This window comes from Salvelinus alpinus, chromosome 17 (assembly GCF_045679555.1).
Source record: "Salvelinus alpinus chromosome 17, SLU_Salpinus.1, whole genome shotgun sequence".
In the NCBI taxonomy this organism is placed as follows: domain Eukaryota; kingdom Metazoa; phylum Chordata; class Actinopteri; order Salmoniformes; family Salmonidae; genus Salvelinus; species Salvelinus alpinus.
Window position 1 is genome coordinate 53,704,023 of NC_092102.1, and position 144,179 is coordinate 53,848,201.

Consider the following 144,179-nt stretch of genomic DNA (forward strand, 5'->3'; position numbering starts at 1 on the left):
GTAGAGGTGTAGTGGTGGTGGTGTAGTAGAGGTGTAGTGGTGGTGTAGTAGAGGTGTAGTGGTGGTGTAGTAGAGGTGAAGTGGTGGTGGTGTAGTAGAGGTGTAGTGGAGGTGTAGTAAAGATGTAGTGATGGTATAGTGGTGGTGGTGTAGTAGAGGTGTAGTGGTGGTGGTGTAGTAGAGGTGTAGTGGTGGTGTAGTAGAGGTGTAGTGGTCGTGTAGTAGAGGTGTAGTGATGGTGTAGTAGAGGTGTAGTGATGGTATAGTGGTGGTGGTGTAGTAGAGGTGTAGTGGTGGTGGTGTAGTAGAGGTGTAGTGGTGGTGTAGTAGAGGTGTAGTGGTGGTGTAGTATAGGTGTAGTGGAGGTGTAGTAGAGGTGTAGTGGAGGTGGTGTAGTAGAGGTGTAGTGGTGGTATAGTGGTGGTGGTGTAGTAGAGGTGTAGTAGAGGTGTAGTGATGGTATAGTGGTGGTGGTGTAGTAGAGGTGTAGTGGTGGTGTAGTATAGGTGTAGTGGAGGTGTAGTAGAGGTGTAGTGGAGGTGGTGTAGTGATGGTGTAGTAGAGGTGTAGTAGAGGTGTAGTAGAGGTGTAGTGATGGTGTAGTAGAGGTGTAGTTGTGGTATAGTAGAGGTGTAGTGGAGGTGGTGTAGTAGAGGTGTAGTGGTGGTGTAATGATGGTGTAGTGATGGTGTAGTAGAGGTGTAGTAGAGGTGTAGTGGTGGTATAGTAGAGGTGTAGTGGTGGTGTAGTGGTGGTGTAGTGGTGGTGTAGTGATGGTGTAGTGATGGTGTAGTAGAGGTCTAGTGGTGGTGTAGTAGAGGTGTAGTGGTGGTGTAGTGATGGTGTAGTGGTGTAGTGGTGGTGTAGTGGTGGTGTAGTGGTGGTGTAGTAGAGCTGTAGTAGAGGTGTAGTGATGGTGTAGTAGAGGTGTGGTGGTGGTGTAGTGATGGTGTAGTAGAGGTGTAGTGGTGGTGTAGTGATGGTGTATTAGATGTGTAGTGGTGGTATAGTAGAGGTGTAGTGGTGGTGTAGTGGTGGTGTAGTAGAGGTGTTGTGGTGGTGTAGTGATGGTGTAGTAGAGGTGTAGTGGTGGTGTAGTGGTGGTGTAGTGATGGTGTAGTAGAGGTGTAGTGGTGGTGTAGTGGTGGTGTAGTAGAGGTGTAGTGGTGGTGTAGTGATGGTGTAGTAGAGGTGTAGTGGTGGTATAGTAGAGGTGTAGTGGTGGTATAGTAGAGGTGTAGTGGTGGTGTAGTAGAGGTGTTGTGGTGGTGTAGTGATGGTGTAGTAGAGGTGTAGTGGTGGTGTAGTTGTGGTGTAGTGGTGGTGTAGTGATGGTGTAGTAGAGGTGTAGTGGTGGTGTAGTGGTGGTGTAGTGGTGGTGTAGTAGAGGTGTAGTGGTGGTGTATTGGTGTTGTAGAAGAGGTGTAGTGGTGGTGTAGTAGAGGTGTAGTGGTGGTTTAGTGGTGGTGTAGTAGAGGTGTAGTGGTGGTAGTGATGGTATAGTGGTGGTGGTGTAGTAGAGGTGTAGTGGTGGTGGTGTAGTAGAGGTGTAGTGGTGGTGGTGTAGTAGAGGTGTAGTGGTGGTGTAGTAGAGGTGTAGTGGTGGTGTAGTAGAGGTGAAGTGTTGGTGGTGTAGTAGAGGTGTATTGGAGGTGTAGTAGAGGTGTAGTGATGGTATAGTGGTGGTGGTGTAGTAGAGGTGTAGTGGTGGTGGTGTAGTAGAGGTGTAGTGGTGGTGTAGTAGAGGTGTAGTGGTGGTGTAGTAGAGGTGTAGTGATGGTGTAGTAGAGGTGTAGTGATGGTATAGTGGTGGTGGTGTAGTAGAGGTGTAGTGGTGGTGGTGTAGTAGAGGTGTAGTGGTGGTGTAGTAGAGGTGTAGTGGTGGTGTAGTATAGGTGTAGTGGATGTGTAGTAGAGGTGTAGTGGAGGTGGTGTAGTAGAAGTGTAGTGGTGGTATAGTGGTGGTGTAGTGGTGGTGTAGTGGTGGTATATCGGTATTGTAGTGGTGGTGTAGTAGAGGTGTAGTGATGGTGTAGTAGAGGTGTAGTGGTGGTGTAGTAGAGGTGTAGTGGTGGTGTAGTGGTGGTGTAGTGATGTTGTAGTAGTGGTGTAGTGGTGGTGTAGTGGTGGTATATCGGTATTGTAGTGGTGGTGTAGTAGAGGTGTAGTGATGGTGTAGTAGAGGTGTAGTGGTGGTGTAGTAGAGGTGTAGTGGTGGTGTAGTAGAGGTGTAGTGATGGTGTAGTAGAGGTGTAGTGGTGGTGTAGTAGAGGTGTAGTGATGGTGTAGTAGAGGTGTAGTGGTGGTGTAGTGATGGTGTAGTAGATGTGTAGTGGTGGTGCAGTAGAGGTGTAGTGATGGTGTAGTAGAGGTGTAGTAGAGGTGTAGTAGAGGTGTAGTGGTGGTGTAGTGGTGGTGTAGTGATGGTGTAGTAGAGGTGTAGTAGAGGTGTAGTAGAGGTTTAGTGGTGGTGGTGTAGTGGTGGTGTAGTGGTGGTGTAGTAGAGGTGTAGTGGTGGTGTAGTAGAGGTGTAGTGGTGGTGTAGTAGAGGTGTAGTGATGGTGTAGTGGTGGTGTAGTAGAGGTGTAGTGGTGGTGTAGTAGAGGTGTAGTGATGGTGTGGTGGTGGTGTAGTGATGGTGTAGTAGTGGTGTAGTGGTAGTGTAGTAGAGGTGTAGTGGTGGTGTAGTAGAGGTGTAGTGGTGGTGTAGTGGTGGTGGTGTAGTGATGGTGTAGTGGTGGTGTAGCAGAGGTGTAGTGGTGGTGTAGTGATGGTGTAGTAGAGGTGTAGTGGTGGTGTAGTGGTGGTGTAGTGGTGGTGTAGTGATGTTGTAGTAGAGGTGAAGTGGTGGTGTAGTAGAGGTGTAGTGGTGGTGTAGTGGTGGTGTAGTTATGGTGCAGTGGTGGTGTAGTAGAGGTGTAGTGGTGGTGTAGTGGTGGTGTAGTGGTGGTGTAGTAGAGGTGTAGTGGTGGTGTAGTAGAGGTGTAGTGGTGGTATAGTAGAGGTGTAGTGGTGGTGTAGTGATGGTGTAGTAGAGGTGTAGTGGTGGTGTAGTAGAGGTGTATTGGTGGTGTAGTGATGGTGTAGTGGTGGTGTAGTGGTGGTGTAGTGGTGGTGTAGTGGTGGTGTAGTAGAGGTGAAGTGGGGGTGTAGTGATGGTGTAGTAGAGGTGTAGTGGTGGTGTAGTGGTGGTATAGTAGAGGTGTAGTGGTGGTGTAGTGGTGGTGTAGTAATGGTGTAGTGGTGGTGTAGTGGTGGTGTAGTGTTGGTGTAGTGATGGTGTAGTAGAGGTGAAGTGGTGGTGTAGTAGAGGTGTAGTGGTGGTGTAGTAGAGGTGTAGTGGTGGTGTAGTAGAGGTGTAGTGGTGGTGTAGTGATGGTGTAGTAGAGGTGTGGTGGTGGTGTAGTGATGGTGTAGTAGAGGTGTAGTGGTGGTGTAGTGATGGTGTATTAGATGTGTAGTGGTGGTGTAGTGGTGGTGTAGTAGAGGTGTTGTGGTGGTGTAGTGATGGTGTAGTAGAGGTGTAGTGGTGGTGTAGTTGTGGTGTAGTGGTGGTGTAGTGATGGTGTAGTAGAGGTGTAGTGGTGGTGTAGTGGTGGTGTAGTAGAGGTGTAGTGGTGGTGTAGTGGTGGTGTAGAAGAGGTGTAGTGGTGGTGTAGTAGAGGTGTAGTGGTGGTTTAGTGGTGGTGTAGTAGAGGTGTAGTGGTGGTAGTGATGGTATAGTGGTGGTGGTGTAGTAGAGGTGTAGCTGTGGTGGTGTAGTAGAGGTGTAGTGGTGGTGGTGTAGTAGAGGTGTAGTGGTGGTGTAGTAGAGGTGTAGTGGTGGTGTAGTAGAGGTGAAGTGGTGGTGGTGTAGTAGAGGTGTAGTGATGGTATAGTGGTGGTGGTGTAGTAGAGGTGTAGTGGTGGTGGTGTAGTAGAGGTGTAGTGGTGGTGTAGTAGAGGTGTAGTGGTGGTGTAGTATAGGTGTAGTGGAGGTGTAGTAGAGGTGTAGTGGAGGTGGTGTAGTAGAGGTGTAGTGGTGGTATAGTGGTGGTGGTGTAGTAGAGGTGTAGTAGAGGTGTAGTGATGGTATAGTGGTGGTGGTGTAGTAGAGGTGTAGTGGTGGTGTAGTATAGGTGTAGTGGAGGTGTAGTAGAGGTGTAGTGGAGGTGGTGTAGTGATGGTGTAGTAGAGGTGTAGTAGAGGTGTAGTAGAGGTGTAGTGATGGTGTAGTAGAGGTGTAGTTGTGGTATAGTAGAGGTGTAGTGGAGATGGTGTAGTAGAGGTGTAGTGGTGGTGTAATGATGGTGTAGTGATGGTGTAGTAGAGGTGTAGTAGAGGTGTAGTGGTGGTATAGTAGAGGTGTAGTGGTGGTGTAGTGGTGGTGTAGTGGTGGTGTAGTGATGGTGTAGTGATGGTGTAGTAGAGGTGTAGTGGTGGTGTAGTAGAGGTGTAGTGGTGGTGTAGTGATGGTGTAGTGGTGTAGTGGTGGTGTAGTGGTGGTGTAGTGGTGGTGTAGTAGAGCTGTAGTAGAGGTGTAGTGATGGTGTAGTAGAGGTGTAGTGGTGGTGTAGTTGTGGTGTAGTAGAGCTGTAGTGGTGGTGTAGTATAGGTGTAGTGGATGTGTAGTAGAGGTGTAGTGGAGGTGGTGTAGTAGAGGTGTAGTGGTGGTATAGTGGTGGTGTAGTGGTGGTGTAGTGGTGGTATATCGGTATTGTAGTGGTGGTGTAGTAGAGGTGTAGTGATGGTGTAGTAGAGGTGTAGTGGTGGTGTAGTAGAGGTGTAGTGGTGGTGTAGTGATGTTGTAGTAGTGGTGTAGTGGTGGTGTAGTGGTGGTATATCGGTATTGTAGTGGTGGTGTAGTAGAGGTGTAGTGATGGTGTAGTAGAGGTGTAGTGGTGGTGTAGTAGAGGTGTAGTGGTGGTGTAGTAGAGGTGTAGTGATGGTGTAGTAGAGGTGTAGTGGTGGTGTAGTGATGGTGTAGTAGATGTGTAGTGGTGGTGCAGTAGAGGTGTAGTGATGGTGTAGTAGAGGTGTAGTAGAGGTGTAGTAGAGGTGTAGTGGTGGTGTAGTGGTGGTGTAGTGATGGTGTAGTAGAGGTGTAGTAGAGGTGTAGTAGAGGTTTAGTGGTGGTGGTGTAGTGGTGGTGTAGTGGTGGTGTAGTAGAGGTGTAGTGGTGGTGTAGTAGAGGTGTAGTGGTGGTGTAGTAGAGGTGTAGTGATGGTGTAGTGGTGGTGTAGTAGAGGTGTAGTGGTGGTGTAGTAGAGGTGTAGTGATGGTGTGGTGGTGGTGTAGTGATGGTGTAGTAGTGGTGTAGTGGTAGTGTAGTAGAGGTGTAGTGGTGGTGTAGTAGAGGTGTAGTGGTGGTGTAGTGGTGGTGGTGTAGTGATGGTGTAGTGGTGGTGTAGCAGAGGTGTAGTGGTGGTGTAGTGATGGTGTAGTAGAGGTGTAGTGGTGGTGTAGTGGTGGTGTAGTGGTGGTGTAGTGATGTTGTAGTAGAGGTGAAGTGGTGGTGTAGTAGAGGTGTAGTGGTGGTGTAGTGGTGGTGTAGTTATGGTGCAGTGGTGGTGTAGTAGAGGTGTAGTGGTGGTGTAGTGGTGGTGTAGTGGTGGTGTAGTGGTGGTGTAGTAGAGGTGTAGTGGTGGTGTAGTAGAGGTGTAGTGGTGGTATAGTAGAGGTGTAGTGGTGGTGTAGTGATGGTGTAGTAGAGGTGTAGTGGTGGTGTAGTAGAGGTGTATTGGTGGTGTAGTGATGGTGTAGTGGTGGTGTAGTGGTGGTGTAGTGGTGGTGTAGTGGTGGTGTAGTAGAGGTGAAGTGGGGGTGTAGTGATGGTGTTGTAGAGGTGTAGTGGTGGTGTAGTGGTGGTATAGTAGAGGTGTAGTGGTGGTGTAGTGGTGGTGTAGTAATGGTGTAGTGGTGGTGTAGTGGTGGTGTAGTGTTGGTGTAGTGATGGTGTAGTAGAGGTGAAGTGGTGGTGTAGTAGAGGTGTAGTGGTGGTGTAGTAGAGGTGTAGTGGTGGTGTAGTGATGGTGTAGTAGAGGTGTGGTGGTGGTGTAGTGATGGTGTAGTAGAGGTGTAGTGGTGGTGTAGTGATGGTGTAGTAGATGTGTAGTGGTGGTATAGTAGAGGTGTAGTGGTGGTGTAGTGGTGGTGTAGTAGAGGTGTTGTGGTGGTGTAGTGATGGTGTAGTAGAGGTGTAGTGGTGGTGTAGTTGTGGTGTAGTGGTGGTGTAGTGATGGTGTAGTAGAGGTGTAGTGGTGGTGTAGTGGTGGTGTAGTAGAGGTGTAGTGGTGGTGTAGTGGTGGTGTAGAAGAGGTGTAGTGGTGGTGTAGTAGAGGTGTAGTGGTGGTTTAGTGGTGGTGTAGTAGAGGTGTAGTGGTGGTAGTGATGGTATAGTGGTGGTGGTGTAGTAGAGGTGTAGCTGTGGTGGTGTAGTAGAGGTGTAGTGGTGGTGGTGTAGTAGAGGTGTAGTGGTGGTGTAGTAGAGGTGTAGTGGTGGTGTAGTAGAGGTGAAGTGGTGGTGGTGTAGTAGAGGTGTAGTGGAGGTGTAGTAAAGATGTAGTGATGGTATAGTGGTGGTGGTGTAGTAGAGGTGTAGTGGTGGTGGTGTAGTAGAGGTGTAGTGGTGGTGTAGTAGAGGTGTAGTGGTCGTGTAGTAGAGGTGTAGTGATGGTGTAGTAGAGGTGTAGTGATGGTATAGTGGTGGTGGTGTAGTAGAGGTGTAGTGGTGGTGGTGTAGTAGAGGTGTAGTGGTGGTGTAGTAGAGGTGTAGTGGTGGTGTAGTATAGGTGTAGTGGAGGTGTAGTAGAGGTGTAGTGGAGGTGGTGTAGTAGAGGTGTAGTGGTGGTATAGTGGTGGTGGTGTAGTAGAGGTGTAGTAGAGGTGTAGTGATGGTATAGTGGTGGTGGTGTAGTAGAGGTGTAGTGGTGGTGTAGTATAGGTGTAGTGGAGGTGTAGTAGAGGTGTAGTGGAGGTGGTGTAGTGATGGTGTAGTAGAGGTGTAGTAGAGGTGTAGTAGAGGTGTAGTGATGGTGTAGTAGAGGTGTAGTTGTGGTATAGTAGAGGTGTAGTGGAGGTGGTGTAGTAGAGGTGTAGTGGTGGTGTAATGATGGTGTAGTGATGGTGTAGTAGAGGTGTAGTAGAGGTGTAGTGGTGGTATAGTAGAGGTGTAGTGGTGGTGTAGTGGTGGTGTAGTGGTGGTGTAGTGATGGTGTAGTGATGGTGTAGTAGAGGTCTAGTGGTGGTGTAGTAGAGGTGTAGTGGTGGTGTAGTGATGGTGTAGTGGTGTAGTGGTGGTGTAGTGGTGGTGTAGTGGTGGTGTAGTAGAGCTGTAGTAGAGGTGTAGTGATGGTGTAGTAGAGGTGTAGTGGTGGTGTAGTTGTGGTGTAGTAGAGCTGTAGTAGAGGTGTAGTGGTGGTGTAGTAGAGGTGTAGTGGTGGTTTAGTGATGGTGTAGTAGAGGTGTAGTGGTGGTGTAGCGGTGGTATAGTAGAGGTGTAGTGGTGGTGTAGTAGAGGTGTAGTGGTGGTGTAGTAGAGGTGTAGTTGTGGTGGTGTAGTGGAGGTGTAGTGGTGGTGTAGTGGTGGTGTAGTAGAGGTGTAGTGGTGGTGTAGTAGAGGTGTAGTGGTGGTGGTGTAGTGGAGTTGTAGTGGTGGTGTAGTGATGGTGTAGTAGAGGTGTAGTGGTGGTGTAGCGGTGGTATAGTAGAGGTGTAGTGGTGGTGTAGTAGAGGTGTAGTGGTGGTATAGTAGAGGTGTAGTGGTGGTGTAGTAGAGGTGTAGTGATGGTGTAGTGATGGTGTAGTAGAGGTGTAGTTGTGGTGTAATGGTGGTGTAGTGGTGGTGTAGTAGAGGTTTAGTGGTGGTGTAGTAGAGGTGTAGTGGTGGTGGTGTAGTGGAGGTGTAGTGGTGGTGTAGTGATGGTGTAGTAGAGGTGTAGTGGTGGTGTAGCGGTGGTATAGTAGAGGTGTAGTGGTGGTGTAGTAGAGGTGTAGTGGTGGTGTAGTGATGTTGTAGTAGTGGTGTAGTGGTGGTGTAGTGGTGGTATATCGGTATTGTAGTGGTGGTGTAGTAGAGGTGTAGTGATGGTGTAGTAGAGGTGTAGTGGTGGTGTAGTAGAGGTGTAGTGGTGGTGTAGTAGAGGTGTAGTGATGGTGTAGTAGAGGTGTAGTGGTGGTGTAGTGATGGTGTAGTAGATGTGTAGTGGTGGTGCAGTAGAGGTGTAGTGATGGTGTAGTAGAGGTGTAGTAGAGGTGTAGTAGAGGTGTAGTGGTGGTGTAGTGGTGGTGTAGTGATGGTGTAGTAGAGGTGTAGTAGAGGTGTAGTAGAGGTTTAGTGGTGGTGGTGTAGTGGTGGTGTAGTGGTGGTGTAGTAGAGGTGTAGTGGTGGTGTAGTAGAGGTGTAGTGGTGGTGTAGTAGAGGTGTAGTGATGGTGTAGTGGTGGTGTAGTAGAGGTGTAGTGGTGGTGTAGTAGAGGTGTAGTGATGGTGTGGTGGTGGTGTAGTGATGGTGTAGTAGTGGTGTAGTGGTAGTGTAGTAGAGGTGTAGTGGTGGTGTAGTAGAGGTGTAGTGGTGGTGAATTGGTGGTGGTGTAGTGATGGTGTAGTGGTGGTGTAGCAGAGGTGTAGTGGTGGTGTAGTGATGGTGTAGTAGAGGTGTAGTGGTGGTGTAGTGGTGGTGTAGTGGTGGTGTAGTGATGTTGTAGTAGAGGTGAAGTGGTGGTGTAGTAGAGGTGTAGTGGTGGTGTAGTGGTGGTGTAGTTATGGTGCAGTGGTGGTGTAGTAGAGGTGTAGTGGTGGTGTAGTGGTGGTGTAGTGGTGGTGTAGTGGTGGTGTAGTAGAGGTGTAGTGGTGGTGTAGTAGAGGTGTAGTGGTGGTATAGTAGAGGTGTAGTGGTGGTGTAGTGATGGTGTAGTAGAGGTGTAGTGGTGGTGTAGTAGAGGTGTATTGGTGGTGTAGTGATGGTGTAGTGGTGGTGTAGTGGTGGTGTAGTGGTGGTGTAGTGGTGGTGTAGTAGAGGTGAAGTGGGGGTGTAGTGATGGTGTTGTAGAGGTGTAGTGGTGGTGTAGTGGTGGTATAGTAGAGGTGTAGTGGTGGTGTAGTGGTGGTGTAGTAATGGTGTAGTGGTGGTGTAGTGGTGGTGTAGTGTTGGTGTAGTGATGGTGTAGTAGAGGTGAAGTGGTGGTGTAGTAGAGGTGTAGTGGTGGTGTAGTAGAGGTGTAGTGGTGGTGTAGTAGAGGTGTAGTGGTGGTGTAGTGATGGTGTAGTAGAGGTGTGGTGGTGGTGTAGTGATGGTGTAGTAGAGGTGTAGTGGTGGTGTAGTGATGGTGTAGTAGATGTGTAGTGGTGGTATAGTAGAGGTGTAGTGGTGGTGTAGTGGTGGTGTAGTAGAGGTGTTGTGGTGGTGTAGTGATGGTGTAGTAGAGGTGTAGTGGTGGTGTAGTTGTGGTGTAGTGGTGGTGTAGTGATGGTGTAGTAGAGGTGTAGTGGTGGTGTAGTGGTGGTGTAGTAGAGGTGTAGTGGTGGTGTAGTGGTGGTGTAGAAGAGGTGTAGTGGTGGTGTAGTAGAGGTGTAGTGGTGGTTTAGTGGTGGTGTAGTAGAGGTGTAGTGGTGGTAGTGATGGTATAGTGGTGGTGGTGTAGTAGAGGTGTAGCTGTGGTGGTGTAGTAGAGGTGTAGTGGTGGTGGTGTAGTAGAGGTGTAGTGGTGGTGTAGTAGAGGTGTAGTGGTGGTGTAGTAGAGGTGAAGTGGTGGTGGTGTAGTAGAGGTGTAGTGGAGGTGTAGTAAAGATGTAGTGATGGTATAGTGGTGGTGGTGTAGTAGAGGTGTAGTGGTGGTGGTGTAGTAGAGGTGTAGTGGTGGTGTAGTAGAGGTGTAGTGGTCGTGTAGTAGAGGTGTAGTGATGGTGTAGTAGAGGTGTAGTGATGGTATAGTGGTGGTGGTGTAGTAGAGGTGTAGTGGTGGTGGTGTAGTAGAGGTGTAGTGGTGGTGTAGTAGAGGTGTAGTGGTGGTGTAGTATAGGTGTAGTGGAGGTGTAGTAGAGGTGTAGTGGAGGTGGTGTAGTAGAGGTGTAGTGGTGGTATAGTGGTGGTGGTGTAGTAGAGGTGTAGTAGAGGTGTAGTGATGGTATAGTGGTGGTGGTGTAGTAGAGGTGTAGTGGTGGTGTAGTATAGGTGTAGTGGAGGTGTAGTAGAGGTGTAGTGGAGGTGGTGTAGTGATGGTGTAGTAGAGGTGTAGTAGAGGTGTAGTAGAGGTGTAGTGATGGTGTAGTAGAGGTGTAGTTGTGGTATAGTAGAGGTGTAGTGGAGGTGGTGTAGTAGAGGTGTAGTGGTGGTGTAATGATGGTGTAGTGATGGTGTAGTAGAGGTGTAGTAGAGGTGTAGTGGTGGTATAGTAGAGGTGTAGTGGTGGTGTAGTGGTGGTGTAGTGGTGGTGTAGTGATGGTGTAGTGATGGTGTAGTAGAGGTCTAGTGGTGGTGTAGTAGAGGTGTAGTGGTGGTGTAGTGATGGTGTAGTGGTGTAGTGGTGGTGTAGTGGTGGTGTAGTGGTGGTGTAGTAGAGCTGTAGTAGAGGTGTAGTGATGGTGTAGTAGAGGTGTAGTGGTGGTGTAGTTGTGGTGTAGTAGAGCTGTAGTAGAGGTGTAGTGGTGGTGTAGTAGAGGTGTAGTGGTGGTTTAGTGATGGTGTAGTAGAGGTGTAGTGGTGGTGTAGCGGTGGTATAGTAGAGGTGTAGTGGTGGTGTAGTAGAGGTGTAGTGGTGGTGTAGTAGAGGTGTAGTTGTGGTGGTGTAGTGGAGGTGTAGTGGTGGTGTAGTGGTGGTGTAGTAGAGGTGTAGTGGTGGTGTAGTAGAGGTGTAGTGGTGGTGGTGTAGTGGAGTTGTAGTGGTGGTGTAGTGATGGTGTAGTAGAGGTGTAGTGGTGGTGTAGCGGTGGTATAGTAGAGGTGTAGTGGTGGTGTAGTAGAGGTGTAGTGGTGGTATAGTAGAGGTGTAGTGGTGGTGTAGTAGAGGTGTAGTGATGGTGTAGTGATGGTGTAGTAGAGGTGTAGTTGTGGTGTAATGGTGGTGTAGTGGTGGTGTAGTAGAGGTTTAGTGGTGGTGTAGTAGAGGTGTAGTGGTGGTGGTGTAGTGGAGGTGTAGTGGTGGTGTAGTGATGGTGTAGTAGAGGTGTAGTGGTGGTGTAGCGGTGGTATAGTAGAGATGTAGTGGTGGTGTAGTAGAGGTGTAGTGGTGGTATAGTAGAGGTGTAGTGGTGGTGTAGTAGAGGTGTAGTGATGGTGTAGTGATGGTGTAGTAGAGGTGTAGTGGTGGTGTAGCGGTGGTATAGTAGAGGTGTAGTGGTGGTGTAGTAGAGGTGTAGTGGTGGTATAGTAGAGGTGTAGTGGTGGTGTAGTAGAGGTGTAGTGATGGTGTAGTGATGGTGTAGTAGAGGTGTAGTGGTGGTGTAGTGGTGGTGTAGTAGAGCTGTAGTAGAGGTGTAGTGATGGTGTAGTAGAGGTGTAGTGGTGGTGTAGTAGAGCTGTAGTAGAGGTGTAGTGGTGATGTAGTAGAGGTGTAGTGGTGGTGGTGTAGTGGTGGTGTAGTGGTGGTGTAGTAGAGCTGTAGTAGATGTGTAGTGATGGTGTAGTAGAGGTGTAGTAGAGCTGTAGTAGAGGTGTAGTGGTGGTGTAGTAGAGGTGTAGTAGAGGTGTAGTGGTGGTGTAGTAGAGGTGTAGTTGTATAGTGCAGCGGTGGTGTAGTGGTGGTGTAGTGGTGATGTAGTAGAGCTGTAGTAGAGGTGTAGTGATGGTGTAGTAGAGGGGTAGTGGTGGTGTAGTAGAGGTGTAGTGGTGGTGTAGTTGTGGTGTAGTAGAGGTGTAGTTGTGGTTTAGTGGTGGTGTAGTAGAGCTGTAGTAGATGTGTAGTGGTGGTGTAGTAGAGGTGTAGTGGTGGTGTAGTAGAGGTGTAGTGGTGGTGTAGTTGTGGTGTAGTAGAGGTGTAGTGGTGGTGTAGTAGAGGTGTAGTGGTGGTGTAGTTGTGGTGTAGTAGAGGTGTAGTGGTGGTGTAGTAGAGGTGTAGTGGTGGTGTAGTAGAGGTGTAGTGGTGGTGTAGTTGTGGTGTAGTAGAGGTGTAGTTGTGGTGTAGTAGAGGTGTAGTTGTATAGTGCAGCGGTGGTGTAGTTGTATTGTATAATGGTGGTGTGGTTGTGTAGTATAATGGTTGTGTAGTGCTGTATCTGACCACTAGGGGGCAGCACACTACACACTTTAGATGCTCCTGAGATACTGTGGGTTTTCTGGTGGAGAACATTTCATTACTGAACAATACAACGTGAGAAGACACCAGACACACACAAACACACACACACACACACACACACACACACACACACACACACACACACACACACACACACACACACACAGTTTTGGCTTGGCACAGTAAAGGAAACTCATTCATTATTCTGTTAGGATGGTTAGACCCTGGTCGTAGTGACTCCATTCTGTTAGGATGGTTAGACCCTGGTCGTAGTGACTCCATTCTGTTAGGATGTTAGACCCTGGTCGTAGTGACTCCATTCTGTTAGGATGTTAGACCCTGGTCGTAGTGACTCCATTCTGTTAGGATGGTTAGACCCTGGTCGTAGTGACTCCATTCTGTTAGGATGGTTAGACCCTGGTCGTAGTGACTCCATTCTGTTAGGATGGTTAGACCCTGGTCGTAGTGACTCCATTCTGTTAGGATGTTAGACCCTGGTCGTAGTGACTCCATTCTGTTAGGATGGTTAGACCCTGGTCATAGTGACTCCATTCTGTTAGGATGGTTAGACCCTGGTCGTAGTGACTCCATTCTGTTAGGATGGTTAGACCCTGGTCATAGTGACTCCATTCTGTTAGGATGGTTAGACCCTGGTCTTATTGACTCCATTCTGTTAGGATGTTAGACCCTGGTCGTAGTGACTCCATTCTGTTAGGATGGTTAGACCCTGGTCATAGTGACTCCATTCTGTTAGGATGGTTAGACCCTGGTCGTAGTGACTCCATTCTGTTAGGATGGTTAGACCCTGGTCATAGTGACTCCATTCTGTTAGGATGTTAGACCCTGGTCGTAGTGACTCCATTCTGTTAGGATGGTTAGACCCTGGTCATAGTGACTCCATTCTGTTAGGATGTTAGACCCTGGTCGTATTGACTCCATTCTGTTAGGATGTTAGACCCTGGTCGTAGTGACTCCATTCTGTTAGGATGGTTAGACCCTGGTCATAGTGACTCCATTCTCTTAGGATGGTTAGACCCTGGTCATAGTGACTCCATTCTGTTAGGATGGTTAGACCCTGGTCGTAGTGACTCCATTCTGTTAGGATGTTTAGACCCTGGTCGTAGTGACTCCATTCTGTTAGGATGGTTAGACCCTGGTCGTAGTGACTCCATTCTCTTAGGATGTTAGACCCTGGTCGTAGTGACTCCATTCTGTTAGGATTGTTAGACCCTGGTCGTAGTGACTCCATTCTGTTAGGATGGTTAGACCCTGGTCGTAGTGACTCCATTCTGTTAGGATTGTTAGACCCTGGTCGTAGTGACTCCATTCTCTTAGGATGTTAGACCCTGGTCATAGTGACTCCATTCTGTTAGGATGTTAGACCCTGGTCGTAGTGACTCCATTCTGTTAGGATTGTTAGACCCTGGTCATAGTGACTCCATTCTGTTAGGATGGTTAGACCCTGGTCGTAGTGACTCCATTCTGTTAGGATTGTTAGACCCTGGTCGTAGTGACTCCATTCTGTTAGGATGGTTGGACCCTGGTCATAGTGACTCCATTCTGTTAGGATGTTAGACCCTGGTCATAGTGACTCCATTCTGTTAGGATGGTTAGACCCTGGTCATAGTGACTCCATTCTGTTAGGATGGTTAGACCCTGGTCATAGTGACTCCATTCTGTTAGGATGGTTAGACCCTGGTCGTAGTGACTCCATTCTGTTAGGATGGTTAGACCCTGGTCATAGTGACTCCATTCTGTTAGGATGGTTAGACCCTGGTCGTATTGACTCCATTCTGTTAGGATGTTAGACCCTGGTCGTAGTGACTCCATTCTGTTAGGATGGTTAGACCCTGGTCATAGTGACTCCATTCTGTTAGGATGGTTAGACCCTGGTCGTAGTGACTCCATTCTGTTAGGATGGTTAGACCCTGGTCATAGTGACTCCATTCTGTTAGGATGTTAGACCCTGGTCGTAGTGACTCCATTCTGTTAGGATGGTTAGACCCTGGTCATAGTGACTCCATTCTGTTAGGATGGTTAGACCCTGGTCGTAGTGACTCCATTCTGTTAGGATGGTTAGACCCTGGTCATAGTGACTCCATTCTGTTAGGATGGTTAGACCCTGGTCGTATTGACTCCATTCTGTTAGGATGTTAGACCCTGGTCGTAGTGACTCCATTCTGTTAGGATGGTTAGACCCTGGTCATAGTGACTCCATTCTGTTAGGATGGTTAGACCCTGGTCGTAGTGACTCCATTCTGTTAGGATGGTTAGACCCTGGTCATAGTGACTCCATTCTGTTAGGATGTTAGACCCTGGTCGTAGTGACTCCATTCTGTTAGGATGGTTAGACCCTGGTCATAGTGACTCCATTCTGTTAGGATGTTAGACCCTGGTCGTATTGACTCCATTCTGTTAGGATGTTAGACCCTGGTCGTAGTGACTCCATTCTGTTAGGATGGTTAGACCCTGGTCATAGTGACTCCATTCTCTTAGGATGGTTAGACCCTGGTCATAGTGACTCCATTCTGTTAGGATGGTTAGACCCTGGTCGTAGTGACTCCATTCTGTTAGGATGTTTAGACCCTGGTCGTAGTGACTCCATTCTGTTAGGATGGTTAGACCCTGGTCGTAGTGACTCCATTCTCTTAGGATGTTAGACCCTGGTCGTAGTGACTCCATTCTGTTAGGATTGTTAGACCCTGGTCATAGTGACTCCATTCTGTTAGGATGGTTAGACCCTGGTCGTAGTGACTCCATTCTGTTAGGATTGTTAGACCCTGGTCGTAGTGACTCCATTCTCTTAGGATGTTAGACCCTGGTCATAGTGACTCCATTCTGTTAGGATGTTAGACCCTGGTCGTAGTGACTCCATTCTGTTAGGATTGTTAGACCCTGGTCATAGTGACTCCATTCTGTTAGGATGGTTAGACCCTGGTCGTAGTGACTCCATTCTGTTAGGATTGTTAGACCCTGGTCGTAGTGACTCCATTCTGTTAGGATGGTTGGACCCTGGTCATAGTGACTCCATTCTGTTAGGATGTTAGACCCTGGTCATAGTGACTCCATTCTGTTAGGATGGTTAGACCCTGGTCATAGTGACTCCATTCTGTTAGGATGGTTAGACCCTGGTCATAGTGACTCCATTCTGTTAGGATGGTTAGACCCTGGTCGTAGTGACTCCATTCTGTTAGGATGGTTAGACCCTGGTCATAGTGACTCCATTCTGTTAGGATGGTTAGACCCTGGTCGTATTGACTCCATTCTGTTAGGATGTTAGACCCTGGTCGTAGTGACTCCATTCTGTTAGGATGGTTAGACCCTGGTCATAGTGACTCCATTCTGTTAGGATGGTTAGACCCTGGTCGTAGTGACTCCATTCTGTTAGGATGGTTAGACCCTGGTCATAGTGACTCCATTCTGTTAGGATGTTAGACCCTGGTCGTAGTGACTCCATTCTGTTAGGATGGTTAGACCCTGGTCATAGTGACTCCATTCTGTTAGGATGGTTAGACCCTGGTCGTAGTGACTCCATTCTGTTAGGATGGTTAGACCCTGGTCATAGTGACTCCATTCTGTTAGGATGGTTAGACCCTGGTCGTATTGACTCCATTCTGTTAGGATGTTAGACCCTGGTCGTAGTGACTCCATTCTGTTAGGATGGTTAGACCCTGGTCATAGTGACTCCATTCTGATAGGATGGTTAGACCCTGGTCGTAGTGACTCCATTCTGTTAGGATGGTTAGACCCTGGTCATAGTGACTCCATTCTGTTAGGATGTTAGACCCTGGTCGTAGTGACTCCATTCTGTTAGGATGGTTAGACCCTGGTCATAGTGACTCCATTCTGTTAGGATGTTAGACCCTGGTCGTATTGACTCCATTCTGTTAGGATGTTAGACCCTGGTCGTAGTGACTCCATTCTGTTAGGATGGTTAGACCCTGGTCATAGTGACTCCATTCTCTTAGGATGGTTAGACCCTGGTCATAGTGACTCCATTCTGTTAGGATGGTTAGACCCTGGTCGTAGTGACTCCATTCTGTTAGGATGTTTAGACCCTGGTCGTAGTGACTCCATTCTGTTAGGATGGTTAGACCCTGGTCGTAGTGACTCCATTCTCTTAGGATGTTAGACCCTGGTCGTAGTGACTCCATTCTGTTAGGATTGTTAGACCCTGGTCATAGTGACTCCATTCTGTTAGGATGGTTAGACCCTGGTCGTAGTGACTCCATTCTGTTAGGATTGTTAGACCCTGGTCGTAGTGACTCCATTCTCTTAGGATGTTAGACCCTGGTCATAGTGACTCCATTCTGTTAGGATGTTAGACCCTGGTCGTAGTGACTCCATTCTGTTAGGATTGTTAGACCCTGGTCATAGTGACTCCATTCTGTTAGGATGGTTAGACCCTGGTCGTAGTGACTCCATTCTGTTAGGATTGTTAGACCCTGGTCGTAGTGACTCCATTCTGTTAGGATGGTTAGACCCTGGTCATAGTGACTCCATTCTGTTAGGATGTTAGACCCTGGTCATAGTGACTCCATTCTGTTAGGATGGTTAGACCCTGGTCATAGTGACTCCATTCTGTTAGGATGGTTAGACCCTGGTCATAGTGACTCCATTCTGTTAGGATGGTTAGACCCTGGTCGTAGTGACTCCATTCTGTTAGGATGGTTAGACCCTGGTCATAGTGACTCCATTCTGTTAGGATGGTTAGACCCTGGTCATAGTGACTCCATTCTGTTAGGATGTTAGACCCTGGTCGTATTGACTCCATTCTGTTAGGATGTTAGACCCTGGTCGTAGTGACTCCATTCTGTTAGGATGGTTAGACCCTGGTCATAGTGACTCCATTCTCTTAGGATGGTTAGACCCTGGTCATTGTGACTCCATTCTGTTAGGATGGTTAGACCCTGGTCGTAGTGACTCCATTCTGTTAGGATGTTTAGACCCTGGTCGTAGTGACTCCATTCTGTTAGGATGGTTAGACCCTGGTCGTAGTGACTCCATTCTCTTAGGATGTTAGACCCTGGTCGTAGTGACTCCATTCTGTTAGGATTGTTAGACCTTGGTCATAGTGACTCCATTCTGTTAGGATGGTTAGACCCTGGTCGTAGTGACTCCATTCTGTTAGGATTGTTAGACCCTGGTCGTAGTGACTCCATTCTCTTAGGATGTTAGACCCTGGTCATAGTGACTCCATTCTGTTAGGATGTTAGACCCTGGTCGTAGTGACTCCATTCTGTTAGGATTGTTAGACCCTGGTCATAGTGACTCCATTCTGTTAGGATGGTTAGACCCTGGTCGTAGTGACTCCATTCTGTTAGGATTGTTAGACCCTGGTCGTAGTGACTCCATTCTGTTAGGATGGTTAGACCCTGGTCATAGTGACTCCATTCTGTTAGGATGTTAGACCCTGGTCATAGTGACTCCATTCTGTTAGGATGGTTAGACCCTGGTCATAGTGACTCCATTCTGTTAGGATGGTTAGACCCTGGTCATAGTGACTCCATTCTGTTAGGATGGTTAGACCCTGGTCGTAGTGACTCCATTCTGTTAGGATGGTTAGACCCTGGTCATAGTGACTCCATTCTGTTAGGATGGTTAGACCCTGGTCGTATTGACTCCATTCTGTTAGGATGTTAGACCCTGGTCGTAGTGACTCCATTCTGTTAGGATGGTTAGACCCTGGTCATAGTGACTCCATTCTGTTAGGATGGTTAGACCCTGGTCGTAGTGACTCCATTCTGTTAGGATGGTTAGACCCTGGTCATAGTGACTCCATTCTGTTAGGATGTTAGACCCTGGTCGTAGTGACTCCATTCTGTTAGGATGGTTAGACCCTGGTCATAGTGACTCCATTCTGTTAGGATGTTAGACCCTGGTCGTATTGACTCCATTCTGTTAGGATGTTAGACCCTGGTCGTAGTGACTCCATTCTGTTAGGATGGTTAGACCCTGGTCATAGTGACTCCATTCTCTTAGGATGGTTAGACCCTGGTCATAGTGACTCCATTCTGTTAGGATGGTTAGACCCTGGTCGTAGTGACTCCATTCTGTTAGGATGTTTAGACCCTGGTCGTAGTGACTCCATTCTGTTAGGATGGTTAGACCCTGGTCGTAGTGACTCCATTCTCTTAGGATGTTAGACCCTGGTCGTAGTGACTCCATTCTGTTAGGATTGTTAGACCCTGGTCATAGTGACTCCATTCTGTTAGGATGGTTAGACCCTGGTCGTAGTGACTCCATTCTGTTAGGATTGTTAGACCCTGGTCGTAGTGACTCCATTCTCTTAGGATGTTAGACCCTGGTCATAGTGACTCCATTCTGTTAGGATGTTAGACCCTGGTAGTAGTTACTCCATTCTGTTAGGATGGTTAGACCCTGGTCGTAGTGACTCCATTCTGTTAGGATGGTTAGACCCTGGTCATAGTGACTCCATTCTGTTAGGATGGTTAGACCCTGGTCGTAGTGACTCCATTCTGTTAGGATGTTAGACCCTGGTCATAGTGACTCCATTCTGTTAGGATGGTTAGACCCTGGTCGTAGTGACTCCATTCTGTTAGGATGGCTAGACCCTGGTCGTAGTGACTCCATTCTGTTAGGATGGTTAGACCCTGGTCGTAGTGACTCCATTCTGTTAGGATGGTTAGACCCTGGTCGTAGTGACTCCATTCTGTAAGGATGGTTAGACCCTGGTCATAGTGACTCCATTCTGTTAGGATTGTTAGACCCTGGTCGTAGTGACTCCATTCTGTTGGGATTGTTAGACCCTGGTCGTAGTGACTCCATTCTCTTCGGATGGTTAGACCCTGGTCGTAGTGACTCCATTCTGTTAGTATTGTTAGACCCTGGTCGTAGTGACTCCATTCTGTTAGGATGTTAGACCCTGGTCGTAGTGACTCCATTCTGTTAGGATGGTTAGACCCTGGTCGTAGTGACTCCATTCTGTTAGGATGGTTAGACCCTGGTCATAGTGACTCCATTCTGTTAGGATTGTTAGACCCTGGTCGTAGTGACTCCATTCTGTTAGGATTGTTAGACCCTGGTCGTAGTGACTCCATTCTGTTAGGATTGTTAGACCCTGGTCGTAGTGACTCCATTCTCTTAGGATGGTTAGACCCTGGTCGTAGTGACTCCATTCTGTTAGGATTGTTAGACCCTGGTCGTAGTGACTCCATTCTGTTAGGATGTTAGACCCTGGTCGTAGTGACTCCATTCTCTTAGGATGGTTAGACCCTGGTCGTAGTGACTCCATTCTGTTAGGATTGTTAGACCCTGGTCGTAGTGACTCCATTCTGTTAGGATTGTTAGACCCTGGTCGTAGTGACTCCATTCTGTTAGGATGTTAGACCCTGGTCGTAGTGACTCCATTCTGTTAGGATGGCTAGACCCTGGTCGTAGTGACTCCATTCTGTTAGGATGGTTAGACCCTGGTCGTAGTGACTCCATTCTGTTAGGATGGTTAGACCCTGGTCGTAGTGACTCCATTCTGTTAGGATGGTTAGACCCTGGTCATAATGACTCCATTCTGTTAGGATGGTTAGACCCTGGTCGTAGTGACTCCATTCTGTTAGGATGTTAGACCCTGGTCGTAGTGACTCCATTCTGTTAGGATGGTTAGACCCTGGTCATAGTGACTCCATTCTGTTAGGATTGTTAGACCCTGGTCGTAGTGACTCCATTCTGTTAGGATGTTAGACCCTGGTCGTAGTGACTCCATTCTGTTAGGATGGTTAGACCCTGGTCATAGTGACTCCATTCTGTTAGGATTGTTAGACCCTGGTCGTAGTGACTCCATTCTGTTAGGATTGTTAGACCCTGGTCGTAGTGACTCCATTCTGTTAGGATGTTAGACCCTGGTCGTAGTGACTCCATTCTGTTAGGATGGCTAGACCCTGGTCGTAGTGACTCCATTCTGTTAGGATGTTAGACCCTGGTCGTATTGACTCCATTCTGTTAGGATGTTAGACCCTGGTCGTAGTGACTCCATTCTGTTAGGATGGTTAGACCCTGGTCGTAGTGACTCCATTCTGTTAGGATTGTTAGACCCTGGTCATAGTGACTCCATTCTGTTAGGATGTTAGACCCTGGTCGTATTGACTCCATTCTGTTAGGATGTTAGACCCTGGTCGTAGTGACTCCATTCTGTTAGGATGGTTAGACCCTGGTCGTATTGACTCCATTCTGTTAGGATTGTTAGACCCTGGTCGTAGTGACTCCATTCTGTTTGGATGGTTAGACCCTGGTCGTAGTGACTCCATTCTGTTAGGATGTTAGACCCTGGTCGTAGTGACTCCATTCTGTTAGGATGTTAGACCCTGGTCGTAGTGACTCCATTCTGTTAGGATGGTTAGACCCTGGTCGTAGTGACTCCATTCTGTTAGGATGTTTAGACCCTGGTCGTAGGGACTCCATTCTGTTAGGATGGTTAGACCCTGGTCGTAGTGACTCCATTCTGTTAGGATGGTTAGACCCTGGTCGTAGTGACTCCATTCTGTTTGTAAAGTAACAATCATTCTCCTTGCTGACTGGAAACAGATGGTTGCTGACTGTCCTGATCATTACCTTTTTTCAACGAGGAAATCTTATTCAGATACTGACTCTCCTTTCAACATTAGACTCCAGCCCAACCTGAGAGAGAGACTACGGTGTGTAGGCCTGCCTCATAGATATAAAACTTGACCTAGTAGCCTGAGATCTGGAGCCTGCATGCCAAATGGCACCCTACTCTCTATATGGGCCTTGGTCAAAAGTAGTGCACTACGCAGGGAGTATGGTGCTATTTGGGATGCAGAGAGTCTGATTTCCATACGAGCCTGAAGCCTGCAGCTCCACAGACCGGTAAGATTACAGTGAGATACTAATAGAATGAGAATTCATGGAACGGTAGAGTGGTTTTACCTGTAACCGTTTAAATCAGTGTTAGAATTATACTGTTCAAATGTGGTTTTACCTGTAACCGTTTAATACAGTGTTAGAATTATACTGTTCAAATGTGGTTTTACCTGTAACCGTTTAAATCAGTCTTAGAATTATACTGTTCAAATGTGGTTTTACCTGTAACCGTTTAATACGGTGTTAGAATTATACTGTTCAAATGTGGTTTTACCTGTAACCGTTTAAATCAGTGTTAGAATTATACTGTTTTACTGTGGTGTAAACACTGTGGCCATGTCTATCAGTGGTAGAGTACTACTGTTCTACTGTGGTGTAAACACTGTGGCCATGTCTATCAGTGGTAGAGTACTACTGTTCTACTGTGGTGTAAACACTGTGGCCATGTCTATCAGCGTTAGTTCTACTGTTCTACTGTGGTGTAAACACTGTGGCCATGTCTATCAGTGGTAGTTCTACTGTTCTACTGTGGTGTAAACACTGTGGCCATGTCTATCAGTGGTAGTTCTACTGTTCTACTGTGGTGTAAACACTGCAGAGGACCTGTTCCAATAATAATACTAGCAGAAAAAGTCAAACCCACCCTTAAAGAAAATACTAAAATCCCGAATAAAAACCACCCAGACTGAAGCTATGTGTTGTTGAGGCATTGTGAGTGGCATACACCCATGCACACACATACATGCAGCCTGCATGTCCCCGAGTCATGGTGTCGGGCAGCTCTGTGTGACTGTGTAACCTCAGTGGTCTCACAGAGTACAGAGAGAAGACAGGACAGACACACTGGAATGTAAGCTGAGGGAAATGTGGGAACTAGTCTTAGACCGTGTGTGTGTGTGTGTGTGTGTGTGTGTGTGTGTGTGTGTGTGTGTGTGTGTGTGTGTGTGTGTGTGTGTGTGTGTGTGTGTGTGTGAGAGTGTCTTGTCGACTTGTAACTGCAGAGACTTTTGGTTGCTCGTGGCAAACATACAAGGATAATCCACCAAGTATTGCAGGGGAGAGAAACCTAACTTCTAAATATGAGCCATATCCTGACTCTTTCTCCCCCCTCCCTCTGTCTCACGAGATAAAATGGAGTCTATTGTCAAACCTATGGAGAGAGGGGGGGGGGGGGGTGGAAGACGGTGGGGCCTTGACAAAGCTGTGAATGAAAGAATGAGAAATTGAAAAGAAGTTGTGTTCTGGGTTAGAGCGAGAGAAGGAGGAAGGGAGGAGTGTGTGTGTGTGTGTGTGTGTGTGTGTGTGTGTGTGTGTGGTCGGTGTCTTTCTGTCTCTGTTTCTGTACTGTTAGAAAAAAAATACAAACTGTGTTGTTGTGTTGTTCTGTTGTTGTGTTGTTGTGCTGTTACTGTGTTGTGTTGTTCTGTTGTTCTGTTGTTGTGTTGCTACTGTGTTGTTCTGTTGTTGTGTTGTTGTGCTGCTACTGTGTTGTGTTGTTCTGTTGTTCTGTTGTTGTGTTGCTACTGTGTTGTTCTGTTGTTGTGTTGTTCTGTTGTTCTGTTGTTCTGTTGTTGTGTTGCTACTGTGTTGTTCTGTTGTTCTGTTGTTGTGTTGCTACTGTGTTGTTGTGTTGTTCTGTTGTTGTGCTGTTGTGTTGTTCTGTTGTTGTGTTGCTACTGTGTTGTTGTGTTGTTGTGTTGCTACTGTGTTGTTGTGTTGTTGTGTTGTTGTGATGCTACTGTGTTGTTGTGTTGTTCTGTTGTTGTGTTGCTACTGTGTTGTTCTGTTGTTGTGTTGCTACTGTGTTGTTGTGTTGTTGTGTTGTTGTTCTGTTGTTGTGTTGTTGTGCTGCTACTGTGTTGTTGTGTTGTTGTGTTGTTGTGCTGCTACTGTGTTGTTGTGTTGTTCTGTTGTTGTGTTGCTACTGTGTTGTTGTGTTGTTCTGTTGTTGTGTTGCTACTGTGTTTTTGTGTTGTTGTGTTGTTCTGTTGTTCTGTTGTTGTGTTGTTCTGTTGTTGTGTTGTTCTGTTGTTGTGTTGCTACTGAGTTGTTGTGTTGTTGTGTTGTTCTGTTGTTCTGTTGTTCTGTTGTTGTGTTGTTCTGTTGTTCTGTTGTTCAGTTGTTCTGTTGTTGTGTTGTTCTGTTGTTGTGTTGCTACTGTGTTGTTGTGTTGTTCTGTTCTGTTGTTGTGTTGTTGTGTTGTTCTGTTGTTGTTTTGTTGTGTTGTTCTGTTGTTGTGTTGCTGTGTTGTTCTGTTGTTCTGTTGTTGTGTTGTTCTGTTGTTCTGTTGTTGTGTTGTTCTGTTGTTCTGTTGTTCTGTTGTTCTGTTGTTGTGTTGTTGTGTTGTTCTGTTGTTCTGTTGTTGTGTTGTTGTGTTGTTCTGTTGTTGTGTTGTTGTGCTGCTACTGTGTTGTGTTGTTCTGTTCTATTGTGTTGCTACTGTGTTGTTGTGTTGTTGTGTTATTATGTTGTTGTGTTGTTCTGTTGTTCTGTTGTTGTGTTGATGTGTTGTTCAGTTGTTGTGTTGTTGTGTTGTTGTGTTGTTGTGTTGTTCAGTTGTTGTGTTGTTCTGTTGTTGTGTTGTTTTGTTGTGTTATTTTATTCTGTTGTTGTGTTGTAACTGTGCTGTTACTGTGTTGTGTTGTTGTGTTGCTCTGTTATTCTGTTGTTTTGATCTTGTTTTGTTGTGTTGTTGTGTTGTTCTGCTATTCTGTTATTGTGTCATCAGTCTAACTGTGAACTACATATCACAATACCTTAAAGACACACAGGGCCATTTAATAGTTCTGACACGTCACTACTATATTCTACTCTACTCTACTGTATTATATTCTACTCTACTCTACTCTATTTATTCTGTTCTACTCTATTATATTGTGTTCTATTATACTCTATTCTACTCAATTCTACTCTACTCTATTCTACTCTACTCTACTCTATTATATTCTACTCTACTCTACTCTAATATATTCTACTCTACTCTATTTATTCTGTTCTACTCTATTATATTGTGTTCTATTATACTCTACTATACTCTATTACATTCTACTCTACTGTATTATACTCTAATCTACTTTACTCTATTTATTCTGTTCTACTCTATTATATTGTGTTCTATTATACTCTACTCTATTCTACTCTACTCTATTCTACTCGAATCCACTCTACTCGACTCTATTCTCTTTATTCTGTTCTACTCTATTATATTGGGTTCTATTATACTCTACTCTATTCCATTCTACTCTACTGTATTATACTCTACTCTACTTTACTCTATTTATTCTGTTCTACTCTATCATATTGTGCTCTATTCTACTCTACTATATTCTACTCGAATCCACTCTACTCGACTCTATTCTCTTTATTCTGTTCTACTCTATTATATTGGGTTCTATTATACTCTACTCTGTACTGTTCTACTCTACTCTATCCTGCTTTACTATATTTTGCTGTATTATATTATACTGTACTCTCCTCTAGTCTACTCTAATTTACTCTCCTCTATTATATTATGCTCTACCCTACTCTGCTCTATTATAGTCTACTCCACTCTATTATATTATAGTCTACTCCATTCTATTATATTCTACTTTATTATATTATATTCTACTCCACTTTATTATATTCTACTCTATTATATTATAGTCTACTCCACTCTATTATATTCTACTCAAATTATATTATTGTCTACTCCACTCTATTATATTCTACTCTATTATATTATAGTCTACTCCACTCTATTATATTCTACTCTATTATATTATATTCTACTCCACTCTATTATATTCTAATCTATTATATTATAGTCTACTCCACTCTATTATATTCTACTCTATTATATTATATTCTACTCCACTCTATTATATTCTACTCTATTATATTATAGTCTACTCCACTCCAATATATTCTACTCAAATTATATTATAGTCTACTCCACTCTATTATATTATAGTCTATTATATTATATTCTACTCCACTCTATTATATTCTACTCTATTATATTATAGTCTACTCCATTCTATTATATTCTACTCTATTATATTATATTCTACTCCACTCCATTATATTCTACTCTATTATATTATAGTCTACTCTACTCTATTATATTATACTTTATTATATTATATTATATTCTACTCCACTCTATTATATTCTACTCTATTATATTATAGTCTACTCCACTCTATTATATTCTACTCTATTATATTATATTCTACTCCACTCTATTATATTCTACTCTATTATATTATAGTCTACTCCACTCTAATATATTCTACTCAAATTATATTATAGTCTACTCCACTCTATTATATTATAGTCTATTATATGATATTCTACTCCACTCTATTATATTCTACTCTATTATATTATAGTCTACTCCATTCTATTATATTCTACTCCACTCTATTATATTCTACTCTATTATATTATAGTCTACTCCATTCTATTATATTCTACTCCACTCTATTATATTCTACTCTATTATATTATATTCTACTCCACTCTATTATATTCTACTCTATTATATTATAGTCTACTCCACTCTATTATATTCTACTCTATTATATTATATTCTACTCCACTCTATTATATTCTACTCTATTATATTATATTCTACTCCACTCTATTATATTCTACTCTATTATATTATAGTCTACTCCATTCTATTATATTCTACTCTATTATATTATATTCTACTCCACTCTATTATATTCTACTCTATTATATTATATTCTACTCCACTCTATTATATTCTACTCTATTATATTATATTCTACTCCACTCTATTATATTCTACTCTATTATATTATAGTCTACTCCACTCTATTATATTCTACTCTATTATATTATAGTCTACTCCACTCTATTATATTCTACTCTATTATATTATATTCTACTCCACTCTATTATATTCTACTCTATTATATTATAGTCTACTCCACTCCAATATATTCTACTCAAATTATATTATAGTCTACTCCACTCTATTATATTATAGTCTATTATATTATATTCTACTCCACTCTATTATATTCTACTCTATTATATTATAGTCTACTCCATTCTATTATATTCTACTCTATTATATTATATTCTACTCCACTCCATTATATTCTACTCTATTATATTATAGTCTACTCCACTCTATTATATTATACTTTATTATATTATATTATATTCTACTCCACTCTATTATATTCTACTCTATTATATTATAGTCTACTCCACTCTATTATATTCTACTCTATTATATTATATTCTACTCCACTCTATTATATTCTACTCTATTATATTATAGTCTACTCCACTCTAATATATTCTACTCAAATTATATTATAGTCTACTCCACTCTATTATATTATAGTCTATTATATTATATTCTACTCCACTCTATTATATTCTACTCTATTATATTATAGTCTACTCCATTCTATTATATTCTACTCCACTCTATTATATTCTACTCTATTATATTATAGTCTACTCCATTCTATTATATTCTACTCCACTCTATTATATTCTACTCTATTATATTATATTCTACTCCACTCTATTATATTCTACTCTATTATATTATAGTCTACTCCACTCTATTATATTCTACTCTATTATATTATATTCTACTCCACTCTATTATATTCTACTCTATTATATTATATTCTACTCCACTCTATTATATTCTACTCTATTATATTATAGTCTACTCCATTCTATTATATTCTACTCTATTATATTATATTCTACTCCACTCTATTATATTCTACTCTATTATATTATATTCTACTCCACTCTATTATATTCTACTCTATTATATTATATTCTACTCCACTCTATTATATTCTACTCTATTATATTATAGTCTACTCCACTCTATTATATTCTACTCTATTATATTATATTCTACTCCACTCTATTATATTCTACTCTATTATATTATAGTCTACTCCATTCTATTATATTCTACTCTACTCTATTATTTTCTGTTATTTTTAAAATATTCAATTCTACACTTTACTCTACAATATTCTATTATGTTGTGTTCTATTCTACTCTACTATATTCTACTCTACTATAGTCTATTCTATTATATTCTACTCTACTCTACTCTAGTCTATTCTATTATATTCTACTCTACTCTACTCTAGTCTATTCTATTATATTCTACTCTACTCTAGTCTATTCTATTCTATTTTACTCTACTCTATTATCCACCCCCCTCCAAGTGTCGCCCATCTTCCCCTGTGTATTTGTACCTGTGTTCTCTGTTTGTCTGTTGCCAGTTCGTTTTGTTCATTCATACCTACCAGCGTTTTCCCCCTTGCTCCTGTCCTGTCTATAGTGCCTGTTTTCCCGGGTTTGACCTTTCTGCCTGCACTGACCCTGAGCCTGCCTACTGTCCCGTACCTTTGCCCCACTACTCTAGATTACCTTCCTCTGCCTACCCTGAGCCTGTTTTGCTGTCCTTTACCTCTGACTGCCCGTGTTTGATTTAATTCACGTTTTGTTACTTCAACATTGTCTGCATCTGGGTCTTGCCTTCAAATGTGTTGAATGAACTGGCCATGACTGAACCAGCAGACCCGGGCCAGCTGCGTGATGCCATCTCCTCCCATGGAGCCACCATCAGGAGGCAAGAGGATCTGCTTCGTGGCCTTATGGAGGGGGTCCAAATGTTGGCTGAATGCCATGACTGGGCATTGGACAGTTTGCTGGAGCAATTCCGCAGGCTGTCTGGGAGGCAGCCTACCACGGTGGTGACCCCATAGCCCCTCAGTAACCCAGCTGCTTGCAGCGCCGTGTCATCGGTCACTACACCTTCCCGGGAACCCCGCGCACCTCCCCCAGAATGCATCGATGGAGAGCACATCGGGCATTTCTAGCTCAGTGTGCCCTCGTTTCCGAGGTTCAGCCCTCCTCCTTCCCCTCGGATCACTCCAAGATAGAATACCTCATCACGCTGATGTCTGGGAGGGCTCTCACCTGGCTCGTGAATGCAGAGGTTCAGCCCTCCTCCTTCCCCTCGGATCGCTCCAAGATAGAATACCTCATCATGCTGATGTCTGGGAGGGCTCTCACCTGGCTCGTGAATGCAGAGGTTCATGCTTTCAGTTTTGTGTGAATGCTGTCATTTATCCAAGGTTTCTGGTTTGGATAGGTTTTAATAATAGTCACCGTGGGTACAACATATCCTATAAACTTCCTGATGAACTCAGTCACCGTATATGTATTCGTCAATGTTATTCTCAGAGGATTCCTGAACATATCCCAGTTCGTGTGATCAAAACAATCTTGAAGCATGGATTCCGATTGGTCAGACCAGCGTTTAATAGACCTTAGCACGGGTACTTCCTGTTTGAGTTATTAACTAATTCACTTTATTTATAGGTAAGTCAGTTTAGAACAAATTCTTATTTATAATGACTTCCTACCCCGGCCAAACCCGGACGACGCTGGGCCAATTGTGCGCCGGCCTATGGGACTCCCAATCACGGCCGGATGTGATGCAGCCTTGATTTGAACCAGGGTCTGCAGTGACGCATCTTGCACTGAGATGCAGTGCCTTTGACTTGGGAGCCCAAGGGAGGAGATTTGCTGAAGGAAGAGCGGGGGAGGGCCTTTTAGGCATTTTGAAAATTTGAATAGCAGTTGTCCAATGTTTTTCCAGAGTGAGTAAAACAGTCTTCAAATGTGCTTTGTTAAAATCCCCAGCTACAATAAATGCCAGTTTACATGAAGTCCAGTGTAGTTTTGAGGGCCGCCCGGTATCCGCTTATGATTATTACCAAAGAGAATTCTCTTCAGTCTGCATTTGATTGAACAAAAGGACTTGAGTTCCTGTATGTTATCACAATCACATCATCAGTAGTTATTCATGAAACACACACCTCCACCTTTCTTCTTCCCGGAGAGTTCTTTATTCCTGTCTGCGCGATGAACTGAGAACCCAGCTGGCTGTATGGACGGGGACAGTATATCACGAGAGAGCCATGTTTCCGTGAAACAAAGTATGTCTCTCTGGAAGGACATCCTCGTCCTGAGCTTGTCTACTTTATTATCCAGAGACATTAGCGAGTAATATACTCTGAAGCAGTGGATGGTGTACACGGCTCCTGAGTCGGACCAAAAGTCCACTCTGAATACCTCTTCTCCGCCGGCGTTATCTTGGAGCAGCCTCTGGAATAAGTTAAATTACCCTGGGGGGTACGAACAAAGGATCCAATTTTGGAAAGTCGTATTCCTGGTCATAATGCTGGTGAGTTACCATCACTCTAATATCGAAAAGTTATTTCCGGCTGTATGTAATAACACAAAAAAGATTTGGGACTAATAATGTAAGAAGTAACACACACCAAAAAAATACTGCAAAGTTGCTTAGGAGCTAGAAGCAGAGCTGCCATATATGTTGGCACCATCTTCCTACATAAGGAGCTCACAGGCATCTAGGTGGTGTCTACATCCTTAGCATGGCGGTCTCTTTCATGTTCTTAATAAGGTTAACTGATAAAAGGTACAGTCATGAAAGTGTCTCTGATCTGTATTACAGTAATTCTCTCTGTAGAAGCTGTAATGGGGTGTTTAACCTTTAAGACAGGAAGTGTTTAGTCAGCTACAATCATTACCTATGCAGCCGACCCGGGCCCTTCTCCAACCATGTGACCATATCTTCACCCATATCTTCATCAAACGTAAACATACAGGTCATAAAAGTGATTATGTCTTTAAAAAGGTCCAAACAGAGAGTTCCTCTAATCATCTTCACCTCCATTACAGCGTTATAGCATGATAATTACACAGAATTATAATTACACATTCAAATCATAGATCTTTCCTGCAGTCAGATTACCTAGTGGAATATTTTTCATAATTAATACACTATCATTTTTTTTTTACTTCTATGTCATACAGTTTTGTTATATTTCAGTCTTCTGTGATGTATATAAAGGGTAATATTGGGATGCAAACTCCAAAATATAATACATTTCAACTCTGTATCTGACATGGTACAGGGGTCTTCTTTTTGTTAAGTCCATAACCATGTGTGTGAGGTGTTTACTTTTGTTTCAAAGTAGATGTGTTTAAGAAGAAACCAAAAAACACTGTGTGACCCTGATTTAGTTCACTGCAGGAAATTAATGCACAAACATTCTGAACCAACAAATTAATAACAAAAAACAATAATTAACACAAAAAATGTCCATAAAAAAGCAAAGTCTAGCAGGGACCCGCAAAGAGGTGAAACACCTCCTCATCCTTCCTAGGTATTTATGGACAGGTCACGCTACCCTGCTATCGTGATGTCATCGCACTACATCCTATTGAGAACTTCAGCTTGTGTGTGTGTGTGTGTGTGTGTGTGTGTGTGTGTGTGTGTGTGTGTGTGTGTGTGTGTGTGTGTGTGTGTGTGTGTGTGTGTGTGTGTGTGTGTGTGTGTGTGTGTGTGTGTGTGTGTGTGCATATGGGTGTGTGTGTAAAAGGTTGAATAAAATGTAATTTGTCACATGATTCGTAAACAACAGGTGTGGACTAACCGTGAAACGGTTGTCCACAGAACATTGCAGATCATTACAGAATAGTACAGAACATCACAGAATAGTACAGAACATCACAGAACATCACAGGATAGTACAGAACATCACAGGATAGTACAGAACATCACAGGATAGTACAGAACATCACAGAATAGTGCAGAACATCACAGAACATCACAGGATAGTACAGAACATCACAGGATAGTACAGAACATCACAGGATAGTACAGAACATCACAGGATAGTACAGAACATCACAGGATAGTACAGAACATCACAGGATAGTACAGAACATCACAGAATAGTGCAGAACATCACAGAATAGTACAGAACATCACAGAACATCACAGGATAGTACAGAACATCACAGAACATCACAGAACATCACAGAATAGTACAGAACATCACAGAATAGTACAGAACATCACAGAACATCACAGAATAGTACAGAACATCACAGAATAGTACAGAACATCACAGAACATCACAGAGAGAAAAGACAAATAATAATAGAAAAGTAGTAAGGTAATAGTAAAAGTAAAAAGAAAATCAACTTAATTTTCAAGGCTAGTACAGTGTACTTATATGTGTAATGGCACACAGATATTGTATTTAATTGTAATAATGCGTAGTAACACTGTAATAACGACAGTCCATCATTATTTTAAGACATGATTTTAAGACATTCAAGAACTTTGAAAGTTTCTTCAAGTGCAGTCGTAAAAACCATCAAGCGCTATGATGAACTGGTTCTAATGAGGACCGCCACAGGAGAGGAAGACCCAGAGTTACCTCAGCTGCAGAGGATACGTTCATTAGAGTTAAATGCACCTTAGATAGCATAGTTGAATTTCTGCAAAGAAACCACTACTAAAGCACACAATTAAGAAGATACTTGCTTGGGCCAAAAAACATGAGTGATGGACATTACTGGTGGAAATCTGTCCATTGGTCCAAACTTGATATTTTTGGTTGCAACCACCATCTCTTTGTGAGACGCAGAGTAGGTGATCTCCGCATGGGTAGTTCCCATCGTGAAGCATGGAGGAGGAGGTGTGATGGTGTAGGGGGTGCTTTACTGGTGACACTGTCAGTGATTTATTCAAGGCACACTTAACCAGGATGGCTACCACAGCATTCTGCAGCTATACGCCATCCCATTTGGTTTGCGCTTAGTGTGACTATCATTTGTTTTTCAACAGGTCAATAACCCAACACACCTCCAGGCTGTGTAAGGGCTATTTGACCAAGAAGGAGAGTGATTGAGTGCTGCATCAGATGACCTGGCCTCCACAATCACCCGACCTCAACCCAATTGAGATGGTTTGGGATGAGTCGGACCGCAGAGTGAAGGAAACGCAGCCAGCAAGTGCTCAGCATATATGGGAACTCCTTCAAGATTGTGGGAAAAAGCATTCCAGGTGAAGCTGGTTGAGAGAATGCCAAGCATGTGCAAAGCTGTCATCAAGGCAAAGGGTGGCTACTTTGAATAATCTAAAATCTGAAATATATTAAGATTTTTTTTAATACTTTTTTGGTTACTACATGATTCCATATGTGTTATTTCATAGTTCTAATATCTTCACTATTGTTCTACATTGTAGGAAATAGTCAAAATAAAGAAAAACCCTTGAATGAGTGTGAGTACTAAATCATTTTTTCAACAAACAATTAAGTTTCTTTGCAGGACAAGGATTTTCCAGATTTCCAAGAATGCCTGAATTGCTTCGTCTTGTTTTTCTGGTTGGTTGGCAAGTTTCCCCATCCAATTATATCAGATCTACAGGAGTGTACGTTTCCCCATCCAATTATATCAGATCTACAGGAGTGTACGTTTCACCGTGGCACGGACCCCGTGGCGATGTGTTGGCACAATAGAATTATTAGAATATGGCAAATATTAGTTCATTATTACTTTCTAGCCATGCTGGCTTTCTCAGGCTACCTGAGACATGAAACAGATAGGTGGGAGGGCATGCAGGCTGTTGCCAATTTATTAATGCGCAATTTGTCTAAATGGAAACACTTGAACCAATACATTTTTATTCAACACTAAGTTTTTGCATCATTACAGTTTGACATCATTAACTCCAGCTGTTTTTTATCGACAGAATATTAAACGCACCCTAGCACCCTAGTTAAATTTAAACGCACCAGGCATCTGTTTTCTATGATATGTTTCTGTCTACAAAAAAAGAAATCACTGGACACAGTTCATGGAAACATACATAATGTTGTTGCTAGCCCTTGCTGGTTGAGTTTACAAAAAGAGTTCAGAGGTCAACCTCACTGACTGGAGTCTACCATACGGGTGTCATCTCAGATTGTAATAATAAAAATAACAACCTATAAAGAATGTGTACTTTAACCGTTATAACCTGAACTTCCTTGCCATCCAAGTGGGAGAATAAAACACTCTAGCACATCACAGAGTACATGTAATATCTGCATAGGTACAATGTATTTACTAGGTGTTAAACAGGGTTTAACTAGTGTATCTTGAAGGGTAGTTACTTGTAAGTATTGTGTCCCTACAAAGTACGTTACCCATTCTGAAAGTCAAAGTGGTGAGATTAAACACACTGATACACTGCAGAGTCTGTAATATCTGTATAAAAGTTGATACACAGGATTTAGCTACTTAAAGTGAACTGTAACTTTAAAGTTACCTATGAGCGGTTTATGCTACTCATTACCAAGTGGAAATACCTACAAACAAACGATTAGCTTTTGACTTTAGTCAAATGTATTGCAATATTGTAAAAAAAAATACCTTACAACATAATATTTTTATTGTTAGATTAATAATTTGATTAGTTAGATTAAACAAAGATAAAGGCCTACTCAATAACATAACATTACTATTATAGTGGTGACTATAGCCTACAGTACGGTGAGTAGCCTAAATAGCTCATTTAGAAAAATGTGATTCCCTTCCCTTTTTAACAGTGGAAATCAACAACTCTGTCTCTGACTCTGTCTTCATCTGTTTCTTTCTTGTAAGCATTTTCCCATCCTGGAGTCTGAGATCTTCTGGAAATCTCCAGTAGAGAAGAAGAACGTGTGACAATATAGCGTACATTAAGTCAAGTTATCATCATCATGGTTTCTATAGTTACCTAGGCCTAGCTAGGTAACTATAGTTACCTAGGCATATAGTTACCTAGGCCTAGCTAGCTAGATACCTAGCTAGTTGTTGTGTTATCGAGCTAGCAATAATAGTGCTTGCTAACACTAATAGGTTAGCTAGTGTTTAGCTACATTGAAAATGTACTAACGTTACTCATAGTGTGTCTCAAGTAATACCCTTGTGTGACGGATACCCTGAGAACAAGGTTCAGGAAAAGATAAGAGCATCGAGCACAGCTAACGTTAGCTAGCTAGCTAGCTAGTTAGCTAGCCAGTAGCTACCATATCATATTTGTCAGCTTTAGCTAGCTAGCTGCAGGGGATTTGCTTCCATTTAGCCACAAGAGCATTAGTGAAGTCAGGCACTGATGTTGGGCGATTAGGCGGCGTTCCAATTCATCCCAAAGGTGTTCGATGGGGTTGAGGTCAGGGCTCTGTGTAGGCAACTCAAGTTCTTCCACACCGATCTCAACAAAATCATTTCTGTATGGACCTCACTTTGTGCATTGGTCATGCTGAAACAGGAAAGGGCCTTCCCCAAACTGTTGCCACAAAGTTGGAAGCACAGAATCGTCTAGAATGTCATTGTATGCTGTAGCGTTAAGATTTCCCTTCACTGGAACTAAGGGGCCCAAACCATGAAAAACAGCCCCATTATTCTTCCTCCACCAAACTTTACAGCGGGCACTATGAATTCGGGCAGGAAGCGTTCTCTTGGCTTCCACCAAACCCAGATGTGTCCCTCTGACTGCCAGAGAGTGAAGCATGATTCACCACTCCAGCCGCCGCTTGGCATTGCGCATGGTGATCTTAGGCTGCTTAGCCATGGAAACCCATTTTCATGAAGCTCCCAACAAACAGTTATGGTGCTGTAGGTGCTTTCCAGAGGCAGTTTGGAACTCGGTAGTGAATGTTGCAACCGAGGACAGATGATTTTTTATGTGCTTCAGCACTCAGTGCATTCTGTGATTTTGTGTGGCCGACCACTTTGCGGCTGAGACGTTGTTGCCTCGAGATGTTTCTACATAACAGCCCTTAAGGTTGACCGGGGAAGTTCTAGCAAGGCAGAAATTTGACAAACTAACTTTTTGGAAAGGTGGCATCCTATGACAGTGCTTTGTTGAAAATCACTGAGCTCTGCCAATGTTAACCTATGGAGATTGCATGGCTGTGTGCTTGATTTTATACACCTTTCAGCAACGGGTGTGGCTGAAATAGCTGAATCTACTAATTTGAATACCATGTAGTGTATTTAGCTAGCTAGCATGCTAGCTAATTCCCAAAAAACTCAGATTGCGTGGAAAGTCGATTCTGTAGATGGTAACGAGCTAGCTAGCCTAGATAGTATGCCCAACAAAAACACCGTCTAATGTTTGCTAGCTAGCCAGCCAACACTAGGCAAAATCATCTGTCCAAAAAATAATAATAATAATTGTTTAAAAAACTTGCTTTCTCTTTCCTGTGTTGACATTTTTGACCTACAACACTTTGTTTCTTTGACGGCAATATTAAATGGCTGTATCACAACCGGCCATGATTGGGAGTCCCACAGGGCGGCGTCGTCGGGTTAGGTTTTGGCCGGGTGTAGGCCGTCATTGTAAATAAGAATTTGTTATTAACTGACTTGCCTAGTAATATAAAGGTTAAATAAAAATGTATTATTTAAGTTTTTTATTATTATGAAATATGCAACAGAAAAATATATATATATGTATTTGCCTTGTTATTATGGGGTGTGTCGATTGATGAGAAAAAAAACAATTTAATCAATTTTATAATAATGCTAGTAATATATTTTTTAAGGAGTCTGAATATGGCTATAGGTAGATAATGTATGAGTAAGCATTTTCTAGCATTGTAGTATGCCACTGAGAGTAACACGCCATTAAAAGGGTTCAGGATGTTTAGCTATGTTCTCCTGCTTCCTGCTACCCAAGCATGCTGACACGCTAACAACATCAAGCAGCATTAGCAATGTAGCTAAAAAGCTATCTCAGTTATTCCTTGACTTACAGTGGTAACTTAGCAACACCACTGCTAGCTAACACTAACTGTATACTCTGCGGTTGGGAGCTGAGTGTCTGACTGGCTGTACATTAGAACCAGCAGTGCTGACGCCTCTGAGAAGGGGGGAGCGAGGGGCATGGAGGGATTGGGAACAGATGTATTTGTTTATATGGAGGTAATGATACCCCATAATAGTTTAGCTAATTAAAAGATAACTAGCAACTCAATGCAGCGACACACACACACACACACACATTCAAGCATCACACACAAATGTAACTCCCCACTGTTACAGTAATTTAACTAAATGAAACCTTTTGCAACAGTTGGAACCTACGTAACCCGCAAGATTCTCCAATAACATGTTTAAAAACAACAATAACAATATAATATAATATATAATATATAATATATATAATATCAATATAAAAACAACAAAGGTTTCCATCCCAAACGGCACCCTATTTACCCAGGGCCCCTACGGCAAATAGAGAAAAGCCCTGCAAACAATAATGAGTCGTTATGAACGTCACAAAATGTTAGTTCCCGGATGTCCCCAAGGACATTTTTTAGGACTGGTGTAATCGGGGTGTTATCATTAGTCCAATAGTTGTAAACGAGAGTTTCTATTGGACAAATTCAGGTATGTTTATACTCATTTTTGTTCCTTAGGCTTCCGTTTATTAAGCAACATTTTTTCAACAGAATCGATGGAATGAATACACCCCTGATCACTTTCATAGCAGCAATGTTGTACTCATTCTCGCATTTATGCTCTCTCCTCTTCTCACCTTTTCCGTTCGCTTGAGAACTTCAATGCACAAAACATCAGCTATATGTGACCATCATGGCAAAAAAAACTTTCCAAGCAAAACCATATCTTAACCGCTACAGACAGCCTACATTGTTGTCACCATAATAGCTAAATTAATGTCATAGTACAGCCAATAGAACTAACAAGTTAGTAAACCAGCTACAATCATGCAGCAATGTTACAGTGTACAGTCAGTTGTCCACATGTTGTCCACCCTAGAGTCACTGGTGCGTCAACAGTGAAGAGGCGACTCCGGGATGCTGGACTTCAAGGCAGAGTTCTTCTGTCTTGTTTAAGTCAGATGTTGCTATGGAATACAGAAGTATAATTACAAGCATTTCATAAGTGTCAAAGGCTTTTATTGACAATTGTATGAAGTTGATGCAAAGAGTCAATATTTGCAGTGTTGACCCTTCTTTTTCAAGACCTCTGCAATCCACCCTGGCATGCTGTCAATTAACTTCTGGGCCACATCCTGACTGGTGGCAGCCCATTCTTGCATAATCAATGCTTGGAGTTTGTCAGAATTTGTGCGTTTTTGTTTGTCCACCTGCCTCAAGTTCTCAATGGGATTAAGGTCTGGGGAGTTTCCTGGCCATGGACCCAAAATATCGATGTTTTGTTCCCCGAGGCACTTAGTTATCACTTTTGCCTTATGGCAAGGTGCTCCATCATGCTGGAAAAGGCATTGTTCGTCACCAAACTGTTCCTGGATGGTTGGGAGAAGTTGCTCTCGGAGGATGTGTTGGTACCATTCTTTATTCATGGCTGTGTTCTTAGGCAAAATTGTGAGTGAGCCCATTCCCTTGGCTGAGAAGCAACCCCACACATGAATGGTCTCAGGATGCTTTACTGTTGGCATGACACAGGACTAATGGTAGCGCTCACCTTGTCTTCTCCGGATAAGCTTTTTTCCGGATGCCCCAAACAATCGGAAAGAGGATTTATCAGAGAAAATGACTTTACCCCAGTCCTCAGCAGTCCAATCCCTGTACCTTTTGCAGAATATCAGTCTGTCCCTGATGTTTTTCCTGGAGAGAAGTGGCTTTTTTGCTGCCCTTCTTGACACCAGGCCATCCTCCAAAAGTCTTCACCTCACTGTGCGTGCAGATGCACTCACACCTGTCTGCTGCCTTCCTGAGCAAGCTCTGTATTGGTGGTGCCCCAATCCCGCAGCTGAATCAATTTTAGGAGACGGTCCTGGCACTTGCTGGACTTTCTTGGGCGCCCTGAAGCCTTCTTCACAACAATTGAACCGCTCTCCTTGAAGTTCTTGATGATCTGATAAATGGTTGATTTAGGTGTAATCTTACTGGCAGCAATATCCTTTCCTGTGAAGCCCTTTTTGTGCAAAGCAATGATGACAGCACGTGTTTCCTTGCAGGTAACCATGGTTGACAGAGGAAGAACAATGATTCCAAGCACCACCCTCCTTTTGAAGCTTCCAGTCTGTTATTCGAACTCAATCAGCATGACAGAGTAATCTCCAGCCTTGTCCTTGTCAACACTCACACCTGTGTTAACGAGAGAATCACTGACATGATGTCAGCTGGTCCTTTTGTGGCAGGGCTGAAATTTAGTGGAAATGTTTTTGGGGGATTCATTTTTTTTTGCAATTAATTGCAATTCATCTTTACACTCTTCATAACATTCTGGAGTATATGGATATTGCCATGATACAAACTGAGGCAGCAGACTTTGTGAAAATGTATATTTGTGTCAGATTTAAAAAAAGCTTTACCGAAAAAGCACATCATTTAATATTCTGAGTACAGCGCTCAGAGCCCAAACAAGCCAAACAGATATCCGCCATGTTGTGGAGTCAACAAAGTCAGAAATAGCATTATGAATATTCACTTACCTTTGATGATTTTCATCAGAATGCACTCCCAGGAATCCCAGTTCCACAATAAATGTTTGATTTGTTCGATAAAGTCCATCATTTATGTCCAAATACTTCCTTTTGTACGTGCGTTTAGTACACAATCCAAACTGACGACGCACCGGGCAGGTCCAGGCGAAAGTTCAGACGAAAAGTTACATTACAGTTCGTAGAAACATGTCAAACTAAGTATAGAATCAATCTTTAGGATGTTTCTATCATAAATCTTCAATAATGTTCCAACCGGAGAATTCCTTTGCCTTCAGAAATGCAATGGAACGCAAGCTACCTCTCATGTGAATGTGTGTGACCAGCTCATGGCACTCTGCCAGACCTCTGACTCAATCCCCTCTCATTTCCCCCCTCCTTTATAGTAGAAGCATCAAACAAGGTTCTAAAGAATGTTGACGTCTAGTGGAAGCCTTAGGAAGTGCAATATGAACCAATTTCCACTATATTTTGAATAGGCAAAGAGTTGAAAAATTACAAACCTCAGATTTCCCACTTCCTGGTTGAATTTTTCTCAGGTTTTTGCCTGCCATATGAGTTCTGTTATACTCACAGACATCATTCAAACAGTTTTAGAAACGTCAGAGTGTTTTTTATCCAATACAACTAATAATATGCATATATTAGCAACTGGGACTGAGTAGCAGGCAGTTTACTCTGGGCACGCATTTCATGCAAAAGTGAAAATGCTGCCCCCTATCCCAAATTTAAACTAGAAACACACAAAGTATTTTATTTTTCTTGTCTATATTGAATAGATAATTTAAACATTCACATTGTATGCTGGAAAAAGTATGTGAACCCCTAGGCTAATGACTTTTCCAAAAGCTAATTGGAGTCAGGAGTCAGCTAACCTGGAGTCCAATCAATGAGACGAGATTAGAGATTTGGTTAGAGCTGCCCTGCCCTATAAAAAACACTCACAAAATTTGAGTTTGCTATTCACAAGAAACATTGCCTGATGTGAACCATGCCTCGAACAAAAGAGAATCTCAGAAGACCTAAGATTAAGAATTGTGTCAAAGCATCTCTAAAAGCATTGACGTTCATCAGTCCACAGTAAGACAAATTGTCGATAAATGGAGAAAGTTCTGCACTGTTTCTACTCTCCCTAGGAGTGGCCGTCCTGCAAAGATGACTGCAAGAGCACAGCGCAGAATGCTCAATGAGGTTAAGAAGAATCCTAGAGTGTCAGCTAAAGACACATAGAAATCTCTGGAACATGCTAGCAACTCTGTTGACGAGTCTACGATACGTAAAACACTAAACAAGAATGGTGTTCATGGGAGGACACCACGGAAGAAGCAACTGCTGTCCTAAAAAAACATTGCTGCACGACTGAAGTTTACAAAAGTGCACCTGGATGTTCCACAGTGCTTCTGCCAAAATATTCTGTGGCCAGTTTAAACTAAAGTTGAGTTGTTTGGAAGGAACACACAATACTATGTGCTGAGAAAAAAAAGCACAGCACACCAACATCAAAACCTCATCCCAAATGTAAAGGTGGAGGGAGCATCATAGTTTGGGGCTGCTTTCTGCCTCAGGGCCTGGACAGCTTGCTATCATCGATGGAAAAATGAATTCCCAAGTTTATCAAGACATTTTGCAGGATAATATAAAGCTATCTGTCCACCAATTGAAGCTCAACATAAGTTGGGTGATGCAACAGGACAACAACCCAAAACACAGAAGTAAATCAACAACAGAATGGTTTCAACAGAAGAAAATACGCCTTCTGGAGTGGCCCAGTTAGAGTCCTGACCTCAAGCTGATTTAAAATGCTGTAGCATGACCTCAAGAGCGGTTCACACCAGACATCCCAAGAATATTGCTAAACTGAAAAAGTTTTGTAAAGATGAATGGTCCAAAATTCCTCCTGACCGTTGTGCAGGTCTGATACGCAACTACAGAAAACGTTTGGTTGAGGTTATTGCTGCCAAAGGAAGGTCAACCAGTTATTAAAACCAAGGGTTCACATACTTTTTCAACTCTACACTGTCAATGTTTACACGGTGTGTTCAATAAAGACATGAAATCGTATGATTGTGTGTGTGTTATTAGTTTAAGCAGATTGTGATTGTCTATTGTTGTGACATAGATGAAGGTCAAATTTTATGACCAATTTATGCAGAAATCCAGGTAATTCCAAAGGGTTCAAATACTTTTTCTTGCCACTGTAACTGTGTTCTTATTCAGGTACCTTCAATAAACATGAACTTTAAAGTCAGTAAGTAGACTATCCTCTTCCCTCTTACAATTAAAATACAACAAATATAGATTAAACAACATAGTCTCTGGAGTATCTCACAGGCATCCTGATATTTGTTCTGTCTCAGAGTTACATTTTCAGGCAGTGGGGCTGCTTCCATTTCAGCAGCCTTCATCACCTGCTGTTCCAAGGTCATCCTCGTCCGTGTTTGTTTGGTGATCGTTCAGGGAATCCTGAGTTGTTCAGTCACTGTTGGAGTATTCCACCATGCCAACACCGCTTTCCACGGGTCTTCAACATCCATCACAGCCTTTTTTTAGGACTGTTTTGGCAATTTTCTCTGCTGATTCCGCTTTGCCATTGCATTGGCTGTGATACGGTGATGGCGTCACACGTTTGAAGTCCCACTCATCAGCACATTCTGGAGAAGGGGGGCATTATCAGAAACAACAGTGGGAGTAACACTACGTCCGTTCAACAGCTTTTTACAGAAACAACAGTGGGAGTAACACTACGTCCGTTCAACAGCTTTTTACAGAAACAACAGTGGGAGTAACACTACGTCCGTTCAACAGCTTTTTACAGAAACAACAGTGGGAGTAACACTACGTCCGTTCAACAGCTTTTTACAGCAATCACTGGTGGTTTCTGATGTGGTGTCAGTCTGCTCGTCGAGCTCCCAGTACTCTGAATAATATATATATATATTTTTTTTTTTTCACTTTTATTTAACCAGGTAGGCTAGTTGAGAACAAGTTCTCATTTACAACTGTGACCTGGCCAATATAAAGCAAAGCAGTGAGACACAAACAACAACTCAGAGTTACACATGGAGTAAACAAACATACAGTCAATAACACAATAGAAAAAAAGTCTTTATACAGTGAGTGCAAATGAGGTAAGATAAGGGAGGCCAAAGTGGCGAAATAATTACAATATAGCAATTAAACACTGGAGTGATAGATGTGCAGAAGATGAGTGTGCAGGTAGAGATACTGGGGTGCAAGGTAGCAAAATAAATAAAATAGTATGGGGGATGAGGTAGTTGGATGGGCTATTTACAGATGGGCTATGTACAGGTGCAGTGATCTGTGAGCTGCTCTGACAGCTGGTGCTTAAAGTTAGTGAGGAAGATATGAGTCTCCAGCTTCAGTGATTTTTGAAGTTTGTTCCAGTCATTGGCAGCAGAGAACTGGAAGAAAAGGCGGCCAAAGGAGGAATTGGCTTGGGGGTGACCAGTGAGATATACCTGCTGGAGCACGTGCTACTGGTGGGTGCTGCTATGGTGACCAGTGAGCTGAGATAAGGCGTGGCTTTACCTAGCAAAGACTTATAGATGAATCTACCATGATGAGGTAGTTGCTTTTGTTGACTGTGAGTAAGTCCATCTCGATATTGGACCATAGGAGGGGAGGGATTTGGTGGGGGATGAGGGTCTCTTTGCGTTGTCTCTTCTGGATGGAGTTGGGATTTGGTGGGGGATGAATGTCTCGTTGTGTAGTCTCGTCTGGATGGTGTTGGGATTTGGTGGGGGATGAGGTTATCTTTGTGTTGTCTCTTCTGGATGGAGTTGGTGGGGGATGAGATTCTCCTTGTGTTATCTCTTCTGGATGGAGTTGGGATTTGGTGGGGGATGAATGTCTCCTTGTGTAGTCTCTTCTGGAGGGATTTGTAGGGGATGAGATTCTCCTTGTGTTGTCTCTTCTGGATGGAGTTGGGATTTGGTGGGGGATGAATGTCTCCTTGTGTAGTCTCTTCTGGAGGGATTTGGTGGGGGATGAGGTTCTCCTTGTGTTGTCTCTTCTGGATGGATTTGCAGGTTGCACATTTGCTGATAAAGATCTGTACGTCCTCTGTATTCTTCGGCCAGAAAACAGCGTCACGTACCTTTCAGAGACTGGCCTCTATGCCTGAGTGGCCAAAGTGTATTTTGTGTAGAAAGTCAGTGTGTAACATGTCAGGTTTGAAGACCCTGTTTCCTTTAAATATCAAGCCATTTTCTGTGGTGAGCTCCTCTTTGTACGTCCAGAAATATTTCAGTGTGTTACTCACAGCCTGTTTGGTTCCACACCAGCCGTTTCTGATATGTGTGTACAGAGCCTGGTACAGTGTGTCTGGGAACAGTGTGCTTTGATTGACTCCATTGTCTTAGTTGAGATGTTGACATCACTGGTGTGATCCACCTGTTCCAGGTCAGTTGTGACTAGACCCATAGCGTAGACCGTGGCTGGTGTTTACTTCGTCTGTGCTCTGTGGTTGATTGAGCTGTTCTGGACAGGAAGTCAGCTACGTTTACTTCTTGGCCTTGTTTGTCGCACGTGGAGTTGGTATCTCTGTAGCCTTAGCAACATTCTCTGCAGTCGTTTCGGTGTTGTGAGTAGGGAATTCTTGAAGATCGTCTCAAGTGGTTTGTGGTCGCTGTGTATAGTGAAGTACTCTCTGCCATGCAGATACTGGTCAAACTGGTCACATGCAAAAAAAAAAACAACAATGGGGAGACATTCTTTTATAATCTGTGCATATCTATGTTCTGTCTGAGTCAATGTTCAGGTTGTCTTTTCTGTAGAACGGCTGCACCCAAACCTGTCTCACTGGCATCGCACTTCCGTGTGACTTCGTCATTCAGGTGTGACTAACTGTTTGGTAGTCACAGCTGCTGCGTCATGCTGTGGTAGCCATGTCCATTCAATGTCCTTGTCAGTCAGTCTTCTGAGAGGCTCACACACGTCAGGCGGGTGTAATCTTACTGGCAGCTTACAGGCGGGGCATGAATTTTGAAAGAAAGTTGACAAACCCCAACAGCCTTGACGTCGGTCGGTGCACCCATGTTCTGAACGGCTTTTCTCTGGGTCAGGGCGAAGGCCCTCTGTGTAGAGAAGATGACCCATGTATGTCACACACAAGGTGGCTATAACCTGAGTGTCCTTTTGTTCAGCTTCAGGTTGACATCTCTTGCTCTCTGCAGGAGAGCTGTGAGATTTCTGTCATGATCTGCCTTCGCCTCTTCATGTGTGTCACCACATCCATAGCACGTCATCTGCGATCACACTCATTCCTTTTAGTCCCTGTAGTTCTAAGGTTCACGACTGTCTGTGCTGGTAATCTTCAGCTACTGGTTTGATTCCAAATGCCATTCTCAGCCGTCTATACCTGCCTACTACTTCCTGTCCAGGAAGGTAGGATGACCTGAAATATTCTGCTTTTACAAAATGTGATTCTGTTTTCAAATGAAACACAATACCTAGCTCTTGTTAAACCTTTTAGATTTATTTTTTATTTTTTTTTGAAGCTGCTCACTTCATCAGGTTTGACATGCCAATATCCATCTTTGGCATTGAGCACTGAGAATACCTTTGCGTTGGAAATTCCTGGTACAGTCTCTTCTACTGCATTTGGAAGTGCGATCTCAGTAAGGCTTTGTTGAGTGCGCTGTGGGCATATTATCAGGTTTTTCAATGACAACCATGTTGCTGATCCACAGTGTTGGCTCTGTGACTTTTCATGATGACGTCCGTTGAATGTATGGCATTTGTGATTCTTTCCTTTCAGTGGAATAGGCATCCGTCTCAATAGTTGCTGCACAGGCCCCGGGCTGCATTGTCTACTTCTAGGTGTATTTCTCCAGGAAGGCAGCCAAGCCTTGTACTTGGAGATGATCTCCTCAGTTGTCACAATGACCTCAGTGGATGTGATGCTCGGGGGTGTCGACGTGATGTAACACATGGCTGTGGTTCACATGAAACCTTTTTTTCCCGTCATGATCTTCTTTTGAGATTGCTTTCTCCTGTTGGCTTTTATCAGTGTGTTGTCATATAGCTTGAGTGTAGCTTCACTGGGTAGGAGAACTGGATTGACGTCTTACGTGACTTCCTGTCCCCATAGACCTTCACTGTTGATCATGTGTCTAGTTGACATTTAATTGGATAGAAAACACTCTGAAGTTTCTAAAACTGTTTGAATGATGTCTGTGAGTATAACAGAACTCATCAGGCAGTCAAAAACCTGAGAAAAAATCCAACCAGGACATGAGAAATCTGAGGTTGGTCGATTTTCAACTCAGCTCCAATTGAAGATACAGTGGGATATTGGTAATGTTGCACTTCCTAAGGCTTCCACTAGATGTCAACAGTCGTTAGAACCTTGTCTGATGCCTCTACTGTTTAGTGGGCCGAAGGAGAGAGGAATGAGTCAGGTCTGCCATGACCTGAACATGCTCTGACCATGCGCATTCACGTGAGATGCTCTGTTCCATCGCAATTCTGAAGACACAGGAATACTCCGGTTGGAACATTATTGAAGAATTATGTTAACAACATCCTAAAGATTGATTCAATACTTTGTTTGTCATGTTTTTACGGACTGTAATATAACTTTTTTAACTTTTCGTCCGTACTTTCCACTGGACCTGCCCGCGCGTCGTGAGTTTGGAAAGTACTGAACGCGAGAACAACAAGGAGGAATTTGGACATAAATGATGGACATTATCGAACAAAACGAACATTTATTGTGGAACTGGGATTCCTGGGAGTGCATTCTGATGAAGATCATCAAAGGTAAGTGAATGTTTATATTGTTACTTCTGACTTCTGTTGTCTGCATAATATGGCGGCTATATTTGTGTCTTGATTGGGCTCTGAGCGTCGACTCAGATTATTGCATGGTTTGCTTTTTTCGTAAAGCTTTTTTAAAATCTGACACAGCGGTTGCATTAAGGAGAAGTGCATCTAAAATTCCATGCACAACAGTTGAATCTTTTAGCAATGTTTATTATGAGTATTCATGTAAATTGATGTGGCTCTCTGCAAAATCAAAGGATGTTTTGTGACTTCTGAACGTAAGGCGCCAACGTAAACTCAGATTTTTGGATATAAATATTAACTTTACCGAACAAAACATACATGTATTGTGTAACATGAAGTCCTATGAGTGTCATCTGATGATGATCATCAAAGGTTAGTGATTCATTTTATCTATATTTCTGCTTTTTGTGAATCCTCTCTTTGGCTGGAAAAATGGCTGTGTTACTCTGTGAATAGGCACTCACCTAATATAATCGTTTGGTTTGCATTCGTCGTAAAGCTTTTTTGAAATCGGACACTGTGGCTGAATTTACAACAAGTGTATCTTTAAAATGGTGTAAAATACATGTATGTTTCAGAAATTTTAATTATGGGATTTCTGTTGTTTTGAATTTGGCGCCCTGCACTTTCACTGGCTGTTGAAGAGGTGGGACGCTAACGTCTCAAAGACCCTAGAGAGGTTAACTGTGCTGTTTCACAAAAGTTCTGAACCTATATACATTTTACGGACACAGTATGTTTTACAATAGTTATCTTGTTGTTATTAGTCCCACCCTTCAGCTCCACTCAACCCCTCCCACCTATCTCTTAATTAACACCAGATTGGATTTCTATTTGCCATATATTTTTCAACTGTGCTGTGATGTTTCGCAAACGTTCTGAACCTTTCTATTCTCATAGTTTCTACAGATTTTAAATTGAAGATAAACATTTTTGCTATGATCAATTGACCATAATGTTTCAAACTCACCCAGTAGAGCTATCTGCAGTGTTAGCTCCAGGTAAATGGTGCAATTCTTCAGCCATTCCTGGACCTGTGACCAAAAACAAGCTACATGATGGACAGTACCAAAACAGATGATCTAATGACTCTGCCTCCTCACAGCAGAATCTTCAGAGCTGGGAAGGTTGTATCCCCTATATATATAACATTATATTGGTTGCAAGAATTTTGTGTAATAATTTAAATAGAAATATAAGATTTGAATCCGACGTTGTTTTGTTTGTTGGTTCAAAAACCATGTGGAATCGGTACATCAAACATCTCTTCTCAACTATATTACCATCTATGTGGAACAGCTGCCAATATTTTGGTCCTTAAATGCAACTGGTGTACTTCTAAAAAAATGTATTTTTTTATTTATTTTTTTAACCAATTTTGGTAATTAATTCAGGGCCAACAGACAAGTTCCTTACTTTTTCCCCCTTCCGCTTGCCTCTTCCATTTTTGCTGCAATCAGTTGGTTGTAGTTTTGGGTGGAGCATTTCCATATATTTTTGTTTGCTGCCTGTGTGACATAACTCCACCAGTTCTATTTATTATATAATTATAAAAAAAGAGTATACCTTTTTAAAAAATGTATCCAAACATGTTTTTTTATGAATTAGTATATTTGAGTTTAACCACAATATCTGTTCTATTATTTGTTATTTTCTGATTAAACTGAAATTGGCAACAAAGTTTTTATGGCTTGTTTGAAAAATGTTGATATATTGGAGATTATTTAATTTCTAAATGATCGAAAGGGAGAGGTTGTAATCTGAATAAAGGGAAAAAGGCCATTCTTGAACATGGGGTGAGACATTCTTACTCATTTGCTAGAGAACCAGTTTGGAGTTAAGTATAACTTTTGTATGACTGACGCCTTTAGTGAGAGGTCTAATGATTTCATATTTAATCACTTCTGCCTTCCTAATTCATTTTCATTATATAAATAAGCACTTCTAATTTTGTCTGGCTTGAAATTCTGAATAAAATAGATTTTTTTTTGCTCATATAAAAAACAACAGGTTGCTAGGTATAGGCAAAACCATAAGCTAAAAAAAAGATAAGCTGTGATATGACTAGAGAGTTAATCAGGGTGATTTTTCCACAAATAGACAGGTATTTTCTTTTCCATGGTAGCAAGATCTTTTCTATTTTTGCTAACTTTCTATTCAAATTTTTTGGAGTGAGATCATTTCATTCTTTCAGGATTTGTATACCGAGTATGTCCACATCCTCATCAGACTAAACGGTAATGTAAAAGTTGTATTTTTTAGTGATCAATATGTAATATAGTACACTTATCATAATTTGGTTGTAATCCAGAGATGTTAGAAAAAGTATCTAAATCCTCTATGAGGCTGTAGAGGGATTCTAATTGTGGTTTTAAAAGAAAACATGAATCATCAGCGTACAATGACACCTTTGTTTTTAAGCCCTGGATTTCTAATCCCTTGATATTATTGTTGGATCTAATTTAACAACAAACATTTTGATGGCAATAATAAATAGATGTGCCTATAAACCTTGATTTACTCCTCTTAACAGTTTACATTTTCTGAGAAGTAGACATTATTTACTATTTTACACCTAGGGTTACTAAACTCAGCAAAAAAAAGAAACGTCCCTTTTTCTCACTATTAAACCTCCTCCATGTTTAACTCACTAGGTCAGGATATTAAACCTCCTCCATGTTTATCTCACTAGGTCAGGACATTAAACCTCCATGTATATCTCACTAGGTCAGGACATTAAACCTCCTCCATGTATCTCTCACTAGGTCGGGATATTAAACCTCCTCCATGTATATCTCACTAGGTCAGGATATTAAACCCCCTCCATGTATATCTCACTAGGTCAGTATATTAAACCTCCTCCATGTATATCTCACTAGGTCAGGATATGAAACCTCCTCCATGTATATCTCACTAGGTGAGGACATTAAACCTCCTCCTTGTATATCTCACTAGGTCAGGATATTAAACCTCCTCCATGTATATCTCACTAGGTCAGGATATTAAACATTTATGTATATCTCACGAGGTCAGGATATTAAACCTCCATGTATATCTCACTAGGTCAGGATATTAAACCTCCTCCATGTATATCTCACTAGGTCAGGATATTAAACCTCCTCCATGTATATCTCACTAGGTCAGGACATTAAACCTCCTCCATGTATATCTCACTAGGTCAGGATATTAAACCTCCTCCATGTATATCTCACTAGGTCAGGACATTAAACCTCCTCCATGTATATCTCACTAGGTCAGGATTATAAACATGTATGTATATCTCACGAGGTCAGGATATTAAACCTCCATGTAAATCTCACTAGGTCAGGATATTAAACCTCCTCCATGTATATCTCACTAGGTCAGGATATTAAACCACATCCATGTATATCTCACTAGGTCAGGATATTAAACCACATCCATGTATATCTCACTAGGTCAGGATAATAAACCTCCTCCATGTATATCTCACTAGGTCAGGATATTAAACCTCCTCCATGTATATCTCACTAGGTCAGGATATTAAACCACATCCATGTATATCTCACTAGGTCAGGATATTAAACCTCCTCCATGTATATCTCACTAGGTCAGGATATTAAACCTCCTCCATGTATATATTTACATTTACATTACATTTAAGTCATTTAGCAGACGCTCTTATCCAGAGCGCATTACAAATTGGTGCATTCACCTTATGATATCCAGTGGAACAACCACTTTACAATAGTGCATCTAACTCTTTTAAGGGGGGGGGGGGGTTAGAAGGATTACTTTATCCTATCCTAGGTATTCCTTAAAGAGGTGGGATTTCAGGTGTCTCCGGAAGGTGGTGATTGACTCCGCTGACCTGGCGTCGTGAGGGAGTTTGTTCCACCATTGGGGTGCCAGAGCAGCGAACAGTTTTGACTGGGCTGAGCGGGAACTGTACTTCCTCAGAGGTAGGGAGGCGAGCAGGCCAGAGATGGATGAACGCAGTGCCCTTGTTTGGGTGTAGGGCCTGATCAGAGCCTGAAGGTACGGAGGTGCCGTTCCCCTCACAGCTCCGTAGGCAAGCACCATGGTCTTGTAGCGGATGCGAGCTTCAACTGGAAGCCAGTGGAGAGAGCGGAGGAGCAGGGTGACGTGAGAGAACTTGGGAAGGTTGAACGGGCTGCGGCGTTCTGGATGAGTTGTAGGGGTTTAATGGCACAGGCAGGGAGCCCAGCCAACAGCGAGTTGCAGTAATCCAGACGGGAGATGACAAGTGCCTGGATTAGGACCTGCGCCGCTTCCTGTGTGAGGCAGGGTCGTACTCTGCGAATGTTGTAGAGCATGAACCTACAGGAACGGGTCACCGCCTTGATGTTAGTTGAGAACGACAGGGTGTTGTCCAGGATCACGCCAAGGTTCTTAGCACTCTGGGAGGAGGACACAATGGAGTTGTCAACCGTGATGGCGAGATCATGGAACGGGCAGTCCTTCCCCGGGAGGAAGAGCAGCTCCGTCTTGCCAAGGTTCAGCTTGAGGTGGTGATCCGTCATCCACACTGATATGTCTGCCAGACATGCAGAGATGCGATTCGCCACCTGGTTATCAGAAGGGGGAAAGGAGAAGATGAATTGTGTGTCGTCTGCATAGCAATGATAGGAGAGACCATGTGAGGATATGACAGAGCCAAGTGACTTGGTGTATAGCGAGAATAGGAGAGGGCCTAGAACAGAGCCCTGGGGGACACCAGTGGTGAGAGCACGTGGTGCGGAGACAGATTCTCGCCACGCCACCTGGTAGGAGCGACCTGTCAGGTAGGACGCAATCCAAGCGTGGGCCGCGCCGGAGATGCCCAACTCGGAGAGGGTGGAGAGGAGGATCTGATGGTTCACAGTACCAAAGGCAGCCGATAGGTCTAGAAGGATGAGAGCAGAGGAGAGAGAGTTAGCTTTAGCAGTGCGGAGCGCCTCCGTGACACAGAGAAGAGCAGTCTCAGTTGAATGACTAGTCTTGAAACCTGACTGATTTGGATCAAGAAGGTCATTCTGAGAGAGATAGCAGGAGAGCTGGTCAAGGACGGCACGTTCAAGAGTTTTGGAGAGAAAAGAAAGAAGGGATACTGGTCTGTAGTTGTTGACATCGGAGGGATCGAGTGTAGGTTTTTTCAGAAGGGGTGCAACTCTCGCTCTCTTGAAGATGGAAGGGACGTAGCCAGCGGTCAAGGATGAGTTGATGAGCGAGGTGAGGTAAGGGAGAAGGTCTCCGGAAATGGTCTGGAGAAGAGAGGAGGGGATAGGGTCAAGCGGGCAGGTTGTTGGGCGGCCGGCCGTCACAAGACGCGAGATTTCATCTGGAGAGAGAGGGGAGAAAGAGGTCAAAGCACAGGGTAGGGCAGTGTGAGCAAAACCAGCGGTGTCGTTTGACTTAGCAAACGAGGATCGGATGTCGTCGACCTTCTTTTCAAAATGGTTGACGAAGTCATCCGCAGAGAGGGAGGAGGGGGGGGGGAGGGGAGGAGGATTCAGGAGGGAGGAGAAGGTGGCAAAGAGCTTCCTAGGGTTAGAGGCAGATGCTTGGAATTTAGAGTGGTAGAAAGTGGCTTTAGCAGCAGAGACAGAAGAGGAGAATGTAGAGAGGAGGGAGTGAAAGGATGCCAGGTCCGCAGGGAGGCGAGTTTTCCCTCATTTCCGCTCGGCTGCCCGGAGCCCTGTTCTGTGAGCTCGCAATGAGTCGTCGAGCCACGGAGCAGGAGGGGAGGACCGAGCCGGCCTGGAGGATAGGGGACATAGAGAGTCAAAGGATGCAGAAAGGGAGGAGAGGAGGGTTGAGGAGGCAGAATCAGGAGATAGGTTGGAGAAGGTTTGAGCAGAGGGAAGAGATGATAGGATGGAAGAGGAGAGAGTAGCGGGGGAGAGAGAGCGAAGGTTGGGACGGCGCGATACCATCTGAGTAGGGGCAGTGTGGGAAGTGTTGGATGAGAGCGAGAGGGAAAAGGATACAAGGTAGTGGTCGGAGACTTGGAGGGGAGTTGCAATGAGATTAGTGGAAGAACAGCATCTAGTAAAGATGAGGTCAAGCGTATTGCCTGCCTTGTGAGTAGGGGGGGAAGGTGAGAGGGTGAGGTCAAAAGAGGAGAGGAGTGGAAAGAAGGAGGCAGAGAGGAATGAGTCAAAGGTAGACGTGGGGAGGTTAAAGTCACCCAGAACTGTGAGAGGTGAGCCATCCTCAGGAAAGGAACTTATCAAGGCGTCAAGCTCATTGATGAACTCTCCAAGGGAACCTGGAGGGCGATAAATGATAAGGATGTTAAGCTTGAAAGGGCTGGTAACTGTGACAGCATGGAATTCAAAGGAGGCGATAGACAGATGGGTCAGGGGAGAAAGAGAGAATGTCCACTTGGGAGAGATGAGGATCCCAGTGCCACCACCCCGCTGACCAGAAGCTCTCGGGGTGTGCGAGAACACGTGGGCAGACGAGGAGAGAGCAGTAGGAGTAGCAGTGTTATCTGTGGTAATCCATGTTTCCGTCAGTGCCAAGAAGTCGAGGGACTGGAGGGAAGCATAGGCTGAGATGAACTCTGCCTTGTTGGCCGCAGATCGGCAGTTCCAGAGGCTGCCGGAGACCTGGAACTCCACGTGGGTCGTGCGCGCTGGGACCACCAGGTTAGAGTGGCAGCGGCCACGCGGTGTGAAGCGTTTGTATGGTCTGTGCAGAGAGGAGAGAAGAGGGATAGACAGACACATAGTTGACAGGCTACAGAAGAGGCTACGCTAATGCAAAGGAGATTGGAATGACAAGTGGACTACACGTCTCGAATGTTCAGAAAGTTAAGCTTACGTATATATCTCACTAGGTCAGGATATTAAACCTCCATGTATATCTCACTAGGTCAGGATGTTAAACCTCCACCATGTATATCTCACTAGGTCAGGATATTAAACCTCCTCCATGTATATCTCACAAGGTCAGGACATTAAACCTCCTCTATGTATATCTCACTAGGTCAGGATATTAAACCTCCTCTATGTATATCTCACTAGGTCAGGATATTAAACCTCCTCCATGTATATCTCACTAGGTCAGGATATTAAACCTCCTCCATGTATATCTCACTAGGTCAGGATATTAAACCTCCTCCATGTATATCTCACTAGGTCAGGATATTAAACCTCCTCTATGTATATCTCACTAGGTCAGGATGTTAACTCTACGGACCACCCATCCCGGATCCGGGATCATTCTCATCAGAAAAGCTGACTAGCATAGCCTAGCCTAGCGCCACAGGGATATCATATAATATAATTTCATGAAATCACAAGTCCAATACAGCAAATGAAAGATAAACGTCTTGTGAATCCAGCCGACATGTCCGATTTTTAAAATGTTTTACAGCGAAAACACAACATATATTTATGTTAGCTCACCACAATAGCCCAAAAGACAACCTCCTCCATGTATATCCATTAAACCTCCTCCATGTATATCTCACTAGGTCAGGACATTAAACCTCCTCCATGTTTATCTCACTAGGTCAGGACATTAAACCTCCATGTATATCTCACTAGGTCAGGACCTTAAACCTCCTCCATGTATATCTCACTAGGTCAGGATATTAAACCCCCTCCATGTATATCTCACTAGGTCAGGGTATTAAACCTCCTCCATGTATATCTCACTAGGTGAGGACATTAAACCTCCTCCTTGTATATCTCACTAGGTCAGGATATTAAACCTCCTCCATGTATATCTCACTAGGTCAGGATATTAAACATGTATGTATATCTCACGAGGTCAGGATATTAAACCTCCATGTATATCTCACTAGGTCAGGATATTAAACCTCCTCCATGTATATCTCACTAGGTCAGGATATTAAACCTCCTCCATGTATATCTCACTAGGTCAGGACATTAAACCTCCTCCATGTATATCTCACTAGGTCAGGATATTAAACCTCCTCCATGTATATCTCACTAGGTCAGGACATTAAACCTCCTCCATGTATATCTCACTAGGTCAGGATATTAAACCTCCTCCATGTATATCTCACTAGGTCAGGATATTAAACCACATCCATGTATATCTCACTAGGTCAGGTGATTAAACCTCTGTATATCTCACTAGGTCAGGATATGAAGACTCCTCCATGTATATCTCACTAGGTCAGGATATTAAACCTCCATGTATATCTCACTAGGTCAGGATATTAAACCTCTATGTATATCTCACTAGGTCAGGATAATAAACCTCCTCCATGTATATCTCACTAGGTCAGGATATTAAAATTCCTCCATGTATATCTCACTAGGTAAGGATGTTAAACCTCCTCTATGTATATCTCACTAGGTCAGGGTACTAAACCTCCATGTATATCTCACTAGGTCAAGATATTAAACCTCTATGTATATCTCACTAGGTCAGGATAATAAACCTCCTCCATGTATATCTCACTAGGTCAGGTTATTAAACCTCCATGTATATCTCACTAGGTCAGGATATTAAACCTCCTCCATGTATATCTCACTAGGTCAGGATATAAAAATTCCTCCATGTATATCTCACTAGGTCAGGATATTAAACCTCCTCCATGTATATCTCACTAGGTCAGGATATAAAAATTCCTCCATGTATATCTCACTAGGTCAGGGTATTAAACCTCATCCATGTATATCTCACTAGATCAGGATGTTAAACCCTCACCATGTATATCTCACTAGGTCAGGATGTTAAACCTCCTCCATGTATATCTCACTAGGTCAGGATATTAAACCTAGATGTATATCTCACTATGTCAGGATATTAAACCTCCTCCATGTATATATCACTAGGTCAAGGTATTAAACCTCCTCCATGTATATCTCACTAGATCAGGATGTTAAACCTCCTCCATGTATATCTCACTAGGTCAGGATATTAAACCTCCTCCATGTACATCTCACTAGGTCAGGGTACTAAACCCCCATGTATATCTCACTAGGTCAGGTTATTAAACCTCCTCCATGTACATCTCACTAGGTCAGGATAATAAACCTCCTAAATGTATATCTCACTAGGTCAGGATATTAAACCTCCTCCATGTATATCTCACTAGGTCAGGGTATTAAACCTCCTTCAACATCTCACTAGGTCAGGATATTACACCTCCTCCATCTATATCTCACTAGGTCAGGCTTTTAAACCTCCACCATGTATATCTCACTAGGTCAGGGTATTATACCTCCTCAATGTATATCTCAGTAGGTCAGGATATTAAACCTCCTCCATGTGTATCTCACTAGGTCAGGATATTAAACCTCCTCCATGTATATCTCTCTAGGTCAGGATATTAAACCTCCTCCATGTATATCTCTCTAGGTCAGGACATTAAACCTCCTCCTTGTATATCTCATTAGGTCAGGGTATTAAACCTCCTCCATGTATATCTCACTAGGTCAGGGTATTAAACCTCCTCCTTGTATATCTCATTAGGTCAGGGTATTAAACCTCCTCCATGTATATCTCACTAGGTCAGGATATTAAACCTCCTCCATGTATATCTCACTAGGTCAGGACATTAAACCTCCTCCATGTATATCTCACTAGGTCAGGATATTAAACCTCCTCCATGTATATCTCACTAGGTCAGGACATTAAACCTCCTCCATGTATATCTCACTAGGTCAGGATATTAAACTTCCTCCATGTATATCTCACTAGGTCAGGATATTAAACCACATCCATGTATATCTCACTAGGTCAGGTGATTAAACCTCTGTATATCTCACTAGGTCAGGATATGAAGACTCCTCCATGTATATCTCACTAGGTCAGGATATTAAACCTCCATGTATATCTCACTAGGTCAGGATATTAAACCTCTATGTATATCTCACTAGGTCAGGATAATAAACCTCCTCCATGTATATCTCACTAGGTCAGGATATTAAAATTCCTCCATGTATATCTCACTAGGTAAGGATGTTAAACCTCCTCTATGTATATCTCACTAGGTCAGGGTACTAAACCTCCATGTATATCTCACTAGGTCAAGATATTAAACCTCTATGTATATCTCACTAGGTCAGGATAATAAACCTCCTCCATGTATATCTCACTAGGTCAGGTTATTAAACCTCCATGTATATCTCACTAGGTCAGGATATTAAACCTCCTCCATGTATATCTCACTAGGTCAGGATATAAAAATTCCTCCATGTATATCTCACTAGGTCAGGATATTAAACCTCCTCCATGTATATCTCACTAGGTCAGGATATAAAAATTCCTCCATGTATATCTCACTAGGTCAGGGTATTAAACCTCATCCATGTATATCTCACTAGATCAGGATGTTAAACCCTCACCATGTATATCTCACTAGGTCAGGATGTTAAACCTCCTCCATGTATATCTCACTAGGTCAGGATATTAAACCTAGATGTATATCTCACTATGTCAGGATATTAAACCTCCTCCATGTATATATCACTAGGTCAGGGTATTAAACCTCCTCCATGTATATCTCACTAGATCAGGATGTTAAACCTCCTCCATGTATATCTCACTAGGTCAGGATATTAAACCTCCTCCATGTATATCTCACTAGGTCAGGTTATTAAACCTCCTCCATGTACATCTCACTAGGTCAGGATAATAAACCTCCTAAATGTATATCTCACTAGGTCAGGATATTAAACCTCCTCCATGTATATCTCACTAGGTCAGGGTATTAAACCTCCTTCAACATCTCACTAGGTCAGGATATTACACCTCCTCCATCTATATCTCACTAGGTCAGGCTTTTAAACCTCCACCATGTATATCTCACTAGGTCAGGGTATTATACCTCCTCAATGTATATCTCAGTAGGTCAGGATATTAAACCTCCTCCATGTGTATCTCACTAGGTCAGGATATTAAACCTCCTCCATGTATATCTCTCTAAGTCAGGACATTAAACCTCCTCCTTGTATATCTCATTAGGTCAGGGTATTAAACCTCCACCATGTATATCTCACTAGGTCAGGGTATTATACCTCCTTAATGTATATCTCAGTAGGTCAGGATATTAAACCTCCTCCATGTGTATCTCACTAGGTCAGGATATTAAACCTCCTCCATGTATATCTCTCTAAGTCAGGACATTAAACCTCCTCCTTGTATATCTCATTAGGTCAGGGTATTAAACCTCCTCCATGTATATCTCACTAGGTCAGGGTATTAAACCTCCTCCTTGTATATCTCATTAGGTCAGGGTATTAAACCTCCTCCATGTATATCTCATTAGGTCAGGATATTAAACCTCCTCCATGTATATCTCTCTAGGTCAGGATATTAAACCTCCTCCTTGTATATCTCATTAGGTCAGGGTATTAAACCTCCTCCATGTATATCTCTCTAGGTCAGGATATTAAACCTCCTCCATGTATATCTCACTAGGTCAGGGTATTAAACCTCCTCCATGTATATCTCATTAGGTCAGGAATTAAACCTCCTCCATGTATATCTCTCTAGGTCAGGATATTAAACCTCCTCCTTGTATATCTCATTAGGTCAGGGTATTAAACCTCCTCCATGTATATCTCACTAGGTCAGGATATTAAACCTCCTCCATGTATATCTCATTAGGTCAGGATATTAAACCTCCTCCATGTATATCTCATTAGGTCAGGATATTAAATCTCCTCCATGTACATCTCACTAGGTCAGGGTACTAAACCCCCATGTATATCTCACTAGGTCAGGATATTAAACCTCCTCCATGTATATCTCACTAGGTCAGGGTATTAAACCTCCTCCATGTATATCTCACTAGATCAGGATGTTAAACCTCCTCCATGTATATCTCACTATTACAGGGTATTAAACCTCCTCCATGTATATCTCATTAGGTCAGGATATTAAACCTCCTCCATGTATATCTCTCTAGGTCAGGATATTAAACCTCCTCCTTGTATATCTCATTAGGTCAGGGTATTAAACCTCCTCCATGTATATCTCACTAGGTCAGGGTATTAAACCTCCTCCTTGTATATCTCATTAGGTCAGGGTATTAAACCTCCTCCATGTATATCTCATTAGGTCAGGATATTAAACCTCCTCCATGTATATCTCTCTAGGTCAGGATATTAAACCTCCTCCTTGTATATCTCATTAGGTCAGGGTATTAAACCTCCTCCATGTATATCTCACTAGGTCAGGATATTAAACCTCCTCCATGTATATCTCACTAGGTCAGGGTATTAAACCTCCTCCATGTATATCTCACTAGATCAGGATGTTAAACCTCCTCCATGTATATCTCACTAGCTCAGGATGTTAAACCTCCTCCATGTATATCTCACTAGGTCAGGATATTAAACCTAGATGTATATCTCACTATGTCAGGATATTAAACCTCCTCCATGTATATCTCACTAGGTCAGGATATTAAACCTCCTCCATGTACATCTCACTAGGTCAGGGTACTAAACCCCCATGTATATCTCACTAGGTCAGGTTATTAAACCTCCTCCATGTACATCTCACTAGGTCAGGATAATAAACCTCCTAAATGTATATCTCACTAGGTCAGGATATTAAACCTCCTCCATGTACATCTCACTAGGTCAGGGTACTAAACCCCCATGTATATCTCACTAGGTCAGGTTATTAAACCTCCTCCATGTACATCTCACTAGGTCAGGATAATAAACCTCCTAAATGTATATCTCACTAGGTCAGGATATTAAACCTCCTTCAACATCTCACTAGGTCAGCATATTACACCTCCTCCATCTATATCTCACTAGGTCAGGCTTTTAAACCTCCACCATTTATATCTCACTAGGTCAGGGTATTAAACCTCCTTCAACATCTCACTAGGTCAGCATATTACACCTCCTCCATCTATATCTCACTAGGTCAGGCTTTTAAACCTCCACCATTTATATCTCACTAGGTCAGGGTATTATACCTCCTCAATGTATATCTCAGTAGGTCAGGATATTAAACCTCCTCCATGTATATCTCATTAGGTCAGGATATTAAACCTCCTCCATGTATATCTCTCTAGGTCAGGATATTAAACCTCCTCCTTGTATATCTCATTAGGTCAGGGTATTAAACCTCCTCCATGTATATCTCATTAGGTCAGGATATTAAACCTCCTCCATGTATATCTCATTAGGTCAGGAAATTAAACCTCCTCCTTGTATATCTCACTAGGTCAGGGTATTAAACCTCCTCCATGTATATCTCACTAGGTCAGGATATTAAACCTCCTCCATGTACATCTCACTAGGTCAGGATAATAAACATCCTAAATGTATATCTCACTAGGTCAGGATATTAAACCTCCTCCATGTATATCTCTCTAGGTCAGGATATTAAACCTCCTCCTTGTATATCTCACTAGGTCAGGGTATTAAACCTCCTCCATGTATATCTCATTAGGTCAGGATATTAAACCTCCACCATTTATATCTCACTAGGTCAGGGTATTATACCTCCTCAATGTATATCTCAGTAGGTCAGGATATTAAACCTCCTCCATGTGTATCTCACTAGGTCAGGGTATTAAACCTCCTCCATGTATATCTCATTAGGTCAGGATATTAAACCTCCTCCATGTATATCTCTCTAGGTCAGGATATTAAACCTCCTCCTTGTATATCTCACTAGGTCAGGGTATTAAACCTCCTCCATGTATATCTCATTAGGTCAGGATATTAAACCTCCTCCATGTATATCTCATTAGGTCAGGAAATTAAACCTCCTCCTTGTATATCTCATTAGGTCAGGATATTAAACCCCCTCCATGTATATCTCATTAGGTCAGGATATTAAACCTCCTCCATGTATATCTCTCTAGTTCAGGATATTAAACCTCCTCCATGTACATCTCACTAGGTCAGAGTATTAAACCTCCTCCAAGTATATCTCACTAGGTCAGGATATTAAACCTCCTCCATGTATATCTCACTAGGTCAGGATAATAAACCTCCTCCATGTATATCTCACTAGGTCAGGATATTAAACCTCCTCCATGTATATCTCTCTAGGTCAGGATATTAAACCTCCTCCTTGTATATCTCACTAGGTCAGGGTATTAAACCTCCTCCATGTATATCTCATTAGGTCAGGATATTAAACCTCCTCCATGTATATCTCATTAGGTCAGGAAATTAAACCTCCTCCTTGTATATCTCATTAGGTCAGGATATTAAACCCCCTCCATGTATATCTCATTAGGTCAGGATATTAAACCTCCTCCATGTATATCTCTCTAGTTCAGGATATTAAACCTCCTCCATGTACATCTCACTAGGTCAGAGTATTAAACCTCCTCCAAGTATATCTCACTAGGTCAGGATATTAAACCTCCTCCATGTATATCTCACTAGGTCAGGATAATAAACCTCCTCCATGTATATCTCACTAGGTCAGGATATTAAACCTCCTCCATGTATATCTCACTAGGTCAGGATATTAAACCTCCTCCATGTATATCTCACTAGGTCAGGATATTAAACCTCCTCCATGTATATCTCACTAGGTCAGGATAATAAACCTCCTCCATGTATATCTCACTAGGTCAGGATATTAAACCTCCTCCATGTATATCTCACTAGGTCAGGATAATAAAACTCCACCATGTATATCTCACTTGGTCAGGGTATTAAACCTCCTCCATGTATATCTCACTAGGTCAGGATATTAAACCTCCTCCATGTATATCTCACTAGGTCAGGATATTAAACCTCCTCCATGTAACTCTCACTAGGTCAGGATATAAAACCTCCTCCATGTATATCTCACTAGGTCAGGATATTAAACCTCCTCCATGTATATCTCACTAGGTCAGGATTTTAAACCTCCTCCATGTATATATCAGTAGGTCAGGATATTACACCTCCTCCATGTATATCTCACTAGGTCAGGATATTAAACATCTGTGTATATCTCACTAGGTCAGGATATGAAACCTCCTCCATGTATATCTCACTAGGTCAGGGTATTAAACCTCCTCCATGTACATCTCACTAGGTCAGGATAATAAACCTCCTCCATGTATATCTCACTAGGTCAGGATGTTAAACCTCCTCTATGTATATCTCACTAGGTCAGGGTACTAAACCCCCATGTATATCTCACTAGGTCAGGATATTAAACCTCTATGTATATCTCACAAGGTCAGGGTATTAAACCTCCTCCATGTACATCTCACTAGGTCAGGATAATAAAACTCCTCCATGTATATCTCACTAGGTCAGGATGTTAAACCTCCTCTATGTATATCTCACTAGGTCAGGGTACTAAACCCCCATGTATATCTCACTAGGTCAGGATATTAAACCTCCTCCATGTATATCCTCTAACGAGTCACAAACCCGGATCCGGGATCCCCCCATCAAAAAAGCAGACTAGCATAGCCTAGCTTAAAGCTACAGGGATTTCATATAATCAAATGTTCATGAAATCACAAGTCCAAGACACCAGATGAAAGATACAGATCTTGTGAATCCAACCATCATTTCCGATTTTTTTAATGTTTTACAGGGAAGACACAATATGTATTTCCATTAGCTAACCACCATAGCAAAAGACACAACTTTTTTTTCCCACCATTTTTTTCCTGCATAGGTAGCCATCACTAATTCGACCAAATAAAGATATAAATAGCCACTAACCAAGAAAAAACTTCATCAGATGACAGTCTGATAACATATTTATTGTATAGCATATGTTTTTTTTCAAAAAAATGTGCATATTTCAGGTATAAATCACAGTTCTACATTGCAGCTGCAATCTGAAATAGCGTCGATGCAGGCAGAATAATTACAGAGACCAACGTCAAATATCTAATTACTCATCATAAAACATTTCTGAAAAATACACAGCGTAGAGCAAATGAAAGCCCAACATCTTGTGAATCCAGCCAATATGTCAGATTTTTTAAGTGTTTTACAGCGAAAACACAATATAGCATTATATTAGCTTACCACAATAGCCAGAAACACAACCGCATTTACCAGCAGCAAATGTTAGCGATCGTAACAATCCAGCAAAAGATATATAATTGGACTAACCTTGATAAACTTCATCAGATGACAGTCCTGTAACATCATATTACACAATGCATATAGGTTTTGTTCGAAAATGTGCATATTTAGCAGCACAAATCGTGGTTATACAATGTGATCAGTAGCAGCATTTCATGCATTCTGGCCGGCGCAATCTTGGAGAGGCACCTAATCTAATCGATAAATAATCGTAAACTTGACTAAAAAATACAGGTTGGACAGCAAATGAAAGATGCATTAGTTATTAATGCAACCACTGTGTTAGATTTTTTAAATTAACGTTACTAGACATACAGTGTGCGTTACAGCCAGACCAGTGCCGCAATAATGGCGGACAAATCCTTTTACATTTTTCCACATAAATACGGAATAACATCATAAATAGCTCTTACTTTTGGACGAGCTTCCATCAGAATCTTGGGCAAGTTGTCCTTTGTCCAAAAGAATCGTTGCTCGGTTGTAAAACGTCCTCTTCAACTTTGGAACTAGCAGCTAACAATAGCTATGTGGCGCAGACATGCCCAAATGTTCAAAACGCAATACTAAGGAAATTCCGAAAATCGCAATATACTCGCATAAACTGATATAACTCGGTTTAAAATAACTTCGTTATGATGTTTCTAACACCTATATCGAATTAAATCACAGACGGATATATCCTAGGCCTATAACGAGAGCTTTTGAGCATGCCATCCTGAGGTCCTCCTTTGCGTCTTGACGAACGTCGAAAAGAGCGCACCCCGCATGCCATGGCCTTTTATAAGGTCTGAGATCTACGTAGAAACTCCATTCCAATTCTCATTGGTTACTGACATCCAGGGGAAGGCGCGTGCAGTTCATGTCAACCCATAGGATACATACAGAGCTTTAAACTGATCTGAGAATAGAGCCTCGTTTTCAGTCCTTCGCAGTTCCTGTCATGAATTTTGCTGCAGAAAGAGTTCTGTTTCACCCACAGACATAATTCAAACGGTTTTAGAAACTAGAGATTGTTTTCTATCCAATAGTAATAATAATATGCATATTGTACGAGCAAGAATTGTGTACGAGGCAGTTTAATTTGGGAACGATAAATGTCCAAGTTGAAACAGCACCCCCTATAGTGACAAGAAGATATCTCACTAGGTCAGGGTATTAAAACTCCTCCATGTATATCTCACTAGGTCAGGATATTAAACCTCCTCCGTGTATATCTCACATGGTCAGGGTATTAAACCTCCTCCATGTATATCTCACTAGTTCAGGGTATTAAACCTCCTCCATGTATATCTCACTAGGTCAGGGTATTAAACCTCCTCCATGTATATCTCATTAGGTCAGGATATTAAACCTCCTCCATGTATATCTCATTAGGTCAGGAAATTAAACCTCCTCCTTGTATATCTCACTAGGTCAGGGTATTAAACCTCCTCCATGTATATCTCACTAGGTCAGGATATTAAACCTCCTCCATGTACATCTCACTAGGTCAGGATAATAAACCTCCTAAATGTATATCTCACTAGGTCAGGATATTAAACCTCCTCCATGTATATCTCTCTAGGTCAGGATATTAAACCTCCTCCTTGTATATCTCACTAGGTCAGGGTATTAAACCTCCTCCATGTATATCTCATTAGGTCAGGATATTAAACCTCCACCATTTATATCTCACTAGGTCAGGGTATTAAACCTCCTCCATGTATATCTCATTAGGTCAGGATATTAAACCTCCTCCATGTATATCTCTCTAGGTCAGGATATTAAACCTCCTCCTTGTATATCTCACTAGGTCAGGGTATTAAACCTCCTCCATGTATATCTCATTAGGTCAGGATATTAAACCTCCTCCATGTATATCTCATTAGGTCAGGAAATTAAACCTCCTCCTTGTATATCTCATTAGGTCAGGATATTAAACCCCCTCCATGTATATCTCATTAGGTCAGGATATTAAACCTCCTCCATGTATATCTCTCTAGTTCAGGATATTAAACCTCCTCCATGTACATCTCACTAGGTCAGAGTATTAAACCTCCTCCAAGTATATCTCACTAGGTCAGGATATTAAACCTCCTCCATGTATATCTCACTAGGTCAGGATAATAAACCTCCTCCATGTATATCTCACTAGGTCAGGATATTAAACCTCCTCCATGTATATCTCACTAGGTCAGGATATTAAACCTCCTCCATGTATATCTCACTAGGTCAGGATATTAAACCTCCTCCATGTATATCTCACTAGGTCAGGATAATAAACCTCCTCCATGTATATCTCACTAGGTCAGGATATTAAACCTCCTCCATGTATATCTCACTAGGTCAGGATAATAAAACTCCACCATGTATATCTCACTTGGTCAGGGTATTAAACCTCCTCCATGTATATCTCACTAGGTCAGGATATTAAACCTCCTCCATGTATATCTCACTAGGTCAGGATATTAAACCTCCTCCATGTAACTCTCACTAGGTCAGGATATAAAACCTCCTCCATGTATATCTCACTAGGTCAGGATATTAAACCTCCTCCATGTATATCTCACTAGGTCAGGATTTTAAACCTCCTCCATGTATATATCAGTAGGTCAGGATATTAAACCTCTATGTATATCTCACAAGGTCAGGGTATTAAACCTCCTCCATGTACATCTCACTAGGTCAGGATAATAAACCTCCTCCATGTATATCTCACTAGGTCAGGATGTTAAACCTCCTCTATGTATATCTCACTAGGTCAGGGTACTAAACCCCCATGTATATCTCACTAGGTCAGGATATTAAACCTCCATGTATATCTCACAAGGTCAGGGTATTAAACCTCCTCCATGTACATCTCACTAGGTCAGGATAATAAAACTCCTCCATGTATATCTCACTAGGTCAGGATGTTAAACCTCCTCTATGTATATCTCACTAGGTCAGGGTACTAAACCCCCATGTATATCTCACTAGGTCAGGATATTAAACCTCCTCCATGTATATCCTCTAACGAGTCACAAACCCGGATCCGGGATCCCCCCATCAAAAAAGCAGACTAGCATAGCCTAGCTTAAAGCTACAGGGATTTCATATAATCAAATGTTCATGAAATCACAAGTCCAAGACACCAGATGAAAGATACAGATCTTGTGAATCCAACCATCATTTCCGATTTTTTTAATGTTTTACAGGGAAGACACAATATGTATTTCCATTAGCTAACCACCATAGCAAAAGACACAACTTTTTTTTCCCACCATTTTTTTTCCTGCATAGGTAGCCATCACTAATTCGACCAAATAAAGATATAAATAGCCACTAACCAAGAAAAAACTTCATCAGATGACAGTCTGATAACATATTTATTGTATAGCATATGTTTTTTTTCAAAAAATTTGCATATTTCAGGTATAAATCACAGTTCTACATTGCAGCTGCAATCTGAAATAGCGTCGATGCAGGCAGAATAATTACAGAGACCAACGTCAAATATCTAATTACTCATCATAAAACATTTCTGAAAAATACACAGCGTAGAGCAAATGAAAGCCCAACATCTTGTGAATCCAGCCAATATGTCAGATTTTTTAAGTGTTTTACAGCGAAAACACAATATAGCATTATATTAGCTTACCACAATAGCCAGAAACACAACCGCATTTACCAGCAGCAAATGTTAGCGATCGTAACAATCCAGCAAAAGATATATAATTGGACTAACCTTGATAAACTTCATCAGATGACAGTCCTGTAACATCATATTACACAATGCATATAGGTTTTGTTCGAAAATGTGCATATTTAGCAGCACAAATCGTGGTTATACAATGTGATCAGTAGCAGCATTTCATGCATTCTGGCCGGCGCAATCTTGGAGAGGCACCTAATCTAATCGATAAATAATCGTAAACTTGACTAAAAAATACAGGTTGGACAGCAAATGAAAGATGCATTAGTTATTAATGCAACCACTGTGTTAGATTTTTAAAATTAACGTTACTAGACATACAGTGTGCGTTACAGCCAGACCAGTGCCGCAATAATGGCGGACAAATCCTTTTACATTTTTCCACATAAATACGGAATAACATCATAAATAGCTCTTACTTTTGGACGAGCTTCCATCAGAATCTTGGGCAAGTTGTCCTTTGTCCAAAAGAATCGTTGCTCGGTTGTAAAACGTCCTCTTCAACTTTGGAACTAGCAGCTAACAATAGCTATGTGGCGCAGACATGCCCAAATGTTCAAAACGCAATACTAAGGAAATTCCGAAAATCGCAATATACTCGCATAAACTGATATAACTCGGTTTAAAATAACTTCGTTATGATGTTTCTAACACCTATATCGAATTAAATCACAGACGGATATATCTTAGGCCTATAACGAGAGCTTTTGAGCATGCCATCCTGAGGTCCTCCTTTGCGTCTTGACGAACGTCGAAAAGAGCGCACCCCGCATGCCATGGCCTTTTATAAGGTCTGAGATCTACGTAGAAACTCCATTCCAATTCTCATTGGTTACTGACATCCAGGGGAAGGCGCGTGCAGTTCATGTCAACCCATAGGATACATACAGAGCTTTAAACTGATCTGAGAATAGAGCCTCGTTTTCAGTCCTTCGCAGTTCCTGTCATGAATTTTGCTGCAGAAAGAGTTCTGTTTCACCCACAGACATAATTCAAACGGTTTTAGAAACTAGAGATTGTTTTCTATCCAATAGTAATAATAATATGCATATTGTACGAGCAAGAATTGTGTACGAGGCAGTTTAATTTGGGAACGATAAATGTCCAAGTTGAAACAGCACCCCCTATAGTGACAAGAAGATATCTCACTAGGTCAGGGTATTAAAACTCCTCCATGTATATCTCACTAGGTCAGGATATTAAACCTCCTCCGTGTATATCTCACATGGTCAGGGTATTAAACCTCCTCCATGTATATCTCACTAGTTCAGGGTATTAAACCTCCTCCATGTATATCTCAGTAGGTCAGGGTATTAAAACCTCCTTCAACATCTCACTAGATCAGGATTTTACACCTCCTCCATGTATATCTCACTAGGTCAGGATATTAAAACCTAGATGTATATCACACTAGGTCAGGATATTAAACCTCCTCCATGTATATCTCACTAGGTCAGGAAATTAAATCTCCTCCATGTATATCTCACTAGGTCAGGATATTAAACCTCCTCCATGTACATCTCACTAGGTCAGGATATTAAACTTCCTCAATTGTATATCTCACTATGTCAGGATATTAAACCTCCTCCGTGTATATCTCACTAGGTCAGGTTATTAAACCTCCTCCATGTATATCTCACTAGGTCAGGGTATTATACCTCCTCCATGTATATCTCACTAGGTCAGGATATTAAACCTCCTCCATGTATATCTCACTAGGTCAGGATATTAAACCTCCTCCATGTATATCTCACTAGGTCAGGATATTAAACCTCCATGTATATCTCACTAGGTCAGGGTATTAAACCTCCATGTATATCTCACTAGGTCAGGATATTAAACCTCCTCCATGTATATCTCAGTAGGTCAGGATATTAAACCTCCTCCATGTATATCTCACTAGGTCAGGGTATTATACCTCCTCAATGTATATCTCACTAGGTCAGGATGTTAAACCTCCTCCATGTATATCTCACTAGGTCAGGATATTAAACCTCCTTAATGTATATCTCACTAGGTCAGGTGATTAAACCTATATGTATATCTCACTATGTCAGGATATTAAACCTCCTCCATGTATATCTCACTAGGTCAGGGTATTAAACCTCCTCCATGTATATCTCACTAGGTCAGGATATTAAACCTCCTCCGTGTATATCTCACTAGGTCAGGGTATTAAACCTCCTTCAACATCTCACTAGGTCAGGATATTACACCTCCTCCATCTATATCTCACTAGGTCAGGATATTAAACCTCCTCCATGTATATCTCACTAGGTCAGGATATTAATCTTCCACCATGTATATCTCACTAGGTCAGGATATTAAACCTCCTCCGTGTATATCTCACTAGGTCAGGATATTAAACCTCCTCCATGTATATCTCACTAGGTCAGGATATTAAACCTCCTCCATGTAACTCTCACTAGGTCAGGATATAAAACCTCCTCCATGTATATCTCACTAGGTCAGGATATTAAACCTCCTCCATGCATATCTCACTAGGTCAGGATATTAAACCTCCTCCATGTATATCTCACTAGGTCAGGATATTAAACCTCCATGTATATCTCACTAGGTCAGGGTATTAAACCTCCATGTATATCTCACTAGGTCAGGATATTAAACCTCCTCCATGTATATCTCAGTAGGTCAGGATATTAAACCTCCTCCATGTATATCTCACTAGGTCAGGGTATTATACCTCCTCAATGTATATCTCACTAGGTCAGGATGTTAAACCTCCTCCATGTATATCTCACTAGGTCAGGATATTAAACCTCCTTAATGTATATCTCACTAGGTCAGGATATTAAACCTATATGTATATCTCACTATGTCAGGATATTAAACCTCCTCCATGTATATCTCACTAGGTCAGGGTATTAAACCTCCTCCATGTATATCTCACTAGATCAGGATGTTAAACCTCCTCCATGTATATCTCACTAGGTCAGGATATTAAACCTCCTCCATGTACATCTCACTAGGTCAGGGTACTAAACCCCCATGTATATCTCACTAGGTCAGGTTATTAAACCTCCTCCATGTACTACTCACTAAGTCAGGATAATAAAACTCCTAAATGTCTATCTCACTTGGTCAGGATATTAAACCTCCTCCATGTATATCTCACTAGGTCAGGATATTAAACCTCCTCCGTGTATATCTCACTAGGTCAGGGTATTAAACCTCCTTCAACATCTCACTAGGTCAGGATATTACACCTCCTCCATCTATATCTCACTAGGTCAGGATATTAAACCTCCTCCATGTATATCTCACTAGGTCAGGATATTAATCTTCCACCATGTATATCTCACTAGGTCAGGATATTAAACCTCCTCCGTGTATATCTCACTAGGTCAGGATATTAAACCTCCTCCATGTATATCTCACTAGGTCAGGATATTAAACCTCCTCCATGTAACTCTCACTAGGTCAGGATTTTAAACCTCCATGTATATATCAGTAGGTCAGGATATTAAATCTCCTCCATGTATATCTCACTAGGTCAGGATATTAAACATCTGTGTATATCTCACTAGGTCAGGATATGAAACCTCCTCCATGTATATCTCACTAGGTCAGGATATTAAACCTCTATGTATATCTCACAAGGTCAGGGTATTAAACCTCCTCCATGTACATCTCACTAGGTCAGGATAATAAACCTCCTCCATGTATATCTCACTAGGTCAGGATATTAAACCTCCTCCGTGTATATCTCACTAGGTCAGGATATTAAACCTCCTCCATGTATATCTCACTAGGTCAGGATATTAAACCTCCTCCATGTATATCTCACAAGGTCAGGATATTAAACCTCCTCCATGTATATCTCACTAGTTCAGGGTATTAAACCTCCTCCATGTATATCTCACTAGGTCAGGGTATTAAAACCTCCTTCAACATCTCACTAGATCAGGATTTTACACCTCCTCCATATATATCTCACTAGGTCAGGATATTAAACCTAGATGTATATCACACTAGGTCAGGATATTAAACCTCCTCCATGTATGTCTCACTAGGTCAGGATATTAAACCTCCTCCATGTATATCTCACTAGGTCAGGATATTAAATCTCCTCCATGTATATCTCACTAGGTCAGGATATTAAACCTCCTCAATGTATATCTCACTAGGTCAGGATATTAAACCTAGATGTATATCTCACTATGTCAGGATATTAAAACTCCTGCATGTATATCTCACTAGATCAGGATGTTAAACCTCCTCCATGTATATCTCACTAGGTCAGGATATTAAACCTCCTCCATGTACATCTCACTAGGTCAGGATATTAAACCTCCTCCATGTATATCTCACTTGGTCAGGGTATTAAACCTCCTCCATGTATATCTCACTAGGTCAGGATATTAAACCTCCTCCATGTATATCTCACTAGGTCAGGATTTTAAACCTCCTCCATGTATTTATCACTAGGTCAGGATATTAAACCTCCTCCATGTATATCTCACTAGGTCAGGATATTAAACCTCCTCCATGTATATCTCACTAGGTCAGGATATAAAACCTCCTCCATGTATATCTCACTAGGTCAGGATATTAAACCTCCTCCAAGTATATCTCACTAGGTCAGGATTTTAAACCTCCTCCATGTATTTATCACTAGGTCAGGATATTAAACCTCCATTTATATCTCACTAGGTCAGGGTATTAAACCTCCTCCATGTATTTCTCACTATGTCAGGATAGTAAACATCTGTGTATATCTCACTAGGTCAGGATATGAAACCTCCTCCATGTATATCTCACTAGGTCAGGATATTAAACCTCTATGTATATCTCATGAGGTCAGGGTATTAAACCTCCTCCATGTATATCTCACTAGGTCAGGATAACAAACCTCCTCCATGTATATCTCAATAGGTCAGGATATTAAACCTCTATGTATATCTCACTAGGTCAGGACAATAAACCTCCTCCATGTATATCTCACTATGTCAGGATATTAAAATTCCTCCATGTATATCTCACTAGGTAAGGATGTTAAACTTCCTCCATGTATATCTCATTAGGTCAGGTTATTAAACCTCCATGTATATCTCACTAGGACAGGATATTAAACCTCCTCCATGTATATCTCACTAGGTCAGGTTATTAAACCTCCTCCATGTATCTCTCACTAGGTCAGGGTATTATACCTCCTCCATGTATATCTCACTAGGTCAGGATATTAAACCTCCTCCATGTATATCTCACTAGGTCAGGATATTAAACCTCCTCCATGTATATCTCACTAGGTCAGGATATTAAACTTCCTCCATGTATATCTCACTATGTCAGGATATTAAACCTCCTCCGTGTATATCTCACTAGGTCAGGTTATCAAACCTCCTCCATGTATATCTCAGTAGGTCAGGATGTTAAACCTCCTCCATGTATATCTCACTAGGTCAGGATATTAAACCTCCTCCATGTATATCTCAGTAGGTCAGGATATTAAATCTCCTCCATGTATATCTCACTAGGTCAGGATATTAAACCTCCTCCGTGTATATCTCACTAGGTCAGAGTATTAAACCTCCTCCGTGTATATCTCACTAGGTCAGGATGTTAAACCTCCTCCATGTATATCTCACTAGGTCAGGGTACTAAACCCCCATGTATATCTCACTAGGTCAGGATATTAAACCTCCTCCATGTATATCTCACTAGGTCAGGATATTAAATCTCCTCCATGTATATCTCACTAGGTCAGGATATTAAACCTCCTCAATGTATATCTCACTAGGTCAGGATATTAAACCTAGATGTATATCTCACTATGTCAGGATATTAAACCTCCTCCATGTATATCTCACTAGGTCAGGGTATTAAACCTCCTCCATGTATATCTCACTAGGTCAGGGTATTAAACCTCCTTCAACATCTCACTAGTTCAGGATATTAAACCTCCTCCATGTAAATCTCACTAGGTCAGGATAATTAACCTCCTCCATGTATATCTCACTAGGTCAGGATATAAAACCTCCTCCATGTATATCTCACTAGGTCAGGATATAAAACCTCCTCCATGTATATCTCACTAGGTCAGGATATAAAACCTCCTCCATGTATATCTCACTAGGTCAGAATATTAAACCTCCTCCATGTATATCTCACTAGGTCAGGATTTTAAACCTCCTCCATGTATTTATCACTAGGTCAGGATATTACATCTCCTCCATGTATATCTCACTAGGTCAGGATATTAAACATCTGTGTATATCTCACTAGGTCAGGATATGAAACCTCCTCCATGTATATCTCACTAGGTCAGGGTATTAAACCTCCTCCATGTATATCTCACTAGGTCAGGGTATTAAACCTCCTTCAACATCTCACTAGGTCAGGGTATTAAACCTCCTCCATGTATGTCTCACTAGGTCAGGATATTAAACCTCCTCCATGTATATCTCACTAGGTCAGGATATTAAACCTCCTCCATGTATATCTCACTAGGTCAGGATATTAACCCTCCACCATGTGTATCTCACTAGGTCAGGATATCAAACCTCCTCCATGTATATCTCACTAGGTCAGGATATTAAACCTCCTCCATGTATATCTCACTAGGTCAGGATATTAAACCTCCTCCATGTATATCTCACTAGGTCAGGATATAAAACCTCCTCCATGTATATCTCACTAGGTCAGGATATTAAACCTCCTCCAAGTATATCTCACTAGGTCAGGATTTTAAACCTCCTCCATGTATTTATCACTAGGTCAGGATATTAAACCTCCATTTATATCTCACTAGGTCAGGGTATTAAACCTCCTCCATGTATATCTAACTAGGTCAGGATATTAAACCTCCTCCATGTATATCTCACTAGGTCAGGGTATTAAACCTCCTCCATGTATTTCTCACTAGGTCAGGATAGTAAACATCTGTGTATATCTCACTAGGTCAGGATATGAAACCTCCTCCATGTATATCTCACTAGGTCAGGATATTAAACCTCTATGTATATCTCACGAGGTCAGGGTATTAAACCTCCTCTATGTATATCTCACTAGGTCAGGATAATAAACCTCCTCCATGTATATCTCACTAGGTCAGGATATTAAACCTCTATGTATATCTCACTAGGTCAGGACAATAAACCTCCTCCATGTATATCTCACTAGGTCAGGATATTAAAATTCCTCCATGTATATCTCACTAGGTAAGGATGTTAAACCTCCTCCATGTATATCTCATTAGGTCAGGTTATTAAACCTCCATGTATACCTCACTAGGACCGGATATTAAACCTCCTCCATGTATATCTCACTAGGTCAGGGTATAAAACCTCCTCCATGTATATCTCACTAGGTCAGGATATTAAACCTCCTCCATGTATATCTCACTAGGTCAGGGTATTATACCTCCTCCATGTATATCTCTCTAGGTCAGGATATTAAACCTCCTCCATGTATATCTCACTAGGTCAGGATATTAAACCTCCTCCATGTATATCTCACTATGTCAGGATATTAAACCTCCTCCGTGTATATCTCACTAGGTCAGGGTATTATACCTCCTCCATGTATATCTCACTATGTCAGGATATTAAACCTCCTCCATGTATATCTCACTAGGTCATGGTATTATACCTCCTCCATGTATATCTCACTAGGTCAGGATATTAAACCTCCTCCGTGTATATCTCACTAGGTCAGAGTATTAAACCTCCTCCGTGTATATCTCACTAGGTCAGGGTATTAAACCTCCTCCATGTATATCTCAGTAGGTCAGGATATTAAACCTCCTCCATGTATATCTCACTAGGTCAGGATGTTAAACCTCCTCCATGTATATCTCACTAGGTCAGGGTACTAAATCTCCTCCATGTATATCTCACTAGGTCAGGATATTAAACCTCCTCCATGTATATCTCACTAGGTCAGGATATTAAACCTCCTCCATGTATATCTCACTATGTCAGGATATTAAACCTAGATGTATATCTCACTATGTCAGGATATTAAACCTCCTCCATGTATATCTCACTAGGTCAGGATATTAAACCTCCTCCATGTACATCTCACTAGGTCAGGGTACTAAACCCCCATGTATATCTCACTAGGTCAGGATATTAAACCTCCTCCATGTATATCTCACTAGGTCAGGATATTAAACCTCCTCCATGTACATCTCACTAGGTCAGGGTACTAAATCTCCTCCATGTATATCTCACTAGGTCAGGATATTAAACCTCCTCCATGTATATCTCACTAGGTCAGGATATTAAACCTCCTCCATGTATATCTCACTAGGTCAGGATATTAAACCTAGATGTATATCTCACTATGTCAGGATATTAAACCTCCTCCATGTATATCTCACTAGGTCAGGATATTAAACCTCCTCCATGTACATCTCACTAGGTCAGGGTACTAAACCCCCATGTATATCTCACTAGGTCAGGATGTTAAACCTCCTCCATGTATATCTCACTAGGTCAGGGTACTAAATCTCCTCCATGTATATCTCACTAGGTCAGGATATTAAACCTCCTTCAACATCTCACTTGGTCAGGATATTACACCTCCTCCATCTATATCTCACTAGGTCAGGATATTAAACCTCCTCCATGTACATCTCACTAGGTCAGGGTATTATACCTCCTCCATGTATATCTTAGTAGGTCAGGATATTAAACCTCCTCCGTGTATATCTCACTTGGTCAGGGAATTAAACCTCCTCCATGTATATCTCACTAGGTCAGGATATTAAACCTCCTCCATGTATATCTCACTAGGTCAGGATATTAAACCTCCTCCATGTATATCTCACTAGGTCAGGGTATTAAACCTCCTCCATGTATATCTCACTAGGTCAGGATATTAAACCTCCATGTATATATCACTAGGTCAGGATAATAAACCTCCTCCATGTATCTCTCACTAGTTCAGGATATTAAACCTCCTCCATGTATATCTCACTAGGTCAGGGTATTAAACCTCCTCCATGTATATCTCACTAGGTCAGGGTATTAAACCTCCTCCATGTATATCTCACTAGGTCAGGATATTAAACCTCCATGTATATATCACTAGGTCAGGATAATAAACCTCCTCCATGTATATCTCACTAGGTCAGGATAATAAACCTCCTCCATGTATCTCTCACTAGTTCAGGATATTAAACCTCCTCCATGTATATCTCACTAGGTCAGGGTATTAAACCTCCTCCATGTATATCTCACTAGTTCAGGTTATTAAACCTCCTCCATGTATATCTCACTAGGTCAGGATATTAAACCTCCTCTATGTATATCTCACTAGGTCAGGGTATTAAACCTCCTCCGTGTATATCTCACTAGGTCAGGATATTAAACCTCCTCCACGTTTATCTCACTAGGTCAGGATATTAAACCTCCTCTATGTATATCTCACTAGGTCAGGGTATTAAACCTCCTCCGTGTATATCTCACTAGGTCAGGATATTAAACCTCCTCCACGTTTATCTCACTAGGTCAGGATATTAAACCTCCTCCATGTATATCTCACTAGGTCAGGTTATTAAACCTCCTCCATTTATATCTCACTAGGTCAGGTTATTAAACCTCCTCCATGTATATCTCACTAGGTCAGGATATTAAACCTCCTCCATGTATATCTCACTAGGTCAGGAAATTAAACCTCCTCCATGTATATCTCACTAGGTCAGAATATTAAACCTCCTCCATGTATATCTCACTAGGTCAGGGTATTAAACCTCCTCCATGTATATCTCACTAGGTCAGGGTATTAAACCTCCAACATCTCACTAGGTCAGGATAATAAACCTCCTAAATGTATATCTCACAAGGTCAGGGTACTAAAACCCCATCTATATCTCACTAGGTCAGGGTATTATACCTCCATGTATATCTCACTAGGTCAGGAAATTAAACCTCCATGAATATCTCACTAGGTCAGGATATTAAACCTCCTCCATGTATATCTCACTAGTTCAGGTTATTAAACCTCCTCCATGTATATCTCACTAGGTCAGGATGTTAAACCTCCTCTATGTATATCTCACTAGGTCAGGGTACTAAACCCCCATCTATATCTCACTAGGTCAGGGTATTATACCTCCATGTATATCTCACTAGGTCAGGAAATTAAACCTCCATGAATTTCTCACTAGGTCAGGATATTAAACCTCCATGTATATCTCACTAGGTCAGGATATTACACCTCCTCCATGTATATCTCACTAGGTCAGGATAATAAACCTCCTCCATGTATCTCTCACTAGTTCAGGATATTAAACCTCCTCCATGTATATCTCACTAGGTCAGGGTATTAAACCTCCTCCATGTATATCTCACTAGTTCAGGTTATTAAACCTCCTCCATGTATATCTCACTAGGTCAGGATATTAAACCTCCTCTATGTATATCTCACTAGGTCAGGGTATTAAACCTCCTCCGTGTATATCTCACTAGGTCAGGATATTAAACCTCCTCCACGTTTATCTCACTAGGTCAGGATATTAAACCTCCTCTATGTATATCTCACTAGGACAGGGTATTAAACCTCCTCCGTGTATATCTCACTAGGTCAGGATATTAAACCTCCTCCACGTTTATCTCACTAGGTCAGGATATTAAACCTCCTCCATGTATATCTCACTAGGTCAGGTTATTAAACCTCCTCCATTTATATCTCACTAGGTCAGGTTATTAAACCTCCTCCATGTATATCTCACTAGGTCAGGATATTAAACCTCCTCCATGTATATCTCACTAGGTCAGGGTATTAAACCTCCAACATCTCACTAGGTCAGGATAATAAACCTCCTAAATGTATATCTCACAAGGTCAGGATATTAAACCCCCTCCATGTATATCTCATTAGGTCAGGATGTTAAACCTCCTCCATGTATGTCTCACTAGGTCAGGATATTAAACCTAGATGTATATCTCACTATGTCAGGATATTAAACCTCCTCCATGTATATCTCACTAGGTCAGGATATTAAACCTCCTCCATGTACATCTCACTAGGTCAGGGTACTAAACCCCCATGTATATCTCACTAGGTCAGGATGTTAAACCTCCTCCATGTATATCTCACTAGGTCAGGGTACTAAATCTCCTCCATGTATATCTCACTAGGTCAGGATATTAAACCTCCTCCATGTATATCTCACTAGGTCAGGATATTAAACCTCCTCCATGTATATCTCACTAGGTCAGGATATTAAACCTAGATGTATATCTCACTATGTCAGGATATTAAACCTCCTCCATGTATATCTCACTAGGTCAGGATATTAAACCTCCTCCATGTACATCTCACTAGGTCAGGGTACTAAACCCCCATGTATATCTCACTAGGTCAGGATGTTAAACCTCCTCCATGTATATCTCACTAGGTCAGGGTACTAAATCTCCTCCATGTATATCTCACTAGGTCAGGATATTAAACCTCCTTCAACATCTCACTTGGTCAGGATATTACACCTCCTCCATCTATATCTCACTAGGTCAGGATATTAAACCTCCTCCATGTACATCTCACTAGGTCAGGGTATTATACCTCCTCCATGTATATCTTAGTAGGTCAGGATATTAAACCTCCTCCGTGTATATCTCACTTGGTCAGGGAATTAAACCTCCTCCATGTATATCTCACTAGGTCAGGATATTAAACCTCCTCCATGTATATCTCACTAGGTCAGGATATTAAACCTCCTCCATGTATATCTCACTAGGTCAGGGTATTAAACCTCCTCCATGTATATCTCACTAGGTCAGGATATTAAACCTCCATGTATATATCACTAGGTCAGGATAATAAACCTCCTCCATGTATCTCTCACTAGTTCAGGATATTAAACCTCCTCCATGTATATCTCACTAGGTCAGGGTATTAAACCTCCTCCATGTATATCTCACTAGGTCAGGGTATTAAACCTCCTCCATGTATATCTCACTAGGTCAGGATATTAAACCTCCATGTATATATCACTAGGTCAGGATAATAAACCTCCTCCATGTATATCTCACTAGGTCAGGATAATAAACCTCCTCCATGTATCTCTCACTAGTTCAGGATATTAAACCTCCTCCATGTATATCTCACTAGGTCAGGGTATTAAACCTCCTCCGTGTATATCTCACTAGGTCAGGATATTAAACCTCCTCCACGTTTATCTCACTAGGTCAGGATATTAAACCTCCTCCATGTATATCTCACTAGGTCAGGTTATTAAACCTCCTCCATTTATATCTCACTAGGTCAGGTTATTAAACCTCCTCCATGTATATCTCACTAGGTCAGGATATTAAACCTCCTCCATGTATATCTCACTAGGTCAGGAAATTAAACCTCCTCCATGTATATCTCACTAGGTCAGAATATTAAACCTCCTCCATGTATATCTCACTAGGTCAGGGTATTAAACCTCCTCCATGTATATCTCACTAGGTCAGGGTATTAAACCTCCAACATCTCACTAGGTCAGGATAATAAACCTCCTAAATGTATATCTCACAAGGTCAGGGTACTAAAACCCCATCTATATCTCACTAGGTCAGGGTATTATACCTCCATGTATATCTCACTAGGTCAGGAAATTAAACCTCCATGAATATCTCACTAGGTCAGGATATTAAACCTCCTCCATGTATATCTCACTAGTTCAGGTTATTAAACCTCCTCCATGTATATCTCACTAGGTCAGGATAATAAACCTCCTCCATGTATCTCTCACTAGTTCAGGATATTAAACCTCCTCCATGTATATCTCACTAGGTCAGGGTATTAAACCTCCTCCATGTATATCTCACTAGTTCAGGTTATTAAACCTCCTCCATGTATATCTCACTAGGTCAGGATGTTAAACCTCCTCTATGTATATCTCACTAGGTCAGGGTACTAAACCCCCATCTATATCTCACTAGGTCAGGGTATTATACCTCCATGTATATCTCACTAGGTCAGGAAATTAAACCTCCATGAATTTCTCACTAGGTCAGGATATTAAACCTCCATGTATATCTCACTAGGTCAGGATATTACACCTCCTCCATGTATATCTCACTAGGTCAGGATAATAAACCTCCTCCATGTATCTCTCACTAGTTCAGGATATTAAACCTCCTCCATGTATATCTCACTAGGTCAGGGTATTAAACCTCCTCCATGTATATCTCACTAGTTCAGGTTATTAAACCTCCTCCATGTATATCTCACTAGGTCAGGATATTAAACCTCCTCTATGTATATCTCACTAGGTCAGGGTATTAAACCTCCTCCGTGTATATCTCACTAGGTCAGGATATTAAACCTCCTCCACGTTTATCTCACTAGGTCAGGATATTAAACCTCCATGTATATCTCACTAGGTCAGGATATTACACCTCCTCCATGTATATCTCACTAGGTCAGGATAATAAACCTCCTCCATGTATCTCTCACTAGTTCAGGATATTAAACCTCCTCCATGTATATCTCACTAGGTCAGGGTATTAAACCTCCTCCATGTATATCTCACTAGTTCAGGTTATTAAACCTCCTCCATGTATATCTCACTAGGTCAGGATGTTAAACCTCCTCTATGTATATCTCACTAGGTCAGGGTACTAAACCCCCATCTATATCTCACTAGGTCAGGGTATTATACCTCCATGTATATCTCACTAGGTCAGGAAATTAAACCTCCATGAATTTCTCACTAGGTCAGGATATTAAACCTCCATGTATATCTCACTAGGTCAGGATATTACACCTCCTCCATGTATATCTCACTAGTTCAGGTTATTAAACCTCCTCCATGTATATCTCACTAGGTCAGGATATTAAACCTCCTCTATGTATATCTCACTAGGTCAGGGTATTAAACCTCCTCCACGTTTATCTCACTAGGTCAGGATATTAAACCTCCTCTATGTATATCTCACTAGGACAGGGTATTAAACCTCCTCCGTGTATATCTCACTAGGTCAGGATATTAAACCTCCTCCACGTTTATCTCACTAGGTCAGGATATTAAACCTCCTCCATGTATATCTCACTAGGTCAGGTTATTAAACCTCCTCCATTTATATCTCACTAGGTCAGGTTATTAAACCTCCTCCATGTATATCTCACTAGGTCAGGATATTAAACCTCCTCCATGTATATCTCACTAGGTCAGGAAATTAAACCTCCTCCATGTATATCTCACTAGGTCAGAATATTAAACCTCCTCCATGTATATCTCACTAGGTCAGGGTATTAAACCTCCTCCATGTATATCTCACTAGGTCAGGGTATTAAACCTCCAACATCTCACTAGGTCAGGATAATAAACCTCCTAAATGTATATCTCACAAGGTCAGGATATTAAACCCCCTCCATGTATATCTCATTAGGTCAGGATATTAAACCTAGATGTATATCTCACTATGTCAGGATATTAAACCTCCTCCATGTATATCTCACTAGGTCAGGATATTAAACCTCCTCCATGTACATCTCACTAGGTCAGGGTACTAAACCCCCATGTATATCTCACTAGGTCAGGATGTTAAACCTCCTCCATGTATATCTCACTAGGTCAGGGTACTAAATCTCCTCCATGTATATCTCACTAGGTCAGGATATTAAACCTCCTCCATGTATATCTCACTAGGTCAGGATATTAAACCTCCTCCATGTATATCTCACTAGGTCAGGATATTAAACCTAGATGTATATCTCACTATGTCAGGATATTAAACCTCCTCCATGTATATCTCACTAGGTCAGGATATTAAACCTCCTCCATGTACATCTCACTAGGTCAGGGTACTAAACCCCCATGTATATCTCACTAGGTCAGGATGTTAAACCTCCTCCATGTATATCTCACTAGGTCAGGGTACTAAATCTCCTCCATGTATATCTCACTAGGTCAGGATATTAAACCTCCTTCAACATCTCACTTGGTCAGGATATTACACCTCCTCCATCTATATCTCACTAGGTCAGGATATTAAACCTCCTCCATGTACATCTCACTAGGTCAGGGTATTATACCTCCTCCATGTATATCTTAGTAGGTCAGGATATTAAACCTCCTCCGTGTATATCTCACTTGGTCAGGGAATTAAACCTCCTCCATGTATATCTCACTAGGTCAGGATATTAAACCTCCTCCATGTATATCTCACTAGGTCAGGATATTAAACCTCCTCCATGTATATCTCACTAGGTCAGGGTATTAAACCTCCTCCATGTATATCTCACTAGGTCAGGATATTAAACCTCCATGTATATATCACTAGGTCAGGATAATAAACCTCCTCCATGTATCTCTCACTAGTTCAGGATATTAAACCTCCTCCATGTATATCTCACTAGGTCAGGGTATTAAACCTCCTCCATGTATATCTCACTAGGTCAGGGTATTAAACCTCCTCCATGTATATCTCACTAGGTCAGGATATTAAACCTCCATGTATATATCACTAGGTCAGGATAATAAACCTCCTCCATGTATATCTCACTAGGTCAGGATAATAAACCTCCTCCATGTATCTCTCACTAGTTCAGGATATTAAACCTCCTCCATGTATATCTCACTAGGTCAGGGTATTAAACCTCCTCCATGTATATCTCACTAGTTCAGGTTATTAAACCTCCTCCATGTATATCTCACTAGGTCAGGATATTAAACCTCCTCTATGTATATCTCACTAGGTCAGGGTATTAAACCTCCTCCGTGTATATCTCACTAGGTCAGGATATTAAACCTCCTCCACGTTTATCTCACTAGGTCAGGATATTAAACCTCCTCTATGTATATCTCACTAGGTCAGGGTATTAAACCTCCTCCGTGTATATCTCACTAGGTCAGGATATTAAACCTCCTCCACGTTTATCTCACTAGGTCAGGATATTAAACCTCCTCCATGTATATCTCACTAGGTCAGGTTATTAAACCTCCTCCATTTATATCTCACTAGGTCAGGTTATTAAACCTCCTCCATGTATATCTCACTAGGTCAGGATATTAAACCTCCTCCATGTATATCTCACTAGGTCAGGAAATTAAACCTCCTCCATGTATATCTCACTAGGTCAGAATATTAAACCTCCTCCATGTATATCTCACTAGGTCAGGGTATTAAACCTCCTCCATGTATATCTCACTAGGTCAGGGTATTAAACCTCCAACATCTCACTAGGTCAGGATAATAAACCTCCTAAATGTATATCTCACAAGGTCAGGGTACTAAAACCCCATCTATATCTCACTAGGTCAGGGTATTATACCTCCATGTATATCTCACTAGGTCAGGAAATTAAACCTCCATGAATATCTCACTAGGTCAGGATATTAAACCTCCTCCATGTATATCTCACTAGTTCAGGTTATTAAACCTCCTCCATGTATATCTCACTAGGTCAGGATAATAAACCTCCTCCATGTATCTCTCACTAGTTCAGGATATTAAACCTCCTCCATGTATATCTCACTAGGTCAGGGTATTAAACCTCCTCCATGTATATCTCACTAGTTCAGGTTATTAAACCTCCTCCATGTATATCTCACTAGGTCAGGATGTTAAACCTCCTCTATGTATATCTCACTAGGTCAGGGTACTAAACCCCCATCTATATCTCACTAGGTCAGGGTATTATACCTCCATGTATATCTCACTAGGTCAGGAAATTAAACCTCCATGAATTTCTCACTAGGTCAGGATATTAAACCTCCATGTATATCTCACTAGGTCAGGATATTACACCTCCTCCATGTATATCTCACTAGGTCAGGATAATAAACCTCCTCCATGTATCTCTCACTAGTTCAGGATATTAAACCTCCTCCATGTATATCTCACTAGGTCAGGGTATTAAACCTCCTCCATGTATATCTCACTAGTTCAGGTTATTAAACCTCCTCCATGTATATCTCACTAGGTCAGGATATTAAACCTCCTCTATGTATATCTCACTAGGTCAGGGTATTAAACCTCCTCCGTGTATATCTCACTAGGTCAGGATATTAAACCTCCTCCACGTTTATCTCACTAGGTCAGGATATTAAACCTCCATGTATATCTCACTAGGTCAGGATATTACACCTCCTCCATGTATATCTCACTAGGTCAGGATAATAAACCTCCTCCATGTATCTCTCACTAGTTCAGGATATTAAACCTCCTCCATGTATATCTCACTAGGTCAGGGTATTAAACCTCCTCCATGTATATCTCACTAGTTCAGGTTATTAAACCTCCTCCATGTATATCTCACTAGGTCAGGATGTTAAACCTCCTCTATGTATATCTCACTAGGTCAGGGTACTAAACCCCCATCTATATCTCACTAGGTCAGGGTATTATACCTCCATGTATATCTCACTAGGTCAGGAAATTAAACCTCCATGAATTTCTCACTAGGTCAGGATATTAAACCTCCATGTATATCTCACTAGGTCAGGATATTACACCTCCTCCATGTATATCTCACTAGGTCAGGATAATAAACCTCCTCCATGTATCTCTCACTAGTTCAGGATATTAAACCTCCTCCATGTATATCTCACTAGGTCAGGGTATTAAACCTCCTCCATGTATATCTCACTAGTTCAGGTTATTAAACCTCCTCCATGTATATCTCACTAGGTCAGGATATTAAACCTCCTCTATGTATATCTCACTAGGTCAGGGTATTAAACCTCCTCCGTGTATATCTCACTAGGTCAGGATATTAAACCTCCTCCACGTTTATCTCACTAGGTCAGGATATTAAACCTCCTCTATGTATATCTCACTAGGACAGGGTATTAAACCTCCTCCGTGTATATCTCACTAGGTCAGGATATTAAACCTCCTCCACGTTTATCTCACTAGGTCAGGATATTAAACCTCCTCCATGTATATCTCACTAGGTCAGGTTATTAAACCGCCTCCATTTATATCTCACTAGGTCAGGTTATTAAACCTCCTCCATGTATATCTCACTAGGTCAGGATATTAAACCTCCTCCATGTATATCTCACTAGGTCAGGAAATTAAACCTCCTCCATGTATATCTCACTAGGTCAGAATATTAAACCTCCTCCATGTATATCTCACTAGGTCAGGGTATTAAACCTCCTCCATGTATATCTCACTAGGTCAGGGTATTAAACCTCCAACATCTCACTAGGTCAGGATAATAAACCTCCTAAATGTATATCTCACAAGGTCAGGATATTAAACCCCCTCCATGTATATCTCATTAGGTCAGGATGTTAAACCTCCTCCATGTATGTCTCACTAGGTCAGGATATTAAACCTCCTCCATGTATGTCTCACTAGGTCAGGATATTAAACCTCCTCCATGTATATCTCACTAGGTCAGGATATTAAACCTCCTCCATGTATATCTCACTAGGTCAGGAAATTAAACCTCCTCCATGTATATCTCACTAGGTCAGAATATTAAACCTCCTCCATGTATATCTCACTAGGTCAGGGTATTAAACCTCCTCCATGTATATCTCACTAGGTCAGGGTATTAAACCTCCAACATCTCACTAGGTCAGGATAATAAACCTCCTAAATGTATATCTCACAAGGTCAGGGTACTAAAACCCCATCTATATCTCACTAGGTCAGGGTATTATACCTCCATGTATATCTCACTAGGTCAGGAAATTAAACCTCCATGAATATCTCACTAGGTCAGGATATTAAACCTCCTCCATGTATATCTCACTAGTTCAGGTTATTAAACCTCCTCCATGTATATCTCACTAGGTCAGGATGTTAAACCTCCTCTATGTATATCTCACTAGGTCAGGGTACTAAACCCCCATCTATATCTCACTAGGTCAGGGTATTATACCTCCATGTATATCTCACTAGGTCAGGAAATTAAACCTCCATGAATTTCTCACTAGGTCAGGATATTAAACCTCCATGTATATCTCACTAGGTCAGGATATTACACCTCCTCCATGTATATCTCACTAGGTCAGGATAATAAACCTCCTCCATGTATCTCTCACTAGTTCAGGATATTAAACTTCCTCCATGTATATCTCACTAGGTCAGGGTATTAAACCTCCTCCATGTATATCTCACTAGTTCAGGTTATTAAACCTCCTCCATGTATATCTCACTAGGTCAGGATATTAAACCTCCTCTATGTATATCTCACTAGGTCAGGGTATTAAACCTCCTCCGTGTATATCTCACTAGGTCAGGATATTAAACCTCCTCCACGTTTATCTCACTAGGTCAGGATATTAAACCTCCTCTATGTATATCTCACTAGGACAGGGTATTAAACCTCCTCCGTGTATATCTCACTAGGTCAGGATATTAAACCTCCTCCACGTTTATCTCACTAGGTCAGGATATTAAACCTCCTCCATGTATATCTCACTAGGTCAGGTTATTAAACCTCCTCCATTTATATCTCACTAGGTCAGGTTATTAAACCTCCTCCATGTATATCTCACTAGGTCAGGATATTAAACCTCCTCCATGTATATCTCACTAGGTCAGGAAATTAAACCTCCTCCATGTATATCTCACTAGGTCAGAATATTAAACCTCCTCCATGTATATCTCACTAGGTCAGGGTATTAAACCTCCTCCATGTATATCTCACTAGGTCAGGGTATTAAACCTCCAACATCTCACTAGGTCAGGATAATAAACCTCCTAAATGTATATCTCACAAGGTCAGGATATTAAACCCCCTCCATGTATATCTCATTAGGTCAGGATGTTAAACCTCCTCCATGTATGTCTCACTAGGTCAGGATATTAAACCTCCTCCATGTATGTCTCACTAGGTCAGGATATTAAACCTCCTCCATGTATATCTCACTAGGTCAGGATATTAAACCTCCTCCATGTATATCTCACTATGTCAGGATATTAAACCTCCTCCGTGTATATCTCACTAGGTCAGGTTATTAAACCTCCTCCATGTATATCTCACTAGGTCAGGGTATTATACCTCCTCCATGTATATCTCACTAGGTCAGGATATTAAACCTCCTCCATGTATATCTCACTAGGTCATGGTATTATACCTCCTCCATGTATATCTCACTAGGTCAGGATATAAAACCTCCTCCATGTATATCTCACTAGGTCAGGATTTTAAACCTCCTCCATGTATTTATCACTAGGTCAGGATATTACATCTCCTCCATGTATATCTCACTAGGTCAGGATATTAAACATCTGTGTATATCTCACTAGGTCAGGATATGAAACCTCCTCCATGTATATCTCACTAGGTCAGGGTATTAAACCTCCTCCATGTATATCTCACTAGGTCAGGGTATTAAACCTCCTTCAACATCTCACTAGGTCAGGGTATTAAACCTCCTCCATGTATGTCTCACTAGGTCAGGATATTAAACCTCCTCCATGTATATCTCACTAGGTCAGGATATTAAACCTCCTCCATGTATATCTCACTAGGTCAGGATATTAACCCTCCTCCATGTGTATCTCACTAGGTCAGGATATCAAACCTCCTCCATGTATATCTCACTAGGTCAGGATATTAAACCTCCTCCATGTATATCTCACTAGGTCAGGATATTAAACCTCCTCCATGTATATCTCACTAGGTCAGGATATAAAACCTCCTCCATGTATATCTCACTAGGTCAGGATATTAAACCTCCTCCAAGTATATCTCACTAGGTCAGGATTTTAAACCTCCTCCATGTATTTATCACTAGGTCAGGATATTAAACCTCCATTTATATCTCACTAGGTCAGGGTATTAAACCTCCTCCATGTATATCTAACTAGGTCAGGATATTAAACCTCCTCCATGTATATCTCACTAGGTCAGGGTATTAAACCTCCTCCATGTATTTCTCACTAGGTCAGGATAGTAAACATCTGTGTATATCTCACTAGGTCAGGATATGAAACCTCCTCCATGTATATCTCACTAGGTCAGGATATTAAACCTCCTCCATGTATATCTCACTAGGTCAGGGTATTAAACCTCCTCCATGTATATCTCACTAGGTCAGGGTATTAAACCTCCAACATCTCACTAGGTCAGGATAATAAACCTCCTAAATGTATATCTCACAAGGTCAGGGTACTAAAACCCCATCTATATCTCACTAGGTCAGGGTATTATACCTCCATGTATATCTCACTAGGTCAGGAAATTAAACCTCCATGAATATCTCACTAGGTCAGGATATTAAACCTCCTCCATGTATATCTCACTAGTTCAGGTTATTAAACCTCCTCCATGTATATCTCACTAGGTCAGGATGTTAAACCTCCTCTATGTATATCTCACTAGGTCAGGGTACTAAACCCCCATCTATATCTCACTAGGTCAGGGTATTATACCTCCATGTATATCTCACTAGGTCAGGAAATTAAACCTCCATGAATTTCTCACTAGGTCAGGATATTAAACCTCCATGTATATCTCACTAGGTCAGGATATTACACCTCCTCCATGTATATCTCACTAGGTCAGGATAATAAACCTCCTCCATGTATCTCTCACTAGTTCAGGATATTAAACTTCCTCCATGTATATCTCACTAGGTCAGGGTATTAAACCTCCTCCATGTATATCTCACTAGTTCAGGTTATTAAACCTCCTCCATGTATATCTCACTAGGTCAGGATATTAAACCTCCTCTATGTATATCTCACTAGGTCAGGGTATTAAACCTCCTCCGTGTATATCTCACTAGGTCAGGATATTAAACCTCCTCCACGTTTATCTCACTAGGTCAGGATATTAAACCTCCTCTATGTATATCTCACTAGGACAGGGTATTAAACCTCCTCCGTGTATATCTCACTAGGTCAGGATATTAAACCTCCTCCACGTTTATCTCACTAGGTCAGGATATTAAACCTCCTCCATGTATATCTCACTAGGTCAGGTTATTAAACCTCCTCCATTTATATCTCACTAGGTCAGGTTATTAAACCTCCTCCATGTATATCTCACTAGGTCAGGATATTAAACCTCCTCCATGTATATCTCACTAGGTCAGGAAATTAAACCTCCTCCATGTATATCTCACTAGGTCAGAATATTAAACCTCCTCCATGTATATCTCACTAGGTCAGGGTATTAAACCTCCTCCATGTATATCTCACTAGGTCAGGGTATTAAACCTCCAACATCTCACTAGGTCAGGATAATAAACCTCCTAAATGTATATCTCACAAGGTCAGGATATTAAACCCCCTCCATGTATATCTCATTAGGTCAGGATGTTAAACCTCCTCCATGTATGTCTCACTAGGTCAGGATATTAAACCTCCTCCATGTATGTCTCACTAGGTCAGGATATTAAACCTCCTCCATGTATATCTCACTAGGTCAGGATATTAAACCTCCTCCATGTATATCTCACTATGTCAGGATATTAAACCTCCTCCGTGTATATCTCACTAGGTCAGGTTATTAAACCTCCTCCATGTATATCTCACTAGGTCAGGGTATTATACCTCCTCCATGTATATCTCACTAGGTCAGGATATTAAACCTCCTCCATGTATATCTCACTAGGTCATGGTATTATACCTCCTCCATGTATATCTCACTAGGTCAGGATATAAAACCTCCTCCATGTATATCTCACTAGGTCAGGATTTTAAACCTCCTCCATGTATTTATCACTAGGTCAGGATATTACATCTCCTCCATGTATATCTCACTAGGTCAGGATATTAAACATCTGTGTATATCTCACTAGGTCAGGATATGAAACCTCCTCCATGTATATCTCACTAGGTCAGGGTATTAAACCTCCTCCATGTATATCTCACTAGGTCAGGGTATTAAACCTCCTTCAACATCTCACTAGGTCAGGGTATTAAACCTCCTCCATGTATGTCTCACTAGGTCAGGATATTAAACCTCCTCCATGTATATCTCACTAGGTCAGGATATTAAACCTCCTCCATGTATATCTCACTAGGTCAGGATATTAACCCTCCACCATGTGTATCTCACTAGGTCAGGATATCAAACCTCCTCCATGTATATCTCACTAGGTCAGGATATTAAACCTCCTCCATGTATATCTCACTAGGTCAGGATATTAAACCTCCTCCATGTATATCTCACTAGGTCAGGATATAAAACCTCCTCCATGTATATCTCACTAGGTCAGGATATTAAACCTCCTCCAAGTATATCTCACTAGGTCAGGATTTTAAACCTCCTCCATGTATTTATCACTAGGTCAGGATATTAAACCTCCATTTATATCTCACTAGGTCAGGGTATTAAACCTCCTCCATGTATATCTCACTAGGTCAGGGTATTAAACCTCCTCCATGTATTTCTCACTAGGTCAGGATAGTAAACATCTGTGTATATCTCACTAGGTCAGGATATGAAACCTCCTCCATGTATATCTCACTAGGTCAGGATATTAAACCTCTATGTATATCTCACGAGGTCAGGGTATTAAACCTCCTCTATGTATATCTCACTAGGTCAGGATAATAAACCTCCTCCATGTATATCTCACTAGGTCAGGATATTAAACCTCTATGTATATCTCACTAGGTCAGGACAATAAACCTCCTCCATGTATATCTCACTAGGTCAGGATATTAAACCTCCATTTATATCTCACTAGGTCAGGGTATTAAACCTCCTCCATGTATATCTCACTAGGTCAGGGTATTAAACCTCCTCCATGTATTTCTCACTAGGTCAGGATAGTAAACATCTGTGTATATCTCACTAGGTCAGGATATGAAACCTCCTCCATGTATATCTCACTAGGTCAGGATATTAAACCTCTATGTATATCTCACGAGGTCAGGGTATTAAACCTCCTCTATGTATATCTCACTAGGTCAGGGTATAAAACCTCCTCCATGTATATCTCACTAGGTCAGGATATTAAACCTCCTCCATGTATATCTCACTAGGTCAGGGTATTATACCTCCTCCATGTATATCTCTCTAGGTCAGGATATTAAACCTCCTCCATGTATATCTCACTAGGTCAGGATATTAAACCTCCTCCATGTATATCTCACTATGTCAGGATATTAAACCTCCTCCGTGTATATCTCACTAGGTCAGGGTATTATACCTCCTCCATGTATATCTCACTACGTCAGGATATTAAACCTCCTCCATGTATATCTCACTAGGTCATGGTATTATACCTCCTCCATGTATATCTCACTAGGTCAGGATATTAAACCTCCTCCGTGTATATCTCACTAGGTCAGAGTATTAAACCTCCTCCGTGTATATCTCACTAGGTCAGGGTATTAAACCTCCTCCATGTATATCTCAGTAGGTCAGGATATTAAACCTCCTCCATGTATATCTCACTAGGTCAGGATGTTAAACCTCCTCCATGTATATCTCACTAGGTCAGGGTACTAAATCTCCTCCATGTATATCTCACTAGGTCAGGATATTAAACCTCCTCCATGTATATCTCACTAGGTCAGGATATTAAACCTCCTCCATGTATATCTCACTAGGTCAGGATATTAAACCTAGATGTATATCTCACTATGTCAGGATATTAAACCTCCTCCATGTATATCTCACTAGGTCAGGATATTAAACCTCCTCCATGTACATCTCACTAGGTCAGGGTACTAAACCCCCATGTATATCTCACTAGGTCAGGTTATTAAACCTCCTCCATGTATATCTCACTAGGTCAGGATATTAAACCTCCTCCATGTACATCTCACTAGGTCAGGGTACTAAACCCCCATGTATATCTCACTAGGTCAGGTTATTAAACCTCCTCCATGTACATCTCACTAGGTCAGGTTATTAAACCTCCTCCATGTATATCTCACTAGGTCAGGATATTAAACCTCCTTCAACATCTCACTTGGTCAGGATATTACACCTCCTCCATCTATATCTCACTAGGTCAGGATATTAAACCTCCTCCATGTACATCTCACTAGGTCAGGGTATTATACCTCCTCCATGTATATCTTAGTAGGTCAGGATATTAAACCTCCTCCGTGTATATCTCACTTGGTCAGGGAATTAAACCTCCTCCATGTATATCTCACTAGGTCAGAATATTAAACCTCCTCCATGTATATCTCACTAGGTCAGGATATTAAACCTCCTCCATGTATATCTCACTAGGTCAGGGTATTAAACCTCCTCCATGTATATCTCACTAGGTCAGGATATTAAACCTCCATGTATATATCACTAGGTCAGGATAATAAACCTCCTCCATGTATCTCTCACTAGTTCAGGATATTAAACCTCCTCCATGTATATCTCACTAGGTCAGGGTATTAAACCTCCTCCATGTATATCTCACTAGGTCAGGGTATTAAACCTCCTCCATGTATATCTCACTAGGTCAGGATATTAAACCTCCATGTATATATCACTAGGTCAGGATAATAAACCTCCTCCATGTATATCTCACTAGGTCAGGATAATAAACCTCCTCCATGTATCTCTCACTAGTTCAGGATATTAAACCTCCTCCATGTATATCTCACTAGGTCAGGGTATTAAACCTCCTCCATGTATATCTCACTAGTTCAGGTTATTAAACCTCCTCCATGTATATCTCACTAGGTCAGGATATTAAACCTCCTCTATGTATATCTCACTAGGTCAGGGTATTAAACCTCCTCCGTGTATATCTCACTAGGTCAGGATATTAAACCTCCTCCACGTTTATCTCACTAGGTCAGGATATTAAACCTCCTCTATGTATATCTCACTAGGTCAGGGTATTAAACCTCCTCCACGTTTATCTCACTAGGTCAGGATATTAAACCTCCTCCATGTATATCTCACTAGGTCAGGTTATTAAACCTCCTCCATTTATATCTCACTAGGTCAGGTTATTAAACCCCCTCCATGTATATCTCACTAGGTCAGGATATTAAACCTCCTCCATGTATATCTCACTAGGTCAGGAAATTAAACCTCCTCCATGTATATCTCACTAGGTCAGAATATTAAACCTCCTCCATGTATATCTCACTAGGTCAGGGTATTAAACCTCCTCCATGTATATCTCACTAGGTCAGGGTATTAAACCTCCAACATCTCACTAGGTCAGGATAATAAACCTCCTAAATGTATATCTCACAAGGTCAGGGTACTAAAACCCCATCTATATCTCACTAGGTCAGGGTATTATACCTCCATGTATATCTCACTAGGTCAGGAAATTAAACCTCCATGAATATCTCACTAGGTCAGGATATTAAACCTCCTCCATGTATATCTCACTAGTTCAGGTTATTAAACCTCCTCCATGTATATCTCACTAGGTCAGGATGTTAAACCTCCTCTATGTATATCTCACTAGGTCAGGGTACTAAACCCCCATCTATATCTCACTAGGTCAGGGTATTATACCTCCATGTATATCTCACTAGGTCAGGAAATTAAACCTCCATGAATTTCTCACTAGGTCAGGATATTAAACCTCCATGTATATCTCACTAGGTCAGGATATTACACCTCCTCCATGTATATCTCACTAGGTCAGGATAATAAACCTCCTCCATGTATCGCTCACTAGTTCAGGATATTAAACCTCCTCCATGTATATCTCACTAGGTCAGGGTATTAAACCTCCTCCATGTATATCTCACTAGTTCAGGTTATTAAACCTCCTCCATGTATATCTCACTAGGTCAGGATATTAAACCTCCTCTATGTATATCTCACTAGGTCAGGGTATTAAACCTCCTCCGTGTATATCTCACTAGGTCAGGATATTAAACCTCCTCCACGTTTATCTCACTAGGTCAGGATATTAAACCTCCTCTATGTATATCTCACTAGGACAGGGTATTAAACCTCCTCCGTGTATATCTCACTAGGTCAGGATATTAAACCTCCTCCACGTTTATCTCACTAGGTCAGGATATTAAACCTCCTCCATGTATATCTCACTAGGTCAGGTTATTAAACCTCCTCCATTTATATCTCACTAGGTCAGGTTATTAAACCTCCTCCATGTATATCTCACTAGGTCAGGATATTAAACCTCCTCCATGTATATCTCACTAGGTCAGGAAATTAAACCTCCTCCATGTATATCTCACTAGGTCAGAATATTAAACCTCCTCCATGTATATCTCACTAGGTCAGGGTATTAAACCTCCTCCATGTATATCTCACTAGGTCAGGGTATTAAACCTCCAACATCTCACTAGGTCAGGATAATAAACCTCCTAAATGTATATCTCACAAGGTCAGGATATTAAACCCCCTCCATGTATATCTCATTAGGTCAGGATGTTAAACCTCCTCCATGTATGTCTCACTAGGTCAGGATATTAAACCTCCTCCATGTATGTCTCACTAGGTCAGGATATTAAACCTCCTCCATGTATATCTCACTAGGTCAGGATATTAAACCTCCTCCATGTATATCTCACTATGTCAGGATATTAAACCTCCTCCGTGTATATCTCACTAGGTCAGGTTATTAAACCTCCTCCATGTATATCTCACTAGGTCAGGGTATTATACCTCCTCCATGTATATCTCACTAGGTCAGGATATTAAACCTCCTCCATGTATATCTCACTAGGTCATGGTATTATACCTCCTCCATGTATATCTCACTAGGTCAGGATATAAAACCTCCTCCATGTATATCTCACTAGGTCAGGATATTAAACCTCCTCCAAGTATATCTCACTAGGTCAGGATTTTAAACCTCCTCCATGTATTTATCACTAGGTCAGGATATTAAACCTCCATGTATATCTCGCTAGGTCAGGATATTAAACCTCCTCCATGTATATCTCACTAGTTCAGGGTATTAAACCTCCTCCATGTATTTCTCACTAGGTCAGGATAGTAAACATCTGTGTATATCTCACTAGGTCAGGATATGAAACCTCCTCCATGTATATCTCACTAGGTCAGGATATTAAACCTCTATGTATATCTCACGAGGTCAGGGTATTAAACCTCCTCCATGTATATCTCACTAGGTCAGGATAATAAACCTCCTCCATGTATATCTCACTAGGTCAGGATATTAAACCTCTATGTATATCTCACTAGGTCAGGACAATAAACCTCCTCCATGTATATCTCACTAGGTCATGATATTAAAATTCCTCCATGTATATCTCACTAGGTAAGGATGTTAAACCTCCTCCATGTATACCTCACTAGGACCGGATATTAAACCTCCTCCATGTATATCTCACTAGGTCAGGGTATAAAACCTCCTCCATGTATATCTCACTAGGTCAGGATATTAAACCTCCTCCATGTATATCTCACTAGGTCAGGGTATTATACCTCCTCCATGTATATCTCTCTAGGTCAGGATATTAAACCTCCTCCATGTATATCTCACTAGGTCAGGATATTAAACCTCCTCCATGTATATCTCACTATGTCAGGATATTAAACCTCCTCCGTGTATATCTCACTAGGTCAGGTTATTAAACCTCCTCCATGTATATCTCACTAGGTCAGGGTATTATACCTCCTCCATGTATATCTCACTAGGTCAGGATATTAAACCTCCTCCATGTATATCTCACTAGGTCAGGATATTAAACCTCCTCCATGTATATCTCACTAGGTCAGGATATTAAACCTCCTCCATGTATATCTCACTAGGTCAGGATGTTAAACCTCCTCCATGTATATCTCACTAGGTCAGGATGTTAAACCTCCTCCATGTATATCTCACTAGGTCAGGTTATTAAACCTCCTCCATTTATATCTCACTAGGTCAGGTTATTAAACCTCCTCCATGTATATCTCACTAGGTCAGGATATTAAACCTCCTCCATGTATATCTCACTAGGTCAGGAAATTAAACCTCCTCCATGTATATCTCACTAGGTCAGAATATTAAACCTCCTCCATGTATATCTCACTAGGTCAGGGTATTAAACCTCCTCCATGTATATCTCACTAGGTCAGGGTATTAAACCTCCAACATCTCACTAGGTCAGGATAATAAACCTCCTAAATGTATATCTCACAAGGTCAGGGTACTAAAACCCCATCTATATCTCACTAGGTCAGGGTATTATACCTCCATGTATATCTCACTAGGTCAGGAAATTAAACCTCCATGAATATCTCACTAGGTCAGGATATTAAACCTCCTCCATGTATATCTCACTAGTTCAGGTTATTAAACCTCCTCCATGTATATCTCACTAGGTCAGGATGTTAAACCTCCTCTATGTATATCTCACTAGGTCAGGGTACTAAACCCCCATCTATATCTCACTAGGTCAGGGTATTATACCTCCATGTATATCTCACTAGGTCAGGAAATTAAACATCCATGAATTTCTCACTAGGTCAGGATATTAAACCTCCATGTATATCTCACTAGGTCAGGATATTACACCTCCTCCATGTATATCTCACTAGGTCAGGATAATAAACCTCCTCCATGTATCTCTCACTAGTTCAGGATATTAAACCTCCTCCATGTATATCTCACTAGGTCAGGGTATTAAACCTCCTCCATGTATATCTCACTAGTTCAGGTTATTAAACCTCCTCCATGTATATCTCACTAGGTCAGGATATTAAACCTCCTCTATGTATATCTCACTAGGTCAGGGTATTAAACCTCCTCCGTGTATATCTCACTAGGTCAGGATATTAAACCTCCTCCACGTTTATCTCACTAGGTCAGGATATTAAACCTCCTCTATGTATATCTCACTAGGACAGGGTATTAAACCTCCTCCGTGTATATCTCACTAGGTCAGGATATTAAACCTCCTCCACGTTTATCTCACTAGGTCAGGATATTAAACCTCCTCCATGTATATCTCACTAGGTCAGGTTATTAAACCTCCTCCATTTATATCTCACTAGGTCAGGTTATTAAACCTCCTCCATGTATATCTCACTAGGTCAGGATATTAAACCTCCTCCATGTATATCTCACTAGGTCAGGAAATTAAACCTCCTCCATGTATATCTCACTAGGTCAGAATATTAAACCTCCTCCATGTATATCTCACTAGGTCAGGGTATTAAACCTCCAACATCTCACTAGGTCAGGATAATAAACCTCCTAAATGTATATCTCACAAGGTCAGGATATTAAACCCCCTCCATGTATATCTCATTAGGTCAGGATGTTAAACCTCCTCCATGTATGTCTCACTAGGTCAGGATATTAAACCTCCTCCATGTATGTCTCACTAGGTCAGGATATTAAACCTCCTCCATGTATATCTCACTAGGTCAGGATATTAAACCTCCTCCATGTATATCTCACTATGTCAGGATATTAAACCTCCTCCGTGTATATCTCACTAGGTCAGGTTATTAAACCTCCTCCATGTATATCTCACTAGGTCAGGGTATTATACCTCCTCCATGTATATCTCACTAGGTCAGGATATTAAACCTCCTCCATGTATATCTCACTAGGTCATGGTATTATACCTCCTCCATGTATATCTCACTAGGTCAGGATATAAAACCTCCTCCATGTATATCTCACTAGGTCAGGATATTAAACCTCCTCCAAGTATATCTCACTAGGTCAGGATTTTAAACCTCCTCCATGTATTTATCACTAGGTCAGGATATTAAACCTCCATTTATATCTCAATGTGGTCAGGGTATTAAACCTCCTCCATGTATATCTCGCTAGGTCAGGATATTAAACCTCCTCCATGTATATCTCACTAGTTCAGGGTATTAAACCTCCTCCATGTATTTCTCACTAGGTCAGGATAGTAAACATCTGTGTATATCTCACTAGGTCAGGATATGAAACCTCCTCCATGTATATCTCACTAGGTCAGGATATTAAACCTATATGTATATCTCACGAGGTCAGGGTATTAAACCTCCTCCATGTATATCTCACTAGGTCAGGATAATAAACCTCCTCCATGTATATCTCACTAGGTCAGGATATTAAACCTCTATGTATATCTCACTAGGTCAGGACAATAAACCTCCTCCATGTATATCTCACTAGGTCAGGATATTAAAATTCCTCCATGTATATCTCACTAGGTAAGGATGTTAAACCTCCTCCATGTATACCTCACTAGGACCGGATATTAAACCTCCTCCATGTATATCTCACTAGGTCAGGGTATAAAACCTCCTCCATGTATATCTCACTAGGTCAGGATATTAAACCTCCTCCATGTATATCTCACTAGGTCAGGGTATTATACCTCCTCCATGTATATCTCTCTAGGTCAGGATATTAAACCTCCTCCATGTATATCTCACTAGGTCAGGATATTAAACCTCCTCCATGTATATCTCACTATGTCAGGATATTAAACCTCCTCCGTGTATATCTCACTAGGTCAGGTTATTAAACCTCCTCCATGTATATCTCACTAGGTCAGGGTATTATACCTCCTCCATGTATATCTCACTAGGTCAGGATATTAAACCTCCTCCATGTATATCTCACTAGGTCAGGATATTAAACCTCCTCCATGTATATCTCACTAGGTCAGGATATTAAACCTCCTCCATGTATATCTCACTAGGTCAGGATATTAAACCTCCTCCATGTATATCTCACTAGGTCATGGTATTATACCTCCTCCATGTATATCTCACTAGGTCAGGATATTAAACCTCCTCCGTGTATATCTCACTAGGTCAGAGTATTAAACCTCCTCCGTGTATATCTCAGTAGGTCAGGATATTAAACCTCCTCCATGTATATCTCACTAGGTCAGGATGTTAAACCTCCTCCATGTATATCTCACTAGGTCAGGATGTTAAACCTCCTCCATGTATATCTCACTAGGTCAGGGTACTAAATCTCCTCCATGTATATCTCACTAGGTCAGGTTATTAAACCTCCTCCATGTATATCTCACTAGGTCAGGGTATTATACCTCCTCCATGTATATCTCACTAGGTCAGGATATTAAACCTCCTCCATGTATATCTCACTAGGTCAGGATATTAAACCTCCTCCATGTATATCTCACTAGGTCAGGATATTAAACCTCCTCCATGTATATCTCACTAGGTCAGGATATTAAACCTCCTCCATGTATATCTCACTAGGTCATGGTATTATACCTCCTCCATGTATATCTCACTAGGTCAGGATATTAAACCTCCTCCGTGTATATCTCACTAGGTCAGAGTATTAAACCTCCTCCGTGTATATCTCAGTAGGTCAGGATATTAAACCTCCTCCATGTATATCTCACTAGGTCAGGATGTTAAACCTCCTCCATGTATATCTCACTAGGTCAGGATGTTAAACCTCCTCCATGTATATCTCACTAGGTCAGGGTACTAAATCTCCTCCATGTATATCTCACTAGGTCAGGATATTAAACCTCCTCCATGTATATCTCACTAGGTCAGGGTACTAAACCCCCATGTATATCTCACTAGGTCAGGATATTAAACCTCCTCCATGTATATCTCACTAGGTCAGGATATTAAATCTCCTCCATGTATATCTCACTAGGTCAGGATATTAAACCTCCTCAGTGTATATCTCACTAGGTCAGGATATTAAACCTAGATGTATATCTCACTATGTCAGGATATTAAACCTCCTCCATGTATATCTCACTAGGTCAGGGTATTAAACCTCCTCCATGTATATCTCACTAGGTCAGGGTATTAAACCTCCTTCAACATCTCACTAGTTCAGGATATTAAACCTCCTCCATGTATATCTCACTAGGTCAGGATATTAAACCTCCTCCATGTATATCTCACTATGTCAGGATATTAAACCTCCTCCGTGTATATCTCACTAGGTCAGGTTATTAAACCTCCTCCATGTATATCTCACTAGGTCAGGGTATTATACCTCCTCCATGTATATCTCACTAGGTCAGGATATTAAACCTCCTCCATGTATATCTCACTAGGTCAGGATATTAAACCTCCTCCATGTATATCTCACTAGGTCAGGATATTAAACCTCCTCCATGTATATCTCACTAGGTCAGGATATTAAACCTCCTCCATGTATATCTCACTAGGTCATGGTATTATACCTCCTCCATGTATATCTCACTAGGTCAGGATATTAAACCTCCTCCGTGTATATCTCACTAGGTCAGAGTATTAAACCTCCTCCGTGTATATCTCAGTAGGTCAGGATATTAAACCTCCTCCATGTATATCTCACTAGGTCAGGATGTTAAACCTCCTCCATGTATATCTCACTAGGTCAGGATGTTAAACCTCCTCCATGTATATCTCACTAGGTCAGGGTACTAAATCTCCTCCATGTATATCTCACTAGGTCAGGTTATTAAACCTCCTCCATGTATATCTCACTAGGTCAGGGTATTATACCTCCTCCATGTATATCTCACTAGGTCAGGATATTAAACCTCCTCCATGTATATCTCACTAGGTCAGGATATTAAACCTCCTCCATGTATATCTCACTAGGTCAGGATATTAAACCTCCTCCATGTATATCTCACTAGGTCAGGATATTAAACCTCCTCCATGTATATCTCACTAGGTCATGGTATTATACCTCCTCCATGTATATCTCACTAGGTCAGGATATTAAACCTCCTCCGTGTATATCTCACTAGGTCAGAGTATTAAACCTCCTCCGTGTATATCTCAGTAGGTCAGGATATTAAACCTCCTCCATGTATATCTCACTAGGTCAGGATGTTAAACCTCCTCCATGTATATCTCACTAGGTCAGGATGTTAAACCTCCTCCATGTATATCTCACTAGGTCAGGGTACTAAATCTCCTCCATGTATATCTCACTAGGTCAGGATATTAAACCTCCTCCATGTATATCTCACTAGGTCAGGATATTAAATCTCCTCCATGTATATCTCACTAGGTCAGGATATTAAACCTCCTCCGTGTATATCTCACTAGGTCAGAGTATTAAACCTCCTCCGTGTATATCTCACTAGGTCAGGATGTTAAACCTCCTCCATGTATATCTCACTAGGTCAGGGTACTAAACCCCCATGTATATCTCACTAGGTCAGGATATTAAACCTCCTCCATGTATATCTCACTAGGTCAGGATATTAAATCTCCTCCATGTATATCTCACTAGGTCAGGATATTAAACCTCCTCAATGTATATCTCACTAGGTCAGGATATTAAACCTAGATGTATATCTCACTATGTCAGGATATTAAACCTCCTCCATGTATATCTCACTAGGTCAGGGTATTAAACCTCCTCCATGTATATCTCACTAGGTCAGGGTATTAAACCTCCTTCAACATCTCACTAGTTCAGGATATTAAACCTCCTCCATGTAAATCTCACTAGGTCAGGATAATTAACCTCCTCCATGTATATCTCACTAGGTCAGGATATAAAACCTCCTCCATGTATATCTCACTAGGTCAGGAAATAAAACCTCCTCCATGTATATCTCACTAGGTCAGGATATAAAACCTCCTCCATGTATATCTCACTAGGTCAGAATATTAAACCTCCTCCATGTATATCTCACTAGGTCAGGATTTTAAACCTCCTCCATGTATTTATCACTAGGTCAGGATATTACATCTCCTCCATGTATATCTCACTAGGTCAGGATATTAAACCTCCATTTATATCTCACTAGGTCAGGGTATTAAACCTCCTCCATGTATATCTCACTAGGTCAGGATATTAAACATCTGTGTATATCTCACTAGGTCAGGATATGAAACCTCCTCCATGTATATCTCACTAGGTCAGGGTATTAAACCTCCTCCATGTATATCTCACTAGGTCAGGGTATTAAACCTCCTTCAACATCTCACTAGGTCAGGGTATTAAACCTCCTCCATGTATGTCTCACTAGGTCAGGATATTAAACCTCCTCCATGTATATCTCACTAGGTCAGGATATTAAACCTCCTCCATGTATATCTCACTAGGTCAGGATATTAACCCTCCACCATGTGTATCTCACTAGGTCAGGATATCAAACCTCCTCCATGTATATCTCACTAGGTCAGGATATTAAACCTCCTCCATGTATATCTCACTAGGTCAGGATATTAAACCTCCTCCATGTATATCTCACTAGGTCAGGATATAAAACCTCCTCCATGTATATCTCACTAGGTCAGGATATTAAACCTCCTCCAAGTATATCTCACTAGGTCAGGATTTTAAACCTCCTCCATGTATTTATCACTAGGTCAGGATATTAAACCTCCATTTATATCTCACTAGGTCAGGGTATTAAACCTCCTCCATGTATATCTAACTAGGTCAGGATATTAAACCTCCTCCATGTATATCTCACTAGGTCAGGGTATTAAACCTCCTCCATGTATTTCTCACTAGGTCAGGATAGTAAACATCTGTGTATATCTCACTAGGTCAGGATATGAAACCTCCTCCATGTATATCTCACTAGGTCAGGATATTAAACCTCTATGTATATCTCACGAGGTCAGGGTATTAAACCTCCTCCATGTATATCTCACTAGGTCAGGATAATAAACCTCCTCCATGTATATCTCACTAGGTCAGGATATTAAACCTCTATGTATATCTCACTAGGTAAGGACAATAAACCTCCTCCATGTATATCTCACTAGGTCAGGATATTAAAATTCCTCCATGTATATCTCACTAGGTAAGGATGTTAAACCTCCTCCATGTATATCTCATTAGGTCAGGTTATTAAACCTCCATGTATACCTCACTAGGACCGGATATTAAACCTCCTCCATGTATATCTCACTAGGTCAGGGTATAAAACCTCTTCCATGTATATCTCACTAGGTCAGGATATTAAACCTCCTCCATGTATATCTCACTAGGTCAGGGTATTATACCTCCTCCATGTATATCTCTCTAGGTCAGGATATTAAACCTCCTCCATGTATATCTCACTAGGTCAGGATATTAAACCTCCTCCATGTATATCTCACTATGTCAGGATATTAAACCTCCTCCGTGTATATCTCACTAGGTCAGGGTATTATACCTCCTCCATGTATATCTCACTATGTCAGGATATTAAACCTCCTCCATGTATATCTCACTAGGTCATGGTATTATACCTCCTCCATGTATATCTCACTAGGTCAGGATATTAAACCTCCTCCGTGTATATCTCACTAGGTCAGAGTATTAAACCTCCTCCGTGTATATCTCACTAGGTCAGGGTATTAAACCTCCTCCATGTATATCTCAGTAGGTCAGGATATTAAACCTCCTCCATGTATATCTCACTAGGTCAGGATGTTAAACCTCCTCCATGTATATCTCACTAGGTCAGGGTACTAAATCTCCTCCATGTATATCTCACTAGGTCAGGATATTAAACCTCCTCCATGTATATCTCACTAGGTCAGGATATTAAACCTCCTCCATGTATATCTCACTAGGTCAGGATATTAAACCTAGATGTATATCTCACTATGTCAGGATATTAAACCTCCTCCATGTATATCTCACTAGGTCAGGATATTAAACCTCCTCCATGTACATCTCACTAGGTCAGGGTACTAAACCCCCATGTATATCTCACTAGGTCAGGTTATTAAACCTCCTCCATGTATATCTCACTAGGTCAGGATATTAAACCTCCTCCATGTACATCTCACTAGGTCAGGGTACTAAACCCCCATGTATATCTCACTAGGTCAGGTTATTAAACCTCCTCCATGTACATCTCACTAGGTCAGGTTATTAAACCTCCTCCATGTATATCTCACTAGGTCAGGATATTAAACCTCCTTCAACATCTCACTTGGTCAGGATATTACACCTCCTCCATCTATATCTCACTAGGTCAGGATATTAAACCTCCTCCATGTACATCTCACTAGGTCAGGGTATTATACCTCCTCCATGTATATCTTAGTAGGTCAGGATATTAAACCTCCTCCGTGTATATCTCACTTGGTCAGGGAATTAAAACTCCTCCATGTATATCTCACTAGGTCAGGATATTAAACCTCCTCCATGTATATCTCACTAGGTCAGGATATTAAACCTCCTCCATGTATATCTCACTAGGTCAGGGTATTAAACCTCCTCCATGTATATCTCACTAGGTCAGGATATTAAACCTCCTCCACGTTTATCTCACTAGGTCAGGATATTAAACCTCCTCTATGTATATCTCACTAGGTCAGGGTATTAAACCTCCAACATCTCACTAGGTCAGGATAATAAACCTCCTAAATGTATATCTCACAAGGTCAGGATATTAAACCCCCTCCATGTATATCTCATTAGGTCAGGATGTTAAACCTCCTCCATGTATGTCTCACTAGGTCAGGATATTAAACCTCCTCCATGTATGTCTCACTAGGTCAGGATATTAAACCTCCTCCATGTATATCTCACTAGGTCAGGATATTAAACCTCCTCCATGTATATCTCACTATGTCAGGATATTAAACCTCCTCCGTGTATATCTCACTAGGTCAGGTTATTAAACCTCCTCCATGTATATCTCACTAGGTCAGGGTATTATACCTACTCCATGTATATCTCACTAGGTCAGGATATTAAACCTCCTCCATGTATATCTCACTAGGTCATGGTATTATACCTCCTCCATGTATATCTCACTAGGTCAGGATATAAAACCTCCTCCATGTATATCTCACTAGGTCAGGATATTAAACCTCCTCCAAGTATATCTCACTAGGTCAGGATTTTAAACCTCCTCCATGTATTTATCACTAGGTCAGGATATTAAACCTCCATTTATATCTCACTAGGTCAGGGTATTAAACCTCCTCCATGTATATCTCAGTAGGTCAGGATATTAAACCTCCTCCATGTATATCTCACTAGGTCAGGATGTTAAACCTCCTCCATGTATATCTCACTAGGTCAGGGTACTAAATCTCCTCCATGTATATCTCACTAGGTCAGGATATTAAACCTCCTCCATGTATATCTCACTAGGTCAGGATATTAAACCTCCTCCATGTATATCTCACTAGGTCAGGATATTAAACCTAGATGTATATCTCACTATGTCAGGATATTAAACCTCCTCCATGTATATCTCACTAGGTCAGGATATTAAACCTCCTCCATGTACATCTCACTAGGTCAGGGTACTAAACCCCCATGTATATCTCACTAGGTCAGGTTATTAAACCTCCTCCATGTATATCTCACTAGGTCAGGATGTTAAACCTCCTCCATGTACATCTCACTAGGTCAGGTTATTAAACCTCCTCCATGTATATCTCACTAGGTCAGGATATTAAACCTCCTTCAACATCTCACTTGGTCAGGATATTACACCTCCTCCATCTATATCTCACTAGGTCAGGATATTAAACCTCCTCCATGTACATCTCACTAGGTCAGGGTATTATACCTCCTCCATGTATATCTTAGTAGGTCAGGATATTAAACCTCCTCCGTGTATATCTCACTTGGTCAGGGAATTAAAACTCCTCCATGTATATCTCACTAGGTCAGGATATTAAACCTCCTCCATGTATATCTCACTAGGTCAGGATATTAAACCTCCTCCATGTATATCTCACTAGGTCAGGGTATTAAACCTCCTCCATGTATATCTCACTAGGTCAGGATATTAAACCTCCTCCACGTTTATCTCACTAGGTCAGGATATTAAACCTCCTCTATGTATATCTCACTAGGTCAGGGTATTAAACCTCCAACATCTCACTAGGTCAGGATAATAAACCTCCTAAATGTATATCTCACAAGGTCAGGATATTAAACCCCCTCCATGTATATCTCATTAGGTCAGGATGTTAAACCTCCTCCATGTATGTCTCACTAGGTCAGGATATTAAACCTCCTCCATGTATGTCTCACTAGGTCAGGATATTAAACCTCCTCCATGTATATCTCACTAGGTCAGGATATTAAACCTCCTCCATGTATATCTCACTATGTCAGGATATTAAACCTCCTCCGTGTATATCTCACTAGGTCAGGTTATTAAACCTCCTCCATGTATATCTCACTAGGTCAGGGTATTATACCTACTCCATGTATATCTCACTAGGTCAGGATATTAAACCTCCTCCATGTATATCTCACTAGGTCATGGTATTATACCTCCTCCATGTATATCTCACTAGGTCAGGATATAAAACCTTCTCCATGTATATCTCACTAGGTCAGGATATTAAACCTCCTCCAAGTATATCTCACTAGGTCAGGATTTTAAACCTCCTCCATGTATTTATCACTAGGTCAGGATATTAAACCTCCATTTATATCTCACTAGGTCAGGGTATTAAACCTCCTCCATGTATATCTCACTAGGTCAGGATATTAAACCTCCTCCATGTATATCTCACTAGTTCAGGGTATTAAACCTCCTCCATGTATTTCTCACTAGGTCAGGATAGTAAACATCTGTGTATATCTCACTAGGTCAGGATATGAAACCTCCTCCATGTATATCACACTAGTTCAGGGTATTAAACCTCCTCCATGTATTTCTCACTAGGTCAGGATAGTAAACATCTGTGTATATCTCACTAGGTCAGGATATTAAACCTCCTCCATGTATATCTCACTAGTTCAGGGTATTAAACCTCCTCCATGTATTTCTCACTAGGTCAGGATAGTAAACATCTGTGTATATCTCACTATGTCAGGATATTAAACCTCCTCCATGTATATCTCACTAGGTCAGGATATTAAACCTCCTCCATGTACATCTCACTAGGTCAGGGTACTAAACCCCCATGTATATCTCACTAGGTCAGGTTATTAAACCTCCTCCATGTATATCTCACTAGGTCAGGATATTAAACCTCCTCCATGTACATCTCACTAGGTCAGGGTACTAAACCCCCATGTATATCTCACTAGGTCAGGTTATTAAACCTCCTCCATGTACATCTCACTAGGTCAGGTTATTAAACCTCCTCCATGTACAGTGGGGAGAACAAGTATTTGATACACTGCCGATTTTGCAGGTTTTCCTACTTACAAAGCATGTAGAGGTCTGTAATTTCTATCATGGGTACACTTCAACTATGAGAGACGGAATCTAAAACAAAAATCCAGAAAATCACATTGTATGATTTTTAAGTAATTAATTTGCATTTTATTGCATGACATAAGTATTTGATACATCAGAAAAGCAGATCTTAATATTTGGTACAGAAACCTTTGTTTGCAATTACAGAGATCATACGTTTCCTGTAGTTCTTGACCAGGTTTGCACACACTGCAGCAGGGATTTTGGCCCACTCCTCCATACAGATCTTCTCCAGATCCTTCAGGTTTCGGGGCTGTCGCTGGGCAATACGGACTTTCAGCTCCCTCCAAAGATTTTCTATTGGGTTCAGGTCTGGAGACTGGCTAGGCCACTCCAGGACCTTGAGATGCTTCTTACGGCGCCACTCCTTAGTTGCCCTGGCTGTGTGTTTCGGGTCGTTGTCATGTTGGAAGACCCAGCCACGACCCATCTTCAATGCTCTTACTGAGGGAAGGAGGTTGTTGGCCAAGATCTCGCGATACATGGCCCCATCCATCCTCCCCTCAATACGGTGCAGTCATCCTGTACCCTTTGCAGAAAAGCATCCCCAAAGAATGATGTTTCCACCTCCATGCTTCACGGTTGGGATGGTGTTCTTGGGGTTGTACTCATCCTTCTTCTTCCTCCAAACACGGCGAGTGGAGTTTAGACCAAAAAGCTCTATTTTTGTCTCATCAGACCACATGACCTTCTCCCATTCCTCCTCTGGATCATCCAGATGGTCATTGGCAAACTTCAGACGGGCCTGGACATGCGCTGGCTTGAGCAGGTGGACCTTGCGTGCGCTGCAGGATTTTAATCCATGACGGTGTAGTGTGTTACTAATGGTTTTCTTTGAGACTGTGGTCCCAGCTCTCTTCAGGTCATTGACCAGGTCCTGCCGTGTAGTTCTGGGCTGATAACTCACCTTCCTCATGATCATTGATGCCCCACGAGGTGAGATCTTGCATGGAGCCCCAGACCGAGGGTGATTGACCGTCATCTTGAACTTCTTCCATTTTCTAATAATTGCGCCAACAGTTGTTGCCTTCTCACCAAGCTGCTTGCCTATTGTCCTGTAGCCCATCCCAGCCTGTTGCATGTCTACAATTTTATCCCTGATGTCCTTATACAGCTCTCTGGTCTTGGCCATTGTGGAGAGGTTGGAGTCTGTTTGATTGAGTGTGTGGACAGGTGTCTTTTATACAGGTAACGAGTTCAAACAGGTGCAGTTAATACAGGTAATGAGTGGAGAAGAGGAGGGCTTCTTAAAGAAAAACTAACAGGTCTGTGAGAGCCGGAATTCTTACTGGTTGGTAGGTGATCAAATACTTATGTCATGCAATAAAATGCAAATTAATTACTTAAAAATCATACAATGTGATTTTCTGGATTTTTGTTTTAGATTCCGTCTCTCACAGTTGAAGTGTACCTATGATAAAAATTACAGACCTCTACATGCTTTGTAAGTAGGAAAACCTGCAAAATCGGCAGTGTATCAAATACTTGTTCTCCCCACTGTATATCTCACTAGGTCAGGATATTAAACCTCCTTCAACATCTCACTTGGTCAGGATATTACACCTCCTCCATCTATATCTCACTAGGTCAGGATATTAAACCTCCTCCATGTACATCTCACTAGGTCAGGGTATTATACCTCCTCCATGTATATCTTAGTAGGTCAGGATATTAAACCTCCTCCGTGTATATCTCACTTGGTCAGGGAATTAAAACTCCTCCATGTATATCTCACTAGGTCAGGATATTAAACCTCCTCCATGTATATCTCACTAGGTCAGGATATTAAACCTCCTCCATGTATATCTCACTAGGTCAGGGTATTAAACCTCCTCCATGTATATCTCACTAGGTCAGGATATTAAACCTCCTCCACGTTTATCTCACTAGGTCAGGATATTAAACCTCCTCTATGTATATCTCACTAGGTCAGGGTATTAAACCTCCAACATCTCACTAGGTCAGGATAATAAACCTCCTAAATGTATATCTCACAAGGTCAGGATATTAAACCCCCTCCATGTATATCTCATTAGGTCAGGATGTTAAACCTCCTCCATGTATGTCTCACTAGGTCAGGATATTAAACCTCCTCCATGTATGTCTCACTAGGTCAGGATATTAAACCTCCTCCATGTATATCTCACTAGGTCAGGATATTAAACCTCCTCCATGTATATCTCACTATGTCAGGATATTAAACCTCCTCCGTGTATATCTCACTAGGTCAGGTTATTAAACCTCCTCCATGTATATCTCACTAGGTCAGGGTATTATACCTACTCCATGTATATCTCACTAGGTCAGGATATTAAACCTCCTCCATGTATATCTCACTAGGTCATGGTATTATACCTCCTCCATGTATATCTCACTAGGTCAGGATATAAAACCTCCTCCATGTATATCTCACTAGGTCAGGATATTAAACCTCCTCCAAGTATACCTCACTAGGTCAGGATTTTAAACCTCCTCCATGTATTTATCACTAGGTCAGGATATTAAACCTCCATTTATATCTCACTAGGTCAGGGTATTAAACCTCCTCCATGTATATCTCACTAGGTCAGGATATTAAACCTCCTCCATGTATATCTCACTAGTTCAGGGTATTAAACCTCCTCCATGTATTTCTCACTAGGTCAGGATAGTAAACATCTGTGTATATCTCACTAGGTCAGGATATGAAACCTCCTCCATGTATATCTCACTAGGTCAGGATATTAAACCTCTATGTATATCTCACGAGGTCAGGGTATTAAACCTCCTCCATGTATATCTCACTAGGTCAGGATAATAAACCTCCTCCATGTATATCTCACTAGGTCAGGATATTAAACCTCTATGTATATCTCACTAGGTCAGGACAATAAACCTCCTCCATGTATATCTCACTAGGTCAGGATATTAAAATTCCTCCATGTATATCTCACTAGGTAAGGATGTTAAACCTCCTCCATGTATACCTCACTAGGACCGGATATTAAACCTCCTCCATGTATATCTCACTAGGTCAGGGTATAAAACCTCCTCCATGTATATCTCACTAGGTCAGGATATTAAACCTCCTCCATGTATATCTCACTAGGTCAGGGTATTATACCTCCTCCATGTATATCTCTCTAGGTCAGGATATTAAACCTCCTCCATGTATATCTCACTAGGTCAGGATATTAAACCTCCTCCATGTATATCTCACTATGTCAGGATATTAAACCTCCTCCGTGTATATCTCACTAGGTCAGGTTATTAAACCTCCTCCATGTATATCTCACTAGGTCAGGGTATTATACCTCCTCCATGTATATCTCACTAGGTCAGGATATTAAACCTCCTCCATGTATATCTCACTAGGTCAGGATATTAAACCTCCTCCATGTATATCTCACTAGGTCAGGATATTAAACCTCCTCCATGTATATCTCACTAGGTCAGGATATTAAACCTCCTCCATGTATATCTCACTAGGTCATGGTATTATACCTCCTCCATGTATATCTCACTAGGTCAGGATATTAAACCTCCTCCGTGTATATCTCACTAGGTCAGAGTATTAAACCTCCTCCGTGTATATCTCAGTAGGTCAGGATATTAAACCTCCTCCATGTATATCTCACTAGGTCAGGATGTTAAACCTCCTCCATGTATATCTCACTAGGTCAGGATGTTAAACCTCCTCCATGTATATCTCACTAGGTCAGGGTACTAAATCTCCTCCATGTATATCTCACTAGGTCAGGTTATTAAACCTCCTCCATGTATATCTCACTAGGTCAGGGTATTATACCTCCTCCATGTTCATCTCACTAGGTCAGGATATTAAACCTCCTCCATGTATATCTCACTAGGTCAGGATATTAAACCTCCTCCATGTATATCTCACTAGGTCAGGATATTAAACCTCCTCCATGTATATCTCACTAGGTCAGGATATTAAACCTCCTCCATGTATATCTCACTAGGTCATGGTATTATACCTCCTCCATGTATATCTCACTAGGTCAGGATATTAAACCTCCTCCGTGTATATCTCACTAGGTCAGAGTATTAAACCTCCTCCGTGTATATCTCAGTAGGTCAGGATATTAAACCTCCTCCATGTATATCTCACTAGGTCAGGATGTTAAACCTCCTCCATGTATATCTCACTAGGTCAGGATGTTAAACCTCCTCCATGTATATCTCACTAGGTCAGGGTACTAAATCTCCTCCATGTATATCTCACTAGGTCAGGATATTAAACCTCCTCCATGTATATCTCACTAGGTCAGGATATTAAACCTCCTCCATGTACATCTCACTAGGTCAGGGTACTAAACCCCCATGTATATCTCACTAGGTCAGGTTATTAAACCTCCTCCATGTACATCTCACTAGGTCAGGATAATAAACCTCCTCCGTGTATATCTCACTAGGTCAGGGTATTAAACCTCCTTCAACATCTCACTTGGTCAGGATATTAAACCTCTATGTATATCTCACTAGGTCAGGACAATAAACCTCCTCCATGTATATCTCACTAGGTCAGGATATTAAAATTCCTCCATGTATATCTCACTAGGTAAGGATGTTAAACCTCCTCCATGTATATCTCATTAGGTCAGGTTATTAAACCTCCATGTATACCTCACTAGGACCGGATATTAAACCTCCTCCATGTATATCTCACTAGGTCAGGGTATAAAACCTCCTCCATGTATATCTCACTAGGTCAGGATATTAAACCTCCTCCATGTATATCTCACTATGTCAGGATATTAAACCTCCTCCGTGTATATCTCACTAGGTCAGGATGATAAACCTCCTCCATGTATATCTCACTAGGTCAGGATATTAAACCTCCTCCATGTATATCTCACTAGGTCAGGATATTAAACCTCCTCCGTGTATATCTCACTAGGTCAGAGTATTAAACCTCCTCCGTGTATATCTCAGTAGGTCAGGATATTAAACCTCCTCCATGTATATCTCACTAGGTCAGGATGTTAAACCTCCTCCATGTATATCTCACTAGGTCAGGATGTTAAACCTCCTCCATGTATATCTCACTAGGTCAGGGTACTAAATCTCCTCCATGTATATCTCACTAGGTCAGGATATTAAACCTCCTCCATGTATATCTCACTAGGTCAGGATATTAAACCTCCTCAATGTATTTCTCACTAGGTCAGGATATTAAACCTAGATGTATATCTCACTATGTCAGGATATTAAACCTCCTCCATGTATATCTCACTAGGTCAGGATATTAAACCTCCTCCATGTACATCTCACTAGGTCAGGGTACTAAACCCCCATGTATATCTCACTAGGTCAGGTTATTAAACCTCCTCCATGTACATCTCACTAGGTCAGGATAATAAACCTCCTCCGTGTATATCTCACTAGGTCAGGATAATAAACCTCCTCCGTGTATATCTCACTAGGTCAGGATATTACACCTCCTCCATCTATATCTCACTAGGTCAGGATATTAAACCTCCTCCATGTACATCTCACTAGGTCAGGATATTAAACCTCCACCATGTATATCTCACTAGGTCAGGGTATTATACCTCCTCCATGTATATCTTAGTAGGTCAGGATATTAAACCTCCTCCGTGTATATCTCACTTGGTCAGGGAATTAAACCTCCTCCATGTATATCTCACTAGGTCAGGATATTAAACCTCCTCCATGTATATCTCACTAGGTCAGGGTATTAAACCTCCTCCATGTATATCTCACTAGGTCAGGATATTAAACCTCCATGTATATATCACTAGGTCAGGATAATAAACCTCCTCCATGTATCTCTCACTAGTTCAGGATATTAAACCTCCTCCATGTATATCTCACTAGGTCAGGGTATTAAACCTCCTCCATGTATATCTCACTAGGTCAGGATATTAAACCTCCATGTATATATCACTAGGTCAGGATAATAAACCTCCTCCATGTATCTCTCACTAGTTCAGGATATTAAACCTCCTCCATGTATATCTCACTAGGTCAGGATATTAAACCTCCTCCATGTATATCTCACTAGGTCAGGATATTAAACCTCCTCCATGTATCTCTCACTAGTTCAGGATATTAAACCTCCTCCATGTATATCTCACTAGGTCAGGGTATTAAACCTCCTCCATGTATATCTCACTAGGTCAGGGTATTAAACCTCCTCCATGTATATCTCACTAGGTCAGGATATTAAACCTCCATGTATATATCACTAGGTCAGGATAATAAACCTCCTCCATGTATCTCTCACTAGTTCAGGATATTAAACCTCCTCCATGTATATCTCACTAGGTCAGGGTATTAAACCTCCTCCATGTACATCTCACTAGGTCAGGATATTAAACCTCCACCATGTATATCTCACTAGGTCAGGGTATTATACCTCCTCCATGTATATCTTAGTAGGTCAGGATATTAAACCTCCTCCGTGTATATCTCACTTGGTCAGGGAATTAAACCTCCTCCATGTATATCTCACTAGGTCAGGATATTAAACCTCCTCCGTGTATATCTCACTAGGTCAGGGTATTAAACCTCCTCCATGTATATCTCACTAGTTCAGGGTATTAAACCTCCTCCGTGTATATCTCACTAGGTCAGGATATTAAACCTCCTCCATGTATGTCTCACTAGGTCAGGATATTAAACCTCCTCCATGTATGTCTCACTAGGTCAGGGTATTAAACCTCCTCCATGTATATCTCACTAGGTCAGGATATTAAACCTCCTCCATGTATATCTCACTAGGTCAGGGTATTAAACCTCCTCCATGTATATCTCACTAGGTCAGGATATTAAACCTCCATGTATATATCACTAGGTCAGGATAATAAACCTCCTCCATGTATCTCTCACTAGTTCAGGATATTAAACCTCCTCCATGTATATCTCACTAGGTCAGGGTATTAAACCTCCTCCATGTATATCTCACTAGTTCAGGTTATTAAACCTCCTCCATATATATCTCACTAGGTCAGGATATTAAACCTCCTCCATGTATATCTCACTAGGTCAGGGTATTAAACCTCCTCCATGTATTTCTCACTAGGTCAGGGTATTAAACCTCCAACATCTCACTAGGTCAGGATAATAAACCTCCTAAATGTATATCTCACAAGGTCAGGATATTAAACCCCCTCCATGTATATCTCACTAGGTCAGGATGTTAAACCTCCTCCATGTATGTCTCACTAGGTCAGGATATTAAACCTCCTCCATGTATGTCTCACTAGGTCAGGATATTAAACCTCCTCCATGTATATCTCACTAGGTCAGGATATTAAACCTCCTCCATGTATATCTCACTATGTCAGGATATTAAACCTCCTCCATGTATATCTCACTAGGTCAGGTTATTAAACCTCCTCCGTGTATATCTCACTAGGTCAGGTTATTAAACCTCCTCCATGTATATCTCACTAGGTCAGGGTATTATACCTCCTCCATGTATATCTCACTAGGTCAGGATATTAAACCTCCTCCATGTATATCTCACTAGGTCAGGATATTAAACCTCCTCCATGTATATCTCACTAGGTCAGGATATAAAACCTCCTCCATGTATATCTCACTAGGTCAGGATATTAAACCTCCTCCATGTATCTCTCACTAGTTCAGGATATTAAACCTCCTCCATGTATATCTCACTAGGTCAGGGTATTAAACCTCCTCCATGTATATCTCACTAGGTCAGGGTATTAAACCTCCTCCATGTATATCTCACTAGGTCAGGATATTAAACCTCCATGTATATATCACTAGGTCAGGATAATAAACCTCCTCCATGTATCTCTCACTAGTTCAGGATATTAAACCTCCTCCATGTATATCTCACTAGGTCAGGGTATTAAACCTCCTCCATGTACATCTCACTAGGTCAGGATATCAAACCTCCACCATGTATATCTCACTAGGTCAGGGTATTATACCTCCTCCATGTATATCTTAGTAGGTCAGGATATTAAACCTCCTCCGTGTATATCTCACTTGGTCAGGGAATTAAACCTCCTCCATGTATATCTCACTAGGTCAGGATATTAAACCTCCTCCATGTATATCTCACTAGGTCAGGGTATTAAACCTCCTCCATGTATATCTCACTAGGTCAGGATATTAAACCTCCATGTATATATCACTAGGTCAGGATAATAAACCTCCTCCATGTATCTCTCACTAGTTCAGGATATTAAACCTCCTCCATGTATATCTCACTAGGTCAGGGTATTAAACCTCCTCCATGTATATCTCACTAGGTCAGGATATTAAAACTCCATGTATATCTCACTAGGTCAGGATATTAAACCTCCTCCATGTATATCTCACTAGGTCAGGATATTAAACCTCCTCCATGTATATCTCACTAGGTCAGGATATTAAACCTCCTCCATGTATATCTCACTAGGTCAGGATATTAAACCTCCTCCATGTATCTCTCACTAGTTCAGGATATTAAACCTCCTCCATGTATATCTCACTAGGTCAGGGTATTAAACCTCCTCCATGTATATCTCACTAGGTCAGGGTATTAAACCTCCTCCATGTATATCTCACTAGGTCAGGATATTAAACCTCCATGTATATATCACTAGGTCAGGATAATAAACCTCCTCCATGTATCTCTCACTAGTTCAGGATATTAAACCTCCTCCATGTATATCTCACTAGGTCAGGGTATTAAACCTCCTCCATGTACATCTCACTAGGTCAGGATATTAAACCTCCACCATGTATATCTCACTAGGTCAGGGTATTATACCTCCTCCATGTATATCTTAGTAGGTCAGGATATTAAACCTCCTCCGTGTATATCTCACTTGGTCAGGGAATTAAACCTCCTCCATGTATATCTCACTAGGTCAGGATATTAAACCTCCTCCGTGTATATCTCACTAGGTCAGGGTATTAAACCTCCTCCATGTATATCTCACTAGTTCAGGGTATTAAACCTCCTCCGTGTATATCTCACTAGGTCAGGATATTAAACCTCCTCCATGTATATCTCACTAGGTCAGGGTATTAAACCTCCTCCGTGTATATCTCACTAGGTCAGGGTATTAAACCTCCTCCATGTATATCTCACTAGTTCAGGGTATTAAACCTCCTCCGTGTATATCTCACTAGGTCAGGATATTAAACCTCCTCCATGTATGTCTCACTAGGTCAGGATATTAAACCTCCTCCATGTATGTCTCACTAGGTCAGGGTATTAAACCTCCTCCATGTATATCTCACTAGGTCAGGATATTAAACCTCCTCCATGTATATCTCACTAGGTCAGGATATTAAACCTCCTCCATGTACATCTCACTAGGTCGGGATATTAAACCTCATCCATGTATATCTCACTAGGTCAGGATGTTAAACCTCCTCTACGTATATCGCACTAGGTCAGGATATTAAACCTCCTCCATGTATATCTCACTAGGTCAGGATGTTAAACCTCCTCTATGTATATCTCACTCGGTCAGGGTACTATACCCCCATCTATATCTCACTAGGTCAGGGTATTATACCTCCATGTATATCTCACTAGGTCAGGAAATTAAACCTCCATGAATATCTCACTAGGTCAGGATATTAAACCTCCTCCATGTATATCTCACTAGGTCAGGATGTTAAACCTCCTCCATGTATCTCTCACTAGTTCAGGATATTAAACCTCCTCCATGTATATCTCACTAGGTCAGGGTATTAAACCTCCTCCATGTATATCTCACTAGGTCAGGGTATTAAACCTCCTCCATGTATATCTCACTAGGTCAGGATATTAAACCTCCATGTATATATCACTAGGTCAGGATAATAAACCTCCTCCATGTATCTCTCACTAGTTCAGGATATTAAACCTCCTCCATGTATATCTCACTAGGTCAGGGTATTAAACCTCCTCCATGTATATCTCACTAGTTCAGGTTATTAAACCTCCTCCATATATATCTCACTAGGTCAGGATATTAAACCTCCTCCATGTATATCTCACTAGGTCAGGGTATTAAACCTCCTCCATGTATATCTCACTAGGTCAGGGTATTAAACCTCCAACATCTCACTAGGTCAGGATAATAAACCTCCTAAATGTATATCTCACAAGGTCAGGATATTAAACCCCCTCCATGTATATCTCACTAGGTCAGGATGTTAAACCTCCTCCATGTATGTCTCACTAGGTCAGGATATTAAACCTCCTCCATGTATGTCTCACTAGGTCAGGATATTAAACCTCCTCCATGTATATCTCACTAGGTCAGGATATTAAACCTCCTCCATGTATATCTCACTATGTCAGGATATTAAACCTCCTCCATGTATATCTCACTAGGTCAGGTTATTAAACCTCCTCCGTGTATATCTCACTAGGTCAGGTTATTAAACCTCCTCCATGTATATCTCACTAGGTCAGGGTATTATACCTCCTCCATGTATATCTCACTAGGTCAGGATATTAAACCTCCTCCATGTATATCTCACTAGGTCAGGATATTAAACCTCCTCCATGTATATCTCACTAGGTCAGGATATTAATCCCCTCCTCCATGTATATCTCACTAGGTCAGGATATTAAACCTCCTCCATGTATATCTCACTAGGTCATGGTATTATACCTCCTCCATGTATATCTCACTAGGTCAGGATATTAAACCTCCTCCGTGTATATCTCACTAGGTCAGAGTATTAAACCTCCTCCGTGTATATCTCAGTAGGTCAGGATATTAAACCTCCTCCATGTATATCTCACTAGGTCAGGGTACTAAATCTCCTCCATGTATATCTCACTAGGTTAGGATATTAAACCTCCTCCATGTATATCTCACTAGGTCAGGTTATTAAACCTCCTCCATTTATATCTCACTAGGTCAGGTTATTAAACCTCCTCCATGTATATCTCACTTGGTCAGGATATTAAACCTCCTCCATGTATATCTCACTAGGTCAGGAAATTAAACCTCCTCCATGTATATCTCACTAGGTCAGGATATTAAACCTCCTCCATGTATATCTCACTAGGTCAGGGTATTAAACCTCCTCCATGTATATCTCACTAGGTCAGGGTATTAAACCTCCAACATCTCACTAGGTCAGGATAATAAACCTCCTAAATGTATATCTCACAAGGTCAGGATATTAAACCCCCTCCATGTATATCTCACTAGGTCAGGATGTTAAACCTCCTCCATGTATATCTCACTAGGTCAGGATATTAAACCTCCTCTATGTATATCTAACTAGGTCAGGATATTAAACCTCCTCCATGTATATCTTTCTAGGTCAGGGTATTAAACCTCCTCCTTGTATATCTCACTAGGTCAGGATATTAAACCTCCTCCACGTTTATCTCACTAGGTCAGGATATTAAACCTCCTCCATGTATATCTCACTAGGTCAGGATATTAAACCTCCTCCATGTATATCTCACTAGGTCAGGATATTAAACCTCCTCCATGTATATCTCACTAGGTCAGGGTACTAAACCTCCTCCATGTATATCTCACTAGGTCAGGGTATTAAACCTCCTCCATGTATATCTCACTAGGTTAGGATATTAAACCTCCTCCATGTATATCTCACTAGGTCAGGTTATTAAACCTCCTCCATTTATATCTCACTAGGTCAGGATATTAAACCTCCTCCATGTATATCTCACTAGGTCAGGATATTAAACCTCCTCCATGTATATCTCACTAGGTCAGGATATTAAACCTCCTCCATGTATATCTCACAAGGTCAGGATATTAAACCTCCTCCATGTATATCTCACTAGGTCAGGGTATTAAACCTCCTTCAACATCTCACTAGGTCAGGATTTTACAACTCCTCCATGTATATCTCACTATGTCAGGATATTAAACCTCCTCCATGTATATCTCACTAGGTCAGGGTATTAAACCTCCTCCATGTATATCTCACTAGTTCAGGGTATTAAACCTCCTCCATGTATATCTCACTAGGTCAGGGTATTAAACCTCCTTCAACATCTCAGTAGGTCAGGATAATAAACCTCCTAAATGTATATCTCACTAGGTCAGGTTATTAAACCTCCTCCATTTATATCTCACTAGGTCAGGTTATTAAACCTCCTCCATGTATATCTCACTTGGTCAGGATATTAAACCTCCTCCATGTATATCTCACTAGGTCAGGAAATTAAACCTCCTCCATGTATATCTCACTAGGTCAGGATATTAAACCTCCTCCATGTATATCTCACTAGGTCAGGGTATTAAACCTCCTCCATGTATATCTCACTAGGTCAGGGTATTAAACCTCCAACATCTCACTAGGTCAGGATAATAAACCTCCTAAATGTATATCTCACAAGGTCAGGATATTAAACCCCCTCCATGTATATCTCACTAGGTCAGGATGTTAAACCTCCTCCATGTATATCTCACTAGGTCAGGATATTAAACCTCCTCTATGTATATCTAACTAGGTCAGGATATTAAACCTCCTCCATGTATATCTTTCTAGGTCAGGGTATTAAACCTCCTCCTTTTATATCTCACTAGGTCAGGATATTAAACCTCCTCCACGTTTATCTCACTAGGTCAGGATATTAAACCTCCTCCATGTATATCTCACTAGGTCAGGATATTAAACCTCCTCCATGTATATCTCACTAGGTCAGGATATTAAACCTCCTCCATGTATATCTCACTAGGTCAGGGTACTAAACCTCCTCCATGTATATCTCACTAGGTCAGGGTATTAAACCTCCTCCATGTATATCTCACTAGGTTAGGATATTAAACCTCCTCCATGTATATCTCACTAGGTCAGGTTATTAAACCTCCTCCATTTATATCTCACTAGGTCAGGATATTAAACCTCCTCCATGTATATCTCACTAGGTCAGGATATTAAACCTCCTCCATGTATATCTCACTAGGTCAGGATATTAAACCTCCTCCATGTATATCTCACAAGGTCAGGATATTAAACCTCCTCCATGTATATCTCACTAGGTCAGGGTATTAAACCTCCTTCAACATCTCACTAGGTCAGGATTTTACAACTCCTCCATGTATATCTCACTAGGTCAGGATATTAAACCTCCTCCATGTATATCTCACTAGGTCAGGGTATTAAACCTCCTCCATGTATATCTCACTAGTTCAGGGTATTAAACCTCCTCCATGTATATCTCACTAGGTCAGGGTATTAAACCTCCTTCAACATCTCAGTAGGTCAGGATAATAAACCTCCTAAATGTATATCTCACTAGGTCAGGATATTAAACCCCCTCCATGTATATCTCACTAGGTCATTATGTTAAACCTCCTCCATGTATATCTCACTAGGTCAGGATATTAAACCTCCTATGTATATTTAAACCTCCTCCATGTATATCTCTCTAGGTCAGGGTATTAAACCTCCTCCATGTATATCTCACTAGGTCAAGATATTAAACCTCCTCCATGTATATCTCACTAGGTCAGGAAATTAAACCTCCTCCATGTATATCTCACTAGGTCAGGATATTAAACCTCCTCTATGTATATCTCTCTATGTCAGGGTATTAAACCTCCTCCATGTATAACCCACTAGGTCAGGTTATTAAACCTCCTCCATGTATATCTCACTAGGTCAGGATATTAAACCTCCTCTATGTATATCTCACTAGGTCAGGGTATTAAACCTCCTCCGTGTATATCTCACTAGGTCAGGATATTAAACCTCCTCCACGTTTATCTCACTAGGTCAGGATATTAAACCTCCTCCATGTATATCTCACTAGGTCAGGATATTAAACCTCCTCCATGTATATCTCACTAGGTCAGGATATTAAACCTCCTCCATGTATATCTCACTAGGTCAGGGTATTAAACCTCCTCCATGTATATCTCACTAGGTTAGGATATTAAACCTCCTCCATGTATATCTCACTAGGTCAGGTTATTAAACCTCCTCCATTTATATCTCACTAGGTCAGGTTATTAAACCTCCTCCATGTATATCTCACTAGGTCAGGATATTAAACCTCCTCCATGTATATCTCACTAGGTCAGGAAATTAAACCTCCTCCATGTATATCTCACTAGGTCAGAATATTAAACCTCCTCCATGTATATCTCACTAGGTCAGGGTATTAAACCTCCTCCATGTATATCTCACTAGGTCAGGGTATTAAACCTCCAACATCTCACTAGGTCAGGATAATAAACCTCCTAAATGTATATCTCACAAGGTCAGGATATTAAACCCCCTCCATGTATATCTCACTAGGTCAGGATGTTAAACCTCCTCCATGTATGTCTCACTAGGTCAGGATATTAAACCTCCTCCATGTATGTCTCACTAGGTCAGGGTATTAAACCTCCTCCATGTATATCTCACTAGGTCAGGATATTAAACCTCCTCCATGTATTTCTCACTAGGTCGGGAATTAAACCTCATCCATGTATATCTCACTAGGTCAGGATGTTAAACCTCCTCTACGTATATCGCACTAGGTCAGGATATTAAACCTCCTCCATGTATATCTCACTAGGTCAGGATGTTAAACCTCCTCTATGTATATCTCACTAGGTCAGGGTACTAAACCCCCATCTATATCTCACTAGGTCAGGGTATTATACCTCCATGAATATCTCACTAGGTCAGGATATTAAACCTCCTCCATGTATATCTCACTAGTTCAGGTTATTAAACCTCCTCCATGTATATCTCACTAGGTCAGGATGTTAAACCTCCTCTATGTATATCTCACTAGGTCAGGGTACTAAACCCCCATCTATATCTCACTAGGTCAGGGTATTATAACTCCATGTATATCTCACTAGGTCAGGAAATTAAACCTCCATGAATTTCTCACTAGGTCAGGATATTAAACCTCCATGTATATCTCACTAGGTCAGGATATTACACCTCCTCCATGTATATCTCACTAGGTCAGGATAATAAACCTCCTCCATGTATCTCTCACTAGTTCAGGATATTAAACCTCCTCCATGTATATCTCACTAGGTCAGGGTATTAAACCTCCTCCATGTATATCTCACTAGTTCAGGTTATTAAACCTCCTCCATGTATATCTCACTAGGTCAGGATATTAAACCTCCTCTATGTATATCTCACTAGGTCAGGGTATTAAACCTCCTCCGTGTATATCTCACTAGGTCAGGATATTAAACCTCCTCCACGTTTATCTCACTAGGTCAGGATATTAAACCTCCTCCATGTATATCTCACTAGGTCAGGATATTAAACCTCCTCCATGTATATCTCACTAGGTCAGGATATTAAACCTCCTCCATGTATATCTCACTAGGTCAGGGTATTAAACCTCCTCCATGTATATCTCACTAGGTTAGGATATTAAACCTCCTCCATGTATATCTCACTAGGTCAGGTTATTAAACCTCCTCCATTTATATCTCACTAGGTCAGGTTATTAAACCTCCTCCATGTATATCTCACTAGGTCAGGATATTAAACCTCCTCCATGTTTTTTATTTTATTTTTATTTCACCTTTATTTAACCAGGTAGGCTAGTTGAGAACAAGTTCTCATTTGCAACTGCGACCTGGCCAAGATAAAGCATAGCAGTGTGAACAGACAACACAGAGTTACACATGGAGTAAACAATAAACAAGTCAATAACATGGTAGAAAAAAGAGAATCTATATACAATGTGTGCAAAAGGCATGAGGTAGGCAATAAATCGAATAATTACAATTTAGCAGATTAACACTGGAGTGATAAATCATCAGATGATCATGTGCAAGAAGAGATACTGGTACTGGTGTGCAAAAGAGCAGAAAAGTAAATAAATAAAAGCAGTATGGGGGGTGAGGTAGGTAAATTGGGTGGGTAGTTTACAGATGGACTATGTACAGCTGCAGCGATCGGTTAGCTGCTCGGATAGCAGATTTTTAAAGTTGTTGAGGGAGATAAAAGTCTCCAACTTCAGAGATTTTTGCAATTCGTTCCAGTCGCAGGCAGCAGAGAACTGGAAGGAAAGGCGTCCAAATGAGGTTTTAGCTTTAGGGATGATCAGTGAGATACACCTGCTGGAGCGCGTGCTGCGGGTGGGTGTAGCCATCGTGACCAGTGAACTGAGATAAGGCGGCACTTTACCTAGCATAGCCTTGTAGATGACCTGGAGCCAGTGGGTCTGACGACGAACATGTAGCGAGGGCCAGCCGACTAGGGCATACAGGTCGCAGTGGTGGGTCGTATAAGGTGCTTTAGTAACAAAACGAATGGCACTGTGATAAACTGCATCCAGTTTGCTGAGTAGAGTGTTGGAAGCTATTTTGTAGATGACATAGCCGAAGTCGAGGATCGGCAGGATAGTCAGTTTTACTAGGGTAAGTTTGGCGGCGTGAGTGAAGGAGGCTTTGTTGCGGAATAGAAAGCCGATTCTTGATTTGATTTTGGATTGGAGATGTTTGATATGAGTCTGGAAGGAGAGTTTGCAGTCTAGCCAGACACCTAGGTACTTATAGATGTCCACATATTCTAGGTCGGAACCGTCCAGGGTGGTGATGCTAGTCGGGCGTGCGGGTGCAGGCAGCGAACGGTTGAAAAGCATGCATTTGGTTTTACTAGCGTTTAAGAGCAGTTGGAGGCCACGGAAGGAGTGTTGTATGGCATTGAAGCTCGTTTGGAGGTTAGATAGCACAGTGTCCAAGGAAGGGCCGGAAGTATATAGAATGGTGTCGTCTGCGTAGAGGTGGATCAGGGAATCGCCCGCAGCAAGAGCAACATCATTGATGTATACAGAGAAAAGAGTCGGCCCGAGAATTGAACCCTGTGGTACCCCCATAGAGACTGCCAGAGGACCGGACAACATGCCCTCCGATTTGACACACTGAACTCTGTCTGCAAAGTAGTTGGTGAACCAGGCAAGGCAGTCATTAGAAAAACCGAGGCTACTGAGTCTGCCGATAAGAATATGGTGATTGACAGAGTCGAAAGCCTTGGCCAGGTCGATGAAGACGGCTGCACAGTAATGTCTTTTATCGATGGCGGTTATGATGTCGTTTAGTACCTTGAGCGTGGCTGAGGTGCACCCGTGACCGGCTCGGAAACCGGATTGCACAGCGGAGAAGGTACGGTGGGATTCGAGATGGTCAGTGATCTGTTTGTTGACTTGGCTTTCGAAGACCTTAGATAGGCAGGGCAGGATGGATATAGGTCTGTAACAGTTTGGGTCCAGGGTGTCTCCCCCTTTGAAGAGGGGGATGACCGCGGCAGCTTTCCAATCCTTGGGGATCTCAGATGATACGAAGGAGAGGTTGAACAGGCTGGTAATAGGGGGTGCGACAATGGCGGCGGACAGTTTCAGAAATAGGGGGTCCAGATTGTCAAGCCCAGCTGATTTGTATGGGTCCAGGTTTTCCAGCTCTTTCAGAACATCTGCTATCTGGATTTGGGTAAAGGAGAAGCTGGGGAGGCTTGGGCGAGTAGCAGCGGGGGGGGCGGGGCTGTTGGCCAAGGTTGGAGTCGCCAGGAAGAAGGCATGGCCAGCCATTGAGAAATGCTTGTTGAAGTCTTCGATTATCACGGATTTATCGGTGGTGACCGTGTTACCTAGCCTCAGTGCAGTGGGCAGCTGGGAGGAGGTGCTCTTGTTCTCCATGGACTTTACAGTATCCCAGAACTTTTTGGAGTTAGAGCTACAGGATGCGAATTTCTGCTTGAAAAAGCTGGCCTTTGCTTTCCTGACTGACTGCGTGTATTGGTTCCTGACTTCCCTGAACAGTTGCATATCGCGGGGGCTCTTCGATGCTATTGCAGTTCGCCACAGGATGTTTTTGTGCTGGTCGAGGGCAGTCAGGTCTGGAGTGAACCAAGGGCTATATCTGTTCTTGGTTCTGCATTTTTTGAACGGAGCATGCTTGTCTAATATGGTGAGGAAGTAACATTTAAAGAATGACCAGGCATCCTCAACTGACGGGATGAGGTCAATATCCTTCCAGGGTACCCGGGCCAGGTCGATTAGAAAGGCCTGCTCGCAGAAGTGTTTTAGGGAGCGTTTGACAGTGATGAGGGGTGGTCGTTTAACCGCAGACCCGTGGCGGATACAGGCAATGAGGCAGTGATCGCTGAGATCTTGATTGAAGACAGCAGAGGTGTATTTGGAGGGCAGGTTGGTCAGGATAATGTCTATTAGGGTGCCCATGTTTACGGATTTAGGGTTGTACCTGGTGGGTTCCTTGATGATTTGTGTGAGATTGAGGGCATCAAGCTTGGATTGTAGGACTGCCGGGGTTTTAAGCATATCCCAGTTTAGGTCACCTAACAGAACAAACTCTGAAGCTAGATGGGGAGCGATCAATTCACAGATGGTGTCCAGGGCACAGCTGGGAGCTGAGGGGGGTCGGTAGCAGGCGGCAACAGTGAGAGACTTATTTCTGGAGAGATTAATTTTTAAAATTAGAAGTTCGAACTGTTTGGGCATAGACCTGGAAAGTATGACAGAACTTTGCAGGCTATCTCTGCAGTAGATTGCAACTCCTCCCCCTTTGGCAGTTCTATCTTGACGGAAAGTGTTATAGTTGGGTATGGAAATCTCAGAATTTTTGGTGGCCTTCCTAAGCCAGGATTCGGACACGGCAAGGACATCAGGATTGGCAGAGTGTGCTAAAGCGGTGAGTAAGGCAAACTTAGGGAGGAGGCTTCTGATGTTGACATGCATGAGGCCAAGGCTTTTTCGATCGCAGAAGTCAACAAATGAGGGTGACTGGGGACATGCAGGGCCTGGGTTTACCTCCACATCACCCGAGGAACAGAGGAGTAGTAGGATGAGGGTGCGGCTAAAGGCTATCAAAACTGGTCGCCTAGAGCGTTGGGGACAAAGAATAAAAGGAGCAGATTTATGGGCGTGGTAGAATAGATTCTGGGCATAATGTGCAGACAGGGGTATGGAGGGGCGCGGGTACAGCGGAGGCAAGCCCAGGCACTGGGTGATGATAAGAGAGGTTGTATCTCTGGACATGCTGGTCTCAATGGGTGAGGTCACCGCATGTGTGGGGGGTGGGACAAAGGGGGTATCAGAGGTACGGAGAGTGGAACTACAGGGTCCATTGCAAACCAAAACAATGACAATGAAAACTAGCCTGAACAACAGTATGCAAGGCATATTGATATTTGAGAGAGACATACAATAAGGCATAAAGTGATTGCAGGTCTTGATTGGGAGAGCTAGCTAAAACAACAGGTAAGATAACAGCAGCAATAACAGGGTGCTAGTCTGACACAGCAACAACAGGTAAAAATGGCGATGACTAGGCAGAGAGGGTCGGATTAACTACACACAGATCCTGAGTTAAAGCACAGAGCCGACAGATAAGACACAAATAAACAGAATGGAGTACCGTGAATTAATGGACAGTCAAGCATGCATCAGCTATGTAGCCAAGTGATCATAGTGTCCAGGGGGCAGCCGTAGATGGAGCAGAGGAGGCCTCCACTAAGCTAGCACGTGGCGTGTAAAGTTAGTAGCCCGGGGGGTGGTCTGCTCAGACGGAGGGGGTCTGCTCAGACGTGGTTGTGTCGACAGAGAATCCAAGCCAGATGGCGATGGCGAAAGAGAGGTTGTGAATTGTAGAATAGTGTTTGCTAACTGGTGCTAGCTTCGTGGCAGTGGCAGTGGCACTAGCTCTTCAGCTAGCCGGCAGATGGGCCTAGCTCGAGGCTAGCTCAAGGCTAACTGGTGCTTGCTTCGGGACAGAGGTGTTAGCCAGTAGTAGCCACTCGGTTGCAGCTAGCTAGCTGTGATGATACGGTGTAATTGTCCAGAGCTTGCGTCAGGAATCCGGTGATGTGGTAGAGAAAAAGCAGTCCTATATGCTCTGGGTTGATATCGCGCTTGCAGCTAGCCGGCAGATGGGCCTAGCTCGAGGCTAGCTCAAGGCTAACTGGTGCTTGCTTCGGGACAGAGGTGTTAGCCAGTAGTAGCCACTCGGTTGCAGCTAGCTAGCTGTGATGATACGGTGTAATTGTCCAGAGCTTGCGTCAGGAATCCGGTGATGTGGTAGAGAAAAAGCATTCCTATATGCTCTGGGTTGATATCGCGCTGCAGCTAGCCGGCAGATGGGCCTAGCTCGAGGCTAGCTCAAGGCTAACTGGTGCTTGCTTCGGGACAGAGGTGTTAGCCAGTAGTAGCCACTCGGTTGCAGCTAGCTAGCTGTGATAATACGTTGTAATTGTCCAGAGCTTGCGTCAGGAATCCGGTGATGTGGTAGAGAAAAAGCAGTCCTATATGCTCTGGGTTGATATCGCGCTTGCAGACTGGCAGGTATCGGCCCGGTATTGAAGCTGGCTGTGTCCGAGTTAAGGGCGAAGACCGCGGCGAAGACCGCGGCAGTGGCTAACTGACTACTAGCTAGTAGCTAGTTATCTGGCTAGCTTCTGATTGTGGTTACGGTTCTAAAGTATATAAAAAATAGCAGGTCCGTACCACATTGGGTGAGGCGGAATGTAGGAATGTATATTCAGTTCCTAGATGTTAAGTGAAATTAAAATAAATACGAAATGTATACGAAAAATACGAATACTATTTACACGGGACAAGACAGGACAAAGACACATCCGACTGCTACGCCATCTTGGATTCGTATCATGTATATCTCACTAGGTCAGGAAATTAAACCTCCTCCATGTATATCTCACTAGGTCAGGATATTAAACCTCCTCCATGTATATCTCACTAGGTCAGGGTATTAAACCTCCTCCATGTATATCTCACTAGGTCAGGGTATTAAACCTCCTCCATGTATATCTCACTAGGTTAGGATATTAAACCTCCTCCATGTATATCTCACTAGGTCAGGTTATTAAACCTCCTCCATTTATATCTCACTAGGTCAGGTTATTAAACCTCCTCCATGTATATCTCACTAGGTCAGGATATTAAACCTCCTCCATGTATATCTCACTAGGTCAGGAAATTAAACCTCCTCCATGTATATCTCACTAGGTCAGGAAATTAAACCTCCTCCATGTATATCTCACTAGGTCAGGATATTAAACCTCCTCCATGTATATCTCACTAGGTCAGGGTATTAAACCTCCTCCATGTATATCTCACTAGGTCAGGGTATTAAACCCCCTCCATGTATATCTCACTAGGTCAGGATGTTAAACCTCCTCCATGTATATCTCACTAGGTCAGGATATTAAACCTCCTCTATGTATATCTAACTAGGTCAGGATATTAAACCTCCTCCATGTATATCTTTCTAGGTCAGGGTATTAAACTTCCTCCTTGTATATCTCACTAGGTCAGGATATTAAACCTCCTCCACGTTTATCTCACTAGGTCAGGATATTAAACCTCCTCCATGTATATCTTTCTAGGTCAGGGTATTAAACCTCCTCCATGTATATCTCACTAGGTCAGGATATTAAACCTCCTCCATGTATATCTCACTAGGTCAGGATATTAAACCTCCTCCATGTATATCTCACTAGTTCAGGTTATTAAACCACCTCCATGTATATCTCACTAGGTCAGGATGTTAAACCTCTTCTATGTATATCTCACTAGGTCAGGGTACTAAACCCCCATCTATATCTCACTAGGTCAGGGTATTATACCTCCATGTATATCTCACTAGGTCAGGAAATTAAACCTCCATGAATTTCTCACTAGGTCAGGATATTAAACCTCCATGTATATCTCACTAGGTCAGGATATTACACCTCCTCCATGTATATCTCACTAGTTCAGGATATTAAACCTTCTCCATGTATATCTCACTAGGTCAGGGTATTAAACCTCCTCCATGTATATCTCACTAGTTCAGGTTATTAAACCTCATCCATGTATATCTCACTAGGTCAGGATATTAAACCTCCTCTATGTATATCTCACTAGGTCAGGGTATTAAACCTCCTCCGTGTATATCTCACTAGGTCAGGATATTAAACCTCCTCCACGTTTATCTCACTAGGTCAGGATATTAAACCTCCTCCATGTATATCTCACTAGGTCAGGATATTAAACCTCCTCCATGTATATCTCACTAGGTCAGGATATTAAACCTCCTCCATGTATATCTCACTAGGTCAGGGTATTAAACCTCCTCCATGTATATCTCACTAGGTTAGGATATTAAACCTCCTCCATGTATATCTCACTAGGTCAGGATATTAAACCTCCTCCATGTATATCTCACTAGGTCAGGGTATTAAACCTCCTCCATGTATATCTCACTAGGTCAGGATATTAAACCTCCTCCATGTATATCTCACTAGGTCAGGATATTAAACCTCCTCCATGTATATCTCACTAGGTCAGGGTATTAAACCTCCTCCATGTATATCTCACTAGGTTAGGATATTAAACCTCCTCCATGTATATCTCACTAGGTCAGGATATTAAACCTCCTCCATGTATATCTCACTAGGTCAGGGTATTAAACCTCCTCCATGTATATCTCACTAGGTTAGGATATTAAACCTCCTCCATGTATATCTCACTAGGTCAGGTTATTAAACCTCCTCCATTTATATCTCACTAGGTCAGGTTATTAAACCTCCTCCATGTATATCTCACTAGGTCAGGATATTAAACCTCCTCCATGTATATCTCACTAGCTCAGGAAATTAAACCTCCTCCATGTATATCTCACTAGGTCAGGATATTAAACCTCCTCCATGTATATCTCACTAGGTCAGGGTATTAAACCTCCTCCATGTATATCTCACTAGGTCAGGGTATTAAACCTCCAACATCTCACTAGGTCAGGATAATAAACCTCCTAAATGTATATCTCACAAGGTCAGGATATTAAACCCCCTCCATGTATATCTCACTAGGTCAGGATGTTAAACCTCCTCCATGTATATCTCACTAGGTCAGGATATTAAACCTCCTCTATGTATATCTAACTAGGTCAGGATATTAAACCTCCTCCATGTATATCTTTCTAGGTCAGGGTATTAAACCTCCTCCTTGTATATCTCACTAGGTCAGGATATTAAACCTCCTCCACGTTTATCTCACTAGGTCAGGATATTAAACCTCCTCCATGTATATCTCACTAGGTCAGGATATTAAACCTCCTCCATGTATATCTCACTAGGTCAGGATATTAAACCTCCTCCATGTATATCTCACTAGGTCAGGATATTAAACCTCCCCCATGTATATCTTTCTAGGTCAGGGTATTAAACCTCCTCCATGTATATCTCACTAGGTCAGGATATTAAACCTCCTCCATGTATATCTCACTAGGTCAGGGTATTAAACCTCCTCCGTGTATATCTCACTAGGTCAGGATATTAAACCTCCTCCACGTTTATCTCACTAGGTCAGGATATTAAACCTCCTCCATGTATATCTCACTAGGTCAGGATATTAAACCTCCTCCATGTATATCTCACTAGGTCAGGATATTAAACCTCCTCCATGTATATCTCACTAGGTCAGGGTATTAAACCTCCTCCATGTATATCTCACTAGGTTAGGATATTAAACCTCCTCCATGTATATCTCACTAGGTCAGGATATTAAACCTCCTCCATGTATATCTCACTAGGTCAGGATATTAAACCTCCTCCATGTATATCTTTCTAGGTCAGGGTATTAAACCTCCTCCTTGTATATCTCACTAGGTCAGGATATTAAACCTCCTCCATGTATATCTCACTAGGTCAGGATATTAAACCTCCTCCATGTATATCTCACTAGGTCAGGGTATTAAACCTCCTCCGTGTATATCTCACTAGGTCAGGATATTAAACCTCCTCCATGTATATCTCACTAGGTCAGGGTATTAAACCTCCTCCATGTATATCTCACTAGGTCAGGGTATTAAACCTCCAACATCTCACTAGGTCAGGATAATAAACCTCCTAAATGTATATCTCACAAGGTCAGGATATTAAACCCCCTCCATGTATATCTCACTAGGTCAGGATGTTAAACCTCCTCCATGTATATCTCACTAGGTCAGGATATTAAACCTCCTCTATGTATATCTAACTAGGTCAGGATATTAAACCTCCTCCATGTATATCTTTCTAGGTCAGGGTATTAAACCTCCTCCTTGTATATCTCACTAGGTCAGGATATTAAACCTCCTCCACGTTTATCTCACTAGGTCAGGATATTAAACCTCCTCCATGTATATCTCACTAGGTCAGGATATTAAACCTCCTCCATGTATATCTCACTAGGTCAGGATATTAAACCTCCTCCATGTATATCTCACTAGGTCAGGATATTAAACCTCCCCCATGTATATCTTTCTAGGTCAGGGTATTAAACCTCCTCCATGTATATCTCACTAGGTCAGGATATTAAACCTCCTCCATGTATATCTCACTAGGTCAGGGTATTAAACCTCCTCCGTGTATATCTCACTAGGTCAGGATATTAAACCTCCTCCACGTTTATCTCACTAGGTCAGGATATTAAACCTCCTCCATGTATATCTCACTAGGTCAGGATATTAAACCTCCTCCATGTATATCTCACTAGGTCAGGATATTAAACCTCCTCCATGTATATCTCACTAGGTCAGGATATTAAACCTCCTCCATGTATATCTCACTAGGTCAGGATATTAAACCTCCTCCATGTATATCTCACTAGGTCAGGGTATTAAACCTCCTCCATGTATATCTCACTAGGTTAGGATATTAAACCTCCTCCATGTATATCTCACTAGGTCAGGTTATTAAACCTCCTCCATTTATATCTCACTAGGTCAGGATATTAAACCTCCTCCATGTATATCTCACTAGGTCAGGATATTAAACCTCCTCCATGTATATCTCACTAGGTCAGGAAATTAAACCTCCTCCATGTATATCTCACTAGGTCAGGATATTAAACCTCCTCCATGTATATCTCACTAGGTCAGGGTATTAAACCTCCTCCATGTATATCTCACTAGGTCAGGGTATTAAACCTCCAACATCTCACTAGGTCAGGATAATAAACCTCCTAAATGTATATCTCACAAGGTCAGGATATTAAACCCCCTCCATGTATATCTCACTAGGTCAGGATGTTAAACCTCCTCCATGTATATCTCACTAGGTCAGGATATTAAACCTCCTCTATGTATATCTAACTAGGTCAGGATATTAAACCTCCTCCATGTATATCTTTCTAGGTCAGGGTATTAAACCTCCTCCTTGTATATCTCACTAGGTCAGGATATTAAACCTCCTCCACGTTTATCTCACTAGGTCAGGATATTAAACCTCCTCCATGTATATCTCACTAGGTCAGGATATTAAACCTCCTCCATGTATATCTCACTAGGTCAGGATATTAAACCTCCTCCATGTATATCTCACTAGGTCAGGATATTAAACCTCCCCCATGTATATCTTTCTAGGTCAGGGTATTAAACCTCCTCCATGTATATCTCACTAGGTCAGGATATTAAACCTCCTCCATGTATATCTCACTAGGTCAGGGTATTAAACCTCCTCCGTGTATATCTCACTAGGTCAGGATATTAAACCTCCTCCACGTTTATCTCACTAGGTCAGGATATTAAACCTCCTCCATGTATATCTCACTAGGTCAGGATATTAAACCTCCTCCATGTATATCTCACTAGGTCAGGATATTAAACCTCCTCCATGTATATCTCACTAGGTCAGGGTATTAAACCTCCTCCATGTATATCTCACTAGGTTAGGATATTAAACCTCCTCCATGTATATCTCACTAGGTCAGGATATTAAACCTCCTCCATGTATATCTCACTAGGTCAGGATATTAAACCTCCTCCATGTATATCTTTCTAGGTCAGGGTATTAAACCTCCTCCTTGTATATCTCACTAGGTCAGGATATTAAACCTCCTCCATGTATATCTCACTAGGTCAGGATATTAAACCTCCTCCATGTATATCTCACTAGGTCAGGGTATTAAACCTCCTCCGTGTATATCTCACTAGGTCAGGATATTAAACCTCCTCCACGTTTATCTCACTAGGTCAGGATATTAAACCTCCTCCATGTATATCTCACTAGGTCAGGATATTAAACCTCCTCCATGTATATCTCACTAGGTCAGGATATTAAACCTCCTCCATGTATATCTCACTAGGTCAGGGTATTAAACCTCCTCCATGTATATCTCACTAGGTTAGGATATTAAACCTCCTCCATGTATATCTCACTAGGTCAGGTTATTAAACCTCCTCCATTTATATCTCACTAGGTCAGGTTATTAAACCTCCTCCATGTATATCTCACTTGGTCAGGATATTAAACCTCCTCCATGTATATCTCACTAGGTAAGGGTATTAAACCTTCTCCATGTATATCTCACTAGGTTAGGATATTAAACCTCCTCCATGTATATCTCACTAGGTCAGGTTATTAAACCTCCTCCATTTATATCTCACTAGGTCAGGATATTAAACCTCCTCCATGTATATCTCACTAGGTCAGGATATTAAACCTCCTCCATGTATATCTCACTAGGTCAGGATATTAAACCTCCCCCATGTATATCTCACAAGGTCAGGATATTAAACCTCCTCCATGTATATCTCACTAGGTCAGGGTATTAAACCTCCTTCAACATCTCACTAGGTCAGGATTTTACACCTCCTCCATGTATATCTCACTAGGTCAGGATATTAAACCTCCTCCATGTATATCTCACTAGGTCAGGGTATTAAACCTCCTCCATGTATATCTCACTAGTTCAGGGTATTAAACCTCCTCCATGTATATCTCACTAGGTCAGGGTATTAAACCTCCTTCAACATCTCAGTAGGTCAGGATAATAAACCTCCTAAATGTATATCTCACTAGGTCAGGATATTAAACCCCCTCCATGTATATCTCACTAGGTCAGGATGTTAAACCTCCTCCATGTATATCTCACTAGGTCAGGATATTAAACCTCCTATGTATATTTAAACCTCCTCCATGTATATCTCTCTAGGTCAGGGTATTAAACCTCCTCCATGTATATCTCACTAGGTCAAGATATTAAACCTCCTCCATGTATATCTCACTAGGTCAGGATATTAAACCTCCTCTATGTATATCTCTCTATGTCAGGGTATTAAACCTCCTCCATGTATAACCCACTAGGTCAGGATGTTAAACCTCCTCCATGTATATCTCACTAGGTCAGGATATTAAACCTCCTCTATGTATATCTCTCTAGGTCAAGGTATTAAACCTCCTCCATGTATATCTCACTAGGTCAGGATATTAAACCTCCTCCATGTATATCTCACTAGGTCAGGATATTAAACTTCCTCCATGTATATCTCACTATGTCAGGATATTAAACCTCCTCCATGTACAACTCACTAGGTCAGGATATTAAACCTGCTCCATGTACATCTCACTAGGTCAGGATAATAAACCTCTTAAATGTATATCTCACTAGGTCAGGATAATAAACCTCCTCCATGTATATCTCACTAGGTCAGGATGTTAAACCTCCTCCATGTATATCTCACGAGGTTAGGATGTTAAACCTCCTCCATGTATATCTCACTAGGTCAGGATATTAAACCTCCTACATGTACATCTCACTAGGTCAGGATAATAAACCTCCTCCATGTATATTTTACTAGGTCAGGATAATAAACCTCCATGTATATCTCACTAGTTCAGGATGTTGAACCTCCTCATTGTACATCTCACCAGGTCAGGGTACTAAACACCCATGTATATCTCACTAGGTCAGGTTATTAAACATCCTCCATGTTTATCTCACTAGGTCAGGATATTAAACCTCCATGTATATCTCAATAGGTCAGGATATTAAACCTCCTCCATGTATATCTCACTATGTCAGGATATTAAACCTCCTCCATGTACATCTCACTAGGTCAGGATAATAAACCTCCTCTACGTATATCTCACTAGGTCAGGGTACTAAACCCCCATGTATATTTCACTAGGTCAGGATATTAAACCTCCATGTATATCTCACTAGGTCAGGATAATAAACCTCCTCCATGTATATCTCACTATGTCAGGGTATTAAACCTCCCCCATGTATATCTCACTAGGTCAGGATATTAAACCTCCTCCATTTATATCTCGCTAGGTCAGGATATTAAACCTCCTCCATGTATATCTCACTAGGTCAGCATATTAAACCTCCTCCATGTATATCTCACTAGGTCAGGGTATTAAACCTCATCAGTGTATATCTCACTAGGTCAGGGTATTAAACCTCCTCCATGTATATCTTTCTAGGTCAGGGTATTAAACCTCCTCCTTGTATATCTCACTAGGTCAGGATATTAAACCTCCTCCATGTATATCTCACTAGGTCAGGATATTAAACCTCCTCCATGTATATCTCACTAGGTCAGGGTATTAAACCTCCTCCGTGTATATCTCACTAGGTCAGGATATTAAACCTCCTCCACGTTTATCTCACTAGGTCAGGATATTAAACCTCCTCCATGTATATCTCACTAGGTCAGGATATTAAACCTCCTCCATGTATATCTCACTAGGTCAGGATATTAAACCTCCTCCATGTATATCTCACTAGGTCAGGGTATTAAACCTCCTCCATGTATATCTCACTAGGTTAGGATATTAAACCTCCTCCATGTATATCTCACTAGGTCAGGTTATTAAACCTCCTCCATTTATATCTCACTAGGTCAGGTTATTAAACCTCCTCCATGTATATCTCACTTGGTCAGGATATTAAACCTCCTCCATGTATATCTCACTAGGTAAGGGTATTAAACCTTCTCCATGTATATCTCACTAGGTTAGGATATTAAACCTCCTCCATGTATATCTCACTAGGTCAGGTTATTAAACCTCCTCCATTTATATCTCACTAGGTCAGGATATTAAACCTCCTCCATGTATATCTCACTAGGTCAGGATATTAAACCTCCTCCATGTATATCTCACTAGGTCAGGATATTAAACCTCCTCCATGTATATCTCACAAGGTCAGGATATTAAACCTCCTCCATGTATATCTCACTAGGTCAGGGTATTAAACCTCCTTCAACATCTCACTAGGTCAGGATTTTACACATCCTCCATGTATATCTCACTAGGTCAGGATATTAAACCTCCTCCATGTATATCTCACTAGGTCAGGGTATTAAACCTCCTCCATGTATATCTCACTAGTTCAGGGTATTAAACCTCCTCCATGTATATCTCACTAGGTCAGGGTATTAAACCTCCTTCAACATCTCAGTAGGTCAGGATAATAAACCTCCTAAATGTATATCTCACTAGGTCAGGATATTAAACCCCCTCCATGTATATCTCACTAGGTCAGGATGTTAAACCTCCTCCATGTATATCTCACTAGGTCAGGATATTAAACCTCCTATGTATATTTAAACCTCCTCCATGTATATCTCTCTAGGTCAGGGTATTAAACCTCCTCCATGTATATCTCACTAGGTCAAGATATTAAACCTCCTCCATGTATATCTCACTAGGTCAGGATATTAAACCTCCTCTATGTATATCTCTCTATGTCAGGGTATTAAACCTCCTCCATGTATAACCCACTAGGTCAGGATGTTAAACCTCCTCCATGTATATCTCACTAGGTCAGGATATTAAACCTCCTCTATGTATATCTCTCTAGGTCAGGGTATTAAACCTCCTCCATGTATATCTCACTAGGTCAGGATATTAAACCTCCTCCATGTATATCTCACTAGGTCAGGATATTAAACTTCCTCCATGTATATCTCACTATGTCAGGATATTAAACCTCCTCCATGTACAACTCACTAGGTCAGGATATTAAACCTGCTCCATGTACATCTCACTAGGTCAGGATAATAAACCTCTTAAATGTATATCTCACTAGGTCAGGATAATAAACCTCCTCCATGTATATCTCACTAGGTCAGGATGTTAAACCTCCTCCATGTATATCTCACGAGGTTAGGATGTTAAACCTCCTCCATGTATATCTCACTAGGTCAGGATATTAAACCTCCTACATGTACATCTCACTAGGTCAGGATAATAAACCTCCTCCATGTATATTTTACTAGGTCAGGATAATAAACCTCCATGTATATCTCACTAGTTCAGGATGTTAAACCTCCTCCATGTATATCTCACTAGGTCAGGTTATTAAACATCCTCCATGTATATCTCACTAGGTCAGGATATTAAATCTCCTCCATGTTTATCTCACTAGGTCAGGATATTAAACCTCCATGTATATCTCAATAGGTCAGGATATTAAACCTCCTCCATGTATATCTCACTAGGTCAGGATATTAAACCTCCTCCATGTATATCTCACTATGTCAGGATATTAAACCTCCTCCATGTACATCTCACTAGGTCAGGATAATAAACCTCCTCTACGTATATCTCACTAGGTCAGGGTACTAAACCCCCATGTATATTTCACTAGGTCAGGATATTAAACCTCCATGTATATCTCACTAGGTCAGGATAATAAACCTCCTCCATGTATATCTCACTATGTCAGGGTATTAAACCTCCCCCATGTATATCTCACTAGGTCAGGATATTAAACCTCCTCCATTTATATCTCGCTAGGTCAGGATATTAAACCTCCTCCATGTATATCTCACTAGGTCAGCATATTAAACCTCCTCCATGTATATCTCACTAGGTCAGGGTATTAAACCTCATCAGTGTATATCTCACTAGGTCAGGGTATTAAACCTCCTCCATGTATATCTCACTAGGTCAGGGTATTAAACCTCCATGTATATCTCACTAGGTCAGGATGTTAAACCTCCTCTACGTATATCTCATTAGGTCAGGGTACTAAACTCCCATGTATATCTCATTAGGTCAGGATATTAAACCTCCTCCATGTATATCTCACTAGTTCAGGGTAATAAAACTCCTCCATGTATATCTCACTAGGTCAGGGTATTAAACCTCCTCCATGTATATCTCACTAGGTCAGGGTATTAAACCTCCTTCAACATCTCACTAGGTCAGGATTTTACACCTCCTCCATGTATATCTCACTAGGTCAGGATATTAAACCTCCTCCATGTAAATCTCACTAGGTCAGGGTATTAAACCTCCTCCATGTATATCTCACTAGGTCAGGGTATTAAACCTCCTTCAACATCTCAGTAGGTCAGGATAATAAAGCTCCTAAATGTATATCTCACTAGGTCAGGATATTAAACCCCCTCCATGTATATCTCACTAGGTCAGGATGTTAAACCTCCTCCATGTATATCTCACTAGGTCAGGATATTAAACCTCCTATGCATATCTAACTAGGTCAGGATATTACACCTCCTCCATGTATATCTCTCTAGGTCAGGGTATTAAACCTCCTCCATGAATATCTCACTAGGTCAAGATATTAAACCTCCTCCATGTATATCTCACTAGGTCAGGATATTAAACCTCCTCTATGTATATCTCACTAGGTCAGGGTATTAAACCTCCTCCATGTATATCTCACTAGGTCAGGGTATTAAACCTCCTCCATGTATATCTCACTAGGTCAGGGTACTAAACTCCCATGTATATCTCATTAGGTCAGGATATTAAACCTCCTCCATGTATATCTCACTAGTTCAGGGTAATAAACCTCCTCCATGTATATCTCACTAGGTCAGGGTATTATACCTCCATGTATATCTCACTAGGTCAGGAAATTAAACCTCCATGAATATCTCACTAGGTCAGGATATTAAACCTCCTCCATGTATATCTCACTAGTTCAGGTTATTAAACCTCCTCCATGTATATCTCACTAGGTCAGGATATTAAACCTCCATGTATATCTCACTAGGTCAGGATATTACACCTCCTCCATGTATATCTCACTAGGTCAGGATATTAAACCTCCTCCATGTGTATCTCACTAGGTCAGGGTATTAAACCTCCTCCGTGTATATCTCACTAGGTCAGGGTATTCAACCTCCTCCATGTATATCTCACTAGTTCAGGGTATTAAACATCCTTCAACATCTCAGTAGGTCAGGATAATAAAGCTCCTAAATGTATATCTCACTAGGTCAGGATATTAAACCCCCTCCATGTATATCTCACTAGGTCAGGATGTTAAACCTCCTCCATGTATATCTCACTAGGTCAGGATATTAAACCTCCTATGCATATCTAACTAGGTCAGGATATTACACCTCCTCCATGTATATCTCTCTAGGTCAGGGTATTAAACCTCCTCCATGAATATCTCACTAGGTCAAGATATTAAACCTCCTCCATGTATATCTCACTAGGTCAGGATATTAAACCTCCTCTATGTATATCTCACTAGGTCAGGGTATTAAACCTCCTCCATGTATATCTCACTAGGTCAGGGTATTAAACCTCCTCCATGTATATCTCACTAGGTCAGGGTACTAAACTCCCATGTATATCTCATTAGGTCAGGATATTAAACCTCCTCCATGTATATCTCACTAGTTCAGGGTAATAAACCTCCTCCATGTATATCTCACTAGGTCAGGGTATTATACCTCCATGTATATCTCACTAGGTCAGGAAATTAAACCTCCATGAATATCTCACTAGGTCAGGATATTAAACCTCCTCCATGTATATCTCACTAGTTCAGGTTATTAAACCTCCTCCATGTATATCTCACTAGGTCAGGATATTAAACCTCCATGTATATCTCACTAGGTCAGGATATTACACCTCCTCCATGTATATCTCACTAGGTCAGGATATTAAACCTCCTCCATGTGTATCTCACTAGGTCAGGGTATTAAACCTCCTCCGTGTATATCTCACTAGGTCAGGGTATTCAACCTCCTCCATGTATATCTCACTAGTTCAGGGTATTAAACCTCCTCCATGTATATCTCACTAGGTCAGGGTATTAAAACCTCCTCCAACATCTCACTAGGTCAGGATTTTACACCTCCTCCATGTATATCTCACTAGGTCAGGATATTAAACCTAGATGTATATCTCACTAGGTCAGGATATTAAACCTCCTCCATGTATATCTCACTAGGTCAGGATATTAAACCTCCTCCATGTATATCTCACTAGGTCAGGATATTAAACCTCCTCCATGTATATCTCACTAGGTCAGGATATTAAACCTCCTCCATGTATATCTCACTAGGTCAGGGTATTAAACCTCCTTCAACATCTCACTAGGTCAGGATTTTACACATCCTCCATGTATATCTCACTAGGTCAGGATATTAAACCTCCTCCATGTATATCTCACTAGGTCAGGATGTTGAACCTCCTCATTGTACATCTCACCAGGTCAGGGTACTAAACACCCATGTATATCTCACTAGGTCAGGTTATTAAACATCCTCCATGTATATCTCACTAGGTCAGGATATTAAACCTCCTCCATGTTTATCTCACTAGGTCAGGATATTAAACCTCCATGTATATCTCAATAGGTCAGGATATTAAACCTCCTCCATGTATATCTCACTAGGTCAGGATATTAAACCTCCTCCATGTATATCTCACTATGTCAGGATATTAAACCTCCTCCATGTACATCTCACTAGGTCAGGATAATAAACCTCCTCTACGTATATCTCACTAGGTCAGGACACTAAACCCCCATGTATATTTCACTAGGTCAGGGTATTAAACCTCCTTCAACATCTCAGTAGGTCAGGATAATAAAGCTCCTAAATGTATATCTCACTAGGTCAGGGTATTAAACCTCCTTCAACATCTCAGTAGGTCAGGATAATAAAGCTCCTAAATGTATATCTCACTAGGTCAGGATGTTAAACCTCCTCCATGTATATCTCACTAGGTCAGGATATTAAACCTCCTATGCATATCTAACTAGGTCAGGATATTAAACCTCCTCCATGTATATCTCTCTAGGTCAGGGTATTAAACCTCCTCCATGTATATCTCACTAGGTCAAGATATTAAACCTCCTCCATGTATATCTCACTAGGTCAGGATATTAAACCTCCTCTATGTATATCTCACTAGGTCAGGGTATTAAACCTCCTCCATGTATTCCTCACTAGGTCAGGGTATTAAACCTCCTCCATCTATATCTCACTAGGTCAGGGTACTAAACTCCCATGTATATCTCATTAGGTCAGGATATTAAACCTCCTCCATGTATATCTCACTAGTTCAGGGTAATAAACCTCCTCCATGTATATCTCACTAGGTCAGGGTATTATACCTCCATGTATATCTCACTAGGTCAGGAAATTAAACCTCCATGAATATCTCACTAGTTCAGGTTATTAAACCTCCTCCATGTATATCTCACTAGGTCAGGATATTAAACCTCCATGTATATCTCACTAGGTCAGGATATTACACCTCCTCCATGTATATCTCACTAGGTCAGGATATTAAACCTCCTCCATGTATATCTCACTAGGTCAGGGTATTAAACCTCCTCCGTGTATATCTCACTAGGTCAGGGTATTCAACCTCCTCCATGTATATCTCACTAGTTCAGGGTATTAAACCTCCTCCATGTATATCTCACTAGGTCAGGGTATTAAAACCTCCTCCAACATCTCACTAGGTCAGGATTTTACACCTCCTCCATGTATATCTCACTAGGTCAGGATATTAAACCTAGATGTATATCTCACTAGGTCAGGATATTAAACCTCCTCCATGTATATCTCACTAGGTCAGGATATTAAACCTCCTCCATGTATATCTCACTAGGTCAGGATATTAAACCTCCTCCATGTATATCTCACTAGGTCAGGATATTAAACCTCCTCCATGTATATCTCACTAGGTCAGGGTATTAACCCTCCTTCAACATCTCACTAGGTCAGGATTTTACACATCCTCCATGTATATCTCACTAGGTCAGGATATTAAACCTCCTCCATGTATATCTCACTAGGTCAGGATATTAAACCTCCTCCATGTATATCTCACTAGTTCAGGGTATTAAATCTCCTCCATGTATATCTCACTAGGTCAGGGTATTAAACCTCCTTCAACATCTCAGTAGGTCAGGATAATAAACCTCCTAAATTTATATCTCACTAGGTCAGGATATTAAACCCCCTCCATGTATATCTCACTAGGTCAGGATATTAAACCTCCTCCATGTATATCTCACTAGGTCAGGGTATTAAACCTCCTCCAACATCTCACTAGGTCAGGTTATTAAACCTCCTCCATGTATATCTCACTAGGTCAGGATATCAAACCTCCTCCATGTACATCTCACTAGGTCAGGATAATAAACCTCCTCCATGTATCTCTCACTAGGTCAGGATATTAAACCTCATCCATGTATATCTCACTAGGTCAGGATATTAAACCTCCTCCATGTATATCTCACTAGGTCAGGATATTAAACCTCTTCCATGTATATCTCACTAGGTCAGGGTACTAAACCCCCATGTATATCTCACTAGGTCAGGGTATTACACCTCCATGTATATCTCACTAGGTCAGGATATTAAACCTCCTCCATGTATATCTCACTAGGTCAGGATATTTAAAACTCCTCCATGTATATCTCACTAGGTCAGGGTATTATACCTCCATGTATATCTCACTAGGTCAGGATATTAAACCTCCTCCATGTATATCTCACTAGGTCAGGATATTTAAAACTCCTCCATGTATATCTCACTAGGTCAGGTTATTAAACCTCCTCCATGTATCTCTCACTAGGTCAGGATATTAAGCCTCCTCCATGTATATCTCACTAGGTCAGGGTATTAAACCTCCTCCATGTATATCTCACTAGGTCAGGGTATTAAACCTCCTTCAACATCTCAGTAGGTCAGGATAATAAACCTCCTAAATGTATATCTCACTAGGTCAGGATGTTAAACCTCCTCCATGTATATCTCACTAGGTCAGGATATTAAACCTCCTATGTATATCTAACTAGGTCAGGATATTAAACCTCCTCCATGTATATCTCTGTAGGTCAGGGTATTAAACCTCCTCCATGTATATCTCACTAGGTCAAGATATTAAACCTCCTCAATGTATATCTCACTAGGTCAGGATATTAAACCTCCTCCATGTATATCTCACTAGGTCAGGATATTAAACCTCCTCTATGTATATCTCTCTAGGTCAGGGTATTAAATCTCCTCCATGTATATCTCACTAGGTCAGGATATTAAACATCCTCCATGTATATCTTACTAGGTCAGGATATTAAACTTCCTCCATGTATATCTCACTAGGTCAGGATAATAAACCTCCTCCATGTATATCTCACTAGGTCAGGATGTTAAACCTCCTCCATGTATATCTCACGAGGTTAGGATGTTAAACCTCCTCCATGTATATCTCACTAGGTCAGGATATTAAACCTCCTCCATGTACATCTCACTAGGTCAGGATAATAAACCTCCTCCATGTATCTCTCACTAGGTCAGGATATTAAACCTCCTCCATGTATATCTCACTAGGTCAGGGTACTAAACCCCCATGTATATCTCACTAGGTCAGGATATTAAACCTCCTCCATGTATATCTCACTAGGTCAGGATATTAAACCTCCTCCATGTATATCTCACTATGTCAGGGTATTAAACCTCCCCCATGTATATCTCACTAGGTCAGGATATTAAACCTCCTCCATGTATATCTCGCTAGGTCAGGATATTAAACCTCCATGTATATCTCACTAGGTCAGCATATTAAACCTCCTCCATGTATATCTCACTAGGTCAGGGTATTAAACCTCCTCCATGTATATCTCACTAGTTCAGGGTATTAAACCTCCTCCATGTATATCTCACTAGGTCAGCATATTAAACCTCCTCCATGTATATCTCACTATGTCAGGATATTAATATACCCCTCCATGTATATCTCACTAGGTCAGGATGTTAAACCTCCTCCATGTATATCTCACTAGGTCAGGATATTAAACCTCCTATGTATATCTAACTAGGTCAGGATATTAAACCTCCTCCATGTATATCTCTCTAGGTCAGGGTATTAAACCTCCTCCATGTATATCTCACTAGGTCAAGATATTAAACCTCCTCCATGTATATCTCACTAGGTCAGGATATTAAACCTCCTCTATGTATTACTCTCTATGTCAGGGTATTAAACCTCCCCCATGTATATCTCACTAGGTCAGGATATTAAACCTCATCCATGTATATCTCGCTAGGTCAGGATATTAAACCTCCTCCATGTATATCTCACTAGGTCAGCATATTAAACCTCCTCCATGTATATCTCACTAGGTCAGGGTATTAAACCTCCTCCATGTATATCTCACTAGTTCAGGGTATTACACCTCCTCCATGTATATCTCACTAGGTCAGGATATTAAACCTCCTCCATGTATATCTCACTAGGTCAGGGTATTAAACCTCCTCCGTGTATATCTCACTAGGTCAGGGTATTCAACCTCCTCCATGTATATCTCACTAGTTCAGGGTATTAAACCTCCTCCATGTATATCTCACTAGGTCAGGGTATTAAAACCTCCTCCAACATCTCACTAGGTCAGGATTTTACACCTCCTCCATGTATATCTCACTAGGTCAGGATATTAAACCTAGATGTATATCTCACTAGGTCAGGATATTAAACCTCCTCCATGTATATCTCACTAGGTCAGGATATTAAACCTCCTCCATGTATATCTCACTAGGTCAGGATATTAAACCTCCTCCATGTATATCTCACTAGGTCAGGATATTAAACCTCCTCCATGTATATCTCACTAGGTCAGGGTATTAACCCTCCTTCAACATCTCACTAAGTCAGGATTTTACACATCCTCCATGTATATCTCACTAGGTCAGGATATTAAACCTCCTCCATGTATATCTCACTAGGTCAGGATATTAAACCTCCTCCATGTATATCTCACTAGTTCAGGGTATTAAATCTCCTCCATGTATATCTCACTAGGTCAGGGTATTAAACCTCCTTCAACATCTCAGTAGGTCAGGATAATAAACCTCCTAAATTTATATCTCACTAGGTCAGGATATTAAACCCCCTCCATGTATATCTCACTAGGTCAGGATATTAAACCTCCTCCATGTATATCTCACTAGGTCAGGGTATTAAACCTCCTCCAACATCTCACTAGGTCAGGTTATTAAACCTCCTCCATGTATATCTCACTAGGTCAGGATATCAAACCTCCTCCATGTACATCTCACTAGGTCAGGATAATAAACCTCCTCCATGTATCTCTCACTAGGTCAGGATATTAAACCTCATCCATGTATATCTCACTAGGTCAGGATATTAAACCTCCTCCATGTATATCTCACTAGGTCAGGATATTAAACCTCTTCCATGTATATCTCACTAGGTCAGGGTACTAAACCCCCATGTATATCTCACTAGGTCAGGGTATTACACCTCCATGTATATCTCACTAGGTCAGGATATTAAACCTCCTCCATGTATATCTCACTAGGTCAGGATATTTAAAACTCCTCCATGTATATCTCACTAGGTCAGGGTATTATACCTCCATGTATATCTCACTAGGTCAGGATATTAAACCTCCTCCATGTATATCTCACTAGGTCAGGGTATTAAACCTCCTCCATGTATATCTCACTAGGTCAGGGTATTAAACCTCCTTCAACATCTCAGTAGGTCAGGATAATAAACCTCCTAAATGTATATCTCACTAGGTCAGGATGTTAAACCTCCTCCATGTATATCTCACTAGGTCAGGATATTAAACCTCCTATGTATATCTAACTAGGTCAGGATATTAAACCTCCTCCATGTATATCTCTGTAGGTCAGGGTATTAAACCTCCTCCATGTATATCTCACTAGGTCAAGATATTAAACCTCCTCAATGTATATCTCACTAGGTCAGGATATTAAACCTCCTCCATGTATATCTCACTAGGTCAGGATATTAAACCTCCTCTATGTATATCTCTCTAGGTCAGGGTATTAAATCTCCTCCATGTATATCTCACTAGGTCAGGATATTAAACATCCTCCATGTATATCTTACTAGGTCAGGATATTAAACTTCCTCCATGTATATCTCACTATGTCAGGATATTAAACCTCCTCCATGTACATCTCACTAGGTCAGGATAATAAACCTCTTCCATGTACAGTGGGGAGAACAAGTATTTGATACACTGACAATTTTGCAGGTTTTCCTACTTACAAAGCATGTAGAGGTCTGTAATTTTTATCATAGGTACACTTCAACTGTGAGAGAAGGAATCTAAAACAAAAATCCAGAAAATCACATTGTATGATTTTTAAGTAATTAATTTGCATTTTATTGCATGACATAAGTATTTGATACATCAGAAAAGCAGAACTGAATATTTTGTACAGAAACCTTAGTTTGCAATTACAGAGATCATACGTTTCCTGTAGTTCTTGACCAGGTTTGCACACACTGCAGCAGGGATTTTGGCCCACTCCTCTATACAGACCTTCTCCAGATCCTTCAGGTTTCGGGGCTGTCGCTGGGCAATACGGACTTTCGGCTCCCTCCAAAGATTTTCTATTGGGTTCAGGTCTGGAGACTGGCTAGGCCATTCCAGGACCTTGAGATGCTTCTTACGGAGCCACTCCTTAGTTGCCCTGG